Consider the following 122,874-nt stretch of genomic DNA (forward strand, 5'->3'; position numbering starts at 1 on the left):
AGAAAAAATCAGCCGGACTTGATTTAGACAACATAACACTAATTTCTCTTACTTCCGATGTCGTCAAATTAATACAAAGGGTTGTTCATGGCCGTATAACAAATTTTATGCAGGATGATACCCTTCTCAGTCCTCGTCAGATTGGATTTCGTCCCGGTCACTCCATATGGTGCGCCCATGTAGATTTAGAGAGCCACGAGAGTACGCAGCTTTGGTGACGCTAGATGTAGCAAAAGCATACGACTCTCTAGAATATTGTATGCTATTCGATAAGCTTCAGTCTACGAATTTCCAGAAGTGTATAACCGGTTGGATCTTTTTTTTATTATTTTTTTTTATTTACAGATACTGCAGGCCCTTCTCGGGCCCATGCAGGTGTGGATACTGAGAATACAAAGAAGAGAAGTAAATTTAAACTAATTACTTGACATAATTGCAAAGATATAATACATACAGAAGTGAAAAACAAAAAACAAAAAAACATGGCTATACACTGGACATAGATGACAAATGAATACGCGGACAAGGCAATATTATCAACTCAGTGTGTACACCACTTGGACTCGAATTTCAACAAAAGTTGACATTACTAATAGATTCAACAAATGATTCCAGCGAAGCGGAGTTCACTGCTTCCTCAGATAACGTATTCCAATAATAAATTGCGTGAGGAAATAAAGAGAACTTGTGAACATTGATGTGGCTGACTGGCTGTCTAATAGTTTTACTGTGGTGCGTTCGCTCTGATCGTTTGAAAGGATCCTGAAGATATCGTTCCCGTGATAGCTTAAAGTTCTCATGATAAAGTTGGTAAATAAATGGTAATCTAGATATTATCCTGCGCTGCTCAAGTTTTTCTAGGTTGGCTCTATTACGTAAGTTGCTGACACTAGAGTGACGGGAGTAAACAGAATAAATAAACCGCAAAGCTAAATTTTGTACTCTTTCGATTTTATTAATCAAGTATTGTTGGCAAGGGCTCCAAATAACCGATGCATACTCCAGTTTTGGTCGTATTAGCGCTTTGTATGCGTTTAGTTTTACTGCAGGAGGGGTATTTCGCAGTTTCCTTTTCAAAAACGACAATTTCTGTAGTGCACCCCGACAGACATTTTCAACATGCGGCTCCCAATTGAAGTTACTGGTAAGTGTGATGCCTAAATATTTAACTTTGTCAGTTCTTGTGATGGTAACGTTACCTAAAGAGTAAGTAAAGTCAAGGGGCTTCTTTTTGTTGCTAAACGTAACGTACGTAAGCTGTTTTGGAAGTGTTTATTCTCAATCCCCACCTTGCGCACCATGCATCAATGGAGTGTAAAGAATTGTTCAATTTAATTTGGTCATCTCTGTTATTTATGGCTGTGTATACAACACAGTCGTCTGCAAATAGTTTAATCTGGATTGGTGGTTCGACGCAATGATGAATATCGTTAATGTATACCAAGAAAAGGAGAGGCCCGAGGACCGAGCCCTGCGGAACACCAGAGTACACATCCAAATCTTCGGAGACACTACCATTTATGGCAACACACTGCTTTCTATCTCTTAATTAGGATTCAATCCATGCCACTACTTTCTGTTCAATGCCAATTGTCTTAAGTTTTGTTAATAAATCTTTATGAGGAACAACATCAAACGCCTTTGAAAAATCCAAGAAAATAGCGTCCGTTTGGCCTTTTATATTGAGTGTACTAATTAATTCATCAGTTATTTCAGCAAGTTGGGTTACAGTAGATAAACCAGATCTAAAGCCATGCTGTTGCGGATAAAGCAGATTGTTATTTTCTAAGTAATTAACAATGGCCTTAAAGATAATGTGTTCGAACATTTTACAACAGGTGCTAGTTAAAGAGACGGGCCTGTAGTTGTTAATTTCAAGAGTAAAGCCAGATTTATGCACCGGAATGATTTTTGCCGAGCGCCAATCATCAGGAATTACTGCAGTGCTTAAAGATATAACGAAAATAGGATGTAAATATTTGGCCACCCATACAGCATATCTGCTCAAAAAAGTATTGGAGAGTTGGTCAAGACCAGGAGATTTCTTCACATCTAGCCTATGCAAGAGGCCCAGAACACCGTCCTCTGTTATCTCTACCTCGGGCATAGGACAATCATAGCCATATGATGGTAACGGTGCATGCGAAACTGTACGCGTGAACACGGATTGGAAAAATGCATTAAATTTGTTAGAAATGACAGTCGAGTCAACAATACTTTCACCTGGAACTTTTATCTCTGATATACCCCGTTTATCCTTTGATAAATAGCGCCAGAACTTCTGGGGTTCTTTGTTCATAAACGATTGCAAAGTGACTGAAAAAAAACGTTATTTCGCCAACCTTGTTTGCTCCCGCAGATTAAAAATAAGGCTTGAAAGGTCATTTGTATTACCGCGTTTACGTCGTCGCTTAATTTTACGTTTTAAATGAATCATTTCTCGCGTGAACCATGGGTATTCCCTATTAGTGCGTTTCTTTTTTAACGGGACATATTCTTGCTCGCAGAAAAGAAGAGTTTCTCTAAAGTATGACCACATTTTGTTAACATCACTGATATTCTTGAAGTTAGCAAAGCGTGATTCCAAATAGTTTAAAACCGTGATATCGTCGGCGTGTGTGTAATCTCTGACGAAAGTATCTGAAGGCTTAGTAGAAGAACGCCCTCCCACAACCGGACATGACAGAGCAAGCAACTTATGGTCAGATATGCCGTCTTCAACACTAACCGTACAGCCTTGAAGTGAGCTGCTAACAAGTGCTAAGTCAAGGAGTGAAGATGATGAATTATTGACCCTGGTATTGTCGGAAACTAGTTGGTGCAAACAAAAGTTGAATGTAGTCGTGAGCAATGCATGAGCACTTTTAGAATCTTTGCCGTCGTGAGAAAAATTAGACCAGTCTATTCCCGGCAGATTAAAGTCTCCCGTTATTATAATGTTCGACCGGGAATTCGTATTATCCGCAAGGTAGTCGTGCATGGCTTCCACATATTCCGGTGAAGCATTTGGGGGTCGGTACACACCACCTAGAAGTATACTTTTGCCCCGGAATTTAAGTTTGCACCATATGCTTTCATGGTTATCAATCCCATCCATTAGTGTGAATGCAATATTATTTTTAATCGCGATAGCTACTCCACCACCTCGTGACTCTCTGTCTTTACGGATAAGCCTATAAGTAGAAGGTACGACTTCCGAATCCTGTACATGAGCATGTAACCATGTTTCAGTAATTACTAAGACATGCGGATGATAACAGGAGATTACATCTTCGAGGGAACCGGATTTATTTACGACGCTGCGCGCATTGAGCGACACAACTCGGAGAACTTTGCTTGAAGATTGTCATTTTTTATCGCGACTTCGTGTGGTCACACGGGCAGAAGCAGGGTGATCGGAATCACTCTGCGTCTGCGCATCAGATTGTGTGATTTCCACTCGGCGGTTTCGAAGCTGATCCCAGATATAAACTTTAACATCTATTTTCAATTTATCAAAAACAAGTGAAACCTTTGCTCCATTGGCCTTTTCCACAGTTGCAGAACGCCACTGTCTATCGCGCAAGTCTCGAATTCTTTTAGAAAAGTCCTCTGATAATGAAATCTGAGTTCCTTTTAGCTTATAGCATGATGACATTATTCTAGCTTTCTCAGAAAACTCAAAGAGCCTCAGCATAACTGGTCGGCATTTCCCAGCATGTTTATTACCAACCCTGTGAATGCGCTCAATTGAATTCACTTCGGTGTCAAGCAACTCCTTAAATATATCTTGTTTGACTCTATCTTGCAAGGATTTATTATCCTCTTTTGTTTCTTCACCTAATCCATAAATTATCACATTATTTCTTCGACTACGGTTTTCAAGATCATCAACCTTATTCGATAACTCATTCACTAGCTCCCTCGTCTCTTTGTAGTTTACTTCGTACTCAGCCAGCTTCTTTTCACATTTTTCTAATCGCCCAAGCTCTTTCTCCATTGAAGATAGCCTTTCTTGAACGTTGCCTACCGTTAATTCCAGTTGCTTCATGTTGGCGGAGAGTATGTTGAGCGTCTTATTGGTCTTTGTTTGCACTTTTAGGATTTGCCTGAGAAGCTGGCTATTTAGAGTCGCCTCGGATTCTGACTCTGAGGACGGTCCAGGGTTAGGCTCCACATCCCCTGATGTCAACAAGAGCAGTCTAATAACATGCAAACAATCGCACAGAGAAACAAGCAGGCACTGTGGGCTTGGCAGCACTGTCAATGTAAGTGAATCGTCCCGAATAGAATAGACAAAATACTTGTCACCAACCTGGACGAAAAAGCAGAAATGCATGAGCATCCGTCCGAGCACGGTGCTGCCAAGCCCACTGAAAGGCTGTTGGAGATGGCTGCGGCTTTTATGCTCGAGCTGGGAAGTGTCCGTTGACGTCACACTACTGACGAGATCGTGTCGGAACAGCACTTGAGGCGCGGCTTTCCATGACGGTGCTCCATCGAGGGGACATTCCGGCGCAGGCGCGACAAATCTGTGTTGCAGTGAAAGAACCTCCGTCGGCAAAAGAAAGATCCGCCCGCAAAAGGGCAATCTGGGCGAAAAAGCAGAAATGCATGAGCATCCGTCCGAGCACGGTGCTGCCAAGCCCACTATAATAACATTATCTATAACATTATCTATAACATTATAAGGGATAGAAAGTTTTGTTGTTACCAACACGGTATTTCGACGTCTAAACACAAGCAGACAAGAGGTGTACCACAGGGTGCCGTTCCTTCCCCTATCTTAAGTACAATTCCTTTGTCTCCGGAAGTACATGTTTATGTTTATGTGGACGATATCGCGTTTTTTACATGTGCAAATAATATACATTCACTACACCAGTCGTTGCAGAATTAGGAATGCTGGAGGCATGGCTAGAGTGGTTATGTATGTCGTTAAATATTAGCAAATGTACGGTATTAGTCTTCCCGTTAACTGCACAGGTGTAAATATATTTACAATACCAACAGGAAATAATTCCTCAAGTTGACGCAGTCAGGTACCTTGGTGTTATTTACGATGGCAAACTCACCTGGCGCAGTCACACTGAACATATTAAAGAAAGGCAGAACGTGCCGTAGCCATGCTCCGCCGGCTCCGCCGGCTCAGCCACCATCGCACTGGACTGCGCAGGTATGCATTACTGATGATGTATAAGATGTACGTTCGGCCTATATTAGAATTCGGCTGCGTAGAATTTTCCCGTGGTCCCGCCTACAACATTGAACCTCTCATACTTTTAGAAAGGGAAGTTCTACGATTATGCCTCGGGCTACTTAGATTTGTTGCCAACACTGTTTTATATCAGGAAGCTTATATACCCACCCTAGATTGCAGATTCCGCATGCTTACGCTTCAGACATCATGGTCGAGGTTACGTAGTCCTCAGATAATATGTGTGCAAGCACAGTTACAAAAATTGGATGTGTCCATACGCCAAGTTTGTCATTCAAATGATGCCTTACCAGACCTCAAAATTGAGTTTGAGGACATATTTCCAAATCATGCTAAACTATTACCAAGCAGAGAATTAATATCTTACATGGCCACCTACACCAGCTAACCACTGACAATGTAATATCTAGCTACTGACGCTTCTGTGTACAATGAGAAGGCAGGAGTAAGGATCATCTCTGAATCTCTTCAATGGTCTTACCCCCTTCACCTTCCCAACTTCACACCCATATTTCAGGCAGAATTATTAGCGATTATATTAACATTACGAAAACTCTCCCAAAATGACCCATTAGCTGTAATTGCGACCGACTCGCTATCTGTATGCGCAGCACTTACTGCATCTTTAAATTCAAGAATTCAACGAACATGTCGTTCGATGGTACCTCCGCACTTACGGAAAGTATGTTTGCTTTGGGTACCGGGACCCATCCCTCAATGGCCCTATCATATCTGTTTTGCCGACATCAGCTTATGTCACCGCGGCTAGGTACAGAAATTTCTCTATATCGCAAAATTGCAATATCCATGCTAACACCGTCTTCTGAATTCCACCATCTTGGCTTCCCATGGAATAATAATTGGCGTCCATCAAGGCAATTGGAAGTTTCTTTTCCAAATTGAGATGCCGTATACCGCCTCTAAATTTTTACCTACACAGGTCTGGTCTCGCTATCTCCCCTCTATGTTCGGACGGGGAGGTAGAGTGTGTCGGTCACCCAACCAGACCTGTGTGGAAGACCTACATTCGCCTCCACCGCGGTGAGTGCTTTTATTCCGCCTCACATTGCGTGCACCAAAGGTCTCGTACGAGGCGTCGACTCCCGATTAAGTCCAACTGAAACCCTGGACAAGCTCCCCGCAGCAGGCATCTTTGCTATTTACCGTCCCAATCGACTGGTAAATACCGAGAGTATTCCGACCGAATCAGTAATTGCAACGTTTGTGGGCACATCATGTCCGTCAGAAATAAAAGTGTGGCCTCTTGTGTTCCGCGTAGAACCATTCGCGTCACGTCGAATCCAATGTCTGAATTGTTGGAGATTCGGGCACAGCGCAGTAGGATGTAAGTCGAGCTTGCGTTGCCGCACCTGTGGAGTTGGTCATGCTTCAAGTGAATGCTCTGCACAATGTCAAAAGTACTCTCTGTGGGGGAACACACCCAGCAGACCATTCGAACTGCTCAGCTCGCGCTCAAGAAAGACTAATTCTTGAACTTAACGACCGCCGTCGCTGCTCCCGAAGAGATGCAGTTGCAGTTACTAAAGACGGGGCCTTCGGATAGTCTGGTGTTACAGCGTGCAACACTCCAAGAATGGATCCTAATCTCTCGGAAGCAATTGACTCTGCTGGGGAAAAAGCAATAGCTAAAGCTATGGATAAATTGATATCCAGCCTACCTGATTGCTTAGCGCAGATAATTTCCAGTCAGATAATGCAAATAACGCATACCACTAAGACGCCGATGCAGTCCTCATTATCTAACGCCACACCTCGAATGCCTAGCAACGAGGTAGAGACGCCTTCTACATTTGTAGATCAGTCGACAGACACTACTCCGTTAGTCCAACCAGGCGATGACGAGCCCTCTTATTCAGACACGGTTAGTGTCACATATATGGAAACTGACAATCGAGCTCCCAGACGCATGGGAGCCCCAATTTCTGCTATTATGAAACTAAAATGAAAATAGATCCAACCATCTCCTATGATTAAAGAAAGTATTCTAAAGGCGGCAGTTGCTGCTGCTGTGCGATCAACACCATTGGACATTTGAAAGTGCTGCAGTGGAACTGTCGCTCTATATTCTCAGCTTTAACAGATTTATCTTGTCTATCTATTCAACTTAATCCAGATGTCATACTTAAAAAAACTTGGCTTTCACCAGGGAAAAATTTTTATTTGCAAGGTTTTCGGTCTTTCCGATGAGATCGACACTCGCGAGGTGGAAAATTACTGATACTTGTTTCCAGTAAAATTTGTCACAAGGCAAAAATTCCTTTTGAAATCATGGATTCCGACTGCGAAATTTTGGCAATAGATTTACATCTCCCAGGGTACCATTCATTTTCAATTATAAATTCTTATTTCCCCATTGGTCTGGAAAGTGAGCGTCAACTTGATACGGCTGTGGCTGCCTGTAGAAAAGAAATTTTGTGTGCAGGGAATTTTAACTCGCATCACATGTCGTGGGGGCTAAAAATAGATTTGTGTGGTAAGCGACTATGGGAGTAGACTAATGATAGTCGCCTTTCTTGTCAGAACACAGGACAAGTAACGTTTGCCAGAGGTCACTTTCGTTCGGGGGAAGATTTAACATTTTGTAGCGCTGTCATCAAGATTTCGTCATGGGTAGCGGTTGACTCAGCAACCAACAGTGATCATCTTCCTGTGTCATACGAAGTCATTTGTCCAATAACATCTTTAGAATACCAGGCATGCACATTTGTGAACTGTAAGAAATTTAAGACTTCATTGCGTTCAGCCGTTTCGAAACTTGCCAATGCCAATGATAAGTAAATCACTTCAACCATTTGCTCAATTCTAGAGGGTTCCCGGAAGCAAGCTGAATTCATCATTCTTTCGGCTAAAGGCAGCGCTTGTCCTTGGTGGAATGATGAGTGTACGCGGGAGTATATAAGAGGAAAAGCCGCTTGGAAAATGCATCTGCATAATCAGTTCCCGACAAATTGGGAAAATTATCAGTTTCACGCTGGTGTACTTAAGCGTACTGGTAATCGAGCCAAAGATCAATATGATATTAGGCATTACGATTATCTATCAAATTCAAAAAATAAGCTTGCTTTATTCGCATTTCTTCGTGCTAGGAAGGTTCTACCAACGCCCTTGGTATTAAACTCGATCGTTTTTACCCCGCAAGAATTGAGCGCCTCCCTAGAAGAGATTGACAAAGGCTTAGAAAATCGATTTACGGCCCGGCTTCCGGCTATTCATTATGCGTTAGATCCTTCGGATGGCTTTACTCCAATTTCCCTATCTGAGCTAAATGAGACTGCACTGTGCTTGCCGAATACAGCCCGTGGCCCTGACGGTGTCACAAATGCAATGTTAAAAATATTGTTAGAGGAATTGCCTAACGTTCTTTTAGACCTGGTAAATTATTCAATTAAATATGCTTGGATTCCGTTGCAGTGGAAGCTTACCAAAGTAATAATGATGCTTAAGAAACAAGGGGGAGGGTATGTATTCGAGAACATTAGGCCCATTGCGCTTACATCAAACGTAGTAAAATTGTTTGAGAGGCCTCTTCACCTTCGTATCATGTAATTTATTAATGATAATTCCATTCTTAGTCCCTAGCTGTTAGATTGGTTTCAGGGCCGGCTGCTCCATCTGGCATGCCCACGTCGACTTAGAAAGCCGAATACAACTAGCTCGATGTCACAAGCAATACGCTGCCTTTGTGACGCTCGATATCGCTAAAGCATACGATATCGTGAAGCACACTGTATTGCTAAATCGGTTAACATCCTGTGGTGTTCCTGGGTATATAGTAGCGTGGATTCAGTTATTTTTAGGTGAAGAGAATTATATTGCTACAAAAACGGCTTTTCTTCTTCTAAGTACAAACAAATGAGAGGCGTACCGCGAGGCTGTCATTTCCCCGGTGACTTTTAATATTCTCATGAGCGCATTACCCTGTCATCAAAAAGTAACTCCTTATGTTTATGCAGACGATATTGCGTTTTTCGCATTTGCAAACGACATCCACACGCTGTACCAACGACTGCAAACTTACCTTTGTGCTCTAGAGAGGTAGTTAGATGTTAATCACTTTGTACTCAATGCCAGCAAATGTGCTATTCTTGTTTTCCGATACATGACACAGTGCACATCTCATTGTCTTACCACCTTCAAGACATACCGCAGGTAGACTCTGTTAAATATCTTAGGAAGATTTATAATCCATAATGGGAACAGCGCGAACAAGACGACGACGGAGTGAAAGAACACAGGACGAACGCTGCCGTCGACTTGTTCGCATTATTAATGTATACCAACTCACCCAACTTTCCACTTTAAAATTTATAACGCCTTTCTCAACTGGCACCCACATATAGATCATATGACTAGAAAAGGTAGCCGGGCAATCGCCATATTGCGTAGGCTGAGCAGTCGTCGAATAGGATAGTGAATAGGATTCCTAATGATATCGTATGTGCGTTCGCCCTGTATTAGAATTTGATTGCGTGCTCTTCTCTGGAGCTCCTGCCTATACAAGTCCCGTCCGCTAATCCTCTTAGAAAGGCTTAATCCTTTTTAGAAAGATTACGTTTGTGTTTAGGTCTTCCTAAATTTGTTGCAAATTCTGTTCTTTATCTAGAATCCCGTGTTCCTCCTCTTCTTTTTTGCAAGGGCAAGTGCTTTATTTTTCTTCACATAATCATGGTTATACAGATATCTGGACCGATAGCCAGGGAAGGCTAGTTTGCGGTCCAGTGACAAATTACAAAAGACAGGTCAGGCGCAGATTTTAACATCACAGTATTCCGGAACACGTCATGAGTTATACAGAAAAGAAACATTCTGAAAATACTCGTACATAAGTAAGTTAGAGATTCTGGTTATCAAGAAAAAATAATTTGCTACGCTGCTTGAAATTACGTGCGGTTTTAACTTCTATAGGGGTAAAATATTCCAGATTTTTGTGCCACTAAATTCAAATAACCTTTCGCCGTATACATTGTAACACTTTGATAAGTTGAGGTTACCTTCTAAAGTATGTCTAGTACTGCGAGTTGGAAATGAAAAGACGTTTCGAGGAATAGGGAAGTTAGTGCATAAAATATTATTAACTGAAATTGAGATTTTGTGATTACACAGTGCATTAACGGATAGCAAGTGTTGTGTTTGGAAAACATCATTAAATGTATAATTGGTATAATTTGAAGCGCTAATTATTTTCAGGGCACTTTCCTGTAGTTTTTGTAAAGGTTGTAAGTATGTCATGTAAGTCACGCCCGATGATTCTAAACAATAACTAATATGGCCATGGCAAAACGCATAATAAAGGGATTTGAGTACTTCGTGAGGGAAATATTGATTTGCTTTAATTAGGGAGTAACAACCGTATGCTACGGTCTTGCATACATTATGAATATGTGCTTCCCAATGTATATGCTGGTCAAATATGATGCCCAGATATTTAAACGAATCAACTTCTTGGATGGGGCTTTCACGCAGGTTCCGGCTTCTGACAGTGCAGACGTTCTTGAGGATTTATGAATCACCGCTGCGACATCCCTAAAAAATATTTATTTCACAGCCTGCGTTGCTTTTCGGTGTCAAGTGGCCGCGATTACATACTCCGCAAATTACATTCGTGCAAAAATTACTTGATTCTTTGGACGTGCGCGTATGCGATTTGCTTCCTATTCCCGACAGAGCTGTTACCAAGGGTATTCCATTCGATGGCATTTTTTCCTAATAATGCAAAATTATTTCCACATCGCATTCTAGACGGTGTATTACAAGATCATCTGAAGAGCCTTCAAACAAACATTGTAATCGCGACAGATGCTTCACAATGTGAAGTCAGGTGTAGGAATATTTTCCCCGATTCTTGATGGGACATTTTCTCTTCGGCTGCCAGATTTCAAACCGATCTTTTTAGCCGAATTAATGCCAGTGGTGCTGGCATTACGCAAATTATGACCATCAATTACCTCAGCCGTGATAATCACTGATCGTTGTCATTGTGCTCATCCCTTACTGCTTAGAACGACAGAAAGCTGAGCTAGTTGGTAAGGATTCATTATGCAAAAAAGGTGAAGCGTGCAGACAGGACACAAGAGAAGAGAAGTGGACAACACGACCGCCGACTGTCAACTGAAGGGAGCACTAAGGCGAAAAAAAGAAAGAAGACACAAAACTCATCTGCTTATGGTAGAGGCATGGCATATCTATAATGGCGGAAGTGCGTGCGTGAGTCAGCCTTCGATTACTTTACATAAGGAAGAGATTAAGCGCCTTAACAGCTATCTCTGCACATATAGACCGGCACATGTACCCGACTGACACGGGGTGATACCATTCCAGAGCTTGCGCAGATGAGTTTTGTGTCTTCTTTCTTTTTTTGGCCTCAGTACTCCCTTTAGTTGATAGTCGGCGTTCGTGTTGACCACTTCTCTTGTGTCCTGTCTGCACGCCTCACCTTTTTAGCATAATGAATCCTTACCAACTAGCTCAGCTTTATGTCGTTCTAAGCTTCATTTCTAGTACTCTGAGCGCTTTTCCATGTTCGCCTACTTATCTACACAATCCGGCTTCGTTAGCTTCCTTAGTTGCGATATGTATCTTCCGCGCTAGAACCATGTCGTGGTTTAGTCGTAATCGTGTAGTCCCATTGGAAGTTCAAGTGATGTGCGGCTTCCTTCAACCATCAACTGGACATGTTAGGAGGATTAGAGCTATTCTTTCCGCTGAATCATGGCGCCAAGTTAGGTTCTACCAGGAGTGTTTAAAGGTCCGTTGCGAGGCCCTGGGAGACGGTCGTCATTGGAACCGCCTTTACGCCGATTGGAACAGGTTAGCCGAGCAACACGCGGACTTCCTGTGGAGGATGAAACTTCCCTGAGCTTTAACAAAGTAAGAGGAAACACCTTTCTAATAATTCACCGTCAAATAATGTACTGGTTCTTGGAGACGCTATCGTAAGTGATACCCATAGAAAAACCCTTGCTTTAGGTCCTAAGCACTGTTTTAAGCCGAACATAAAACCCATTGACGTTTTAAGCATGCCGCGCTGCATAACCAGGTTCGTCCCAGAAGAAGAACGCTCGCACTGTATTTCAGATTGCATTGCAAGCATTAAACAATCAAATTCTCATTTTAAGACGTCTGACCCTGTCCAACCGTTAGTTAATTACCTTGTGGAGCATAAACTTAGACCAGTAACATCTGACAAGGAAGGTTACGTAGTAATTATGCCAGATGACATGTTTTGAGAAAAAGTGATTTCAGCCATAGAAAAGAATTTACAGCCAGTAAAACTCAAGCCCTCGGCAGTTAAGCAACGTGCGGTTGACCTCCTGTCAAAACATAATCTTGATAAGGTCGGCTAAGCAGAAGTCTTCAACCGGCCCTTTGAGTAACTCACTTAGATACCTAATGCCAGTCAGAGTGTTGTTAAAAAACGCTGGGCCAATGACTGTGCTGTCATATATTCCGCACCAAACGTTAGAAGGCCACTCATATGGGTGGCGGGATATTCCTAGCCAGTGTGGATTTTTCTCACTCGACTAGTGTGCGTTGTGGATATTTACTTGGCAATTGTGGAAAAAGTTCGCCTCGTCAGTCCAGAGTACCTTGGTGAGAAAGTCAGAATCCTGCTCCTCCTGAATCAAAATCCGATTCGCAAGTCTAGTCTCTTTTGGAGATCCCTTGACTCCAGCCATTGATGCAACTGCAGATGATTGGGGTGCAGTCGAGCTGTTTTAAACATCATCCAGGTAGTTGAGTTGGACACACCGAGCTGTGCGCCACGCTGCGCGTGCTAGCGTGTGAGTTAGCCGCCATGAAAGACAAAACGTTGGGGTGAACCTCATTATTTATGACTGAAGCTCCCTGCCTCTTTCTTGTGAAGCTGCCGGTTTGCTTCAGCGACTCGTAGGTACTGAATATTGTCATCCGGCTCGGTCGCGTACCGCGGTGCCAGCTACGAAATATTCTTGCAGCCTGCCGTCTCTGTCCGCTTGCAGCTCTTAGTACAAGGATCATGTCTGCTTTTTCCTCGTTGGAAAAAGGTATCACGTAATTTCTCGCGCTATAACAGCCGATGCACGATACTTTGTTTATCGCTGTCTGGAACTATCACCTACCCCCACCACCACGTCAGTCAGTCACTTTACGCAGCGCGAGCGATAATGATTGCTAGCCTAAATCGAACAGCCAACGCTTGCGTCGCTTCCCTGTCGCTTAAGCGGCAGCGTACCTATGGCAGTCTGTGCGCAGAATGCTTTGAAGCAGTGAAATCACGACGCGCAAGCGGACATGTCACGTTGTCTATTTTCTTTTTCGCGGGCTTCCGCAGCAAGCTGAAAAAAACTAATACCTAATAGAAAGACAGAAACTGTTTATTCGAACGTTTTGCAAACCGCTCTGCAACTTTCTAATTGAAATTTTTCCCTAGCTTCGTTGCTTCATAAATAGATTAACTAATCTTGACTAATCAAATCAAACAATATACAGAAATAGCATGACACACTGCATACAAAAGGGACCAACATTCATTTGGTCGCGTCGTCTTAAAGGGACACTAAAGTGAAAAATGATTTCTTCTGCATCAGTAAATTACCGTTCCACAACACCAAAAACACCTCTCTTACAACGATAAGACGTTTGGTAAGCCAGAAAAAGCGCAAGAACGAAATACGGGTGGCGACGCCTACGTATGCTCCCGCACCTGGGGGCTGTGACGTCTTGGATTTTGATGGCATCTTCTAGGGCCTACTAATTATATATAGCGGTACAGATTGACTACATTGTGTTCTAAAGGAACCAAATATTAAACATGGCAAGTTTCGGGAACCTTTATTCAGCCAACGCGGCCCAAATGCGAAAACATACTTTGGAATCCCTGACGTCACGCTGACGTACCGGCGCTGGGGTTTCTGCGCGAAATTCAAATACTGATACTTGGACCTTCATTTTCTCTACTAATAATCAAACTATTTTTTGAAATGACTGCCTGCAGGATTCTCAGACAATGCTTCATTAGTCTAAACTGATTTATTGTTTCGCTTTAGTGTCTGCCTGCCTGAAATCTTCTCTGGCTTGCCTGGTGATGACGTTGAAGATTGGCTCGACAACTACGATCGTGTCCGCGAATACAACAACAGGAACGAGACATCGAGGTTAAACAACGTACCATTTTACGTCTCTCAAGTAGCCAAGACATGGTTCCTGAATCACGAGAGGGACTTCCGTGATTGGTCGTCTTTCAGGGAGCAGCTACGGCGGATTTTTGGCACACCCACGGTTCGTTCGGAAGTTGCGAAAAAGAGGCTGTCTGAGCGCGTCCAGCACTATGGCGAGTCCTATACCTGGTACATTGAGGACATCCTCGCGCTTTGCCACCGTGTCGACAGTGCCATGCCAGAAACTGACCGCCTGGACACCTTCTTAAGGGTATAGGATCTACTGCCTTCAACGCACCGGCCGCTCAAAACCCTTCGACGGTATCGGACGTCGTCTCCGTCTGTCAGCGCCTCGACGCGACGCCCTGCAATCAATCCGCTTGCAACCGGACTTTTCCGACAACCCCCTGGCAAACACTATTGAGCTCCGGTCTATCATTCGAGCCATAATTCGTGAGGAATTGCAAGCGCATGGCTCACCCCCTTGCAGCAGCGCTCACGTCCAACCTGCTTCTACTGACCTGCGCGGCATTATTAAGGAGGAATTGGCCTCTGTTACGTTTCGCCTACGACGCGCGATATGGCCGGCGCGGATGCAACGGACGTCGGGGCTTCGTTCAAAGCGGCGGACATTTTGGCCCGTTCGGAGCGGCCGCGACGCATCCCCGCCGAGCGCGTCCCGGCATGTTCAGTGCCACGTGTCTTTGTGTGTGCGTGTGTGTGTGTGTGTGCGCACGCTTGTCAAAGCGCGGCAGCCGGGGAGAGGAGCTCCCCAAGTGTGAAGCGAGGAGGTCTGACCGGCGCCGGCCTGGCTGATGCGTCGCCTCCTTGTCCCAACGTGTCTCTCAGTCCGTCCGTCGCCGCTGTCACGTGGTGTCGTCCCGTGACCTTCCTTCTTGCCCGCGACGCCAAGAGTATAAGAGCAGCTGCCCGCCGACGCCAGGAGAGAGGCTCCAAATTCTTCAGTCGAGAAGCGTGCTCTCCCGTCTCTCCACTTCGGTCGACCTGACCGGCCGCTCTTTTGCGATGCTAGAATAAACAAGTTGTTCTGTTAGCAGTCGACTCATGCTTTGCCGGGACCTTCGGATGCTTCCAGTGTGCCCCAGGCCGCCAGGCCAACGCTACCCTTGGGGCTTGCGACCCATTTGCAACAACGGGCGCCAGCGGTCCGATTGCAATAACGGGTGTCAGCACTGAGGTTCCAACAGCTGGTGGCAGCGCTGAGATTCCAACAACCGGTGCCATCGGCGAGGTTCCAACAGCTGGTGGCAGCGCTGAGATTCCAACAGCCGGTGCCATCATCGGCGGGATCCAAATAGCTGGTTGCCAGCGGTGAGATCGCGACAACGGAGGCCAGCAGCGAAGATATGCGGTTGACTGTATGCTGAGCAGCACAACGACCATCCGGGAGCAGTGCAACGAGCCCTGTGTGATGACTGGTTGCCTGCAGCGGAACGACTGCGCTGAATTCTTGGCTGCGAGGTTTGGTGAGTGCGGGACTTTCTTCTTCTGAGTTTTGCCAGGCTTTTGTTAGTGTCAGAAACAGAGCTGGTAATTGTGGTTGTCGTTGCTGCCGGGTTAGTTTGCGGCAAGACAATAGTAGGCAGTAGAGAAAGCAGCATTCAGAGCAGCCATGGATTTGAAGTCGTCGCGCAAACCGAAATTGCTGGAGCTTGCAAGAGAGTTGGGTGTGGATGTCTCAGACAAACTCAGAAAACCAGAACTGCTAAGGGCTATTCTTGAGTTAGGAGCTGAGGATGACGAGCTGTCGGAATGCCTTGAGACCATTGAGGAGAGGGAGACGACAAAAAGACAGGAGCGCGAACTTAAGGAGCAAAGAGAGAAAGATGAGCGTGAACGTAAAGAACAGATAGAACGAGAGCAACAAGAGAAAGAAAGAGAGCGCGACCGTCAACACGCTTTGGAAATGAAGCGTCTCGAGTTAGAGATGGAACGCGCTCGTAATGGAAGTCAGGCACACGGTGCAGGAGAACGAGTATTGTTTAAAATGACTGACCTGATGCGGCCGTTTAAGCTTGGAGAGGACATTGGTTTGTTCCTGGTTAACTTTGAGCGAACGTGCGAGAAGCAGGGGTTCTCTCGGGAAACGTGGCCACAGCGCTTGCTCACTTTGTTACCCGGCTACCCGGCGAGGCGGCCGACGTAGTCGCTCGCTTGGAGAGAGAGGAGGCAGAGGATTTCGACAAAGTGAAATCGAGTCTGCTAAAAAAGTACAGGCTGTCAGCGGAGGCGTTCCGTCGGAAGTTTCGGGAAAATGAGAAAGGTAAAAGTGAGTCATATACAGAGTTTGCCTACAGGCTTATGTCAAACATGCAGGAGTGGCTCAAAGAAGAGAAAGCGTTTGGTGACCACGAGAAAGTTCTGCAGTGTTTCGGGCTAGAACAGTTTTATAGTCGGTTACCTGAGAACGTGCGCTACTGGGTCTTGGATAGGCCAGACGTTAGTACGGTGGCTAGAGCCGCTGAGCTAGCCGAAGAGTTTGTGACGCGTCGGGCTCGCGGAGCTAAGGACGGTCAAAAGGGTGAATTTGGCTCCAAGTTTGAGAGGCCGAAGTTCACGCCCATGAGAGCAAAGGGGGACACACGTAGTGCGGATGCGAGTGAAAGCAGTCCGACCGAACGTAAGGAGACGGCGGCAGCCGAAGCCGAACGCAGAAAGCGGTTCGAGACGAGGCAAGCGCGCGTGTGTTATACGTGCCAGAAGCCGGGTCACTTTTCGGCGCAGTGTCCGGAAACAAAAACAAAAGTCGTGTTTTTGTCATTATGCAGCACTTACGAGAACATGAAGCTTCTCGAGCCTTACATGCGAGACCTCCTCGTGAACGGGAAAGAGTGCCGAGTGCTTCGCGATTCCGCAGCTACGGTGGATGTGGTTCACCCCTCTTACGTAGAACCCGATATGTTCACGGGCGAGTGCGCATGGATCAAGCAAGCCGTGGAAGCTCATAGCGTGTGTCTGCCCGTAGCAAAAGTGCTTATTGAAGGTCCTTTCGGAGCACTTGAGACGGAGGCGGCGGTGTCATCTATGCTGCCACCCCAGTACCCGTACCTATTTTCGAACAGGTCCGATCATCTCCTGCGCGAGAAGGGGCTTTTGTTTGGTGAGGCTAGCGTTCAGGCCTTAACCAGATCGAAGGTTCGGGAGCTCGCTGCAAAGGCGGTAGTTGCGGGACCGACGTTGTCGAAGGATGAAAAAGGGTCAGAGGCGCAGCAAGCTGATATTCAGAGCACCCCCGAACTGAATAAAATTGAGTCTGTAGCGTTAAAGGCACCAGATACTGGAGAGGAAATGCCCGATGCGGGAAAGCTAGAAGAACTATCTGCTGATTTGCTCATCGCGCCTACGTCAGACGAACTTAATAGGTTGCTAAAAGTCAGCCGGTCTGCTTTGATAGCCGAGCAAAAGAAGGATGGCAGCCTAGAAAACATACGCTGCATTGTCAAGGAAGGTATCGCCAAGAAAAATGCTCGCTTTGTGGAAAGAGGTGGGGTCCTGTACCGGAAGTATCTAGACCGCAGGGGAGTGGAGTTCGATCAGCTGATCGTGCCTCAATGCTATCGTCAGGATCTGTTGCGCTTGTCGCATGGGGGTTCGTGGTCCGGACACCTAGGAGTTAAGAAAACTAAGGACCGTCTCTTGCAAGAGTACTATTGGCCAGGGTGTTTTCGGGACGCAGACCACTTTGTGAAGACATGCGACACCTGTCAGCGGGTGGGCAAACCAGGGGACAAATCGAGGGCGCCGTTGAAGTTGGTACCTATCATTACGGAGCCTTTTAGACGGCTCGTTATTGATACAGTGGGACCTCTGCCGGTAACAGCCACGGGGTACAGACACATTTTGACTGTGATCTGCCCAGCGACAAAGTTCCCTGAAGCAGTGCCGCTTAAAGAACTCAGCTCAGTTGAGATAGTCAATGCACTACTGTCCATATTTGCGCGAGTTGGTTTTCCTGCGGAAATCCAATCAGATCAGGGCACAGTGTTTACTAGCGCTTTGACGACAGCCTTTCTCGAAAGGTGCGGGGTAAAGCTGTTACACAGCTCAGTGTACCACCCCCAATCGAATCCCGTTGAGAAGCTCCACTCCGTCATGAAGCGCGTGTTGAGAGCATTGTGGTTTGAACAACAAACTGACTGGGAGCTGTTTCTGCGTGGGGTGATGTTTGCATTGAGGACCGCGCCGCATGCGGCTACGGGGTTTTTGCCAGCTGAGCTAGTGTACGGTCGCTCGCTGCGATCTCCGCTTCGCATGCTTCGAGACGGATCACTGCCCTCTCCAATGGCTGCAGACTATCTCTTTCACAAATGGCCGCCTCCTACGCTGGAGCCTCGCTATGCAACAGTATCCTTTTGAGGTGCGTTACAAAAAGGGGAGTCTCAACGGTAATGCCGATGGCTTAAGTCGAAGCCCCTAATGTGGGAATCAGCCTCAAAATTGTTTGTTATTGATGTTTTTCTTCCTGAGGCAGGATTTTTAACATATTGCTTTTGTGTAGTGTTTCAAAGTGATGATGTGCTTTCTAGTGCAATTTTCCAATTTGTGGACGCGTTCTGAGTGCTGCTATAGACTACTGTAAGGAACTAGGCAGTAGTAAAAAAGGGGAAAGAGCCTGGCATGGCTTAGTGAGGGTTGTGCCGTGCTTGCTGACTGAGCGGCTGAGTTTCGGCGTAGTTCTAACGCTTGCTGGGAACGAGAGAAAAATGACAACTCTCCCGAAGTCACTTTGCAGTGTCCTGTGTGAACCTGAACGTGAGAACGAGGCCTTCTCGGTGCGCTGCGCTCAAGAAACGCCGAGGGACGACCGACTTCGGTTATGAGCATCATCGAGCGACATCCCTCCGGACAGCGGATGCAGTCCCCTGACCATCGGGATCTCCCACCCCCGGCGGGGCGGTCTGTTACGTTTCGCCTACGACGCGCGATATGGCCGGCGCGGATGCAACGGACGTCGGGGCTTCGTTCAAAGCGGCGGACATTTTGGCCCGTTCGGAGCGGCCGCGACGCATCCCCGCCGAGCGCGTCCCGGCATGTTCAGTGCCACGTGTCTTTGTGTGTGCGTGTGTGTGTGTGTGTGCGCACGCTTGTCAAAGCGCGGCAGCCGGGGAGAGGAGCTCCCCAAGTGTGAAGCGAGGAGGTCTGACCGGCGCCGGCCCGGCTGATGCGTCGCCTCCTTGTCCCAACATGTCTCTCAGTCCGTCCGTCGCCGCTGTCACGTGGTGTCGTCCCGTGACCTTCCTTCTTGCCCGCGACGCCAAGAGTATAAGAGCAGCTGCCCCCGGACGCCAGGAGAGAGGCTCCGAATTCTTCAGTCGAGAAGCGTGCTCTCCCGTCTCTCCACTTCGGTCGACCTGACCGGCCGCTCTTTTGCGATGCTAGAATAAACAAGTTGTTCTGTTAGCAGTCGACTCATGCTTTGCCGGGACCTTCGGATGCTTCCAGTGTGCCCCAGGCCGCCAGGCCAACGCTACCCTTGGGGCTTGCGACCCATTTGCAACAACGGGCGCCAGCGGTCCGATTGCAATAACGGGTGTCAACACTGAGGTTCCAACAGCTGGTGGCAGCGCTGAGATTCCAACAACCGGTGCCATCGGCGAGGTTCCAACAGCTGGTGGCAGCGCTGAGATTCCAACAGCCGGTGCCATCATCGGCGGGATCCAAATACCTCCCTGCAGAACGCCCACCATACCAAAGCTTCTCCTTGCCCACAACCGGCTTCTTACGCCCAGGTTGCTGCAATGCCAGCCGCGCCGTCTCCAATCACACCATCTGCGCCTGTTCACGATCACCTGGCACCTTTAGTCGCCCGAGCTCCGAACCCGCCTTACTACTCTGTCTGGCGTTCGTCGAGGCCTGTCTGCTATTATTGCGGCTTTCGAGGACATATCTCCCGGTTTTGCCGACGCCGCCAGCAAGACGAACGTCGTGGTTACGCTGCCTTTGAACGCGATGAGCCACCTCCTCGCGTCTACCCCACTTGTGACGATAATCCTCCCGTTCTCCGATCTCCATCCCCGGCCGACTTCTCCAACACCGCACACAACACACGTGCCTCGAGACGCCGATCCCCATCGCCGCTCCGACGTTCTGTTTCGCCACTTCGACCTGTCTCCCAACTACTTGTCCAGCGACCGGAAAACTAACGAGTGCAGTTTTTGGAGGGAAAACTGCATCACCACGAAGTGCTCCAAGTCCTCCTGAACGTCCTTCGAACATGTTATTGGTGTCTGTGGAGGGTGTGCGTTTGTTAGCTCTGATTGACACGGGAGCTACTATATCTGTTATGCGGACGGACCTGTGCTCTCGTCTGCGGAAAGTGAAGACGCCTTATATTGGATCATCCCTGATTGGGGCTAATGGAGCAATCATTCAACCATCAGCCCAATGTACAGCACGCGTCTTCATTGATGGTATCCGTCATCACATTAAGTTCGCGATTTTATTCCCGTGCGCTCATGAACTAATTTTAGGTTGGGACTTTCTCTCGTCAGCGTCCGCTTTAATGGACTACACGCCGTCAACGTGTAGTTCATATGACCGACACTGTTCATTGCAGCGGGAGTGCCAATCAGCCACGAGTGCGTTTTCTCACTGCTGCCGATTCTGTATACTGCCTCCCGGCCACGAGCAAATCATAAGTCTCTCTTCTACGGACATCACCAATGGCGACGTGTTCATCACTCCTTACGGCCGCTGTCTTGTCCGTGGAATTGTCTTCGCTTCCTGCCTGGTGCGGTTCAAAGAAAGTTCTGCATTAATCATCGCGTTAGAGACAATCCTCCTACCTCAAGGCTCCGCAGTGACCTGTTATGTAGATACCCAACCAGTCTCCCTGCTTCCTCTTGCCGCCTCGCAAGCTCTTCCTCAACAGGGCAAACCTGCTTCATCTGCCCTTGCTTCCGTGATAAACCCTGACCTTACTACTGCTCAGAGTGAAGGGTTGCTAAAATTGCTCACGAAGCATCAGGCCTCCTTTGATATGGATACTTCGTCACTCGGACAGACTTCCGTTGCCTTCCATCGTATCAACACCGATGGCCAGACTATTGTACGCCGTCGTCCCTACCGAGTCTCTTTGGCCGAAGGCAAAATCATCGAGGAGAACGTCGCCGATATGCTGAAAAGAAACATCATACGTCCCTCCGCCAGTTCTTGGTCATCACCCGTCGTTTTAGTGCAGAAGAAGGATGGATCGGTACGATTTTGTGTTGACTACCACGCGCTAAACAAGATCACCCGTAAGGATGTATATCCGATGCCCCGTATCGATGACGCCCTCGATTCTTTGCAAGGCGCGCAATACTTTTCCAGCCTTGATCTTCGCTCCGGATATTGGCAATTCCAATGCACGAAGCGGACAAAGAAAAGACCGCCTTTTCTACTCCGGATGGTCTTTACGAGTTTAACGTAATGCCTTTCGGTCTATGCAATGCTCCCGCCACATTTGACAGAATGATCGACACTGTTCTTCGCGGCCTCAAGTGGAAAACTTGTCTATATTACCTCGACGACATCGTCGTGTTTTCCTCGACTTTCACTGATCATCTTCAACGCTTAGATGAAGTGCTCACATGCCTTTCTAATGCCGGACTTCAACTAAATTCGAGGAAGTGCCGTTTCGCTAGCACAACGATTAAAGTCCTGGGTCATCTCGTTAGCAAAGACGGCATCCAGCCCTATCCGGACAAAATTTCCGCAGTGCTCAACTTTCCACACCCACTTCGTGCAAAATAACTGCGCAGCTTCATTGGACTCACCCCATACTTTCGACGTTTTATCCGGAACTTCGCCAGCATTGCCTCGCCCCTCCACAACCTCCTTGCTAGTTCAAGTTCCTTCGATTGGAACGATCAGTGTGAAGCCGCGTTCCATGAACTCAAGCGCGCACTAACATCCCCACCTGTTCTGTGTCATTTTGATGACAAGGCGCCCACATTACTGCATACTGACGCTAGTGGTGAAGGAATTGGTGCCGTACTGCTGCAGCGCGACCACGAATTTTGCGAAAAGGTTGTTGCATATGCAAGCCGCGTTCTCACTTCCGCGGAAAAGAAGTACTCTGTAACCGAACAAGAGTGTTTGGCTGTTGTCTGGTCCATTCAGAAATTTCGTCCATATCTCCACGGTCGACATTTCGTGGTTGTGACCGACCACCATGCCCTATGTTGGTTGTCGACCATCAAAAACTTGTCTGGACGCCTTGGCCGTTGGATATTCCGATTACAAGCATATAATTTCGATGTCATATACAAGTCCGGAAAGAAGCACCAAGATATGCCGATGCTCTTTCACGATGCCCATTACCACCATCATCGGAGCACGTCACATCCCCTAGTCAAATTGGCTGCACGGAGGACGCATCGTGTATTACCGATTTCTTCCTTGGCTCCATCAAACCGCCCTTCAGTGCTTTCCACTCACCAGCGCGCCGATTCTTATTGCCGTAGTATCATCAAGCGCCTTAGCGGTGTTTCATATCCACCCAATGCCAGGCTGCGGAAACAGCTCAAACTGTTCAAATTCGAAGACGACGTGCTCTACCGGTACATTTTTCACCCGAAAGGCCATCGATGGATTCCCGTTCTACCGCGCTATCTTCGCGCTGCAGTTCTGCAGGCCTCACACGATGACCCTACGTCAGGCCACTTGGGCTACCACAAAACACATGAGCGCATACGCAGCCGATTCTTTTGGCCAGGTCTGTCCACGAGCATAACTAGATATGTTGCCTCGTGCACGCTTTGCCAACACCGTAAGCGACCTACTACTGCTCCGGTCGGGACGCTACAACCACTTCCTTGTCCAGCACAACCCTTCTCTGTCGTCGGCATTGACCTTTTCGGGCCACTCCCACCTACTCCAGACGGCAACAGATGGATCGTCACTGCTGTTGGACACTTGACCCGTTACGCTGAAACAACCCCAATACGTTCAGGAGCTGCCTCAGAAGTAGCGGCCTTCTTCTTGCAGGCTATCTACTTACGTCACGGGGCGCCTCACGTTCTTTTGAGCGACCGAGGCAAGGTATTTCTTTCAAGCACCCTTAAGTTCTGCAAGCGTCCAACACCGTGCACAAGACAACGTCTAGCTACCACCCTCAAACCAACGGGCTAACAGAGCGATTTCATCGCACGCTGTGCGACATGCTATCCATTTATATTCAACCTGACCATCGTAACTGGGATGCGATTCTCCCATTTGTAACATTTGCATACAACACGTCTGTTCAACGCACCACCGGATACTCTCCCTTTTTCTTAGTATACGGCCGCCACCCAACCTCATGACTCGACGTTTCTTTCTTCTCTGGCCCCGTCAACGCTTCACCATTCATTTGCGACGAGTTTGTGTCTCGTCTTGCCCAATGTCTTCGACGCGCCCGTACCCCGCAGGGGCGTCTGCGTCAGCAGGCGTTTGGTGTGTTGCGACACCACGGACCCGAGCACACGAGGGTTGGACCCTCCCGCGTGTAGTCGTGCGCGGCTTAGCCGTGTCCGGGGAAAGGGGGATCCTGGAGGTTGAGCCGATGCCGGGTGTTTGGACCTTTAAGGCCCCCCGGCGGAGGCAACACACCTCTTTGGCCTCTGCTTCGCGTAGACGGCACCCCCGGACTGACCCACCCGGGGGAAATCGGCAGTCACCTTTTCCTGTTCTCCCCTTCAATCTTCGTCTTTCTCTCTCACTTTCAATCTTTCCTGTCTTCTCTTCGCTTCTTCTTACTTCCAGACTTCCAGGTGGCGAGGGTTAACCTGGTGTAGTTATCCAACCTTGGGTATCGTATATTAGGTTATAGCGGCGATGCATGGCTGGCGTCTGCAGGCATTTTTCCCGACCTTGTAGCGTCCCCTTGTTGGGCTCGGTGGTGGGTGGCCACCATCGCCGCCGAATTTTCCAATTTTTTATGGCTGAAGCTTTTCCCCTATTACCTGATCGCTCCCTGAAGAGGGGGCGCACCGATGAACCTTTCAGCTTTTTTATGCAACCAAAAGAGTCCTTCCCGAAATATCACGTTGTTCATAGCCAACACGAAACTAAGACAGTCCGAATGATATCACCTTTTCTTGTTGCCAAATCCCTCACAGAGGCAATAGGCCCAGGTTACAAAGTAACAAAGATGGGAAGCGGTGATCTTCTTCTCGAAGTTCGCGACAAGCCACAATACGACAGACTTTCGAAACTTGTAGCGTTTGGGGACATTCCTGTCTCAGTAGGCCCACACAGGACGATGAATACAGTGCGCGGGGTCATCTCGGAAGATGACCTTCTTGAACTTAGTGAAAGTGAATTACTTGAAGGATGGCAAGAACAGAACGTTGTCAAAGTGCAAAGGATTAAAATAAGACGAGATGACAAAGAAATACCAACGAGGCATATAATCATAACTTTTGGAACCAGCATTCTCCCTGAATCAATCGAGACCGGTTACTGCAAGCTCCGTGTCAGGCCATACATTCCAAACCCGCGTCGATGCTTTAAGTGTCAACGTTTTGGGCACGGGTCCCAAACCTGCAGAGGGCGTGCTACTTGTGCCAAGTGTAGCTCCATTGAACATACTTCTGACGTTTGCAGTTCAGCAACCCACTGTGCCAACTGTGAAGGAGACCACCCTGCTTACTCGCGATCCTGCCCTTCTTGGAAAAAAGAAAAACAAATAATAGAACTCAAGGTTAAACTAAATCTGACTTTCCCAGAGGCACGCAAGCGTTTCTATACCAACAATCAGACCAGTCCTTCTTACACCGATGTGGCGCGCCGGGGGGCAGCACCACATCGTTCGGCACCCGCCCAAGTCACTCGGAGAGTGACGACGGTCACGCCATCCGCCCCCCTGACTGGGACAGCCAGCGCTGTTCAGTCGCCCGCAAATGAGGGCCAGCAGACCTCCGGGCCTGTTGTACCCAGGGCCACTGCCCGTACAGATCGGCCCAGCACTCTCGCGAAAGTGCCTGCTCCGCGGGCAGTATCCACCGCCTCAGACGAGGTGATGGATACAAGCACAAACTCGGCGTCTCAGACGCCCAAGGAACGGCGCAGCTCCCTCGAGCGCGCCGGGAAGAAAGAGAGAACTCGTATCAAGGGGCCTGAAAAGGTCTCGTGAGCCTATATAATCTTTATTTCTTAGACACACAGCACAAAACACATACAATATGGATACACAGATAATACAATGGAACGTCAGGGGTTTACTCCACAACCTAGACGACATTAAGGAACTCTTAAATAAGTATAATCCAAAGATGCTGTGTGTCCAAGAAACACATCTTAAACCTTCACACACGAACTTTCTCCGGCAGTATGCCATATACCGAAAAGACCGCAGCGACGCTCATGCCTCGTCTGGCGGTGTGGCAATACTTGTAGATAAGGGTGTTGCTTGCCGGCAATTACAACTTAGAACACCCCTAGAGGCAGTTGCAGTTCGTACGATACTGTTTAATAAACTAGTAACGATTGCCTCAGTATACATCCCTCCGAACTGCCATCTTTCAAAAACGGAATTCCAAAGCTTTATTAATGAACTGGTCGAACCTTATATTCTCGTCGGAGATTTCAATGCACACAACACCCTTTGGGGAGGTTGTCGTTGTGATGCCAGGGGACGCCTAGTAGAAAGCCTCCTCTTCACTACAGGTGCATGTTTGCTAAATAATAAAGAGCCTACTTTCTATAGCGTGGCAAACAAAACATTTTCATCGATCGATTTGAGCATTGCATCTGGTACACTCGTTCCGTATCTAGAGTGGAACGTGCTTAAAAACCCATATGGGAGCGACCATTTTCCAATTATCATAAAATCAACAAAACATGATCAATGCTCCCCATGCGCCCCCCACTGGATAGTCGAGTCAGCCGACTGGAAACGTTATAAAGAACTTACCCGCATGACCTGGGAAGACATCTCTGCACTTTCTATTGATGACGCCGTGGCTTATCTGACAGCATTTATAGTAGATGCGGCGTCACTGTGTATCCCTGAATCAAATGGTTCGCCCACTAGGCGACGTGTTCCCTGGTGGAATGCGGAGTGCAAAGAAGCTCGTAAAAATCAAAATAAGGCATGGAATCATCTTCGCGAATCTCCAACTACCGAAAATCTTATTAATTTCAAGAAAATAAAGTCAGTAGGTAGAAGAACACGCCGCCGGGCCAAACGGGAAAGTTGGCAAAAATACATCAGTAGCATCAGTTCATATACTGACGAACGGAAAGCCTGGAATAGGGTCAACAAAATAAAAGGCCGTGAAACTCACCCTCTACCTTTAGTCAACACACAAGGAGACACTATTGAGGACCAAGCTGATTCGCTAGGGGCACATTTCCAGTACATCTCGAGCTCATCCCATTACTCGGACACATTTCTAAGATATCAGCGACAAGTGGAACGACAGCCTCTGAACAGGAAAGGAAATAAAAATGAACCTTACAACCGGCCATTTAACATGGTGGAATTTCAGGCTGCATTGAACTGCTGCAATAAATCAGCTCCTGGAAGCGATCGAATAGCTTATGAGATGATAGAACACCTACACGCCGAAACACACAAAACACTACTATCACTCTTTAATTCCATATTCTCTGCCAGTTACATTCCATCTGCCTGGAAGCAAGCAGTCGTCATTCCTATTCTCAAAGAGGGCAAGGATCCAACTTCGGTCTGCAGCTACAGGCCTATAGCCCTGACAAGCTGCCTATGCAAACTCTTTGAGAAAATGGTAAACAGACGCCTAATTCATTATCTTGAGAGCAACAAAATACTAGACCCCATGCAGAGTGGTTTTAGGGAGGGTAGATGTACGACAGATCACCTTGTCCGCATGGAGGCAAATATCCGAGATGCATTCGTGCACAAACAGTTTTTATTAGCCGTATTTTTAGATATGGAAAAGGCATACGACACAACCTGGCGTTTTGGAATTCTTCGTGATCTCGCTAGTATGGGTGTCAGAGGCAATCTTTTGAACCTTATCCAAAGCTACCTCTCTAATCGTACGTTCCGTGTGAGGGTTGGTAAAGTACTATCTCGTCAATTTACGCAGGAAACAGGTGTGCCACAAGGTGGTGTACTGAGCTGTACGCTCTTCATCGTAAAAATGAATTCCCTCTATAGCGTCATACCACGAACAATGTTGTATTCAGTGTATGTGGATGACGTACAGATAGGATTTAAATCATGCAATATTTCTATCTGTGAGCGACATATACAGCTTGTCCTAAACAAAATATATAAGTGGGCTGACGAGAATGGATTCAAGTTAAACCCCCAAAAAAGCACATGCGTTCTATTCTCTAAAAAGAGAGGTATATTACCTGACCCTGTTGTCCATCTTAATGGACAACCGCTATCTGTCAGCCACGAACATAAATTTTTAGGAATAATCTTAGACTCTAAACTAACTTTTGTCCCTCACCTTAAGTATCTGAGAGCGAGATGTCTGAAGACAATGAACTTACTAAAGCTCTTGTCCCGCACATCTTGGGGAAGTGACAGGACATGCCTTTTAAACCTATACAAAAGTCTTATACGGTCCCGCCTCGACTATGGAGCAATAGTATACAGCTCTGCTGCGCCTAGTGCTTTAAAGATGCTAGATCCCATTCACCACATGGGTATACGCCTGGCTACAGGTGCTTTTAGGACAAGTCCCGTAGAAAGCCTGTATGTGGAGTGTAATGAATGGTCTTTACATCTCCAAAGGACATATTTAACCTTTTCCTATGCTCTCAAGGCCAAATCAGATGTTCAGCATCCATGTCGCTCACTTATTCATGAAGAGTCTACAGCCAGATTATTTCGTAACCGCCCAGCTATTAGACCTCCGTTGAGCATTCGTTTGACAACACTGACAGAAGAAACAGGTATCTTAGTCCCAGAGAATGTCCTAATGGCACCCACTCACCTGCTCCCACCATGGGAATGGCAGACCATTGAATGCGACGTCTCTTTCATAGAAATATCTAAGAGGGCACCAGAAGCACACATACAATTCCATTTTCATGAACTTCAGGAGAAGTACTCCTGTATAGAATATTATACAGACGCTTCCAAGTCTTCTAAAGGGGTTTCCTACGCAGCTCTGGGACCTTCGTTTTCAGTATCCGGAGCACTAAATCCACACACAAGTATATTTACAGCTGAAGCCTACGCTATACTCACGGCTGTTCAAAACATAAGACTCACAAAACTTGCTAAGGCCATTGTATTTACAGATTCATTAAGCGTAGTCAGAGCCCTACTTAGACCAAGAAAATATAAAAACTCAGTTTTTAGTGAGCTGTACAGTCTGTTGTGCTCCCTATATATGTGCAATCAAGTGATTGTGATATGCTGGGTACCTGGTCACAAAGGTATAAAAGGCAACGAAGCTGCAGACGAAAGCGCTGGGTCAGTAACTTTTAGCGATGCAGACTCAAATATCCCCATCCCTGCCACAGACCTAAAGCATTTTCTACGCAGTAAATTGCGGAATCATTGGCAAGGCGAATGGGATAAACAAGCAATAAATAAGCTTCACATGATAAAACCAAAACTGGGGAACTGGATAACTGGGAAAATAGCAAGGTACAAGGAAGTACTCCTTTGCCGTTTAAGGATAGGCCACACATACGGAACCCACTCTCACCTCTTGACTGGGGACGATCCTCCAACTTGTGTTAAGTGCGGCAATAATCTCACTGTCCTCCATGCTCTTATTCAGTGCCCTGCATTAGAAACAGAGAGGAAAAAGTATTTCCCTGCTGCATATCGCGAGAATTTACCCCTTCACCCTGCATTTTTTCTTAGCGATGAACCTCTTTTTAATCTGCAAACAGTCTTAGAGTTTTTAGCCGAAACGGACACCCTGAAGATCATCTGGCCAGGCAACTTTTAAGCACACGACTAACAGCCCTGCTTTCAAGGGCTCTCTTGAAACTCTGTTGTCAGTGTTAAGTTTTATTGCATCATGTTTTAACGAAAGCCGATTGCCATAGCCCACATCACATCCTAGTCACCGTCATTATTTTAGCACCTATGTATTCTACTCCACTTACAGCGGAAGTTTTTAGGCCCTTTTACAGCCATATCTCATTTACCATGATACGATCATTGTGCACCTCATCCACAACACATCGTAAACATTACCACCTGTCATGGCGCTCTTTGGCCAAACCTGGCCCTTGCGCCATAAAACACTACACATCATCGACGCGCCCGTATGAACACTGAAGCCAGCCAAGACGATCGCAAACATCGGTACGATGCGTCTGCACCGCGCCGTTTCCCTACCGCCCCGGTGACGACGTGCTCCTATGGACGCCTGCACGAACACCCCCGGTTTATGTGAGAAGCTTGAGTCTCGATATATTGGCCCCTACAAAGTCATAGCGCAGACCTCGCCAGTGAACTATCGCGTTACACCTGTTGATGCCCCAACTGACCGACGCTGCCGCGGAACAGAGATCGTGCACGTTTCCCGCCTGAAGCCCTTTCATCTCCGTTCCACGGTCTAATGTGCGGCCAGGCTGGCCGCTTCCGTCCACGGGGGAAATTAGTGTAAGCATTTATGCGGACTTCATCTTCATCTGTACAAAAGTCATCATCAATCATCGGCTCGTGTTTGTGTTTGCATCGACGCCATTTTTCCGTCTTGGAATTTTCCGTGGTATTTCAATATATATATATATATATATATATATATATATATATATATATATATATATATATATATATATATATATATATATATATATATATATATATATATATACACACAAAGGCCGGTTCGTCGCTAAAAGTAAGTATAAGCACGTAGGGAAAAACAGCAACTTTAATGGTGTTTCTGCCGCGGTCAGTACTGCTAGAGGGTACTAGGTCACTATAGTGTACCGCGTTTCGCTCTGCATGGCCCGCCATAACTATTTGAATGGGTCCGCTCTGCCCGACAGTTTTTTCCTAAATCAAAAGAAAATTAACCTAACATTTGGTTTCACAAGCATTAATTAGCCTGTCGTGATTTGTCGTGGCTAGCAGCACACATATATCTTCTCCCTCAGCGTCTGTCAACTCATGTCAAGCAAAGGCGCATAGTTACGTAAGAGATGGACCACAAAGGCAGTGTCTGCTGTGCCCGGGGCACAGCAAACGAAAGGTGCCCGAAATGTCTACGTTCACCCATGACGTCACGTCCGCTATAACCCATGATGTCACATCCGCTCATTTCCATGGCGTCTGTCTACGAGCCGGCTGCGCTGCGAAGCGGTTCGTATTCCGTGCCCACTTAGAGCGTGAGTATTTCATCTTTCCACGCTATATGCGTGTAATAAAGGATTTGGGCTGTGAGCTGTTTGATGCGTTACCATTAAGTACCTTGTGCGCATATTTTGCCTCATGGCCGCGTCAAATTGCCGCCGGCATGTGAAAGGGCCGTGGCATCTTATATGGAGCTGCTCATGTGAGTGGTATTGCCTCCATCAGGATCGTCAGTGCGTGCACAGAACCATTCAGTAGTCTGATTCAGGGGACGGTGCGCGTAAGAACGAGGACGTAAGAAAACACTGGCATGACGAGCTGTTCCGTCAGATCGCGTTACATCGCGCTTTTTTTCTAAGACCATCTCGCTCGAGCGAGAGGATCTTAGAACAGCATTACTACTGCTTTTTTACAGCTTTGCTGCGGCTCATTTAATCATCACCTGCATTCTTTTAATAATACAAATGGCATCGCTGCGCGGAAGAGCGTCTCTTGAAGTTTCCAAACAAGAGCCAATGCCGCCGTGCCTGCTGCATACACGCTTACCTTTCCTAACGCAGCTACGACGCTGCACTAGCTCTGCTACTGCGTGATACAGAGTCACTGTGATAATAAAATTAAAAAGAACAAACGAAATTAATGCAGAATATGTCAAACGCTGCCAAGCGTAATAAACGGACCTGCCTCGCTAGATGAGTTGAAGAAATCGGCGTCCTGAAGTCAGCTTCGCCGCAGTAGACTGGTGTTACGCGGTGAAGCATGTCAGAACTGAAGAGTGACCGCTTTCACTGACATATATGTGTTCCTTAATGGTGTACGCGTGCACCTGCCGTCTCCTATTACATTACGCGCGCCGAGGCGCCTTAGTGTACAGGCCGGCTGTCAGCGCTATTTCGGACGTGGCTGTGATGCTTTGAATCGTTGGTTTGTCGACCTCATAAGCCAGTTAATGTTTACACGGCCATTTTTTTCTGAACTGTTGATTTCTTCCATCTTTGTTATGTGTGAAAAGGTGACAGATACAAAATATGGGGAGAACGCATGCACTTTCATATTTTTCATATTTTCTCGCGCTCAAAAAAAGCCGGAGGAATAAGGTTTCTTCACTGTGCCATAGAAACTATATGTTTGCTCTCAAAGGTAATTCTGATTCATTGGATATGTTCCTGTGCTGTGTTTATTTTCTTGAGTGTGGTTTAGTTGTTGCACGTTAATGTTTCAAACTCGTTTTTATTTTCACAGACTGAACATCCCACGTCTTGGTTTGACTTCCTGGTACAGGATACTTGCACTTAGCATGGAGTGATGAAGCAGAGCAGTGTACTTTTATTAAATGTGCAGATTTCAGCAGTATAACAGCCGTTCAATAAAAAAAAAACATGTGTGCTGAAAATAAAGTGTTCTTACCCACATACCTCGTTGTCTATTTATTTATTTATTGATACTGTCAACCCTCATAGAGGGGCATAACAGAGAGGACAATACAATTACATAAATCAAATATGGACAGTGTCAATGTACGTAAAGTTGCTTAACACTTGTCAATTCACAGTGAATAAGATGTTCACTTGAATGCTGTTCAGCACACTTCTGACATTTATCAAAATACGTACAATGAATATCAAGTTGCACATATCACTTGGCACTTCAAAACTAAATCGAAAACTCCCATAAATATGCCTCAGCAGCATTTTCAAAGTCGGTGACATCCTTTAGGCTAACAATAGCGTTTGGCAATTGGTTCCACATTTCTATCGCATCCAGGAAAAATGAGTATCGATATGTATCACTGTTGGTATGGTCCGGCTTTATGACGTAGTCGTGGTTAGTTCGCGGGTATCTTTTGCCTGGTGCATGTAGGTATTTGAGCTTATCAACCTTAAGTTGATCCTGCATTATTTGATAAAGCACCTTCAGCCTATATTTTTTCCTACGTACCTCAAGAAGATAGAAGTTGCAACGCTGTAACGTAAGCGTGACCGATTCCTTCCTTCGGTATGTCGAACAAATAAAACGTGCCGCCAGACTCTGTATCCTTTCCAACTTCCTCTTAAGCGTCGCTTGATGGGGACTCCAAACAACGGCTGAATATTCTAGTATCGTCCTAATGAAGGCGGTGTATGCAATAAGTTTTACATTACGTGATGCATGTTCCAGTTTTTTTTTTCTCAGAACATATAACTTTTGACAGGCAGTCATGCAGACGTTATCTATATGTTGGTTCCATGTCAATTTTGCTCGTATTCCTGTATTCTCATCAGCAAAACCACTTATATGGGGAACTGATCATGATAAGTGCTCATGAGCATTTTAAAGAACAGCCTTGAACCCTACTCATGTACTGGTAAAATGTATAGATGCAGTGAAATTGAAACAGAATGCAAAATAGCAAACATGATGCAGTATTTGTCAGACAATTATGTCAGCACTCTTTGCATAAAACAATTTACTTAGAGCATACTAGCACTACAAAGTCCCCATCTTTCTTGTTAGGCATACATTACCACAAGCTCTTTAAATGTGGTCACAAGAGAGATGCTGGCTTTAATGAGGAACTATAAAGGTTAAAGGCAGCCATGAAAATGTATTAAGAAATAATGCAATGCATTTACTCAGTTCAGAGAGCTTCCAAAGTTGCCATAAGGCCTTGATAGCTGTGGATGAGGGAACAGTTGTATTTTGTATTCCAATTGGAGTACGAGAAATGAACATTAAGATCGAAACAAGTAACAACTTGTAATGCAATTAAAAAATCTTGCTATACCTTTAAAAAGACAGTGAAATGAAATTAGTTTGACATTCCTTTTCCTTTTACTTCATTTAGGTTCAACATACTTATTTTAGTAACACAAAAAAGCAGAGGCGTGAAGCACATAAGAAAGATGCTAGTCTGTTTTTATATTCTGCCTTCTCTAAATTCAAAGTTCAGTAAAGTTAACTTAGAAAGCTACAGTGAAGCTATTGCATCTGCCTGTATGGTGTATAACAGCAGCAATCGCCAGCCTAACTGCTTGGGTTTACAGTGCCTTATTTGTATTGTATACCTTTTAAGTGCTGAGCTATTGGAAGATTGATTAAGGTGGCCAACATGCTGAACCAGTAGTTTACTGAGTAAAATACACGGAGAAGGGTGGAAAGATAGGACAGAGCACAGGGGATGTATTCCGTGTCCACCTAGTGGAAATGTCCATTTCATCCGCTGCTGAAGTTCTGATTGGCTGGGCTGGGGTATGCACGAGAAGGAGACATGCTCCCCCAGCTAATTCAGCAGAAGAGGATATGGAAATGTCCACAAGATGAATGCTTACAAAGCTATTTAATAAAGTACTTCTGCAACCAACATGCCTGCTATGCCATCCTTGCTTTCAATGTCTGTCTTAGTAAAAGTGTGAAAGAACCAGGTTTGTGCATGAAAAGTTTTCCTGAGGGTGTGTGCCTTGAAGCCCATAGTGGTAATCACAGGAAACGGGGGTGGGTCCAGAGTAGCACCAAAGGGCAAGCCTTCATCGAAACAAATATGGAGGGAAGTGACTGCATGCTCAAACTTGTCAGCTCACAAGTTTGCCAAGACCAAGTGATGTCAGAAGCTGATGAAGCCTACATGGTTAATGTATAACCGTTTAGGCCAAAATTATTTAGATACTTTTTATGAGGACTACGTATTTACTGGAAATCTCAAAATAATTATGTTAGCGCAGAATACCTTCCACTAGATGTGACGTCCTTGAAAGAATGAAAATGTTTGAGTTGTACTTGTGTGGTGCATGAAGTTACTTTAAAAAAAAACTCAGCAATAGAAACAAAATGCAAAGAGTAGTATTCGAAATAAATTGCCACCTCTTTAGTGCTAGATGAATTCAAATAATAATAATAATAATAATAAGCAAATGAAGATCGGGCATACAAGATAGATGCTTCGGCTCCCACTTGAAAGCCTTGTTCGCAAAGATTGTGAACAAAGCTCCAGTTGAACCAGTTCTTATTTTTCATTTTTATGGTTAGCATCTAATTTTAAACTACTTACCGTGCCTCTTTTGACCAAACCAGGCAGGCTGCCATCAAACTCTTCACTACTTCAATGCAAATAATTGGAGGTTGGCAGATACATTTTTCTAATAGGAATAGTAGGTAAGGAATAGTCAAACACTGATGCATACAGTTACAGCAGGCATATTTATCTTGGAATTAAACACCATGCTTATATTGTCTAGTAAAAAAAGGACAGCTATCAAGGAAGATTAGGATTATTTTTAAGCAAAAGCAATTATACTTCATATACTTGAAGCAGATGTAGTGCTTCTCAAGAATCACGTCCAAACTGCACACACTAAAACATTAAGCTGGGATATTCAAAAAGACAAGTACATGTTTTGCTCGCCAAGTGACTTTTAATGTGCTCAATTATGTAAAGTGTGCTATTATATGATTAATGTAATTTGCTAATTTAAAGAAAGAACAAGCCAAGATCTCTTGCTTCATATATATGCGCTGAATCAAGAAAGTAATTAAGGAAGAAGAACACTAGAAATAAACACAAATATTTGTGTGCTTTCTGGCATAAAATAATTCTCATGTGCGCCACATAACATGCTTTCCAAAGCATCCCCTACCTTAACTTACAGCTGCATCACATGAAGGCACTTTCTAAGAACACGCATGCTTCATGATCATTCACTGTGTTAGTGACTCCCACTGAAGTAGACTGAGAACATATCTGGGCATTACATTCAATAGCTGATGTAAAGTGAAAAGACTGCTGCTTGTAGGTATGAATGAACCAAGTGAATAAGAAATATAAGTTCTCAAACTTCTAGTAGTAAGTGTGGCAGCACTTAAGAAGAACATATTGCAACTAAAAATTGCAACACATGATGAAATAACTGAAATAGCTAGGGAGAGTTTAATAGACCAATAAACAGGAAACTGCAAATTCCCAACATTTCTGAATACTTTTCTTCACATGTACTCACCATATAAGTATGACTTCCCTTAATGCTCGAACCTCTGCCTTAATTTCATTATTCCCCATTCTCGCTGCTTCGCTCATGCTGATTGACATCTAGCACAAAGGTTGGCAAAAGTACCTGAGCATGTGCATGTGTTGTGAGGCAAGCTGCCCACATTTGGTAGCCGCATGCCAATTTCTCAGAGTAGATGAAAGGGAAGCCTTGAGGGTAAACCATAGAGAAGACGGATACCTTGGTTCTATGATAACTGAAAACACCAACATGGAAAATTTGCACAGCCCACAGAATCAGCAGAATTGACATATTTTGGAAAAACTGAAAAGATGCAGTATGATATTTATGTTACACAGGTTCCAGTCAAGTTGAAGATTTTCACTGTCTAATAAACTTATAAGAGAATACATGACCAGCAATACTGTATGGAACCAAAACAATTTTAATAAAGTCACCTAGAAGTCAGGATGGAGAAGTGACTGAATTGAGGATGCTAAAATGGATGAAGTGGAGGAAGATTGTGAAGACAGGTCTTAAAAAATTAACATTCAACACACACTTAAGTTGGCAAAGATTGGACTTAATGTTCAAGAAGAAATTGACTAAGATAATTGATTAGTATACATACATGAGAGAGCAGCAACAATACAGCAGAGATAACTGTCATGCAAGAGGAAAGGATGCCAGTCCAAAAATTAACATTTGATCAGAAGAATGGTTATGCATGGGCTCAGGCTCACGCACAATTCTGTATGGTACGCATGATGTCAGAGCTGCATCGGAATAAGGAACTGTGGCCTTACATGCCTCGATTATGAAATGATGTGGGCCAAGAGTGGAACAAGGATAGCATCAAGAGGGGGCCTCCTCCAAAAGGAGAACGGTAGGGAAACGGGGCGAGAGAGATTTTCTACGCAACAGATACAGAGTCATATGAGTCATAGTCATAGAAACCATTACCTAAGGAGCTGTACAACAAGGTATATAGATTCAAATCTCTATGCAGTTAAGCCTCAGTATAACGAAATTCTCGATATAGCGAAGTATTTAACTTTTCATAACCTCTTCTCCATAGAACACCATGCATTTAGAGCCTCAATATAAAGAAGTGTGTGTGCAATTTCAATATAACGAAATTTCGCTTCTGCTGCAGAGGAGTGCCAAGACAATCAATGGTAACTTCCGCGGACGCAGATAGTCAAATGATTGAATTACAAGCGGCTGCTTGCAACCGCACCTCTCAAACTGCGTGCAGCGGGACAAGAACAACAGCTTGGAGCCGCATTATGTTCCGTATAAATTAAGTCCAAGTGCGATCAGATCCTATCGCGCCCCGCGCACTTGTGCTTTAGGTGCGAGTGAAAGAGTGCGAGGGTGAGACAAGAAAGATAGTGGCTTCGTAAGTGCGGCCTTCCCACGCGAGCAATGGCAAAGTGGGGAAGGAAAGCGAGCTCGCGGTAACGCGATCAAGCGCGCGCGAGGGGGCGGAGTGGGGGGGTAAGTTGGCGCGCGTCTCAGCCATGACTGCGCGTGGCTGTAAACGCGGCTGAGCGCATACGCAGCCGCGCACCCTGCTCTAGAGGTAATCTGCTGCGTGTGGAAAGAGCGGGCATGCCAAGACGGCGTGGCATCATGTAAGCTGCTTTCCCGCACGTTTAGTATTGAAGGTTGCGCAATCTCGAGTTTTGATGACCCGTTGGAACGAGAAGCAGACGAAGCATTCGCTCCCAGCTGCCGGCGCTTTTCATGATAGCGTCGTCGCAGTGCGACCGGGCGACACTTTGGGGGCGGAGTGCACGCGAAAGCATAAGGCGTACCGCTGATGTGAAAATATCAACGTGGCATGAAACCGTATCATTCATCGCCGACTCCTATATTCGTCAAAATAAAATGTTTTCCCATTCAAACTTGCTTTTTTTTTATTGCCCAATAATTCGGAAAATTGCATGGCCCCTTTCCATGCAACAAAAATCGATCGGCGACTGTACTCATTTGCATAACAGATCGAATTTCAATACAAGGAAATTTCTATATAACGAAGCGAATTGCCGATTTTACCTACTTTGTTATATCAATGTTTAGGTGTATAAGGAAATTTCCTGTTCTCTACACGGGGGCGGCATGTGGGCTTGTTCGTTGATCATCATGGAACAGCATGTAGTGTAGTACAGCAAAAACAAGAACACAAGAAGAAATGAAACACAGACACAAGCGCCTAATTATGTCTGTGTTTTGCTTTTTCTTGTGTCCTTGTTTTCGTTGCATTACACTACATGACATTCAATACTTTCACTGTCACATTCATGAGCACTGAAAACCTAGAATCAACTAATATCTTGCCCGATTTGCCATAATTAAAAAGGAAAATGTGGGTATAGTAGGTCTAATTGAGTTCTGGTGATTTTAGTATCACTGACATATAGCTTTTAAGAATGTTTAATCATTTCTTCTGTTAAGGCAGAGTACATGCTCAACTGCTACAATAAGTGTGAACGTAGGCAAAAACGACATTTTTGGCTCTTGCATCAATTTTATGGCATGTTGCGTGATCTAATCAAGTGGTTTCAATTTGACGAAGTTCTCGATTTAACAAATAAAACCTCACATCCCAATAAAATTTATTAACTAGACTTACTGTACTTTATAACCAAAGTACTGTATAACTATAAGCAGCTGCAGCCGCCATGAGTGCAGTGGCGAGCAGAATTGAAATGAAATTGCTTTAGTAGAAACACGCCGAGCGCTGCTGCTAAAGTACGCGCCACATGCATTTGGCGACTGCGGGAACCGCGGTACCATACGCAGTTATTCAAAGCAGCACATAAAAGTGCCGCGGACTCAAATTGGTTAGTAAATGCATTTGGAACCAGTCTTTCGATTACTCAATTGATATATCAGCCACACACTCGCATGGCACGACCACGTGGCTAACGCGGCCATGCGGACGCTTCACTATGCACGGATCGGCTGGTTGCAATATTGGGGCACTCTGTAGGTGCATGTTTAAAGCACAGCGTTTTTTGCCTATCGCGTGATCGTTGTGGGTGCTCCATGGCTGAGTGTATTGCATGGTACAGAATTGGCCCCAGTACCAAAAGTACACAGGTAGGGTGGTCCGTGTATATAGATAAAGCGTGAACGCGAGCTCAACATAACCACGTCGTCATTATTCTGTAGCGATTATTTATGCGAAAGCATCAAATGGCCCATTGAGCAAAAAAGCCGGCGTCTGTCGTCTCAGCGAAACAGCACCTCAAATCTCATTGGCTGCGACCACGTCACAAGCGCACCTCGACGAAACAGAGCAGGTGAAAGGGTACACCTGCTGTCGCTATAGTGCACCAGGTGTTGCGTGAGGGGAGAGGGCGTTCTAGCTTAGTTCTTAGTTCTTGCGTTGAATGGATGCTTTTAGCGTTTTAAATTCTGCTACTTTGTGCCACTGCCTCCTTCTCCTGAATAAGCTAACTTAATATTGATCCATATGCAATCACTAAAATTCACTGAATGCTTTCTTCATGACTAAACACAATTTTTATGTTAACAACTCCAATTCACAAATCTGTCTTTTGTCACTTCTGGCATGCCACAATGCTGAGTGTTTAGGCCCTTGATTTTTCTCATTTTAGATCTCGCAAAGAACTTAACGTAGAAAACTAAACTTTCTGTTGATGACTGTGCTTTGTCGTGAAACAACCAAACTCTGGCAGGTCCGTTTCCGTTCAAACAGACTAAACAAATGGCCCACTGAGTAAAAAAGGCAGCGTCTATCGTCTCAGCGAAATGGAACCTCATATCTCATTGGTTGTGACCACATTGCGAGCGTGCCTCTACGGAGCAGAGCAGGTGAAAGGGTACATCTGCCGTCGCTCTAGCGCGCCAAATGTTGCGTGAGGGGAGAGGGCGCCGCCGCAATGCCACGTCATACTTGCTCTCGCAAGCGGGCGCAAAGTCCATATCTCCCCTCCCCCCACTGGGCTTAGCTGCTGCACGTGCCCAGTGGGGCAATGTCTCCCCTACTGTCTCTCCAGAGTGCCATCACTAGTTAAAAACCTAACATCAGTACCCTAGCAAAAAAACTGATAGAAATTTCTATAGTCTCTTAGGAATATGTATAGGTTATACAGGCCCTTCTAAGAGTGATATATATTCCTACCTGCACCCATAGAACTCTTTACCAGACTGGCAGGCGGCAGATAGATCTCACTGTGCTGCCTACAAGCCCAAATAGCATGATGTACGTATCAATCTTTTAAACCCAGATAGAGATCATCATATGACATACAGAAATCTCATTGAGGCACTGATAAAGCATGTTAGAAATAGCACACATGCCAGTGCCCACACGCCTGAAGAGACGTTTTTAAAATGAACTGAATATACAACCCTGAATGCATTGCCTGTCACGTGAACAGATTAACAAACACAGTTGGGATATTGGAGTATCAAATAAAAATGAAGTGTGTAAACTGTGCAATTATCAAAACTTTTTACAGCTTGTATGCAGATATATTATCCTAAACATGTTTCAACATAAATTAAAGCACACGTTTTCAAAGCACAGCAGCGTTACTTAGCCTATGAAACTACATTGGGGAAGTTGCATGAGAAAAGTATCATGTACATCTTTGTAGCAGGTGTGCTCCAGTTCTTTTAATACAAAATTACGTTTACAAATTTTGCGAGACGGATGTGCAACATTTAATGCATATCCAAAACAAGATTACTGTCATCATCCTCATCATTATATTTATGTCCACTGCAGGACGAAAGCCTCTCCCTGTATTCTCTAATTACCCCTGTCCTGCGCCAACCGATTCCAACTAGCACCCGCAAATTTCCTAATTTTGGCGCATCACCTAGTCTTCTGCCATCCCCTACTGCACTTCCCTTCTCTTGGTACCCATTCTGTCACCCTAATGGTCCAACGGTTATCTAATCTGCGCATTACATGACCTGCCCAGCGCCATTTTTTTCTCTTAATGTCTATTAGAATATAATCTATACCCGTTTGCTCTCTTGTCCAAACTGCTCTCTTTCTGTCTCTTAAAGTCATACTTAGCATTCTTCGTTCCATCCCTCTTTGCACGGCCCTTAACTTGTTCTCAAGCTTCTTTGTCAGTCTCCAAATCTCTGCGCCATATGTCAGCACCCATAAAATGCACTGATTGTATACTTTACTTTTCAATGATAATGGTAAGCTCCCAGTCAGGAGTTCACAATGTCTGCCTTATGCGATCCAGCCCATTTTTATTCTTCTGTGAATTTCCTTCTCATGGTCAGGGTTTCCTGTGATTAGTTGACCTGGGTAGACGTACACCTTCACAGACTCTAGAGGCTGACTAGCGATCTTGAACTCTTGTTCCTTTGCCCGGTTATTTATCATTATCTTTGTCTTCTGCATATTAATCTTCAGCCCCACTCTTACACTCTCCCTGTTAAGGTCCTCAATTATTTGTTGTAACTCGTCCGCAGTGTTCCTGAATAGAACAATGTCATCGGCAAACTGAATGTTGCTTAGGTGTTCGCCATCGATCCCTACTCCTAAACCTTCCCAGTTTAATAGCTTCAATACTTCTTCCAAGCACGCAGTGAATAGCACTGCAGAGATTGTGTCTACTTGTCTGACTCCTTTCTTCATAGGTATCTTCCTACTGTTGTAATAAAGTTTATTTACAAAAGCAAAACAAAGCACTTTCAAGACTGTGGATACTAACTGTAGCTCTAACATGTCCAGCTGAGTTTGTGAATGCCATAAATTAGACACTACCAACGTGATTTCATTAAAGCTACTTTCTGGGCTAGTTAGTGCATACTTGATTTGAAAATTAAAACGACACTAATGCATCCATCCACAAAGGAACAAGGACAACACACAAGCAACATGACTACAAACATGACTAGGGTTTATTTTACACTCCACTATCTAAAGAATAAGCAAGCAACTTTAGCCACATTTAAACAAACACATAAGAGGAAGAACACAGACTGAAGTACCAACTTCACCATGCCCATTTGTGCTCACAGATGCTGTATAGAACACCAGGTCTAATTGGCATATGCTTTTATAATATTACAACTTCATATGAAGCTATTTTCTCTAGACTATGCATTTTTGCATTCATTCCAAAAGTGTTGTGATATGTGACAGAACACAAGTTAGCTTGTGTAAAAAGAACAAACTGGCATGGCACACTGACAGGAAGCAAGGAAACAGGACAAGCATCGCTATTGGTACAAGATCTACAGCAATATATCAGAACATGACAATACAGCAATATTATTTAAACAAAAGTGAGTGCAGATCTGAGAACTTATTCAAGTAAGAACATGGATTTACCATTTTTAAAACCACATCATCATGAACAAAAACAGCTAAACATCAGTGCACATATTGCAAAATCAGAAGACACAATTCTTCACTGGGTGCTAGTTCAACCACCGCACCTCGATAAGTGTAAAAGTAGTTTAACCTGTGTAGCCTTCAGCATGCGAAAGCAAAGAAGACTATCAGAACAGGCTTCATATATAGTGTTTGGAGTCTTTGATTCAAACCGTAATACACTGTTAAAATAAAATTTCAGAGTTTGCTTGTTTCATTCAGAAAAAAGATAGTGTCTTAGTCATGCTGCCACAGTTAACGGATAAACTTGCACCGGCTACATTGAGTCAAAGGAGTAATTAAAGTGAGGCAGACAGATGCATGGTGTGAAAATGATGCTGTTGTATCAAGTAGCATAACTGCTCACTTAACATTCAGCTGCTTTCCATACCTCTGCATACAGACTGACAAGCTTTACCTCTTCACCATCTGCTAGTGAAGCACTGTTTGTTCACTGTGATCACCCACTCAAGGCAGTCACGTGGTTAAGTAGAGCCCTTCACTACATGTAAGGACACCGACCTGAAACTGTGCATAAGTCCTGTAAAATATTGTCATTTTTTGGCTACTGCAGCTGTTCATCAGCAGCTGCATCACTACTGCCAACATGCAGACCATATGCAATTCCCCAAGCACTTAATCAACAAGAGTACAATAATGAAGAGTGGCAAATTGGGCTAGCTGGTTCATTAGGAAAACAAGAAGCTAACACAAGAAAAAATAAACACTCTAGAATTTTGATGGCTCTGCCTTGGTTAATATATTCAAACTTCAAAAAGCTGATTATTACAGAATGCCATAAAGTGTGGTGCACTGTTACCAACTGTTTTTTTTTAAGCTATAACCTGTTATTACCAGACATTCATGTACCATGGCTGAAGACATACTGTTCATCGTTGCCATGTCTTGAGCATCGTAATTAGTCTCTTTCATAAAGGTTTCGTATTATCCATTTAAAAATATTGTTGTCTATTTCTATAAACACATAAAGGCGCATAACTTCGCTGGGTGTTACGTAAACTAGTGGCTCCTCTCTTCTGACTCAGACTGAAAGGTGCTTTGCATGGAGAATTTCAACAGGAAATAGTTTCTTGCATTTCAGAATTATACAAGAATTAACTCCAGTAAGAATTCTACAAATGAGAGAAAACGCACTTGAGAAGCTGACAAATGCAGTTTTTAGTCTTTATAGTTCAAGTGTACTGGAGAGAGTGGAATGTTTGTTGGTTGATGACCATTCGCTAATATTCAGTGACACTTGTTGAGTCACAGCCACGGTTGTGGACTACAGCCTGTTTTTCACTTTCATCCAAGTTCAGGCACAGCTTTCCAGTGCTTAACAAAACTGTCTGCTGACCAGCTCTCCTCTCCTGTACACCAAAAAAACTCACTGCTTCTGGTGAAAGATTTAAACTAGCTTTAGCTGTCTATAACTTTCGAGCAAGTACATAACATTCCAATATTTGCAAAGGAACATCATTAGCTCCGCTGACCGATTTCACAAGAAGTTCATTTCCGCCTTCAAATACAAATGAAGAATGCGACCAATGAGGTCCTAGTTTAGCCGCACATTTAGGAAGATGCAGGATTTGGTGTACATTGTATGTCATTGCACCAAATCCAAACAAAGACTGTGCTCTCACAACAAACTCCGAGAGAAGATCAGATGATCTCATTATGGTCATCTGAAGTGACGGTGTCTAGTAGAAGTATATAGACACCCTCCACAAGCAAACTGGAATGTCTGACATACTTATCTGGCAAAAAGCCATGAAGGCATGGTAATGAATAATGAAGAACGCACCACTTCCATTCACTAGCTCTCCAGATTGTGAAGTCTAACAATCTTTGTGGTGTACGTGTGAACCAATTCGGTGGCTTGATTGCCAATAACCTCCTGTTCAAAGAGGCTAAACTGTTGTGAACCAATCTAAACAGCTTTTCTCTTTTAAATGTGATCACATTTTTATTCTTTTTAAGCTGTTGTATGGTGTATATTTGTTCCAACAATCTTTCCTTTCTGAATGCTGGGCTTCATATTTGATTTATATGCATTGTCTTTTCTGATAATATAAATGCATTATTTCTGACTCATTTTTTGGGCAAATGAGGAAGCTTGCTTCTCCTTGAAGCACATTACACCTATACAACACACATAGATACTGATAGACTATAGATCTGGCAAACTAATATGAATACACTATTACACTAATAAAAAGAATACACTAGTAGAGTTGTACAAGCAGAATAGCACAGATACGTCCAGAATAGAACTAAATGTAATTTTATCAGTGTATCAGTTGTATCGTTTCATAATGCAATAGAAACAAACTGATATAATTTTTATTAGGTTGCCCTATCAGATTTTTCGCTAGTGATCTTTCAGTGTAAATGCATATCAACTTTTTGACTAATGCTAATAACTGAACACATGGCTTTTTTTGCTGCAAGTTTTCTTGGACTCCTGCTTCCCTTAAACTTATGCTGTATAATATGCTTGCAAGATAAAAACTGGAGTATGCTTCATAAATCCGGGATACACCGACAAAACACACAATTCTCATATTTAGTTGAAGCCATACAAAACCAACCTGTACATTTTATTGTAGCTGCTTATTCCCATACCGCAAGCATATCAACAATTACAACTTGCCTTGATTGGCCAGGCTCGTCAACAAAAAAACTTACCCATTTATTTCACAAATTCTCTATTGAAACATATGTTATTACCTCCTTGTATCTCATTGAGAATGAACTACAACCTCAAGGTACAGGTGCCAACTTGCCAAACCAATCTTTACTATTCCTGTAAAAGGCAGCCTCAGAACACACACACGCACACACATACACACACATATACATCAATGAGCTACAAGGAGGTAATAAAAACATGTTTCAATTGAGAATTTGTGAAATAAACAGGCAAGTTTTCTTGCTGCCTAGCCAATCAAGGCAACTTTTAATTGTTGATATGCTTGTGGCATGGGAATAAGCAGCTACAATAAAATGTACAGGTTGGTTTTTTATGGCTTCAACTAAATATGAGAGTTGTGTTTTTTGTAGGTATATCCCGGATTGATGAAGCATACCCCAGTTTTGATCTTACAAGCATATTACACAGTATAAGTTTAAGGGAAGCAGGAGTCCCAAGAAAACTTGCAGCACAAAAAGCCATGTGTTCAGTTATTAGCATTACTCAGAAAGTTGATATGCATTTGCATTGAAAGATTATTAGTAATATGATTACCTACGTACAAGGTGCTTAATAAGAACAGAGCGTTTAATTTTGTAGGTAAATGTGTTAAAAGGACTAGTCATGATGTGAAAATCTCTTCAGTTTACTCTTACCACCTCACCTTACCACCATTTTACCTTTAAACACACACACACGCATACATAAGATAGAAAATTGGGCAAGTTGTTGAAGCTTCATGGCAGCTACTGCATGACAGATGCCGACAAAAGTAACAGAACGGGCAGGATACAGCACTATCAAATGAAGTTTATTCAAAGAAAACAACCAATATATAACACACATCACGTGACCAACATCCGGCTCTCTAGCATATGCAGATACATACCAAAACAACCTTCACATCACCGAATGCACATGTTTTGACGGCAACACACGTGTCACGGCTGATTAATCAATGTAAAAAAACAATTACTAAGGCACAATGCAACTCAGTGGCTTTACTTAAGATCTAACACGGCAACCTCGCTGTCTCACAGCGAGATGGATGGCTGGCTAACACATAGTGAGCCTTTCTTTCTAATGTGATAAGCCTCCATTAATTCATGTGAGAGCTTTTCACAGTGTGTGAACAGCAGAATAGTACTTTAAAAAACTGGATGATGCCCAATGCTGCAACAATGCACAGAAAGGTGTGGATGTGCAAAAACCCTTCAAAAAACTATGGTACTTCCTTAGTCGAATGTTTAAGCACCTTCCAGTCTGACTGATATATATTTTGTAGGCTTCAAGAAAAAGGAATCGAATAAACAACATTTCGTGTGCAAGAGACAAACTGTATGCTGTATTTCACTTTGCAGTCCTCCCTGCTCAGACACCCGTTGTGAAGAATGTGCTTGTTTATTGCTTCACATATTCCCTTCAGCTTATCTTTAAATTAAAACCCAATCCTCTCCTGGAACTTAGAAGCCACCTTTTTCTGCCTGTGCGACAATTAATAGAGGGGATAATGGCAACTTTGTTCCGCTCTTGCTCCTTAAGCTTCTACCATCCTGGTCGCACCTTAAGTTCCTTAATTAACGTGCTTCAAGATAAAAAAACCACTGAAACTGAATAACCTGCCTCATTAAGCCTTGTCACCAGATTTCTTACACTTTCAAGGATAAGGTGAGGATAGCTCTTGGTTGAGGCATCTCCAATTGCGTGAGTGGCAAAACTGTACATAATAAGTTTTGAATAGCTAGACCTATAATCAAGAAGGAGCTTAGAAGTTCTCAACTGATATCCCCAGCATACGTGATCTCACATAAAAGTAAGCTTGACATAAGAAGTTGCAGCACATTTTTTTTCTGGAACTTCTAAAGTGAAGTTGAAACCTTGCTATTGTTCTCTAAATAGCTTCAGTACTTCGATGACAGCTCTGTGAAAGTTATCATTTGCTCATGAAAAACAAATAATCCACGTATCTGAAAATTTTAAGAGCAAGCCCACTCAGGTTTTGATTATCTTCTGGTCAACATAACTTAAAATATTACTGAGCACTGGTGCAACACCGGAACCTATGCAGATGCCAGCATTCTGGACACATAATTTACTTTCCCACCAGACCAAAATTGACCTTAAATAGAAATCAAGAAGCTCCAGAAAGTTTGCAACAAGAATTTTACACCTTTCAGCAAATTCCAGCTAACCTGCTTGCTTGTGTATACAGTCCTTAACAAACTGCAAGAGACGTGCCTGCAGTAAAGAATTGTATAAATCTTCTGCATCTATACTAAAGCCTGCCCATTTTCCCAGATTATGCTCCTGCAGGAAGTGTACAACAGTCTGAGAGCTGGCAGCAAGGAATTGGTCGTTGATTCCCAGCCTGTCAAGGTGTGTCTGCAGAAATTCTGAAACATGAAGCCATGATTTATATTCCGACACAATGGTTCTGAAATGGATTCCCTAAGCTTGTGTGTTTTGCACTGAAGAAGGCGCATAAAAGAAAACCTTTTCCACCTTAACATCATTTGAGACTGTTGTCAAACCAAACTGATTCAACTTCGTGACAGCTCAACATTTTATGTCAGCTATATTGGTATAAATTTCATTAAAATTGATGTCAGTGGCTGACACACCCTCCTCCGCAAAAGTGCTTTATAACATGACAACACAATGCCCTTTTTTGTCTCCAAGAAACCTCCAAGTTTCTGCCCCATACGTTAGCTCAGGTAGAAGGCAATGATTCTATGGTTGTACTTAAAGAAGGGAATTGCGCTAAAAAAGACACGGACGAGTTAGGACATGGACGGGCGCCGTGTCTTTTTTAGCGCAATTCCCTTCTTTAAGTATGTACGACCGACTCGCCCAACAACGTGCTCTCCTGAATTCTATGGTTGATTGTACAAAATTATATATATATATATATATATATAACTTTGTATTCACCATCCAGGGCCAGGGAACAAGAGAAGCCAGACACCACTGACCAATTTCTGACTAAAAGAATTAATTTTTGACCTTATACATCTTGTTTTTACTGTACATGTCCCTCACCTCCATCCAGGTTCCCAACATTTATATCTTAAAAGCTTGTCTATCACCACATACAGGGTCTGTCCTGGAAGTAATGTCAGTAAATTTATTGTGATGTGACTGTATGTCAGAACGGTCTAACTAGTTGAAACTAGTAGTGACGGAATCTAGCTAAGCAGCGGTCCGACAGTCATTGTGCTCCGAACATCGGAGAGTGTCAGACGGGCCCGTCCGTGAGCTGTTTTTTATTCTTGTGCAAGTGAAAATGCAGCGCTCATTAGAACAAAGATTTGCGATCAAGTTTTCTGTGAAACTTGGCAATACCGCTGCGGAAACTGTTACTATGCTCAAGACTGCTTATAAAGAACATGCCTGGTCAGATCGGTAAATGTTTTGGTGGCACAAGGTCTTTCGGAAGGCCGGAAAGAGGGCGACGACAAGGACTGCGCTGGATGGCCATCCACGACCATTACGACTGACAATGTAACACGAGCGAGAGAACTGCTGAACTCAGACCAACAATTAAGTGTTCGTTTAATGGCAGACATGTTAAACGTTTCGAAAACTCAAGTTCATGAAATTGTTACAAACAATATCGGCATGCGGAAGGCGTGCACAAAAATGGTTCAAAAAGTGCTCACTGACAACGAAAAGTCACGCCGCGTTGAAACATGTGAAGAAAATCTCAACATGTGCAAACGTGAGCGAAAATTTTTTGACAACGTCATTACAGAAGATGAGACTTGGGTATCTGAATATGACCTGTAGACCAAAGGGCAATCATCTGAGTGGCACACACACTCGTCCCCTCCCCAGAAGAAAGCCAGGATGAGCAAATCAAAGATCAAGATTATGCTCATTGTTTTTTTTTGACATCTACGGACTGGTTCATCATGAGTTTGAAGAACCTGGAACCACTGTGAACTCCAAATTTTATGTGGATGTCCTTGAAAGACTGAAACGCAGGGTTCAACATATCCGGCCGGACATTGCACACAACTGGAAGTTGCACCACGATAATGTGCTGGCCCACAGTGCCTTCATCGTCACCGACTACCTGGTTAATGCATTGGGGCCAACGATCTCCCAGCTCCCGTACAGCTCGGGCTTGGCTCCCCCCTGACTTTTTTCTGTTGCCATGCCTCAAAACACCCCTGAAAGGCAATCATTTTGGGACAGCGGACGTGATTAAAGCAGCTAGCACCACAGCATTAAAGGCCATTCCAGAGGAGGACTACCGCAACGCATTCGAGAGCTGGAAGTCTCTTTGGAGCCAATGTATTGACGCAAAAGGAGAGTATTTTGAAGATTTTAAAACATTTTGTAACAACAAATTCAATAAATGATTTTTAATCGCCTTACTGACATTACTCTCAGGACAGACCCTGTACATGCACCTTGAAGGTATGTATGTGGAAAGCATTTCAACCTCTGCTTGCTTTTCTGGCATGGAATAAAACGGCCTTTGTCCCTAAACCACTTACTTTTAAACTATTCCGTTTGGTTCATTTTTCTAACTTCTGCAGAGTTGCATTCACAACTTTCATAGTTAACCAGCTCCGTTTTCATTCTTGCTTCCTAAAATATGCCCTCCTGTCATGCATAATTTGGAAGGCCTTCTGTATTGTATTTCAAGACTATCAGTTTTGTTGCATGAAGAAACCTATTCTTGGAGTGAATTATTGTTCAGTTTGATATCATGATACTGCTGCATGGTTGTTATTTAACTCTGCAAAATAATGGTCCTGCCATCCTACCAAGAGTGCATTTCATGGGTATAACTCTCTTTCTTTTGACATTAGTTTATGAGGCTCACAGATATGTATCTGTGTCAACAATAACAATTGACATCTAATTTTGTGCAACATGCACTACATTTAATCAGATAAAAGTTGCATGTTTTGTCTCTTGGACCAGTCTGCTCAGTGGTAGGAGGTCGAGACCACAAATGAGAATGGCTGGCCAAGATCTGTGGTGTATGTCCCATGTTATGCATCTGACAAGATTTCATGGTGGCAAGAAGACATGTCGGACCTGATGTGATCTTTCTAATTATTGTGCACAGAGTTATCAGCATGATAATGTCCTTAATGCTATAAAGAGTACCTCCAGCAAGCAGTCTATATGCTTATGCCTTTTTGTCGCTTATGGCAACAAAATCCAACATCCTTTGAAACATGCTCACTTGCTGTCTGATGCACAAAATGAAGATCGCTGCCTTCTCTAAATTTATTAGCAACAAGAAAGCCACTCTGGAAGCAATTATATACATACACAGCAACACACACTAAAACCTACAAAAGGGAGAAAAAACACAAACTAGGCTAACAATAAAAGAAACCTGACACCCAACAAGTGTTACATGCATGTTACTCAAGTATGCACATTCAACCTGAGTTGGAGAGATAGATGGTCGACTCCCGCACTCCTGTGCATGCATGTGGATATATGTTAAGCCTCAGCTACTCTTTCTATATCATAACTGTCCCCATGTTTGTGAAATCTGGTGTACAACTGCAAGAACAATGATGGCTTGACAGGTGGTTTACCTTTCAGTGAGTTCTATAAGGAGGATGCATCAACTCTTCCAGCCAGTGTACACATTACCACATGAAAGCAGCAGCTTATAAACAGCACAACACCATACAGCACAAATTATATATTCGCCACGTGTTATTAAACTTACATCATTAAAGTACATTAGAATTGGTGCGCTAAGGCTGGTGCACAATATATGCATATACTTTAAACAATCATAAATAATGCAGGAGCTTGGAATATGATTGGCGATTCTCGGAACTGCTTTGATAATACAAAAGTCAAGGCTTTGTTTTTGGCATCACCCACTCCAATTAGTTTTCTTTCTTTTTCCAATTGAAGCATTGGCAAGGTTTGTGCCATGCGCTTCGACCGTGATTTTTTCTTGTTCGCGCACGGCCATGACCATAATACAAGAAAATCGGCCCAGTAACGCAGTGGTCCCTGCCTACTTTTTCATATACTTTACCGCAATACATTACGTATGCTTCACCGCATAACATGACTGTATTGCGGCAAAGCTGATTTTACGGAACTGACATTATGTAACGGACCTTTTGTTCTTCTGCTGCTCGCATGAGCATAAGCTCGAAAAACCACAAAATAAAGACTTGGCTTGCTGCTGGTTGATTTCTAGCTAACATTTCGAGACGTCCACGTTGTTAACAAAAGCATCGGTGAAGTTTCTCGCGCTCGGACGCGCTTCAAAAGGCAGCGTGTGACCACCTATAATTAAGGCAGTCATAAGCGGCAACGAAATCCACACAAGGTACATCAACTTCCGCAAAGCTACTGGGCAACGCCATCAATAACTGGCACACGGGCCACCCAGGAGCTGGCAAACGCTGCGATGACATCCACACAAACCACGTCGGTTTTTCACAAAGCTATTGGGCAACACGATCAGTCACAGGCACAGGTGAAGTTCGCAAAACACTACATGAGCAGAACTACTACGGCCATACTCAATCACTTCGCCACAAGCTCTCACATACAACGACATCAAACAGATACAATCACTTCTCCACAGCCACTGACCCAGGCGAAGACCGCACGGACAGAACGGAAGCACCGATTCTGGGCTCGATCATCGCGTTCCACAAAGCTAGTAAAGCACACGAGCAGCCAGGGGCACGGCCGAAGTCCGCACGGGCAGAATGGAGCTCACGTCGCGTCCATCACTTTAGCGACACCTATTTAAAAATAATATACGGAGCCAAGCCAAATCATTATTTAGCGTCTATTTGGGTGAACCTAACGCTTTCGGGCCCTAACCGTTCGTACGACCAGGGCACTATAACGGTTACCCCCCCCTTTCCACTCCTACGACCGGGTCGCAGGAATGGCGGCCCAGCAGAAAAACGGTTCTTTATTCCATGACACGGCGACGCTCAGTACCACCGGATGCTACAGAAGCACCGGTCACACAACGTAGATTCTGTGCTACCGGAGGTCGCCGAGGGCCGCTTTAACACCACCCCCACTGCACCGCTTTCTGCCGAACACAGATCCCACAGAAGAGAGATCACGCAACAGCGATAAACAAATCGCAGTTAGCGCGCTTCGACGACATGCCACTGCGGTCCCTCAAAAGTCCCTAGATGATTCTCTCCCTAGATGCCTAGGACATGATCACGTGATGCATTCTGGGCGCACGACGCGGTGACGTGCGGTGACGCCACTTTATTCTGTGGTATCGTCCGTTTTGTTCGCGGCTTCGTACGTTCGAGCTCGGCGTCGTGGCATAATTAATATTGTAGTCATGTTTGCGATGGCTTTAAGGGACATTGAGGAGCAGCAGCAATCGAAACAGTTGAAATTCGGTGGAGGCATGTTACTGTTCGCGTGAACAGCTGTTGTCAGCATCGGTTTCAGTGTGTTCGTAAGCGAATGTGCCCGTCTGTGTGCGTCTGATCGTTGTTGTTATATCATTACAATGTTTTCAGGAGCTCGCATATTTATTGTGCCTACAGGCATTGGGGGCCCACGGGTGAACCTTTATAAGAGTAAAGTGATGGAGCACGGGGCCACAGTTGTGAGTGACGAAAACTTGGCCACACACGTAATCGTGGCGGAGTCGCTGGACGGAGACCGTATTTCTAAAATAGTGGACACAGCAAACTTACGTGCATCCGTGAAAATCGTAAAATGTACGTGGTTAAGCGAGTGCTTCAAGAGTAGATCATTGGTCGAAACAACTACGTATGAGCTCCACTACAAGCCAACCCCGAGTGCTTTCACAATGTGCTGCCAAGATTCTAACGGCGCCCCTTCTAAACGGGCAAGACTTTTTCGTGAGCCTGCAGATCTTGCACCTCAGCCTGGTGTCTCTCGGAGCACCGAATCCTCGATACTGCATCAAACGGCCGTTTCGGTACGCTTAACCCGCGCTTTTAAAGTGAAATGCTGTTTTAGAATGCATACATAATAAATATATATCGTTTTTTGCCGACGTTTTGCATGCAGGGCAAGTGGGTGTGCGCAGTTGCCTCCACAGACGTTCCTGTGAATAAGAATTCCCACATAACTGACCAATTGGAGGTGATATCTGCAGCACAGACTGTGCGTTAAACCTCCTGATAGACCGAGGTTGTTTTATTCCAGGCCATGGTTGAAACCTACCAAAGCACTAAAGACCACTGGAGGGCCCTTGGTTATGAAAAAGCCATCATGCAGCTCAAGCGGCATGCTACTGAAATCACGACATGGGAGGTAAAGGAGTATATAGGAGTATGATTTCTCAATGCACTGTTGTTTAGCTAAGACCATCAGATCATTAAATGGTATAACGGAATACCAGGCATAGTTTTCTTCATTCATTTCTAGTCTCATGTTCATCCTGATCTGTAATAAACACTGTTAACTAAACCACAATAGAGACACAAAAATAATAAATTATAGCAAATGTGGCTTAATGGCTGTGGTGGTCAGCTTTTGAACACAATGACACAGGTTCAATTCCCAACTGTGGCAGTCGTATATTCTGATGACAGAATGCAAAAACGCTTGTGTACTACAATTTATGTGCACGTAAAAGAACTCCAGGTAGCGGAAATTGATCTAGAGCACCCCTACCAAAGCCAAAACAAAATGATGTTTCAAGACGCATCTCGAAAACGTCATTTTGTTTTGACTTTGGTTGGTGACCTGCTTCTCTCACAATAATCTTACCCTACCAGACAGTATTCCACCGAACTCTCAACTACAGGGTTTAATACACCATCAAGGAAGATACATTGTGGGAATGTAAAGTTATGTGGGATATCAGAAACTTAGGTCTGTTAAAGTGATCACTGTCATAAACATATATTTATCTTCTATCAGCATGAACTTATATGAAAACTATATAGTTAATGCAAAAAAATACAGGACAATTTAACATAGAACATATTTTAAAAAGAGCAAATTAACCCTTTCTGTGCCAACTTCCTTTTGTTTCAGAAAACTGAAATTCCCTGAATTTTTTTGTAACTTGTTCATTGTGAACAGCTTTAATTAATGCAGTATAAGCAGATCATTTGTTAATTTCTCATGTCCTGTCAATTATTTATGTTTTTGAGTTGCAAATAGTCAATGCAACAGAAACAATCTATATGAAGCACAATATTTCTTTGAGAAAGTCGAGCACGCTTTTGTTATCCTCCATGCAACACATAATTTCTGGCGCAGTATGGAAAGCAAATGGCAGAGGAGCAGGTGTCAAAGCATTTGTCAAGCCACATCCATGCAAGAGAGGTTGGCAGAAGTTCTAAATCTTCATTGCAATCGTTGGTACTAAGTTAAAGCTCTGAACACGATTCACTAGATCTTGCCAGGTCTAGTTGTTTACTTAAGATGCAGAAACGTCCAAAAATGCTGTGTTTCTGGAATTGAAAAGACAGGCATTGTCGCTGCAGCCTCCTCACTCTGCACAACCATTTTTAAATTGCAGGGGAGCCAGAGGCTCCCGTTTCATTTCCAGCAACTGCGCCCTTAGAAACTGTTTTCTAGGAAGCTGGTGCCATTTAACCCCTTAACTGCCAAGATAAATTATTAAAACATTTATCATAAGTGTGGATTTAAAAAATATATCCATATATTTTCTTTGTTCTTTTTTTTTCTTAATATTGTACCAGGAATTCCTGTAGTGCTATTACTGCTCAAATGTTGAATAAGAATACCAAAATGCATTGTGTATTATTTATGTGTTAAAATTTCAAGGTAGTGCAACCTTTCCCGTGACAAGTTAACTTGAGTTAACGAGTTAATTTCATGATGCTACAGTGAGCTGGTACTAAAATTTCAAGACGGCGTTGCCACCTGTCTCGTCTTTGTACCTCTTCTTACAGTAAAAGTAATTGATTTTCTATTTTAGCGGAGTAGTTAATTACTACACCTCAAATGAATGAAACCGTAACTAAGCTGGCTTCAGAGGCAGCAATTTTCATTTTTAATTTCATTTATTGATACTGTGAATCCCATCAGGGATTGTAACAGGAAGGGCTGTATGCCATACATAGGAACATGGTATAAGGTGTTAATTACTAAATCTTATACAATAAAAATTTTGGGCATATAACAATTTGATTACGTGATTATACAAGAGAATAAATAGAACTATAAGGTTATGACAACGATAATTGCAGTTACAGAAACCAGTTAGAAGGTCAGTATTGAGGTAATAACAGTCACGCAACAATCAAGGTTACAATAGTGCCAACAAGAAAAGAAATGTATTGCATCATTGCCGTAAATTATAGTCAAGCACAAACACCGTTAAAATAACAAGGCAACAAGGAACTACGTAAATAATGTGAAGAATTATTGCTGCAATGCGTATAGTTGATCCGCAATCAGGGTACCAAACGTATCTAAGGATGAGCTGTCAGTGAAACTTGTGTTAAGATTATTCCATTCGCGTGTCACCCTTGGAAAAAATGAGTATTTGAAAATATCAGTGCGGAATGGAAATTCGCTTAATGTGTGTGTGTGTGTTTATGACGAGTAATCTATTCAAGGACATTGATATGTATTTCATAATAGGCAGTTTAAGTTGATTGTGTATTAACTGATACATGACCTTTAGTCTAGCAAGCTTGGCTCTGTTATGCATGGTTAGAAGTTCTACCCGTTTCAGTAATGCTGTTGGTGAGTCTGTGATGGAGTGTTTATTATATATGTATCTCAGCACTTTTTGCTGTACCCCTTCAAGTTTTTAATCAGCTTGTTAGTAAACGGGAACCAAACGGTGTTGGCGTACTCTAGAACCGGTCTTATAAGTGTTTTATATGCGAGTAACTTTGTTTCAGATGGTGCTAGTTTAAGGCGTCTGTTAATGAAGAATAGCTGTCTTATTGCAGTTGATGTGATATTGTTAACGTGAGAATCCCACCTGAAGTCAGATGTTAGTGTCACACCAAGGTACTTATGCTCATGAACAGATGCAAGAGGAATGTTGTTAAGGGTGTACTGGAAGGCTGATGTATGTTTTTTTCTGGTTGTAGATAATAGAACAGACTTTTTTAGATTGATATCCATCTGCCAGTCCTTGCACCACTGGGAAACTGCTGTTATGGCGTTATTTAAAGTTCTATGGTCATCAAGGCAGTTAATTTCCTGGAAAAGAACGCAGTCATCTGCAAAAAGTTTGATATTCTGTGAAGCATATGCTGGTAAGTCATTAATAAAGATTAAGAATAATACTGGGGCTAAGACACTTCCTTGGGGTACTCCTGATGTAACGTTAGTTGTCGCGGACCTCTCGTTGTTAATTTCAACAAATTGTGTGCTATTACTAAGATAGTTTTTAATCCAATCAAGGATAGGGCCGCTTCCCAAAGTTAGTTCTAGTTTTGCAAGAAGTTTAGTGTGTGACACGCAGTCAAATGCCTCCGAAAAGTCTAAAAATATGAGGTCTGTTTGTTTCTGGTTATCAATGCTCTTGGATATGTCATGTGTTTATTCAATTAATTGCATAATACTAGAAAGGCCTTTACGAAAGCCGTGCTGACAAGGGGTTAGGGTATCATTTACTTCTAGATAAGCATTTACGTGTTTTAAAATAATATGTTCTAATAACTTGCGTACTTTACTGGTTAATGATATGGGTCTGTAGTTTGAAGGATCAGATTTATTTCCTGATTTGTATATTGGTGTTATTTTGGCAGTTTTCCATTCCGTAGGAAGGGTGCAGGTGGATAATGATTTGGTAAAAAGGAGGATTAGGAATTTTGCCATCCACTCGGCATATCGATGAAGGAATATGTTAGGGATGTTCTCTGGCCCGGGTCCTTTTTTTGTGTCGAGATTTAGTAAAAGATCTAGTACTCCTGTTTCTGTTATAGTTAATGGTTCCATCTTCACACCAGTGCCAGAGGTTTTTCCTGGTAGTTCTCCGTTATCAGATGTAAAAATAGAGCAGAAATAATTATTCAAAGAAGTCGCAGCGTTTTTGTTATCCTCAGGAGATGTCTCTCATCTCGTTTTTTAGGGTTTAAATAACGCCAGAATTTTTCGGGAGCATTCTTTATAAAGTTAGGATGTGTTTTTGTGAAATAGTGTGATTTGGCCTTCTTAATTTTTGTTTTCAAGTCGTCCACGGCGTAAGTTAATTGTTTAGCAGTTCGTTGTGAGGGATGGGATTTTTTGTTTCTTCTGATTCGGCGAACTTTCCTTTTTGCATGAATAACGGTCCGAGTTATCCAGGGGTTATGTTTATGAGTTTTCTTAGTTTTCAAGGGGACGTAGTTACTGATGCAATATGACACAACGGACTTAAATTCGTGCCATAAAATTTCTATGTCTGTGTTTCCATCATGTGCAAGTTGATTGAATGACGATAGTTGAAATGACAGTGTATCAATGATGCTTGTATCATCAGCTCTGCTGTAGTCTTTGTACGTTTTTGTTGGTTGTGAAGAGGGTAGCGAATCTTGATACGGCACCTCACACAATACTAGTTTGTGATCTGACAAGCCGGTTGAGACTTCGAATTTAGCGTTATGGGTGGGAAAATGAATGCTTAAAAATACTAGGTCTAACTGGATCTAGTTTAGTCTAACTGGATCCTTGTACATGCGTGGGTTCAGTTATTATCTGGGTTAGGTTAAAAGAGAGCATAATGTCGAAAAGAATATCTGCGCAAGGTGAACGGTGATGCAGTGTGTGCCAGTTGATATCAGGGAGATTAAAGTCGCCTAGTAATATGAGCTTGGTCCCCTTCACATGCTGCTGCATATACACGTGCAATGATTGCAATACATTCAAATCAGTAGAAGGACTACGGTAAATGCATCCAACAATGAAGGTGGTATTGGCAAAGCAAAGTTTGCAAAATACAGCTTCAACCCCCGCAACGTCGGGCAACTTAACGTACGAAATTTCCCTTTTTATCAAAATAGCAACGCCACCACCTCATGTTGGCCGATCTTTGCAAATAATGACGTAGTTTGGGGGAGTAATTTTGAAGTCTGTGACGTCTTTGGTTAGCCAAGTCTCTGTTATGCCTATAAATTTCGGTTCGAAAGCTATTAACATTGATTCGAGGGGTCCGAGCTTACTACTAACACTTCGAGCGTTAATATTACCGAACGTTATTTTGGATGTTGCGGACGGCAGGGACGCAAGGTTCGCGTACCGACGTCCTGGTTTTTTGTATCGCTTGAAGTGGACGTAATGGGGGTCACCTCATTATTTTCCTCGTCCCAAGAATAAAGGCAACTATTAATCTTTAGTTTGTCGTAGACCAGGGCCACTTTATCACCAGATTCCTTCCTTGCTTTTCCATATTGCCATAGCTTCTTCCTAATATCTCGAACTCGCGGTGAAAAGTCTTCGCTGATGGCGTAATCAGTATCGAGTTTTTGACAGTTACGCAAAATTTTTGTTTTGTCTCAGAAGTCTAGGAGGTTAAAGATTGTTGGTCTTGTTTTGTTTGCCATTGGTTTGCCTAGTCTGTGGATGCGTTCTATTGCCACTGCTTCGAACTTCAAAGTATGCCTAATGACCTTTTCATTCACTGCGCGTTCCAGAGATTCGGTATTTTCTTCTGTATCTTCCTGCATACCATACACAGTAAGGTTTGACCTTCTGGATCTATTCTCTAGACCGTCTAGCCGTAATTCCAAGTACGATGCAGTTTTTTGAGGGCTAGCGATTTGTTTAGTGCAAGCTGAAACATTGTCTTCAAGGCATGATAGACATTCTAGTTTTTTATCTATCGATGTCAGTTGTTCTTCCTTTATTGTCTTTATATCAGCGGCGATTTGAGTTAACTTTCGGCAAAACCCGAACGGTCAGGCCCGGGATTTGTTTCGGCATCTCCGGCAAGCAATATCAACTTTGCAAAGTACACTATGTCATACAGAAAATCGAGAAGCACCGTAGGGCACGGCAGCACGACGAGACAGTGCTCGCTAGAGCGAAAACACTTTCCAAAACGCCTTCTCACCTGCATAAAGAAGACAAGCGGGTGAGCCATCTGCGTGCAAGCCCTGCTGCCGCGCCCTTTGGGATGTGCTGGGTCGTTGGCAGCTTTTATGCTCCTGGTAAGGTGAGGGGCCGTACTGGATGGCTTCAAGAATGTTCTTCGCTAGAGGTAGACGATGACGGGTTCCCTTCCGCAAATGGTAGGAAAAAAAACGACGAAAAGGTGTTGTTCTGAAGCACATGCACGTCTAGAATCCCGAAAGGCTGATTTGGTTCTTGGTGTCCCGCTGGTATCAGCAGCAGGCTGGCGATAATCTGCATAAAGAAGACAAGCGGGTGAGCCATCTGCATGCAAGCCCTGCTACTGTGCCCTTTCTTTGATTGAAGTGGGAGGCAAGGCACCAAGGCAACCAGTAGGCAAGCTCTCCCAAGTAACAAAGGACCTAATAAAGAAATGGCCAAGAATGAAAGTGTCCATAAGATGGAATTCGCGGAACTGTCACAAGTGATCAACAACGCGAAAATAAGTGCTATTCGAAATTATAATGTGAGAAAGGCTGAAGAAGCCGTAAAAAAAGGATGCAGGCAGAAATCAGTGAGAATAAAACTTGGCATAGGACAAACCAAGATGTATGCGCTGAAAAATAAGGAGGGTAATATCCAGCAATCTCGAAGGTATAGTAAAAGCAGTGGAAGAATTCTTTACTAACCTGTACAGTACCCAGATGACTCAGGTTAACTCCATTCGAAACAGTAATGAACAGGATACAGAAACTCCTCCTATATCTAGCGATGAGGTCAGAAGGGCTTTGGAAGACATGAAACGGGGGAAAGCGGCAGGAGAAGATGGAATAACAGTCAATTTAATCAAAGATGGAGGAGACGCAATGCTTGGAAAAGTGGCAGCTCTCTGTACAAAGTGTCTATCGACTGTAAGGGTCCCAGAAAACTGGAAGAACACAAACATTATACTGATCCACAAACAGGTAGACGTTAAAGAATTGAAAAATTATATGCCCATTACCTTACTCCCAGTACTATATAAAATATTCGCCAAGATAATCTCGATTAGAATGAGGGCAACACTGAACTTTAGTCAACCAAGGGAACAGGCAGGTTGGACCATTAGGGCTACAGAATGGGTACCAAGAGAAGGGAAGCACAGTAGAAGACGGCAAAAGACTAGGTGGTACGATGAAATTAGGAAATTCGCGGGTGCTAGTTTCAATCGGATGGCACAGGACAGGGGTAACTGGAGGCCTTCGTCCTGCAGTGGGCATAATATAGGCTGATGATGGTGATGATGAAATAATTTTTTTCTTTAGAGTTCCTTTAAGCCTTTTGTGATATTTTGTCTTCTGTGCGATCTAAGGTTGTGTTCTGTCATATCATTGAATTTGGAAGTTGCTACTGGCATGTTGAAATTGCATGTTCACATGACTGGCTGGGTATTGCTAATGTGTGTTCTGCACCAGGCCTTATCAACCATGTTTGATGAAAGGAAGGATAACAGAGTGAAAGCAAGGTAACTGCTACATCAGGGAGACATGTTGCAGAGCCCATTTAAAGGTGTTTAACAGCCTGTGTGAGATGGCCGCAGCTCCTTTGAGCTAACGCTTTCTTCAGATGTCTTGCTTATGTGGCAGGTGTGAGGGTCCTCTGAAGCTTCTGTTGTTCTTCTTCTTTTCTTTTAAAGTTTGTTCCACTGTGAATATTCTTGCAGTCTCTTATCTCAGTTCAGCATTGCCCTTCTTAAAAGGCTGTTGCGTCTTTAGTGGAAGTCCTTCATAGTTTTGTCCCAACTGCTTTACCTTATTGCATATGATGTTCTAAGCCAGCAGGTGTGTCTGCTACACAGTAGATGATTGCTAATAAAATGGCCAGTCTCTAATGTGGCTACCATGTTGGCAAGTGGTGTAGGAATGACTTAAACATGTTCGTAGTAAGAAGCAAACAAACACTGACACTAAGGAGAAATTACTTGTGCCTAATAAATGAAATAAAGAAGTGATAAATTAAAGGAAATGAAAGTGGATGAAAAAGTAACCTTGGTTAGGTTGGGAACGATCTCACAACCTTCGCATTTTGCGTGCGATGCTCTACCATTGAGCTACCGCGGCGCTTCTTCCCCGTCCACTTTCTTGGGTTTTTGTGTTTCCTAGTAGAGCCCTGGGAGTGTTACCCAGCACCACCACTCGCAGACCTTGGTGCCGAATGAGGACCATCCTTTCTGCTGCAGGTGTCACGAGGACGTGATCTTTTTGGGTGAAGGCAACTGGTCAGTAAGGATGCAAACATGCGCAAAAAAATAAGTGCAAACATGTTCATGCCATTTTGTGCCACAATTCAGTAATTTCCCAATTTTATTGATGCTGGAAGAGCTAACAGCATTTTTAATAAAGTTTAACCCTCTTCTTGGATACAGTATTGTAGTGCAAATAAATTCTGCGGAAATGTGCGAGTGGAGGAAGTTTCATGAAAGGCAATATTGTCATCCATCCAAGAGCAGCATGATGCCACAAAATAAACCCAATACAGGATTCTTTGGAAAGAAGCTTTGAAGGTGAAGAAAATTTGTCCTGGTATAGCAACTGCGACAAAAAAGTGTTGGTGCTGGGTTCGATCTTCAGACCAGTTTGGGTTTCTTTTGTAGCTTCGTCCTACTCGTGGGGGGATGACGATTTCTGCTTTTCATGAAACTTCCTTCAGCTTGTGGATTTCTGCAAAGATGACTTACCATTGTCTATGTTACTGCGCTTCGTGTTGCTGATTAATTCAGCCTCACTCTGCAATCTGCCAGCCTACTGGTCAGCTCAGATGGTAGAGCAAGCGCCCCAAAAAAGAGTTTGGTCCTGGGTTTGACCCCTGAACCAGGACATACTTTTATTCCACTGCGAAGCTTTCTTTTTGAGATGCCCATTTTGAATTTGTTTTGAAGCTTTGTGCTACTCTTGGGTGAGAGACAATTTTTCCTTTCATCAATATTATAGTACATGCCTGTCTTGGTCCCCTTTATGCCTAATATGCACTGCTAGGTGTATGTTCTTGGTTTTTGAGACCCACTAGGTTTTCTATTTTCTTTATTCTTTATTAAGGAACATTTTGAGCATGTGTGTATGTTTAGGCATTGAAACCACATTCATTTTACTATGGGTGCTATAAACTACTAAATACTGTTAGTGTCAATTTGAAATCACTGACATCATCAACTATCGGTACATTAATGTATAAAATAATGTTAGTATCAGCTAAAAATATTTGATGTCATCATTTATTTCCTTGCCGTATGCCTGTATATGTCTATTTAACGCAGACTGCTACACCTAGTCGTAAGTTTCTGCTGATGAAATGTCTCTTCCATTTAGGAAGCAAGGGCCCTGCCTAACGTTGGGAAAAGGCTTGCAGACAAAATTTGGGAGATTGTTCAGCAAGGCAGGCTCCAAAAACTGGAGGAATTCCAAAGCCAGGAGCATCTTGTTGCACAGAACCTGTTCACAAAAGTCTGGGGTGCCGGACCATCAACAGCACAAAAGTGGGTCCAGCAGGTGAGTTCCAAGTTTTTAAATAGCAGCATAATGGATGAATTGATGGCTAAATTTGCACAGTATGCCCTGTACATTGTAATGTAATGCATCTTGTGCATAAGTTAGCTTGTTGTGTCAGCAGCAGTATCTTGTTTTGCTGAATGTGTACTGCAGTGCTTTACAGTCTGCACATGTGTGTTCTCCACCTCTCCTACTAAATTGTCTGCATTTGCATATAATCTTGTCCCTGCAAATGGTAAATATTGCTAATCAGAACTCAGGAAGCACGCAACTAGCTAGTAGACCTATACATTCCAGCTTGATCTAGAGGCCACAGCTAGTAGCCGTCTTTTGTAAGTTGTACTCTAGACCCGAGCCTCTACAAGCCAGCTGGCAGCTCAGATAATGCTCCTTCCACTTACCGCTAGTAGCCACCTTGGGAAGCACTATTGTAGCTGCGGTGTAAACATTCAATGTCCAGGCTTGTTTCAGCTTCGCAAGTGCTGTAGTTAGCTCTACTTACCATGTTTTACAATCCTGGAAGGTTGAATTCTTATTTTACATGTCACTACAAAAGCGCAAAGAAGGCAACAACCACAGTAAAATTTTCACTTTGACTGTTCAGTGGCTTTGTTGTGCTAAGTTAATTCCCAACCAGATGAGCTGTTGACAAGCCCTTGATTCTGTGCCACTGTAATATTGCACAAATATCAAATTGCTAGTCATTTAAACTAGTAATAAATACAGTGCAACAAAATACTTTTTGTTAGTGCATAGCACCAGTACCGAAATAGTTATCCCAATGTTCACAAAGCAACGTATTGGTGCTCTATGTATTGTTCTCCCACTCCTTGTAAACTGCTCCTTGTAAACTGCAAGACAACAGTTTTTGCCTAAGCTAGTGCAACTATATGCATTTCTAATGATTCAATGGCTGCAGCACTAACCAACTCTAATGTGTACCAAAGTTGGTAACGAAACATTATTGGAGGTTTTCATACAAAGTATGATATCTGCCGATACACATGTGGAGCAGTACAAGTGACTTTACATTATGCCCCTTTATTTTTAAGGACTTAAGATACAGCTTAAACAAGTTTAGTAGTTCAGCCTAAGTACACACTGAGTGCACATAATGCATTGCAGTCCACTCATTTTGTTCAGCCATTCTCAATGTTCACCCGCCGTGGTTGCTCAGTGGCTATGGTGTTGGGCTGCTGAGCACGAGGTCGCGGGATCGTATCCCGGCCACGGCGGCCGCATTTCGATGGGGGCGAAATGCGAAAACACCCGTGTGCTTAGATTTAGGTGCACGTTAAAGAACCCCGGGTAGTCAAAATTTCCGGAGTCCTCCACTACGGTGTGCCTCATAATCAGAAAGTGGTTTTGGCACGTAAAACCCCAAATATTATTATTATTATTCTCAATGTTCAAGCACCATGCCTGTAAATAGTTCTTCATTTTCAGAGTCAGAAAGGGCCATTGTTTTGTGATACTAGTGGATCAGTATTAGCATACTATAACGTACCATGCATGCCGGCTATAGCAGTGCACTTAATAAGCATGTCTGTCTGACATAGTGCAGCAAATCTACAATTCTATTTCCCTTGTTCCATAGACCATCAGTATGTTCCCACTGCGTGTGCATCTTATGCACCTAGTAGACTTGCACTGGTATGAAAATGCATGGATCCATATGCAAAAGCCACATATACCATTTTCATGACCGAATACAGCCAATAAATGACACTATCACCTCAGGTAAACTGCACTCTAAACAGTTGCATATAGTACTAATGGCAGCAGAGCTGAGTGGAAGTGTGTGGAGAGTGCATGTTAAGCAAGATAAAACAGCATGCAGAAAGGCTGTTTCCTGTCTCTACACTGACACAACCTTGCATAATTGCCCATCGATGCTTAAGGGAGCAGTAAAAAAATGCAGTTTATTTCATAAATACAAATGTGATTCGGTATGGTTACCATGGATATGACTAATAGAGTGGGTCCTTAGTAAATGCAACTTCTTTGCAGTGAATTTAGAAATCTTAATCGTCAATGCACCAAAAATAAAAAATTGCCTTGTTAAGATGGTAATTCAAATATTTATAAAATGGGTACAGGAACCAATTAGCTTTTTTTGAGAGCATCACTAAATGTAGAAGACTTTATTTTCCAATAAGGAGGGGGGGGGGGAGGTAGCAAACAGTGCAGAGAAAGAACAGGCTAAGACTTGGACAGGATTGTAAGCTTAAAAGACAGCAAAGGGGCATTCACAATGTTCTCTTGTATATATCTTTCCAGTAACCAATGTTAACTAACCAACACACACTCTCTCTCTCTCTCTCTCTCTCTCTCTCTCTCTCTCTCTCTCTATATATATATATATATATATATATATATATATATATATATATATATATATATCTGTCTGATTGGTGGGCTCAATGGTTTCTACTATTCTGCACGAGTTAAATCAATACATTAACAGTGTAAAACAAGTTGTTCATCAAAATTATTACACTTTTTTTAAAATCAGTTAATGCACCTAGAAGAAAGTCATTAAGGTAGTACTGGCACAAAAACTTTGTGCCCCACTTTTTTTTGCTTTTTTAGTTAGTTGCCAACCCCACAATTATCACATGGAGCCTCAATTCCTTGAGCAGCACAAATAATTATTACATCACAGTTTATGCAGCTAGTTTAAAATGTACTCCAAATGCAGCACTATTTTATATGTCAAGCAGGAGTCTATTCACATCACCAAACCCATAGTTGGAATTCATGCGGTGTTAGAAACAACTCAAGCATGAGATAGTTGGCTCAATGCTGTAGTTGACAGTGATATAATGACCTTGTCGCTAAGAGCCATCAGATTGACCCTTCCAGTTGCATGCTTCTTTTTGAAATGCAGGAGTACTCTCTGCCCTGTTATCCTGTTGGGTGGTGAATGGTCTCTGTTTTCGCAGCATGGTCAGAGTGTACTTGTATACGTCAGTTGTGTCTGGTACCATGATGCCGCCACATCGAATATTGGTGACATGAATAGACTTCCGTTTCACGTCAAAAGCCACATTACACTTAGTGCATGTTTTGAGCTGTAACACTAAAAGGTAATGTATTTTTAATATTTTTCTCTTATTAAACAAGTGATTGAGGGTCCATAGCATAATTACTGAGTTCACAGTTATCCATTCTTGGTACTATAAAAATGAGACAAAAATTTTGTGGTATACTCCTAAAAAAAACTAAGTACTCTCTCGTAAGCACAAACAATCACAAGCTTATCATGATTGCTTTGATGTCAAATTAACATTGAATATTATAAATTCCAAAAGGGAAGGCCATTTTCCTTACTGACAAATAGCCCAACATAAAACTCTCTTTCCAGATGCTGACAGCATTTAAACATTGCAATTTGGCAAGCTAGAGTTCAGACATATCTATAACTAAATTAAAAAGCTAGAGGTTCCCCGCCAGTAAATGCAAACATAACTCACTTTCATACATATGCGAAAAAACACAGTAGGAATTCTATGTAATCAAGGTTATAAAATGCATCATATTTACCTTTGAGACGCAGACAACACTCAAGTAGCAGTGTTGTCAGCCAGTCTGCCACTGTTTTGATAGAGTGTGACAGCATATTAGCTCATGTTGGGTCATTCCTATAACGCAAACAACTTAAATTAGAATAGAAAAATAATAGCACATTGGCTATTAACAGCCTTAAGCTGCACTGGCTTAAGTAAAGGAAACAGTTTAAATGTGATAGCTCACTATACAACAAACAAAATGGACCGTGTTTTAGCCTGGTTTCTTGTCTCACATTTATTGTCATTGATTTCTCTCTGCAGCCAAATTAACCGTACATTACTTCAAGCTCACATTCCATGACAGCTATGAATGCTTCATCCAAGGCTTTCCTCTTGCAGTGAGAAAGGTAGAATGTCATGTTAACAGTGATAGCTTACACAGAATTTAAAATGCAACCTCCGAGTGAAAACAGGTGATCCTAAAGAAAAAAACATTCATATGCTTCGAATGACAAAAATAGAAAAAGAATTAGACTATATTGACTGCACACTACTCTGTGACAACAGTGCAAGCGACACAGCTGTCTTGACAGTCACATGGAATAGCGCAGTGCAGAAACTATTCAGTAAAAACAAAATAAAGGCCAACTGACAGTTAAGCTATATAAATAAATATTAAAAAAAATAAATTATACTCATTCAACCAAAACAATACACGTAAAAGTAATTTAAAGTTCACCATGATTAGCAGATAGGCTTTTTACATTGCACACAGGAACATTGAAATGGCAAGTTTCATTTAGCTGATGTGTAAAGTGATAATTTTTTTGCACTCAAACTAGCATGTGGTGCCCTGCAGACTTTTGAACTGTTTTAAATGTTAAATTTTCATGAAATGTTGCATGTGTGCACTTATGAGCTGCTGATCTTGTTTTACTCCCTTGTGGCTTCCCTTGAAACAGCATCGTAATTTTCTGCTCTTTACTGTCATCTTTGTACAAAAGAGACCTCAGCTGCAGGTGGCCGTTACCTTCAGTGACAACACCTGTTTGCAGCCTGCCGTTTGTGTTTGCATTGCCTTCATGTCTAATGGTGGAGTGGACACACTTCCATGAGCTAAATGTGGGGCCATTAGCAGTTTTTTTCCTGACTTGGAAGGTCAACATATGGTGTCGAGGCAACTTTCGTGCGATATTTTTGTGGTTTCACTTATTTTTCAACTGTAGTTGTAGCCTGTGACTGTTATTTACGAATATCATAAGAAACCAACAAACACTGACACGAAGGACAACATAGGGGATTGTACTTGTGCTTAATAAATGAAATAAAGAATCGATAAATTAATGGAAATTAAAGTGGATGAAAAAACAACTTGCCGCAGGTGGGGAACGATCCCACAACCTTCGCATTTTGCGGTAGAGCATCGCACACGAAATGCGAAGGTTTTGGGTTCGGTTCCCACCTGCAGCAAGTTGTTTTTTCATCTACTTTAATTTCCATTAATTTATCGATTCTTTATTTCATTCATTAAGCACAAGTAATTTCCCCTATGTTGTCCTTCGTGTCAGTGTTTGTTGGCTTTTTATGATGTGACTAATAAAATCGGGCCCCTCGGTTAACCCCCTTTCTTCTCCTTTGTTATTTACGCAGTCATGTTTAATTACAGTGCATAATAATTATATAGTATCGCAAACGCATATCAAGTCGGTACACAGAGCTTCCGTCATAGCCTGAAAGCCATTAAGTGGAAGCTTGGGCGATCTGGTGATTCAATACCAACATGTCTCTACAGCGCAAAAGATGAGGACAGAAGAAAGACAACATAGCACCTGTGTTGCGTCCTTTCTTCTGTCCTTGTCTTCTGCACTGTGCAAACATGTCGATGCTGAAAGCCATTACTATATTCAAGTTGCAAAGAGGTAAAAGGAAAGAAATGCTGGTAACAAGCCTAAAAAAACTTGCAATATGAAACAGGCTTTGTCAATAACTGCTTGAACATGACAATCCAAAACATTAACTGATCTTTGTGCCGTTCAACATGAGACATCATTTCCACAAAGTAGGAACCCTTCAATCATATCATAAAATCTGTTACTGAACCGAAATAAAGCGGCATTGTTGCTGCCATTCTTGCAAACACAATCCGAAGTTCTGCACTTGAAAACTCATATACGAACGTCTTTTCACTTTAAAACAACTTCAATGGACAGCTATGTTTTTTGAGCAGAATAAGTTTTATTTTTTACTCGCCCTTTATGTTGATAATAAATTGCGCACCCCCTTTGCAAGCTGCAAGTCACAGTATGCTGTCAATGCGGTGCCATGGTTGAACCGGCGAAGGTGGAAGGTGCGCACTTCAGAATGTGCGTAGGAAATCTACGAAGAATCGTTTTCCGCATGCCCCATTTGTGGTGCTGATTATGCTACAAGGAGTTTCATATGCCCTGCCAATGCAACTATCCCCTATCAACGCCACTATCCCCTCACCTTTTCCAAAGCATGCCGGTAGCTTCCACACTCACCAAAAAAAAGAAAAAAAATACAAGGTCGCGGGATCGAATCCCAGCCACGGCAGCCACATTTCGATGGGGCTGAAATGCGAAAACACCCGTGTACTTAGATTTAGGTGCACATAAAAGAACGCCAGGTAATCAAAATTTCCGGAGTCCTCCACTACGGCGTGCCTCATAATCAGAAAGTGGTTTTGGCACGTTAAACACCATAATTTAATTTTTTACTCACAAAATTGACCACGTCACCCCCTACCCCCCCTTCCACCCCCAAGTCATTGAGGCTTCCCTGTATCCTGGATGCCTTCAAAATTTCGACACTTTTTCTAAGTAATTGTCTTCACAATGGCTAGAAGCGTATGGCTTGGAGACATCAAGTGCTAGCCATCTTGAAGATGTCTAAACTAATGCTTAACAAAGCTCTGGCTGCTTCTAGCCTGCTCAAGCTGTATCTAGCTAGTAGCCAACTTGTGCTTCCTGGAAATGTGGCTGTACTCACACTCTCTCTTCCCTTTCTTTTTATGTTACAAGGGTTTTCGTTCACTGGAAGAACTTGCCGCCAAGGGAAGTCTGAGCAGCCAACAGAAGATTGGGCTCAAGCACTTCCATGACTTCCTTGACAAGATGCCATATGCTGAAGCAAGGCTGATTGCAGACACAGTACGTCTAGGAGGAGTGCGAGATACATCTTAATCTCGAATGTTTTAACAATGTGCTAACTGCAGGTGAAGACAGCTGCCCTGTCGATCCAGCCTGGACTTGAGGTGATTCCGTGTGGCTCCTATCGCAGAGGCAGAGCCATGTGTGGCGATGTTGACATTCTGATCACACACCCTGACGGCAAGTCTCATGAGGGTGTGCTCTGCAAGATTCTACAGATCCTTCACGAAAGCAGTACGCTATTTCGATATACAACCTGAACCACCCATGTAAAATGAATGCACACATTAATAATGAAGAAGTCAGAAGAACAAAATGTGACATTTTTCAGCTTGCCCAAAAGAAATTCATAACATGGCATCATGGAATGCAGCACAGCTGGAATATACAGGGTGTTTCAGCGAACACTTCCAAATTTTTTAATGGTTGCCTGTGGCAGGTACCCCAATTCTAATTCATGAGCTGGCCTGCTCAAAGAGGTGGACATTAATTTTTAAAAAATTGAAATGCATATGACTAATTAACAAAATTCACTAACTAAGTTTTTAACTAATTACCTTATGAATTAGAAGTGGAGTTCACGAGCTGGATCCACTTGGAACGAATTCTCAGGATGACACCAGTTTCAAGATATTAATTCCCGAACATTGTGGAGAAATGCATTGAAGCACTAAAGTAACTGGAACGCCAGTGCATTTCTGTGCAAAGTTCGGGAATTGATATCTCGAAACTGGTGCCATCCTGAGAATTTGTTCCAAGTGGATCTGCCTTGCAAACTCCACAGCTAGAATTGTAAATCGCAGTATGGGCCATAAGGTAATTAGTTAGAAACTTAATTAGTAATTTTTTGTTACCTAATTAGCCGATTATGCATTTCAATTTTTTGTACAAGTAGTGTCCACCTCTTCTAGTAGGCCAGCTCATGAACTAGAATTGTTATATCTGCCACAGGCAACCTTTAAAAATTATTGAAAGTGTTTGCTGAAACATCCAGTATATGGTAGAGCAATTTGTTGCATTGTCATCACTTTAAGAAGAAGAGGCACTCTAATGTTTTATCAATTCAGCCACACTTAACGTTTTTCAATTCTTCACAGTGTGGGAATGACATAGTCATGGAAAACACACTATAGAAATAGCATTAAAGCACACATGTATAGCTTTAGTAACAATGTTTATTTCATACTTTCATTAAATGTAAATGAGGTACAGGACACCACACGCTGTGTCATTCACTTTTCATTTTATCAGTTGTCTCAGTAACTGTCCCATGCTTGACCAGCACCGATATTATCTTTGGTTCTGTGCACAGGGTCTTCTGAAATTGTTTCAGTGAAAAAAAATTTTTTTTTTGTTTTTGTCACATGAGATACTTCCAAAATTTCCTCAGGTACGTAAGATATGGCGTCACAAGAAAACTTATCAAAATGTTAATAATGTGGTTGGTGCTACACAATTTTGCCCAGAGAAACTAAAAAAAATTACTCTTAAATGTGTAGTAGTATTTATTGGTTACTTTGGTAGTTGTCGGTTATTTAAATGTACCAAATGTTGACACAAATGTGCTAAATACTGTGAAACCTCGTTGCTACAAACACCACATTAAGAAACCTTTCAGATTAACAAACTTTTCAGAATTCCCCTGCTGACTTATAGTTTCTATGTACACATATTTCAGTTCTGCAAACTTCAGAATACCGAACTTTTCAGAATAACGATCGTTATTCAGTTTCCCTGTGATGTTAAAGGGACACTAAAGCGAAACAATAAATCAGTTTAGACGAATGAAGCATTGTTTCAGAACTCTGCAGGCAGACATTTAAAAAAAAATAGATTGATTATTAGATGAGAAAATGAAGGTCCAAGTACCAGTATTTGAATTTCGCGCCGAAACCCCACCGCCGGTACGTCAGCGTGACGTCAAGGACTCGAAAGTATGTTTTCCCATTTGGGCCGCATTGGCTGAGTAAAGGTTCCCGAAACTTGCCATGTTTAATATTTGGTTCCTTTAGAACACAATGTAGTCAATCTGTACCGCTATATATAATTAGTAGGCCCTAGAAGATGCCATAAAAATCCATGATGTCACAGCCACCAGGTGCGGGAACTTAAGTAGGCGTCGCCACCCGTATTTCGGTCTTGCACTTTTTTTGGCTTACCAAACGTCTTATCGTTCTAAGAGTAGTGTTTTTGGTGTTGTAGAAAAGTAATTTACTGATGGCTGAAGAAATCATTTTTCACTTTAGTGTCCCTTTAACAATGCCTCAGTACTACGACCTAATATCCCCAAAATCTAGGGATTCTTAGATTTCTGTGTATCCTTCACGGCAGCCGAAATAGTAGTCTAGCAGACAACAAGGTGCAAAGAGCGGACCATAGAGTTTCCTACAATAATTACTAGAGGGAACTCTCGCGCTGCAGTCGTTGTACCACCATGGCAATGATGGGAAGTACATGGATACGTCTGATCTTCATGCTTGTGGATTTAGACGTTCTTGTGGCTTTGTATATTACGCTATATAAATCTTATTGGCGTAAGTTTCAGTGCAATCTGTACTCTTCGAAGTGCAAAAGATGCCACGAACATGCACAATTGCTATTAATTACAACGATTGAGCTTGTCCAGATGGCCAAATCGAAACACGGCAAGCATCTCAAGGCACTGGCATTCCCGCGATGAATGCATAAGGGCATTTCATTCGCTTGTCGATGCATGCATCTGTGGCTTAATGGTTTCAATATCAGGCTTCTGTACTAGAGTTCCTGTGTTCGAATCCTGCTACTGGACAGTTTTAATGATGTTCATTTAATTATTTAATACGGAGTACATTGTTGAAAATGACGAGTTTACAAAGTCACAAAGCCGTTTAAAGCCAAAAGGACGAAGCTTAGGCAAATCCATGTACTTCCCATAATTCCCATGCCGGTACAACCGCTCTCATTGCAGCTCCCATAGACACTAGCGCCAGAGTTCCCTCTAGTAATTATTGTATGAAACTCTATGGAAAGGACCACACCGTGGAGCGGACGTCACGGCACATGGGTTTGGAAAACCTGAGACGGCGCCTGAGAAAAAAAGAACGCGGGCGAGCAGAGGTGACGATGCATCAGGTTTTGCAAGCGCATGCTCTGCCCAGAAAAGTGTCATAGTGTCGCCTAGCAGCGGAGGCACATCTCTTCCTTCTTTCACCCTTCTTTCTGCAGCCATCTCTTCTTTTAGGCTTCTTTCTGCGGCCACGCACGCGGTGAAATGTATCTTGTAACATCCGTACACCCAGGGATGCCACACGGTCGCACCTTGCACTTTCCAGACGGTGTCGTTTATGAGCGCTTGTGCTTTGACATAGTTCAGCTGCCCGCCTCAAGCATGACAGTTGCGGTTTCCGTGGCAAGAAATGTGAAAAACAAATAAAAGCAAGAAACATTGTGCTTTGGAGGCAACATGGAGCTGCCTTTTTGTCGGTAGTTTTCTCGCCGTCGGTATCTGTTTTGCACAGGTCATTCTTATACGGTGCTTAGGTGGCACATGGCGGCGGAGTCTATGGAAAACAGCAACAGCGCGTACCGAGAGCCAACAGCGATGTTTTCGTAGATAGCTCATATGGTGGCAACTTATGAACTGATGGGTTGGGGGGCGAAATGGTTAATTTTGGGGCTTTCACTATAACGATCTTTCAGATTAACAATTTACCGCGGTCCCCTGAAGTTCGTTATATCGAGATTTCACTATACACAATTTTTTATACCCAGAAATGCATTCACATTAGTCAATAATGTTTCTGGATTGCTGCGGACCTTCTGTTGAAGAAAATGTTCATGGGCCAAGATAATTCCAAAGAAAAAAGTGAGCATTGTGCCAAAATATTCAGTTTTGTACACATTCAATGTTAATTTGAGCACTGAGGTGGTCCAAGTTAAGGTAGGAGAAAAATAGATCTGTTTATCGGTAGTTTAATACTGAAGTTACCTTATTTTAGTATTTGTTTTATGCAGGATATCAATTTTTGAAGTTGATCTTTGCACCGCATGCGGTATCACTTCATAGACCTGTTTCGCCACGCCACACATCAGCTCCTTTGCTGCAGACAGTCAGTATGCACAGCTATGGATTATAACAGGAACATCTTGTCACATGATGACTTGATTGTGTTGGCTAGTCAACAAGGTTATTAAGGAAATTGTCTTTGCCTTGTCTCATTCTCATATTTAGCCAAGCCAGCCACAAGTTGCAAGACTAGAGGAGAGCTCTCTGAGTTGACTTATTATTTAACATTCTACCATTGGTGCATGTAGCAATGGCAAGCGTATGTGTCTATTCACACAACTGTCGTAGCATCATAAAACATGCACTACAAAACACCAGTGCATTGCAGTATTCAACTCACTATGACGATTGGCACTTTCTCCACACCACATTAGATAATCTGGACTCAAAACTATACTCTGTGCCAAAGGTGCTTGGATCATGGCCACATGCATCAGAAGCTCAGAAAGCAACATATACATCAGTTTCTGACATAACCGACCTCAGTGACCACTTGTAGTCTTGATGTGCACATCTGGACTACACACCCTCATTGTTTTCTCTTATTTTTTCTCGCTTTTTTCATCTCTTAACCCCCATCTCTCTATTTAGGGTAGCAAACTGGACATGCATCTAGTTGCCCTTACTGCCTCCCCTTTTTTCTCTCTCTATCCTGGATAGAGTGTGCTGAAGCAGTGCTGTTGAGCACCTCCTCATGTTGACTTTAAATGAAACTTAACAAAAACACACACATAGGCAATTAGATAGAGGCCTGTGGTAACATGAATTTATTGAAATGTTGCGCTCAATGCAGCCATGAAATGTGTAAGTCGACTTTTGATTTATCAAAGAGGACGTGTCCTCACACAACATAAGAGTATATGTGCAATAAGGGTGCTGTAAAATGTGATAGAAAAAGTCAGTCTTTCGAGTTTCTACAACAACCAGATTATGGTGTCAAGATAGCTATTATTTATGTCTGCAGAAAGCTTCAAAGGCATCAGAATGCCATTGGTGCCCATCATCATGTGTTCATCTTTTGCACCTCTTCATTACAAACCTTCCCATAAGAAGAAGAAAACAATATTTCGATCCGTGTTGAATATATGTTCTTTCTGTGCGGTACTGATGTTCTCAGTGAAACAAGAATTTATACTATCCATATATGTAAGTCTCTGTAGAAGCAATGAAAAGTAGGGTAGTTGGTGGGTATTCAGGATTAAAAATTGGGCAGCATGACAGTATAGGCACGAGAGAAATAACAAGTAAGCACAATTTGTTCTGTCTGTTCACATGTTCGTTCTTTGGTCCCCATTGCATCACACTGCTCATTTTGAATCATGAATCTTGTGTCTCACTATGATGTGGCCTCAGGAGATTGCTTTCTGTTTGTCAAATCAAAGTCGACTTCTACATTGTAGGGGTGTCCTGAGCGTTACATTTTAATACACTCATGTTGCCAGAAGCATCCATCTGACTGCTCATACTGTGCATGTTTTCATCAGGCTTTGTTTACTGTCACCTGTGAAAGAGCTCAACAGTACCTATTCGTCACTCTCTGCTCCTTCATCAGGAATAAATACTGCAATATACTAGCATTGCCATGTACAAGGGGGTCCTGTATTAAAGGGAACACACAAGCATGTAGCCTCTGCTCTGCAGTGGCTATGTAGCGCACGTTCACTATATGGAGCACTAGCAAATCGCAGCAAGAGAAAGCATACTTGTGGCGTCATCTATTGGTGACCAAAATAACCAGGCATGGCTGATGGACAAATGCATGCTAGACCCTCGTTCCCCAAGAAAGTTGTGCAAATGGCATAGCTTGCTAGCAGCAGTTGCCCATCGGCTGTGCCTGGTTAACAAGCGGACATGCTTCCTCTTGCTGCCATTTGCTGGCACTCTAAGCAGCCGCTGCGGAGCACAGAGCACGCGCTCATGTGTTCCCTTTCATAAAGAACCCCCATGTACAGATGCTCAAGTGTGAGATTTACTGTGCCCTGACAGTCATGTGAACAGGCACGTAAGCTTGCCATTGTAGCATGTACCAATGGTGAAATGGTAAAATAATAAGCCTACTCGGACAGCTCCCACCTGGTCTCGCAAATTCCTACTGTTTTGGCCAGGTGTGACAATGAGACACAAGGCAAAGACAATTTTCCTAATGGCTCTGTCGATTGGGCAACACAACTGAGTCCCTCACATACTGGCAAAATACTCCTGTTGCTGACCAATGCTGTGTCAACCAGGTGCCTGCAGCAACACAGCCAATGTGCTGTGCAGCAAAAGGGCTATATGAAACAACAGCGAATGTGGTGCAAGAACCAAGTTCGAAAATTTCTATATCTTTGAAAGCCCTTCACCAGGCCCTATCAAAAATGTTTGGTTATACAGTAGAAGTAGCGAATTTCATCATCCACAATGTGTTCTACCGCTAGATTTCTTTTAAAGGATTCAGTAGTAGCTGTACAGAAGCATTCTCAAATCCAGACGGGAACTCCCCCACCCCATGAGGCATGCTAGCTGGTGTTATTGAGTGTGCAACGTTTTGAGGAGACACTTGACATGGAATGACCCAAATATAAAAATATGCTATTCGAAAGAATAAATTTTTGCTGGTCAGTATTCATATCTATGGAAGACATTAGAAACTACAATATCATTGCCAGTCAGCATTTTAACTAAATAGGATTTATTAATTAATATTTTAAATGAAGTAGCTTTAGCATACATCACAAGGGAGAAATTAAAGCTCGCCATTATTAAGGCAAAATTTTGAGACTATAGCAACATATTTGAGGCATGCTTCCAAATTTAGCGTGAAATGTGTTATTTTTCTACGTACTATTTCCTGAAAAAGCCTTGCTTACTCACTATGATGCAAAGTTGTGTGGAACACCAATGTATTCCATGGCAGATTTTCGGGATGAATAACTATCAACGAGGCATTAGTCTCGGATTTCCTGTCAAGTGAACATGCCTTGAGCGGTGACTGGCTTCAATTTGGATATTGGAACTCATGCCCTAAAGTTCTCAATAAAATGTTAGCTAAATTTTTTAAAGGGCTTCTTGGCTGTTAGTGTACAATTTCTGATGTTTGTCACTTCTGTAAATTCTGACTACAAAATATTTTTTTTAATAAAATCCCCTAATTGAGGTAACTGCAAACAGTCATCACTGAAACACTCCATAAACCAGTTGCATATGTTTGCATGTTCTATACCATATCTTATGGTTAGCCATGGAATAACTTGCACAGTTCTTACGAGGTCTGTTCAGAAAGTTCACTAAATTTGCACAAAAAAATCTGCTTGTGTTTACCTACCAGCTAGTTAGGTTTGTCACTTTCAAAGCAGTCTGCGTCTGAGTCATGCACTGAACGTAGCATTTCTACTATGAAAGTAATGCTTCCTGTAGCACTTTTCTTGAGATGCTATGTAGCTTGAATGGCGAATCTTTCTTGACTGTGTCAATGGATTCAAAACGTCGTCATTTCAGAGCGCACTTCAGTTTATGGAAGAAAAAATGAGTCTGTTGTGGCTAAGTTTGGTGAATACAGAGTTAGGGAACAAGTGGTGTGAAGTTCTTGGCCGAAAACTCTCTTATGAGTAGTGATGTGGGGGTGCATATGATGCAACCTCCAGCGCTGTTTTTCCCAAGCATTGTCCTTTCCTCTGCATTGCTTTGCAAAGACATTTCCAAACTTCCAATGTACCCCTTATTGGCTGTCTTCTCTGTGGTATTCATGGTAATTGACACTTTCAGAATTTTAAAAGAAAACCATGAGCAACGCCAAGTTTAACTGAACTTGTCATACCTTGTTGTCTCATTGTCATTGTCTCGTTCACTGCAATGACCAATATGCTTGGTTTCTGCATCTTGACCATAAACTCATGTCTCGTACCTAGTGATGAGGTTTTTTTATGAATTTTTCATCAGATGTAGCTTGTCTCAGAAGCTTTTTACTCACTTATAGCCATGTCTGCATTTGTTCGTCTGAAGAAAGCGGTGGCACAACTTTTGTTATGAAGCGGCGCATTCCCTACATGCTGATGAAAATCATATGGCAAACAGTTTTTGAAATGCCAACCTTTTCAGCTACTTCTCAAGCTGTCAGGCAACGGTTGAAACAAATAACTTCTTTCACTTTGCACACAGTGAAATAAGTTTATGATAAAGTTGATAACCTACCCAAACAATCATCTTGAACAGAAGTACAAGCTTCCTTAAAACATATCCACCACTTGTGTGTTGTAGTCTTTCCTAAAGCTGTAGTCCAAAAACATATTTGTAGCATCTACATGAGCGTTATGCCGAATTTTGCACAAACCTGCTGCTTCCTTGACTCACTCATTTTTGTTTGGAGAAAATCATCAAGTGCAGTCAACATCAGTTCACACAAATGTTCATAACAAAACAAGTGATGTATGAATACAGAGCTGCTGTTTCCACCTGGTACATTACATTTCCCACTATAAGGAAATACAAGTTGCATTGAAATTTAATTCTGTTGGACAAAAAATTCAAGGACACCTAAGCACTTCTTATGAGTGGTGAATGTGAAAGCATGAATGTCCATTTGAACACTGCTGAGCGGTCCTTCGAGTCATGAACTCCTCACGGGCAAGTGAGCATGTTGAGACGCTTGGCATGTTTTGATTTGGCCTTACCGAGACGCACTTAGAAAACAGGTAAGAGCTTGCGTGGAAAGGAATGTGCCGATAACACAGGCTTCTGAGAGCGATGGTGACGTAGCATCACTGCGATGTCCTCTCCCCTCATGCAACACCTGGTGTGCTGGTATACCGTTTCTCTCACTCTGCTTCATTGAGGCGTGCTCAGGCCATGGCAGCACAGCCAATGGGAACTCCACTAAGGCGCACTCGTGACGTGGCATTGCAGCCGTGGAAATTTAGGCCACTACAGATGCCGGACACTGGCTTTTCCGCTCAGTGAGCCATTTGACGCTTTCATATCAAAAGTTCGCAACTTTCCGGGCAGACCTCATATGTCAAAACACTTCAAGAGCCTTCCATCATGAGGAAAAGATACTCCCGCATTTTTAGCTATATCATGCGACAAAACTAATATTCTTGTGCATCGTCCTGAAGAAAACATCATATTAGATAACCCCTGCACAGAGGAGTGCTTAGTGCACCTGAGAGTACTTCTGCCGGTCTCGCTGATTACCACCATTTTGAGGCCCTAAAATGATGCGTGATGGACGCTCACATGATATAGCTAAAAATGCAGAAGGCTGTACATTTAAAGAAAAGCCTATCAAAACTGTGGTCCATGGAGTCCTGGTGGTTTTCATAAGGGCTATTTCTCATGTGGCATCTATTCGCCTATCAAGTGGGGATGCCACTATTGCTTGTAAGATGGCCCCATTCCCAAGTATTAAGCTTTCATATTGGCCGATTACAAGGCTGGGAGTGTGCTTGTACAGTGCTCAGAGATTCAAATGCGATAATCGGCACGTATGGCAGCCAGTGCTTTTTGTGCCACTAGTGGCCACTGGGGAAGTCGAGCTGATGCATTGGGGCATATGATGAAAGCAAAGACCTTTATGATGCATTGTAACTGCATTTAGCCCCCCAGTAATCCCTCAGCATTTACCGGTGGCCTCCATGCTGGCTGATTATTGCGTTTGAATCGCTGAGAACTGTACCTATTTTACTGACGGGGTCCTGACTGCAGGTGTAGTCTGCCTCCCACACACAGCAGATGTTCTGCAAGGCTGTCTGTGATTGGAGACGGGGCACCCAGAAAGCAATCCTAGAAAAATTTCAACAGAGCCCTTTTCCAAGATACACATCTCTACAAGTGATCAAGTGCTATACTGGGAGACAATTTCAGCTTATAAGTGCTATGATTCAAGTGTTTGAATCACTGAGAACTGTACCTATTCTACTGACGGGATCCTGACTGCAGGTGTAGTCTGCCTCCCACAGCTACAGCAGATGTTCTGCAAGGCTGTCTGTGATTGGAGACAGGGCACCCAGAAAGCAATCCTAGAAAAATTCCAACAGAGCCCTTTTCCAAGATACACATCTCTACAGGTGATCAAGTGCTACGCTGGGAGACAATTTCAACTTATTAGGAAAAGACAGTTGGTTCCCAGGAGTATAAAGATTCAAAAGTTCATACGAGGTGCATGCTCTACCACAAACTTTGATAAAGTACTGTTACAAAAGCTGTTGGTGTTATTATCTTTGTTTGTACACACATAGGTTATGGAATCTTCAAAATCGTTTGTTGACTCCTTTATGTGATCTGTAGGTTACATTAACTTGTGTATGTGCTTACACAGGCTTTCTAACTGACGACCTCGTTGTACCACATGAGGGTGGCAGCCCCAGGAAGTACATGGGTGTCTGCAGGATACCAGAAGATGGCAGTAAGGTGGGATGGTGTCTTCTCTTTAGAAGATCATTCTTATGCTGTACAACAGAAGGAAAACTGACCCTCTTACTGAATATGTACAAAACCTGTGCCCTGTAGTAGCTGTGTAATCCAGAAAGTGGGGCACTTTGTAAGCAGGACTTGTGCCTTTTTTTTTTTTGCTGAGACATTAAGGCTAAAAGGGAAAATGTAAGCAGGAAGGAGAGTCAAAATTGGAGAACATAGTGCATGAAAGAGCTTTGCATTCAATGTTTGTCTGTGAAGTTCAAGTAGCTTCTCTGAGGTGACTGCTTTAGGGATGTGAAATGGAGCTAGAAAAAAACTTTTAAATCATGTACACATTTTAAATAAATGTACAAGTTAGTAACACAGTTGGAAAAATGCATTGAAACTTCTTAAACACCATATTAACACCTCCTGAGATTGCAAGAACTCGTAATTTATTATATGCCATCACACTGCATTGGCATTCAAAAACAAATAGAGCCATAGCTTCCCGTGATGCCATTCACTCGGCAGTATCTGTTAGATGCTTCATCTTACGTGTACCTCAACCAACATGTTTGATGTTTGAATTTTAGAATTCAATTTGCAGAAGTTTTGGTGTTGAAATGATGCCTTTTAATGCAATAGCATTATAGGTGGACCACTTTGTAGGTATCCATCTGACAAAAAATGTGGGTCAATCGTAAAGACAGTGCAGTCCAAAAATTTCGGCTGATCATGAAGCCAGTGCTGTTTAACACAGCTTCTTAAAGTGCTAGCTGTCACGAGGAAAGAATGCGAGAAACTGGTATGTGACGCACGCACTAGACATTTTGGAAGAGCAAACTGACACGAGTGATGCATGCATGCAATTATGGCCTAACTGTTAGAGCATTGGGCTGCTGTGCTGGAAGACAAAAGTTCGATCCCACCATCAGTCACACATTTCTTTATAGAATTATAAGCAGATTTCACCTATTTTGAAAGTATCTAGCAGAAAACTCTAGGTGTTTGGAGCAACTACAATTGCATCACAGAGGGCATGAAATCGCAAAAAAAGATGCGAGGTATAGAAACGTCACATTGATACGCAGTTGCCAAGATGTCACTATCATCACTGTCTAAGTATGTGATCACACACACTTAGACAGAGTTAATGGTGCTAAGTTCTGGCCTAGTTTTTAAATTCTTGATGCATCCTTAACGACCCTTTGAAAGTTGCTGTCCCATTACTAAGAATACTGGTCATCAGTGGGTGGGGTTTTTTTTTAAGATCGCAATTCTTAGGTGCCCTATCCTGCATTGAGCGTTGGCATCGGCTTATCTCGGCATAACCGAATTAACGAGCACTGTGAACGATGAAAGAGTGAACGCGGAGCAGAGCGGGGGATGAAAGATGGCAAGAGTAAAGAAAGCATGCGGAAAAAAGCAGAGGAGGAGGGTGCAGTGAAACCATGAGGCAGAAAGCAGAGCAGGAGGGTATGGCAAAAGGGTGAGAAGAAAAGCTTACTGTAAAATGTGAAGAGATGGCCCACCGAAAATCGATAAAAAATCTAGTGAAATTATGAGGTGGGCTAATTTTCAGTGTACCTATAGGAACTAGCACATGTTATTTTATAAAACTAGAAAATCTTGGTAGAAACAGGGGTGGGTTACCTTTCAGGGTTAGGACATCTCTCGGGATTTTACAGTAGTGCCGTGTAAGACATGTCCTGCGGCAGTCATTGCTACGAGATGGCGCCAGAGTAGCATGCATCGTCTGTTCACCGATGACACCATCGATAAGGCATGCGACAGGCACATCCACCGACAACATACATGAAAACAAAGCGTTGCACGAGCAGGGGTCTGTCTGGCAGCTGCTGTGAATTGCGCCCACGTGTCACCCACACACTGCCTCTCCCAATTTCCTGATTAGAGAGGCAGTCGTGCCACGCACGACTTTGCAATGTGCCACACAAGACATTGTAAAGTACGAAATACTGCCACAACTGTTCAGATTTCTTTGCTGCCACATTAAGCAGCTTCATAAGAAGAGTGACTGCTACAAAAGAATGTGGAGCTCTTTACCACAAGCTCTTCCTCAGCCAAGATCTTTGTGCTCCTACTTGGAGCGAACATGATATACTAACAAAAGATTCCATATTGCTTTTCAGTTTTCACTCAAATGTGCAGACTTTTCGTGTCTGATCTGATTGAAGCTAAAATTTTATGCTGAGCAACTCAAAATCTTGGCTGTAGTTTGTGCTGCAGTAGATGTCCAAGACAGAGCGCCTTTTTGCACTGCAAAACATATTTCTCAACATATTTGTCGACATCTATGTTAGCAGTAGAAACATGTTTGCTCAATGTCACAGCTTACAGCAACAAAAATTAACAGCGAGCACTGCAGGTGTAATCACTATTTTCTCCTCAAATATTGCTTGTCATGTTTTTCTTCCATACTCATCTCTCAGTGCAGCCAATGAGGCTGCACTAGGAGTTTTTGTGCTGTGTTTGTACATTCTAGGTTATTGACAATGCACACCAACTTGGTGCATGCCATAAAACCACGCTTTTCGTTTTCATTCTTCCTGCAATTTTATTTCCACTTGGCAGTTACAGCACACTTGTGCAAGGAATCCCTACCACATCGCACTGCCTCTTTACAGAACTCTCTGCCACCAGGAAAAAAGAAATTCTGCCTCTACAAGGCATGGAGTGGTCCTCCCATACTGTTATATATTCGTAAAGCATATTGCTCCCCCAAGTGTTCTCCTCATCTTTCAATGGTGGAGCTTCATCTTTCATGCTTGCATTTCATTGCAGAAAATTTGTAATGGAGTGTAAAGAAGTAACCTTTTGGACACAACAATCAAATAATAGCAAACCAATTGACTCCTGCTTTTACTAGCACCTACATGCCCCGAACATGTTCTTTGGTTGGCATGCTGTTGGCAAAAGAAGCCACCAGTATTTCTGGGTGGCATATTTTCAAACTGGGATTGTTGGTGCAAGGTGCAAGGCTGCTGACAGCATAAGCCAGCATACTCACTCATGAGTACTCTCGTTCCTATTCACTTACACTCATATCACGGGTATGGATGTGAGTGAGTGACAGTTTCCCATCCTCCTTTTCGATCTTTGTCTTTCTCTCTCGCTTTTAATCTTTCCTGTATTTTCCTCTCTTCCGTTTTCTTCTGATCTTCCCGGCAGCGAGGGTTAACATTGTGTGGAACAACCAACCTTGGCTGTACATATTTGGTTATGCCGGAAACATACAGTTGGCGTCCGCAGGACTTGTTCTTTATAAGTCCTGTGGCATCCCCTCTTTGGGCTCCACACTGGGCAGCTGGCATTTCTGCCGGAATCTGTAGATACACTTATGGATAATTACTTCCCTAAGCACCCTGATTGCCCTCAAGAATGAAGGTGCACTGAATATGTCTTTCAATGTTTTGGCAACTGAAGGCAAAATTTTCCACAGTTTCACATTATCCACTCTAATAATCCTGAAGAGATGGTGAGAATGATCTCACTCTTCCTCGTCTCTAAATCTTTAAGTGAAGTTTTCACTCCAGGTTACAAACCATAAAAAATGGCAAGCGGTTATCTGCTTCTGGAGCTCCGCGATCAGAAACAACATGAAAAACTGCCCAATCTAATGTCCTTTGGGAATGTTACAGTAACAGTGACCCCGCACCGTACCATGAATACCACCCGCAGTGTCGTCTCCGATAATGATTTGTGGGAGCTGACTGAGGCTGAACTTCTGGAGGGCTGAGGCAGGGCCTTGATGTTCCCCCGTCGGAGACCTAAGCTGGTTCACATTAAACTTTGCCCGACGTTCAATAAAGTTGTATCTGTCCATCTATCCATGGAGTGATCAGAACATTATCAGGGTTAAATGAATTAAGATGAGGCGTCACGGAAAAGAAATCCATACCAAACATCTGGTACTTCTTTTCAGCTCAAGTGTTCTGCCCGAGTCTGTCGAGGCCAGGTACATCAAGATTCGTGTTAGGCCATACGTGCCAAACTCTCTCAGATGCTTCAAATGCCAAAGGTTCGGCCACAGTTCACAGAATCGTTGAGGCCGGTTGACTTGCACCAAGTGCAGTACCAATGAACATTATTTCAAAACATGTAATAACACTCCACACTAAGTCAACTGTGATGGGGAACATGCTGCATACTTGTGGTCGCACCAATCATGAAAGAAGGAGAAAGAAATTGGCACAATCCAAGTCAAAGAAAATATCCAATTCAAGGAGGCAAGTAAGCGAGTATAATACCTGCCCAAGAACAGCTTTACCGAAGTGGCGCGTCAGGGTAGCATCACAACGGCTTCTGGCGGCTGTCTGGCCCACACATAGTGAGCCGGCAGCAACATGATCACCCCCTTGGCAGCTGCTCCACCATCTCAAAAAAAAAAGGGGGCCATCGACCTCTGGGTTAGTGGCCTCGGAAGGGTCTTGCCCTTCGACACAAGGCCTTCATGTAAAACCAACCGCTCACAAGAGCGCATGTCCAGTGCCTCGCAAGAGGTGATGTACATAACAACTGACCAGACGACACTGCCAGCGCCTAAGTAGCAGCGAGATTCTCATGATCGCTCCAAAACAGAAAAACCCTGTATCAGAGGGCCTGAAAGGGGCTCTGTAAGTTAAGTTAGTCTTCTTATACTAGATACACGCAAACTTCTTCTGCAATATGGATACACAGATACTACAGTGGAACGTCAGAGGAGTTCTTCGTAACGTCGGTGGCATCACAAAACTGATACAGAAATTTAATCCAAAGGTGCTGTGTCTCCAAGAAATGCACTTAAAGCCTACACAGTTGAATTTTCTCACCCAATATGCCATTTTTCGTAATGACCATGACAATGCTTCTGCCTCGTTCAAAGGTGTAGCTGTAGCTGTAAGTAAGTCTGTTGCTCACCAACAGTTTGCCCTGCAGACGCCCCTTAAGGCTTTATCTGTGCAAGCAGTTTTGTTCAACAAGCTGATAACATTTACTCCGTTTATATACCACCCAACTATCAGCTCAAAACGGAATTCTACAGCCTTGTTTACCAGTTCCTAGAACCATATGTTATCACTGTTGCCCATAGCACTCTTTGGAGAGACTGCCGGTGCGACATGAAAGGCCACCTAATAGAAAAGTTTCTTGTATCCTCTGGTCTGTGCCTCTTTAATAAAAAAAGAGCCCACATATTACAGTGTCCAACATAATTCATATTCTTCAATAGATTTAGCAATTGACTCTGCAGCCATCTTTCCATATTTAGAGTGAGGTGTATAAAAAGATCCCTTTGGAAGTGACCACTTCCCTGTAACGTTAAAATTGATAAAGCAGCATGGATGCCCTCCAAATGTTCCTCAGTGAAAACTAGCCTCAACAGACTGGGACCATTTGAAAGAATCATGTTATTTATCATAAGATTTCAGCAGTATATTTAGCATAGACAACGCAGTAGCATATTTTACTGCTTTTATAGTAGACACAGCAGTAAAGTGCATTCTACAGACAAATGGTAACTTGTTCAAAAGACAAGTCCCTTGGTGAAATGATGACTGTAGACAGGTGCGAAAGAAGCAAAAGAAGGCTTGGGGCATACTCTGTCGATACCCAAATCCAAAGAACCTTACTGAATTCAAATACATAAAATTGCAGGGAAGGTGGATGTGAAGGCAAGCAATGAGGGCAAGCTGGGAGAATTTTCATTCCGAGAAGTACGCACAGGAGGCAAAGTATGGGATGGGCCTAGAAGGCTGAAGGGGCAGCAGATCCATTCGTTGCCCTTGGTGAATGAACAAGAAAACAGTCTGAAGGGCCAGGCCAATGCTCTTGGTGAGCACTTTGAGTGCATTTCTAGCTCTATGCATTATTCCGACTGTTTTCTGAAATACAAAGATAGGGAAGAATGGAAACCACTCGACCATAAATGTAGCCTAAATGAACCTTTTAACCGGCCTTTTAGCTTTGCTGATATGGGAGCTTCCTTGAATGCATGTCAGAGCTCTGCACTAGGTCCCTACAGAATTATGTATGACATGGTTAGACACCTTCACACAGACACGCACAGCACACTATTCACACTCTTTAATACTATCTGGGCAGCTGGGCAACTTCCATCCACATGAAAAGAAGCTATTGTCATCCCAGTTTTCAAACAGGTTAAAGATCCCACTTCAATAATGAGTTATTGCCCAATTGTGCTTACTAGTTGCCTCTGCAGGTTGTTTGGAAAAATGATCAATCATCACCTTCTACATAACGTTGAATCGAACAAAATACTTGATCCGTATCAGTGTGGATTTCGAGAAGGCTGGTCAACAACCAACCATCTCGTGCATGTTGAGGCTAATATTCGTGATGATTTTATTGGCAAACAATTCTTTCTATCTGTGTTTCTAGACATTGAAAAGGCCTACAACACCACGTATGGCTATGGAATCCTCCAAGACCTGTCACGAATGGGTATTGGGAGAACGTGCTGGACGTTATTGAGAGTTACCTCACGAAATGTACTTTCCATGTGAAAATAGGAAACAGACTCTCACGCTCATTTATGCAAGAAACTGAAGTAACCCCAGGGAGGTGTACTCAGCTGTACGCTATTTATTGTAAAGATGAACACGCTTCGCTGTTCACTACCTCCAGCCATTTTCTATTCCATCTACATAGGCAATGTACAAATAGGTTTCATATCCTGGAACCTTACAGTGTGTGAGAGACAAATACAATAGCGCTTGAACAAGTTGGCTAAGTGGTCAGATGAAAACTAGTTTAAAGTTAACCCCCACAAAAGTTCTTATGCTTTCTTTTTTTCTTTTTAACAAGGAAGAAAGGGCTCATTGCAGATCCCAGTATCGAAATGTATGGGCAACAAATACCTGTGAACAAAGAGCACATGCAAAGCACTGGTTTGGGCTAGTAGGTAATCAATTCGGGCAGTTGGTAATCCTGCTCATGTCTCTATGTGGTTGTTGTAAACTCAGAGCTTAAACAGTGCTAGTAAAGAGCACAAGTTTTTAGGCATTATACTTGATGCTAAAATTGCTTTCATTCCACACATAAAATATCTCAAGGCAAAATGCCTCAAAACAATGAACTTACTGGAAATTTTATCTCACATAGCATAAGGCAGCAACAGGAAGTGTTTAATGAACCTTTACAAAAGCCTCATTCAATCATGATTGGATTATGGTGGCGTGGTATATCACTCTGCCACCCTGAGCATGCTAAAGATGTTAGATCCTTTCCACCATCTAGGTATCCGCCTGGCCACTGGCGTGTCCAGTACAAGCCCTATAGAAAGTTAATACGTAGAATCGAATGAGTGGTCAGTCTACCTGCAGAGAGCATACATCAGCTTCACATTTGTGTAGCACGCAGTTTTATGTGTGCTACACTTTTTCATAATCAACCCTCTGTCTGACAGTCTTTCTCACTGCGTGTGAGGAAGCTTAGCATAGAAGTGGATTTCCCACTCCTCGAACATCGCTTAATGCCTCTAGTTAAGTTGTTACCGCCTTGGAAGTGGCAGATGATAGAATGTGATATATCTTTTGTAGAAGTCACAAAGTACACACCAGAGCTCGAAATCTAAAAGATCGAAGTACTCTTGCTCTGAATTCTACACCAACACATCAAAGTCACATGCTGGAGTATGTTATGCAGCTGTTGGTCCCTTTTTCTCTGAATCTGGCATATTGAACCCTCAGACAAGTATCTTTACTGCAGTAGCCTATGCAGTATTCTTTGTGATGAAACTCTTAAAATGAAACACATTTCTGCGATGAAACATAGAAATTAAAACCAGAGAAGACAATAATAATGACAGACTCGTTAGGTGTTGTAAAAGTTTAATGTCTTTATGAAAGCACAGAAATCCTGTTTTTATTAAATTTTACTCACTCTTGTGCAATATTTATTCATCTCGTAGATGGGATAATATGCTGGGTTCCTGTGCATAGAAGAATAGAGGGTAATGTACTTGCCACCGAAACTGCCACGGCAGTAGCATCACAAGGTATCAATCTTACCGCTGCTGTCCCGGCCACAGATCTGAAGCCTTTCTTACGAAAGAAACTGTGAAGCCACTGGCAACGCTTTTAGGACACTGAAATGAACAATAAGCTTCATGTGATTAAGCCGCAGTTAGATAGGTTTCCGGCCCTCCGCAACGAAAATACAATGAAATTATATCCTATTCTGTCAACTCAGGATAGGACACACATATGGTTTCCCCACAACTTTCTCCTGACTGGTAATGAACCTCCAACCTGTGGTAGATGTGGTGAGAGGCTGACCATCCTCCACGTCCTCTTGGAGTGCCGAGAAGCAGAAGCTTAGAGAAAGAAACACTTTCCTCTAGCCTACTGCCAGCACATCCCACTCCATCCGGTAATGTTTCTTGGTTCAGAACTGTTTTTTGACACCAGTGCAGTTCTAGGTTCCGTGAGTAACATTGTATTACATGTTATTATCCCAAGAAATTCGTAGCACATCCTCTCGCCAGACGAGGATGCTGTTATGATAGTAGTGTTCTGTATAGTACATGCCTCCAAGCCCTTTGGTTGCAAGGACTCTGTCAAGGCAGTAGTGCTTCTTACAAGTTTCTACCACTGACATATTTAGCATTGTATTACCCTCCTAGAATGTATCTTTCATGTTCATAGTATACATAAGTAGTTACCATAACCTTATTACATAGCGACTGTTTTAAGGCCCCTTTACAACCCCCTCACATCTACCTCTTGCAGTTCACTACTACATTGCCAACTCATTTAACACTAGCATGGCGCTCTTTGGCAATATTTGGCCCTTCTGCCACAACACCAATTCATCATCATCATCATCAGTCAAAATGAGTGTGAGACGGTAGTTGTGTGTGTGAGTGGGCATGAGTTTAACATGAATAAGTGCCTGTGGCCATAGATTGTGAACTCATTAGTTGACTCAAGTTTGGTGCTGACTAAATATATATAGCAGTAAACGAATGATTGCTTTGCCTTTCCCATCATTTGAGAAACGCACTCACTTCGAAAAATTTCTGACCTTGGCTTGTTAAAACTAAAAAGGAATATTAAGTTTGGCTGTATTATTTAAGTATTCTTCTGCAATAGCAAGAAAGTCACTCGTACTGTAAAAGGAGACTTGGTATCCTGAAAATGATGCAAAAATGAAAGGCATAGGAGTAGCAAAATATTTTCCTACTACCTCATTAGCAAAATATATCCAATGTCGCAACCTTGCAATATGCGGTCCTTAATATGATTGCTTGGTTTATGATGCTGATAAATGTTTATTTGGATGGACAGCTCATTGGCATAAAGCGATGAAAGAAACGGGTATGCCAGAAACATCAGTGGGCTAGCCATTGACAAGTGATTCTGCAGACACACCAGACAGGTTGCTCATAAAAACAGGCACTTTGGAGATACAGTTTTTAACTGCCTTAAATCTCAATGCATTGATTGGTCTATAGTCCCAATTAACATAGAGTGATGAAATAAACAAAGCAGTAGTCTTGCTGGCATCGATAGGAGAATGGAAAAACGGGCTTTCATATTTAGTTTCGCCCCTGTAGCTGACTCCATCTTCAATTTTTTCTTCTTTTTTTCTTTTTTTAAACAGCATCGTCGCCTGGACATCTTTGTGGTGCCCCAGGAGGAATTTGCCTGTTCTCTACTAGCCTTCACTGGTTCTGCCCATTTTAATCGTTCCATGCGCCTCCTGGCTCGTCGCAAGAGCATGTCCCTCAATGACCATGGCCTTTATGCAGATGTTTGCAGAACAGTAAGTACAGGAAAAGCCAGAGCCCTTGCATATTGATGAAAAGACTCCTGGGCTCCCAGTACCTGTAATTCAAGGCACAACCTCAATACAGTGACACTTACACAGTTAAACCTAGTTATAACGAAGTCGCATCTGATACTAAAATAGCTTCATAACATCCGATATTTGTTATAAGCATATATTCCTTACATGCTAATATATATGAGAAAAATATGTACTTCGTCATGTCTGATAATTGATTATGCCCTATAATATTGAAATTTGACTGTACTAGCTATGACAGAATAGGAGGAATGGGCAAATACATATTTGAGCTTTCAAGTATGGCTGAGACACTTTCATTTCAAGTCACAGTATTTGATTTGAAAATTTTGTACTTGATCTTTCTTTTTCTCGTATTCATTTGTGGCTGAATATGTACGAGCTTGCTGTAATCGTAGAAGCAATTATGCATGAAAAAGGAGCTGTACATGGAGTTACAAACTATTGCAAATTTTACAGTACTGTTCCTGATTTCATTATATTGTTCTGAGCCCCAACTTGACCCTGCTGACATGGGCGTCTGTCCCAAATTCATGCCTGGTCAGACTTGGAAGCAAATTGTCCTTTCACAGTGCAGGCACACTATCCACTCGTCTTGAACAAAACATGCAAGTTTCAAGTGCCCGAATGTCCTCAAGCCTGTTCAGTTTGTTTGTTCTTTTCTGGCCTGTTCTTGTGCACAGCACCAAAGTGAAAAGAGAATGTTATGTATGATGAAGAACTCACGAAAAGACAACAGAATAGAATGTGGAATTCATTTAATGTTAAGATTAACTGTTGCTTTAACTTCAATAACATCCATGATTACAACCTGAACCAGTATCGCAACTTGCAATCATAAGGTAGCCAAGAAAGGTGGAAGTAGCCAAGCTGCAGTAACACGTTTTATCGGGCGAAAAGTGCAGAAAAAAGTAGCTGCGTGTTCTATTAAATATTTTTTCATTTAAAATGAAGGTTTTCTTTTTCTGAACATACTTTTTTACAACATTCCATCGCACAGTGTGCTTTTATTAATTGAAACTTGACAGGACTGCAAGAATCAGCTGAGATGCCTGGCTTATCAAGAAGGGCAAGAAAACAAAACATCTCAACTCGCCATCATCTCATTTGCTTAAGTAACCTGCTATCAACAGCTGCCATCATTGCAGTTAAGAAACACCTGAGATACCTTGTTGCACTGCACGGCAATGTACAGCAGGTGTTCACTGAGCCTAATCTACAAGCTGGCAACAGCCAACATGGGTGAACCCGTCAGGTGATGTCATGTGGATTCTTTCCTGCATAAGCACCTGTTCATCATTGGCCTTGTGGGAGAACTGCAGTGCTGAGTCCAGCTTCTGCTTCACTTGTACACATCTGTCTACTACATTCACTACAATCCTTTCAGCTGTTGCCATCATCAATTCCATTTCGGCAACGACTCATGGTGTGCTCAGTGGAATTGCTTGTCATATGTATTGCAGACTTCCATTTCCCTGTTGGCATTGACAAAATCTTCAAAAGAGAAGCTGCCAAAAGCAGATCAAAAGTTGGAGTCTTCCACAGAAATTGGTATCTCTTTAGTGGCATGTCCTCGTATCATCTAGATATGCTGCCTGCTACTGTTCACCCTTCTGCACACTTCTTTTCCTTCCTACCCTTTCCAAGTGAACCTCCTGCACATCTTTTTGGCCCTTCCTTCTGGTCAAAAATTCAGATTTATTTAATTTTTTCTAAAGAAAGTAGTGACTGCTGCAGGTGTAAAGATGAACTTTCACTGATTGTGTATTTCAGTGGACATGGCCCTCTCTCTTGTTTGCTTGTCCAGCATAACTGGAAAGCCAGGATTCATTCAAGGTGTCTTTTTTCTTTTTCCCACTATGTTTGACATTTGACTAGAAGCATCACATCAAGCATCACAGCAGACGCTCTGATCAGCATATACATTCAGCTACTTAGGGTGGTACAGGTGTGTGCGTGGACATCAGTCTAGGTCGGGTTATCCAACACAATTTTTTATATAAATGGTATACTCGCCCCATTTAAATGGATTACCACCAGCAATAGCAACAGCAAGTGGTACGAGTGAGTTCGCAAATAATAAAGTCGCAAAGAATTAAGAATTAAGAGGTCTAAGTACTGAACCTTGCGGTACACCGGAAAGTATGGGAGCAGGTGAAGAAATCGAGTTTCCTATACGGACATATTGTGTTTGATTAGTTAAAGAGTCAAGCCAGCAAAGAATTAATTCATCTTTCAGCGTACATTGTAGCTTCAGTTTTAGTCTTTTGTAACAAACATGGTCAAATGCTCTTAAAATTTAAAAAAAAAGCACATCTATTTGCCCATCGCAGTCCAGTGCTGCCATGACTTCAATGGTAATATGTAGAAGCTGAGTAACTGTAGATAGGCCACGCCGAAATTCATGCTGTTTTTCTGAAAAAAAACTTGTTTTCCAGAAAGCTGCTCAAGTGCTTAAAAATAAAGTGCTCCATCACCTTACTAGCGGTGCAGAGAAGCAAGACCGGTCTGTAATTAGTTATACTGAGTTTACCTCCGGACTTATGAATGGGAATTATCTTTGCTGCTTTCCAATCGTTAGGAAGGACACCTTGCTTTAGACTTTCGTTAAATATTATAAACAGATACTTTGTGCACCACTCCGCGTACCTAAAATGAAAATTATTTCGTATGTCATCAGGACCAGCAGATTTCTTTATGTCTATGTTTAATAGGGACGAAAGAATACCTTCTTCGGAAACAAAAAGGTCCGTAAGTTTGCAGCCAGAACCTGAAAATTCTAGGCTATCATCTTCAGTACCACGTAGAAATACCGAAGCAAAGTACTCGTTGAACGCTTCCGCAATATTCTGGTTATCACTGGTCTCGGTATCATTCAATGTAATTTTGGTGACCGGGTCCTTTTTCTCGGTTATTTGCATCCAAAACTTTCTTGGGGCATTAGATAAAATATGGTGTAGCTTAACATTGAAAAAATGATACTTTGAGTCTGTAATTTTTTTCCTAAGTTCGGTACGCATTGACTGTAGCACGGAACAATCGACACAACTATTGGAGCGTGACAGGCGTTTTAAGCGGCGCTTTAGCTGCAGTATGTCACGAGTGATCCAAGGGTTATTGCGGGCCATTCTCTTGCGTTTTGTTGGAATATACCTGTGCATACATTCCTGCACTGCGTCCTTAAAATGCAACCATAAATCATTGACACTGATTACGCCTTGAATTGATTTTTGAAGAAAAGTGTCGAACTCTTGTTCTAAGTAGTTGAGTACACTTTCATCAGCCGCTCTCCCAAAATCCAAGACTTCTTTGTCTGAACAATGGATAAGTTCTTGCTGTAGATTGCTTTTAAGCAGGATCACTTCATGATCTGATATGTCTGGTAAAACTTCTACAGTAAATCCTGTTTCACTGACTGCTTCAGAGATAAGAACAAGGTCGAGGATAGTTCTTGAGCTTGAAGTAACATGTGTAGGCGTTCCTACTAGTTTTAGATTAAAAGAAAATGCCAAATCAAGCAGTACTTCAGCATGCTGACGAGAATGCCGAGCACAGAGATCATCGGTAGATCATCAGCAGTTATCATCAGCAGTTATCATCGGTAGATTAAAGTCACCGCATAAGATAATGTGAGTATAGTGTTTACTGTGGGCGTAAAGAAAATCATGCAACGATTCCAAAATTCAGATATCTGCATTCGGAGGCCTGTATATTACACCAATAAGAACCTTGCATTTGAAAGACGGCACTAGAATCTAAACCATTTCAGCAGAAGTGTTGTGTGGAATGGATGTGAATGGGATGCCCTTGTTTATTATGGTCGGGACACCACCCCCTCTCGAGCCACAATCGTGGCGAATTATGTTGTACGAGCCGGGTGTTATGTCAGAATCGGGGATAGCATCATGAAGCCATGTTTCCATTAGAAGCGTGATGTCAGGATTGTAACTAAGAAGTAGGCTTTCAAGGTCATCAGACTTGTTCACAACGCTCCGGGCGTTAACATTTAAAACAGTTAGTGGACTGAAGACATGGGGTAACTCTCACAAATAAGATTTAGTTTTACTTTTGTGCTATTTTTGACTGGAATTAGACCGGGTATGTCACTTTGCTGCTGAGGGAACTGCCCTGTCCAATGCCTCGTCCTATCTGAACGTATTGCCATTGATTCTAACCTTGTCGAAGGATAGAAATACCTTGTCGCCTCTGTCTCAGTTTTGTTTTGTCCAGGTCCAAAGCTTTTTTCTTATTGATTGGATTCTAGGAGAGAAGTCCTCTGAAATGCTTGTGAGGTCCTTAACTTGTTCGTAAGCTTCTTTGTCAGTCTCCAAGTCTCTGCCCCATATGTCAGCACCGGTAAAATGCACTGATTGTATGCCTTCCTTTTCAATGATAACGGTAAGCTTCCAGTTGGGAGCTCATGATGTCTGCCGTATGCGATCCAACCCATTTTTATTCTTCTGTTAAGTTCCTTCTTATGATCAGGCTTCCCTATGATTAATTGACCTAGGTAAATGTACTCCTTCACAGATGCTTAACGGCTGACTGGCGATCCTGAACTCTTGTTCCTTTGCTCGGTTATTCATAATTATCTTTGTCTTCTGCAGATTAATCTTCAACCCCACTCTTACACTCTCCCTGTTAAGGTCCTCAATCATTTGTTGTAACTTGTCTGCAGTGTTGCTGAATAAAACAATGTCACCGGCAAACCAAAGGTTGCTGAGGTATTCGCCGTTGATCCTTAGTCCTAAGCCTTCCCAGTTTGACAGCTTGAATACTTCTTCCAAGCACGCAGTGAATAGCATTGGAGAGATTGTGTCTCCCTGGCTGACCCCTTTTTTTATAGGTATCTTCCTGCTCTTCTTGTGTAGAATTAAGGTAGCTGTAGACCCTCTGTAGATATTTTCCAAGGTATTTATGCAAGTGTTCTGTACTCTTTGATTGCATAATGCCTCTATGACAGCTGGTATCTCTACTGAATCAAATGCCTTTTCTTAATCTATTAAAGCCATATGAGAGGCTGATTGTACTCTGCAGGTTTCTCAATTACCTGATTGATGACATGGATGTGATCCATTGTAGAGTATCCCTTCCCTTGGTTGACTAAAGTCCAGTGTTGCCCTTATTCTATTGGAGATTATTTTGGTAAATATTTTGTATAATATTGGGACTAAGCTAATGGGCCTATAATTTTTCAATTCTTTAATGTCTTCCTTCTTGTGGGTTATATAAGGTTTGCATTCTTCCAGTTTTCTGGGATCCTTGCAGTCGATAGACACTTCGTATTAAGAGCCGCCAGTTTTCCAAGCATTATGTCTCCTCCATCTTTGATTAAATTGACTGTTATTCCATCTTCTCCTGCCGCTCTTCCTCGTTTCATGTCTTGCAAGGCCCTTCTGACCTCACCCCTAGTTACAGGAGGAGTTTCTGTATCCTGTTCATTACTGTTTCCATTTGAGGTATCCCGACTCCTCTGGGTACTGTACAGGTCAGTATAGAATTCTTCCACTGCATTTACTATACCTTTGAGATTGCTGATGATATTACCCTGCTTGTCTTTCAGTTCATACATCTTGGTTTGTCCTATGCCAAGTTTCCTTATCACTGATTTCAGGCTGCGTTCATTTTTTACGGCTTCTTCAGTCTTTCTCACGTTATAATTTCAAATATCACATTTTTTCGCCTTGTTGATCAGTTTTGATAGTTCTGCGAATTCAATCTGATCTCTTGAGTTGGACACTTTTATTCTTTGTCGTTTCTTTATTAGGTCCTTTGTTACTTGGGAGAGCTTGCCTACTGATTGCCTTGGTGCCTTGCCTCCCACTTCAATTGCTGCCTCTGAAGCCAACCTCATTACTGTTTCATTCATTACCTCTATGTCATCATCATCATCATCATCTCTCTGTTCTAAGGCTGCATATTTGTTTGCAAGTAGCAGCCTGCATTGGTCTGCTTTTACCCTTACTGCTCTCTAAGTTGACCTGTTTCTTCTTGACCAATTTTACTCTTTCTCTGTTCAAATTGAGGTGGATCCTAGCCCTCACTAACCTATGATCACTGCACTTTACCCTACCTATCACTTCTACATCCTGCACCATGCTGAGATTGGCAGAAAGTATGAAATCAATTTCATTTCTTGTTTCACCATTAGGGCTTTTCCAGGTCCACTTCCTGTTGCTACGCTTCCTGGAAAAGGTGTTCATTATTCGCAGTTCATTCCTTTCTGCGAATTCTACCAGCATCTCTCTTCTAGCGTTTCTAGAATCAACGCTGTAGTTGCCGATTGCCTGTCCACCCGTCTGCTTTTTCCCCACTTTTGCATAGTTTGCACTTTTTTCATCGCTAATTCAACATCTTCATAAAACTCATCTACTTCCTCATAGTCGTGACTGGATGTTGGAGCGTAGGCTTGTACTACCTTTAATCTATACCTCTCATTAAGTTTGATTATGACTACTGCTACCCTCTCATTAATGCTGTAGAATTCATCAATGTTGCCTGCTATGTCCTTATGGATTAGGAATTCTACCCCGTATTGCTTCTTATCAGGACAGAGGACATGGCCGTTACTCAGCAATGTATCGTCATCGTCAGCCTGGCTATGCCCACTGCAGTGCAAAGGCCTCTCCCATACTTCTCCAACTACCCCGGTCAAGTGATAATTGTGGCCATGTTGTCCCTGCAAACTTCTTAATCTCATCCGCCCACTTAACTTTCTGCCGCCCCCTGCTAGCTTCCCTTCTCTTGGAATCCAGTCCGTAACCCTTGATGACCATTGGTTATCTTCCCTCCTCATTACGTGCCCTGCCCATGCCCATTTCTTTTTCTTGATTTCAACTAGGATGTCATTAACTCACGTTTGTTCCCTCACCCAATCTGCTCTCTTCTTATCCCCTTAACGTTACATCCATCATTCTTCTTTCCATAGCTCGTTGCGTCGTCCTCAATTTATATAGAACCCTTTTCATAAGCCTCCAGGTTTCTTCCCTGTAGGTGAGTACTGGTAAGACACAGCTGTTATGCACTTTTCTCTTGAAGGATAATGGCAACCGGGCAGCATATGGATAATGGCAGCAATGTATAAGCCTCACCAGTTCTTCTAACCTCACTAAGGCCGGCAATATCTAATAGTTCCTTAAAGAGCCCTGCTAAGCTAGCCTCACTCGACAGAGTTTGGCTGTTAAAGGTTTACAAGGTCAGTTTCCATTGGCAGCCAGTGACCCAGGTTGGTGTGAAATGGGTTCATTGATGAGCAGCATGTATACCCAGTGTGCCATACTGAGTGACCTAAGTTGGCATCGTAGAGGTTCATTGAAGAGCATCCATACCCAGTGGCACATACCCAGTAATCCAAGTTGGAGTGAAATATAGGTTGCTTAAGGAGCGGTGCATGCCCAATGTCACATACTCGGTGACCCAAGTTGGTTTGACAGTTGGGTTCAAACCCAACCCGGTTCCCTCAGCTCAACAGCTCGATGCTCTACCCATTAGACCACTGACTATTCAGCTACCCAAGTTGGCAGGAAAACGGTTAGAGACATAGATAGAGCTGCCATGCTGGTGATAACTGCTTTCAGATAGTCATCACAAACCACTTGGCTAATTTGTGGTGTGTTGCTTTGGTGATGGTGCAGCCCATTAGCCAAACAACACGACCATCGACATCTCCCATATTCCCAGCATTCTCGGCTTCCGTACTAAGTAGGAGACGACTATGACAGCATATCTGCTAGGACGAAATTCTTTCTGGGAATGAACTTCTAGGAATAGTTGCATTTCGTGAGCTGTCGGAAAAATATTTGCGAGTGAGATGGCATGCCACAAATCCCTTTTAGGATAGGAATAACTTTAATAAAGTGCCGGCAAACGACGGTTTAACGTGTCGTGACGCTGGCCAAGCGTTGACCTGGGGTTATGCCCTACTCTGCACTAGCCCAGTTGGGCCCGTTTGTAGTGGATCATGTGGCTTGTGCTTTTTGAGGAGCGCACCCCGGGCCTGCTGGACAGCCCATAGTTGTGAGTCTTTGTCTGCAGACTGCAGTGCACCTTGAAGTTCGGGCGGGTAAGTCCTGGAGGTAGCTGCCATTAGGAACCTGGCACAGTCCCACATGATGTGCCATTGGTCCGCCGGACCCGCTGCACAAACACTGCACAGCCCACTCGGATAGAGCTCTGGGTGAAGCACGTGCAGCATTGTGGGGGTGAGGAGTGATGCGGTCTGTATTTGCCTTAGAGTTACGGCCTCCTCCCGACTGAGTGCCGGGTGGGGAGGCGGCACTGTCCGTCGAGCTAAGCAGTAACACTTGGTTACTTCGGCATAACTGGTCAATCTGTTCTTGGTTTCGAACCACCACACGGAACGGTAACTCTCGGTGGCGCGGAAAGTAAGCGCTCGCGCCGCCGAATGGGCCGTCTCGTTGTGGTTCGGTGAGGATGCACACTCGCCGGCGTGCGCCGGGAACCACTTGATACGGACGGTGCTGCCGCGGTCTTGAAGTTGGAGCTTGCCGATGATGGCGGCCGCCGGCGCGCATATTCGCCCCTTGGCAAAGTTGCACACGGCATTCTTCGAGTCACTGAGCACGGTGCAACACTCGGCCTCGGTGATCGCCAGAGCGATGGCAACCTCCTCAACACCTGTGGCGTTCGTGCACCGCACGACCACTGCCGCAAAGCCTTCCCGCTTGTATTCCGCTGCGTCCACGTACCGGGCGTGCGGGTCTTGGGCGTGTTGTTCGGTGAGGGCCTTGGCCCGCGCCTGCCGCCGTTCTTGGTTGTACTCTGGGTGCATGTTCTTCGGGATGGGGTCCACGTAAATGTGGGCCCGCGCCTCATCTGTGATCTCGCACGGTTGCCGGCTGGGAGCTTGGGGGTTGTAACCCAGGGACGTCAGTATACTGCGGCCCGTCTTGGTGGTAGAGAGGCGCTCGAATTGCGCAGTGAGCTGCGCCTCGGCTATTTCTTCTAGGGTGTTATGGACGCCGAGCTGCAGGAGCCGAGCCGTACTCGTGGTCTCTATTAAACCCAGCACCGTCTTGTAAGCCCGTCTGATCAGCCTGTTGATCTTGGTCCTGTCAGTGACTTGCCAGTTGAGGTAGGCCGCAACGTAGGCAGTGTGACTGATCACGAACGACTGGACAAGGCGCACAAGACTGTCTTCACGCATGCCTGCCCATCGTATAGAGACTCGGTGTAGGAGCTGGATGGCGTCCATTGCCTTGGTGGTAAGCTTGTTGATGGTCTCATCGTTGCGGCCGCTCTTGTTGAACAGGAGGCCCAGGACCTTGATCTTCGGAACTTCGGGGATGCATTGCTCCGATGCAGTCACAATCTTGATGTGGTCACACTCCCAAAGGGGAGCGCGCTTCCGTCCCGGTCGAAGCGGCGTGAGGACGAACAGCTCGGATTTGGCGGGCGAGCACATTAGGCCTGTGCCGTCAAGGTGCTGCTCGATGGCAGTAACCGCCGCTTGCAGCTGTTGCTCTATGCCGGCATCGGTGCCGCCGGCCGCCCACAAGGTAATGTCGTCAGCGTAGATCGTATGCCGGACGCCGGTCCCCGCTGCTGCCCTCGCTACCCCAATCATGACGAGGTTAGAGAGCAATGGCGAGATGACCGAACCCTGTGGAGTACCCGTACTGCCGAGCTTGTGTTCGGGGAGCTTGAGGTCTCCAGCGTGCAGTTCCACCGTGCGGTTGGTCAAGAAGTCTTGAATATAATTGTAGCTCGTTACCCCCATGTTGAGTCTTGATACTTGTGCTAATATGGCTGAGTGTTTGACTTTGTCGAATGCACTTTGTAAATTGAGACCCAGAAATACTTTGCTGTCTTGTGTCTTGTTGTAGATGATTTCTTGTTTGAGTTGTAACATGGCATCTTGTGTGCTGAGTCTGCGCCGGAAGCCGATCATTGTGTCCGGATAGAGGCCTTCCTTCTCTAGGTATTCCTGCCACCGGTTGGCGACCACGTGCTCCAGCACCTCGCCCACGCAGGACGTCAGCGAGATGGGACACAGGTTGCCGATGTCCAGTGGTTTGTCCGGTTTCTGAATCAGGATCGTTCTTGCCGTTTTCCACTGTCAAGGGAGCTTACCCGAATGCCAGCATTCATTGAAGTAATGGGTTAGGGCCTCTATCGAAGCATCGCCCAGGTTGCGTAGCATCTTGTTGGTAACGAGATCGGGGCCGGCTGCTGAGCGGGTGTTGAGCTTGTGCAGCGCTACCCGTACCTCTGATATGGTAATGTCTCAGTCGAGCCACGTGTTGGGCAGCCCCCCGTACGGCGGGTGGGTTTCCGTTGGCGTGTCTGGCAGATACTTGGCTTCCAGGCTCCTGATAACAGCGTCTTTTCCTTGTTGTTGTGTGATGGTGTGCATGAGGCGGGCCAGGCGGTCACGCTGGTATGACTTAGTCTTTGTTTCATCTAGGAGGTGCCGAAATAGATTCCATGTACAACTGCGATGCAGTTCCCTGTCAGCTCGGTTGCAGATTTCGTTCCACTGTTGACGGCACAGGAGCATGCAATGGTGTTCAATGGCCATGTTTAAGTCAGCCACCTTCTTCCTCAAATTGCGATTCAACCGGTGCTGCTTCCAACGCGCCTGCATCGAATGTTTGGCCTCGATCAGATGGGCCAGGCAGCTGTCCATGATGATGACGTCCTCATCTGTTTCTATGGTCTTTGTGTTTGAGCGCACTGCATCGCGGAGCTCCGCCGTCCAGGTTTCGATCTCTCTGATCTCTTGTGCTGTGGTGAGACACCCCTTACGGAATTCGTCCCAGTCCGTCCACTTGTGTATAATGGTATTGCTCCTTAATTGGTTGGGTATCGTAATTTCGAGGATGTAGTGGTCACTGCCCAGGTCGACGCCCTTATTATGCCATGTTACTTTGCACGTGTGGTCATTTTTGATGAATGTGAGGTCTGGTGTGGTGTCTCCTGCTACGGAGTTGCCAATGCGGGTAGGGTGCGCGGGGTCCGTGATTAGGACACAGTTGTGGTCTAGGGTATCCTGTAGTAAGTCCCGTCCCTTGGCCGTGTCCTTCACGTAACCCCACGCTCGATGGGCGGCGTTGAAGTCCCCTCCGATCAGCAACGTGTTGTCTCTGGCTTGGGTGCTGACTGTGTGTAGTAGGGTCTTGAATTTCTGTGTGTGGTGCTTGGGGTTACTGTAGATGTTGGCGATGAACAGGCTGCCTTTCCCTTGTTTGCTTGGGATGATTTCAGTGAAGGCGTATTCCACCCTGCTGCGGCCGTGTTTGAGTTGGTGCTCGATGAACGTGAGCACTTTGCGGACGAACATGCAGACGCCCCTTCCCTCCGCTTAGCTAACATGAGCGCGATACCCAGGGAGGGTGGGGGTCACCGTCGCCGTTTCTTGCAGCAGCATAATGTCGGGTTTCTTGTTTACTGTGGTAATATGTTTTTGCAGCACTGCTTTCTTGTCGTAACTGTGGCAGTTCCACTGCCAGATCGTAAGGCCCGGTAGCGATCCTATTATGGATTGGGGTTGGGACATAGTTGTGGCGAGGGTGGGGCTTGCGTCTGTTGTTGGAGGTATGGGTGTTTGGCGAATTCTGCTGAAAAGATGAGGCTGCGCACTATGGGCTTGATGTTATCAAAAGGAGTGGCTTGTGATCAATTTCTATGACAAACTTTTACCCATACACAAACTGATGGAACTTCTCACATCCGGAGCAAGAAAAAATGACAGTTGATTGTATGCGCTACAGTTATATACTTGCCCATAGTGCACTGCGCATGTTCAATGGTTTGACGTAATAGTTCTGCGGAAATTCGCGTGGTGGAGAGAAGTAATTAATAAAGGGAAAATCAGACATCCACCCATTCGTAGCAATTGCTACAAAGGAAACCCATAAGGGTTCCTCGGAAGAAAATCCTCGCAGTTGAAGAAAAATTCGTCCTGATCCGGGCTGCTGTCCTGGACCAGGACGAATTTTCTTCAAATGCAAGGCTTTTCTTTCGAGGAACCCGTATGGGTTTGCTTTGTAGCAATTGCTAAGAACGGGTGGATGTCTGATTTTCCCTTTTTTAAGCATGTTCAATGCCTTAAAAATTATAGGCGATGAACTTGTGCCTGGTACAATTAAAAGGAAACAGCATAAGGTTACGAGTCTTCAGTATCTCTTAGCCCAGGCTTACTTGCTTTCTCATCTCTGCACCTCACTTTACTTTGATCCAAAAGTCATTTTAGTTCTCTCTTGCATTTTATGCCTCACTGTGGACAAAATATTGCATTACTTTTCACAGGGCTGGAGCTTCAGTTCATAGGCATGGCAGCCTCATTCCATTAGAGGCTAAGTTCAAAAACTCCTCTGCATCAAATAAAGTGCACATAAGAAACCACCAGTGGTACTGATTAAAGTATAAACCCCATGCAAGCGATCTTGTGTGCAATGACAACAAGTGACACAACGGAGATGGCCGTCGCCTCCACTCATTGCCTACAAATCTAAACCCACGCGAGCAATGACTTTGAGCGACATCTCCCTGGTGTTGCCGGTATGAAGGCAGCAAGTACATGCTGAAACTGGCGTGATGCATGCTCTAATAATTTAAGTTGATTTGTTTTGCTGTACAGAGCAGCATAAAGTATTTCTGAAGGAAAGGACTCGCAGTAGGCTTTTTTATCCTTGCGCCTGTAAAAATTCAATTTGCTCATTTCGTGTGACAACTGGTAGTATCCCTGTTGTACATCCTGTTACAGCTTTATCCTATTGGCTACTATGACTAGTCACTCAAAGCACTTCCAGGCGACAAGCGATGAATTCTAGGTTTTCAAAACCGAGCAATCGAGTGACGAGAACGAGCGATCTGTTCACGCAGTTGCCCATGTCACCACTCGAAGCAGCCTACGCAAAATCACTCTCGTGGGGTTTGGGCTTAATCATGGGCTGTAAACTGTGACACATGTCCATTAATCTGCACATATCAATGAACAAGCAATATGGGAGAACAGGGGAAGGGGATGCCTCTGTCTGGTGCCAATATTTTAAGAAGAGAACTCGCCTTTCTCAAAAGCTATACCTTGTGGAAACTGCTGCCCTGATTCATGCTAGAGGACAGACACAGTGACATTGCAGCTAACGGGAGCAGCAGAGGAAGACAAGGCATGCTCTAGCCATGGCTAAGTATCTGCTGGTCAGGACTTCAGGGCCGCACCTTCTCCAGATTGGTGCCTAATGTAGGGCCCCAGCTTTGTTCATGGATGGACTTGGGGAGGCCATGGCGTCTGTTCCACAGCAGGTAGCGTCGGTGAGCAGTGTTCCTGCTAGACCTGGGACATCAAGTTCCACGATCTCAAGAGCTAGTTGTCAAGGTGTCACTGCCATCATAGACACGTGCTAATGGCATAGCCAATGGCATAGCCATGCCTCATAACTCTGAGGAGCCTCTGCTCTTGAAATAAAATGCATGCCGGGAGAAGCTTCATCTTAATTCTGGCTTGGCAACGGCTTGGTGATAGCTTGTATACGGAACTTCTGCCCCAAGGCGGCTGGCTAGTCTCCTTGTGGTGATAGGGATGTAAGTAAGCAGCTGCATGTACCAGCTAACTGCTGTGGGCACTTTTCAGTACAAGGTCTGGGAAGGAACCTAGCTGTATGTCTAAGAAGCCAACAGAGTTTGGGCCCTAAGGCTCTTGGATGACCTTGGTGGCTCGGACTCTCTATTGCTTGGTCTGCCACATTTACATTCGAGGTTCCAGAAGCCCACTTTTTTTTTTTTTTTTTTCACTGGTGGGGTACCGTGCCATTGCTCCAGGTCATCACAAGCCAGTAATACCGCCTCCACTGAGGGAGGGGCAGTGTGGGAACTGCTACTGTGATCTGCGCTAGAGGACATATGAGATCGTGGCTAGTGGAAGTAGTAGAGGAAGATAAGTAATGCTCCCGCCATGGCTGGGGAATGATGCCAGGACTTCGGGGCTGCGCTTTCTCTACAACCTTGATAGAAGGGCAGGCTTGGAGAGTGCAGATGGTACCGGTAAAAGGGACAAGTAGGAATGTTTGCTGTAGAGACAATTATTGTATCTTTATGAAGAGACGATTAATATAAAATGTAGCTCTGCAAGCAAGGGTCCTTGCCCATTTGGCTTCTTTGAAACGGGAGAGAGAACTGTGGCAGGAAGAAAATGCACATGTAGTGGAGGCCAATTATTATTTTAAGTTAGGTTGTTGAAGCAAGAAGCAAACAAATATGCAGACAGATCTGGTGGAATGAAAAGGAAGGTCAGACTCAAGAAAAGGTGGCAGAGGGAGAAAAAAATTATATGGTTTTACATGCCAAAGCCATGGTCTTACTATAAGGCACACCGTAGCGGAGGACTCCAAAAAATTTCGACCACCTGGGGTTCTTTAACATGCAGGCAGAGGGAGAGTGTAATGCAGTAAACATGTTACAATCGTAAGAACATAGTATCTCACACACAATACATTATAGTCAGTGGGCACGAAGTAGAGGCCTGGAGTCCTTGCAATATGCTAGTAACAAGAATACATAAGGTAATCATTGAAGTTCGAAGGCTTTCATCTGGCCGAAACAATGTTACCCAGATTTCCGACTTCTACGGCATCTCAGTCTCAATTTTATATATATATTACATATATTACATACATACATACATACATACATACATACATACATACATACATACATACATACATACATACATATATACATACATACATATTTTGCCATTTTAGGCCTCATTCTTTCCCTAGTGCTCAAGTCTTCTGTGAATTATGTTCTTTTATATTTTTTCTTTATCCATCACCAAGTTTTTTTTTATACAATATTTGATGCTTTCCCTCTCTCTTTATTTCATCCATCTTCTTTGTCCTCTCATCAACGTTGCCTCCTTTTCTTAATGCAAGGCTTTTCTTTCCCTTCCTGCAGTTTGTTGGAACAATTTCTGTCCTCCTGCATAAAAACATTATGGGGTTTTTGCTTGCCAAAACCATGATCTGATTATAAAGTACACTGTAGTAGGACTCTCTGGTTAACTTTATTACCTGGGGTTCTTTAACATGCACATAAGTCTAAGCACACAAGCATTTTTGCATTCCACCACCATCATAATGCTGCCACCACAGCATGAATTGAACCCGTGACGTCAAGCTAAGCAGCACAACTCCCTAGCCACTTAGCTACTGGAGCAGGGTCCCTCTTGCTTCCATAGCTTAACTTTTCAAAATAGTAAACTGCCTGTGAATTTTTGTAACTGTACAAATAGATTGTGTTTAAAATACTCAAGTATGTCAAACAACAGAAAATAATTGTATGCTTTCTTGCATCACTCCAAAAAGAAAATTCAGGGATGGCCTCCGATGCTTACTTGTGCTACACACATAGCATGAATAAGTGAATTCCTCACACCTTATATATCATACTTTATGTGGTGGTCATGGTACATGGGCAAGCAGGTGGTGATTTGTTGTTGCTGTTGTTTGTGTTTTCGTTTTTATACCAGTGCTTTTGGTGGCGTTATCAGATTGTAAGTCCTGTTTTTGTAAGAGGGCTTTTGCATCTCATGACTTGCATATCCTAATAAAACTAAACAAGCAGAAAAAAAAATCCATACAAGATAGGTAGTAGTGTTAATTTGTCCATGTGTGTGTCTTTGCTCATGTTTCTTTTGTGCAATTTTAATTTCTCTATGATAAAGAACCAACTCACCCAACAAACATGTCAGGCTTGCGTACACTTTTGGAGCAGTAAAACATCAATTGAAGTCTGGCTTTAAGTCTTTTGTGTTTGAGAATTCATTGACTGATTCAGCCCTCCTCATTGGCTTCTTTCTTCCACATAATTATGTGATGGCCAAAAATATGTTGTGCCGCTTGGATATTTGGGATAAAGTGAGAAATTTCATGTTTAGTTTACTTGTTTAAGAGCTCTTTACAGGACACAAGTTGGGTGTTAATTAAAAAGGACGTAATACATACGCACATAAATTTAGGAATTATATAACAAGTGTTTATGTGTTGTTTGTGAGAAATGATGTGACTGCTGTCTCTTTAAATTAATTGTGTTCCTTAACTTATGCAGTGAGGTAGGTTGTACAGTTACCTCCACAGCGTTTGCTACATCCAACTGGAAAAAAAAAAAGAAAGCTTGTTCTCTGGTGATCTAAACTTAACTGATCATGTCCTTGTGAGCGAGCAAGACTGCAGTAAGGTGGTATATTGTGGCTGCATATTCTACTACTTGCATCGATTAGCACAGGACACAATCACCTGTAAAGGTAACAAATGCATGCTCATTCAAATTTCAACTTTCTCATGTGTGTGCTATTATGCAGTTTGTAAGAATGACACATATTTATCTCTCTTACTTTTTGGTTGGTTTTTATAGTATTTACATGTACTTATATGCAGATTGGAACTAGATAAACTAAAGGATGCATGCAGAATTATGTGAGAGGATTTAAATTATTACAAATGTCTTCTTTCAGGGGGAAGAAAAGATAAGTCGTGGAAAACGGCTTCCCACACCAACAGAGGAATCTATTTTTGAACACCTTGGGCTTGAATACCGACCTCCTGAAGAGCGAGACCACTAGCTACATAGATTTTATAGAGTCTATGTCTTTAAAATTTATAATGTATTCACTTGTAAATTTATATTCTTAGAAGTGGATTTCTGAAAGAATGTGTGATTTGTTTATCAATGAGCCTTTATAAAATACAGAAGATTTATATATTATGTTTTGAGAGAGCACGCAAGTATATGTGTCTGTCAGTAGATGTTAAAGTTCAGTTGGAGAGCTATTATTTGGAAGAAACACTTGAATGAACACATTTGTGCTATTGCATCACAATTAATGCCGTGATAGCATGTAAAAAGCCAAATGAATGTGAAAAGATGCATGATCTCAGCATGGTGAGAAGAGATTTACTGGGTGTTGTAGTAATTCCTATTCACTTGTATTGAATGGTTCTTGTGCGTGTGTATGCATGCATGTGAGGGAGTTAGCAAATGAGTGTGTGCGTGCTTGAATGCATGGCAGCATGGTACACATTCATGTGCACCAGACTGCTCCACATGAGTGGGTATTCTGTAGGTCGACATGTCAATTTTGTCTGCAGCAGAAGTTCGGATTGGCGGGGCCGATCGGCTGGGCATGCGAAGGAGACAGGCGCCCCCACCCAATCAGCACATCAGAAGCCGACAAAATGGACTTTTCCACTAGGTAAAAACTTACAGAATACACCCCCAGAAGTGTGAACAGTTATTTTTATCCTCTCTTAATTAGAAATGTTTCTCCTTTGTTCACTGCTGTACATCAAGGATGTACAGCAGTGAACAAAGGAGAAACATCAAGAAGTCATCAAGGAACACAGAATTTCATTCCAAATTTCAGAAGTTGACCTAATAACATGAATTAGGCTTGTTGTATGCAAGTTGATTGTTGTGTGCATCTTGTTGTCGGTCTCATTAAATCATGATGGGCTTGCACTGGCTCTTTGATGTCCATGCTGCTGCTGCAGAGGTTGTTTCAACTATCAAGTGGAAGCACATATGTGGTCACTGACTAGTCACTGGAGTATGGTGGAGGCACATATGGTGGTGAGGCAGGTTCCAGCAGTAGGCAAGGCAAGATCTGCGTGCAGCAACCTAACACACTCACACACGCGCCATATGTTAGACACAACAGCAGTATATTAACTGCTTGGCTGCTACCACCATCTCTGAGGCATCTGCCAAAACAAAAGTTGGTATCACTAAAATTTGCCAGGCTAGACAATGCCAATTGTGGGAATCCTGCAACTGAAGAATGGTGATTCAGTACATGTGCATTGAATGCAATACACCAAAACACTAAATTTATGCCTTCTGCAAAAGTCCTGCAGTGGAAGGTTGGCTGTTCATATATGTCTTGCATAATTTTTTAGATGAACTAGCACTAACAAAACACACATATATGTCAGACATGGACACAAGCACTACTATTGACTGTTTATTAGCGACTAGGCTAGGTGTTTAATGCCCAAACACAGTTACACATCAAAGAAAATTCCAACAGATTGCTGACGTTTATTTCTGGCATGTAGAGAAAAACTATAAAGTTTTTTTTTAGACAAGTATTATGCTAATTAATTCGTAATTGGTTTCTTAAACTATCTGCAAACTATAGTATATGCATGAGCTTGATATGTTATAGCTTAATTTGAACGTATCAGAAAACGTAAGTTTTTCTTTCTTGGAGACTGTTCGAAAGACCGAACCTCTAGATTCAAAGGTCGACTATTATTGCGAGGGCCGAAAAAAGGCCAGGGTGTGATGTCCTCGGGATGTCTCTGGTAGGATAACCTAAAATATATGTATAAACTTATAAAGAGCGTCCATCAGGAAAGGAGAGACACAGCCATCTGGCATGCCATCTACTGATGCGCGCTCGTCGAATATATATTTCGCATGCTCATTTCACATTCTAATTGTATCCGTGATGGCGCGTTTTGTGGACCTTGCCGATCGGGAAGCTTGGATGACCACTAGACATCTCCATTGGGATGTGGATCTTTTTAGGGACGTCCATTGGACTTTTTTTCTTGTGGGATGGCCCGCCGTGTAAAGTCCAAGTGCGATGAAGATTCTATCGCGTCCTGCGGCACCGTATGCTGTAAGTGCGCAAAGTGAGGGAAAGGGTGAAAGAGCGCGTGTGTCTACCTCGGCCGCGCATGGCGCGCTTGAGCGCGGGACCGCGCGCGCCCAGGCACACCGAAGGCGGAGTGTACAAGCGGATCCGGCCAAGCGGCGGCGGATTTTCCGCTTTGCGGAAAATACGCGGCCGCTGGGCCGTATCGCGCCCGGACCGATTTTTTCCGCGCGGATAAGTTGGCCGCTTTGGCCGCAGCCAATCAGAATCCGACACTGCGGAAGCGCTGGTGAAGGAATAAAACGAATGTCTTTCTCTGGGCTTTTCGCTTCTGTTATATAAAAGCGTCAAAACGGCAAGTTGGGCCAGTTGGTTGGGATTCATAGTAAGGTTTGTTACAGCGCAACACAAGACAAGGACAAAAGAAGGTTATACCTTCTTTTGTCCTTGTCTTGTGTTGCGCTGTAATAAATCTTGAAAATTGACTAGACAGGTGGCGAGTAAAATGCCAACGATCTCGTCTTCTTCGTCTGAGCTCATCATTTTGCAGAAGTAGATAGCGGACGGGATCGCGCCGACCCACGAAAAAAAAATATCGAAAGTGCGCGCACAAACCCAAAGTGCCGCGAGATGGCGGCACGTCCCTGAAATTGCTAAAGTCCCTTGATAATTTGAAAGTACCGCCACTCTTTGAACTCTGCCGCCGCCGCGCGACCTCCTCGCCTCCTCCTCGCCCCTTGCGTGTCCCCCCCGCGGCAACCAGTTTTGCCCCCGTTTTTCTGCACGACGATTGGTCTCCCTGCCGTTGCCCTTGGAAACGCGCGGATCTTGAGTTTTGCTTGTGTTTTTCTTTTTCGTTCGCGCCATTTTTCTCCTGAGCACGGCTGGCTCGGTGCTTTAGCTCGGCGTAGCGAACGTTGTGCGCAGTGTTTCTGGTCTATGTGCTAGCGCTATGCGGGGCTGTTGCGCATATAACTGCAGCAAGAAGCCTGAAGATGGTTATGCCGTTTTTATGATACCACAACAAAAGCGTAACGGCTTGCGTAGGAAGCAGTGGCTGCATGACATTGGCCGAAGCAACTTTGTTCTGACAAAGAACAGCGTTGTTTGCGAGCTGAGGAGTCTTTCTTATAGCTCGTAGCAAAGCATCCCGTAATGCTGCATTTTTTTTATCATTCTTCCGGCCTGCTCACCAGCGTTTTTGTTGCGGTTGTCCTCAGTGTGCTTAATATTCTGAGGTGGCTCCATCACTTCGCACGTCGCTAACTGTTGTTATTCAGTCGGAAGCGCATTATTATTGATTCTGCTTTGCGCCCTGAAAAAATTAGTGGCAAGTATCCCCGTAGTATTGTAGGTGATGAGCGTTCACTAGTCAAAATTGAGCTTTTTTTTTAAGTTTTAAGGCGAAATCCTTTAGATCTTTATGTTTCAAGGTCGCGTTCTAAACTGGAAGTATCACGTGACCCAAGGAAGGCCAGAGGGGACCCAAAGCATGTCCACCCCTGTATGAAAGAATGATTACCCAAGTTAATTAATGAATCATTAGTGGTTGACATAAGGTGGATTAGGGAGGATTAAGGTTGATTAGAGTGTATTAAAGAAGATTAAGGTGGATTAGAGTGCATTACGAAGGATTAAGATGCATGAATAAAGATTTAGGTGCGTGGAGGAGAATTAAGGTGGATTATGGTGGATTAAGGTGAAGTGTTGATGAAAGGGTATTAAGACCGATTGGCGTGGATTAGGGTGCATGAACAACAATCCAATCACTAATCAATCATTACTTTGGTAATCATTAATCATCTCTTATACGCGACTGCACATGCTTTGGTTCGCTTCCCGCCTTCCTTCGGTCACGTGATATATTCTGTAGCTCACAACGGGACCTTGAAACAGAGGTCTAAGGCTTTCGCTTAATAAGCCACAGAGAAAGGGATGTGTCACAAGCAATACTAGACCAGACGCACGAAGTAAAGCATCTGATCATGTGGCAGAAAAATTGTCTGGAGTATAGAACTCGCCTCAAAGCTCCCTTTAAATCAGTATACCCCGTTCATACGGCTTTAAGAAAAACCAACCTCCTCATAAACGTTGCCTCCAGCATTATCGATGCTGCTATTAGCATTTCTCAAAATTTTCAACCCCACTGGGGCGCGCAACTGGCCCAATATAACACGGCTCCATAGAATCCTGCGGCCCGTCCACGGGAGCCCAGGAGGAATAGCGTGCCGTGCGCAGCCGGCGGGCGAGGAGAATTGAGGAGGAAAGCGCCGTGAGGAGGAGAGTGTCGCTACTTTCAAATTATCAAGGGGCTTTAGAAATTGCTAAAGAAATTGCGTAATGCCCCGCCTTCCCGGCGGCGCGGATAGCCCGACAACGCGGCCGGTCTGAACAGGCGCGGGCGCTCGCCGCCTCGCCGCTTTGAAAATCCGCTTGTCCGCTTTTGCTCCGCTTTCAGTCATGCGCAGTACCGTCGCCCCTAGTTCTTGCGTACGCAAGCCGCTTGCGTCCCCTAAACTAAACCACCGTAATCTGCGGCGGACACCAAAGCTTAGCGAGCGGAAGTGGCTGGTGGCTTCGTGCACGCTGTGCTCTCGCGCGCCTATAGTTTTGGAGGTCGCGTTGAAGCTAGAGGCAGCACGAAGCGTTCGGTCGCCGCTGCTGCCGCTTTTCATCTCGCCAGCGTTGTGACGGCGAGTGTCCGCGGTCCTTCATGTTTCCCTGTGCGCGCTAAGTGAATGTTTACTGCATATTATGCAGCCACTAAATTGCAGCTACTACTCCTACTTGGCATAGTTTAATAATTTGCTATCACATTGCTTTGCCCTTCGGGCAAAACTGCAACTTTTTTTTACCGTTTTATTCTGCTTCTTTTTCTTTCTTTTTTTTTTCCTTCATGCGCGGTTGCGTCGAAACCGAAACCATTTGTTCTGAAGGCCAAACCACAGACATGGGCCACAGACATGCCATAGAGAAAGCCAAACTGTGGCTGCTTCGGCTAGCCTGTAGACTGTATCCTGTGCCTGAACTACCTGTGCGAAAGTGTTACGATTTGTTTGAACCTTAACAGCTTGAACCTCTTGAACGTTTTTTTGCTACGCCTCGTCATGAAAGTTGAATCACGTTAAGTCGTGGCATATTATCATGGCAATATGTCGTCTTCGTTATGGGCATTACATTATGCCTTAAATGTACCACGTTTCTGCGACAGTGGTCTGAGGTGAGCGGTGCAAGACAGACTGAAGCAAGAATGAGTGGGATTTTAACAGATGCGCAGAAAAAGTTGATCGAAGAAAACCGACAGAGAGCACTTGCCCGCCGAGCAGAGAGACAGAAAGCTGCGTCAGCGTGTGTCACACCAAATCATACCTCGCCGTGTCCTCCAAAATGTTCCGCACTACTGGAAGTAAAGAAATGCGTTCAGAATGCGCCGCTCTCTTTCTACGGACCAACCAGCTCTAATGCGGCAGGCTTACTCGAAAAAAGCATTCCGTTGCAACGGAGCCAGAATGCGAGACCTGGTCAAGACGTGTCGCGTAGTGCAGTTCAAGCAGCGTTCGGCGCACCATCGACAAAGCCGGTGACGGGTGCGTGTGTCATGATGTCAGGCGATCGGTTTCGAGTGGAAGCGCCGTACCACCAACAAATGATTGAAATATTTCGCACCATGCCTTCGAGAATGTACGATGCCGAGAAGAAACGTTGGAGCTTTCATCTCACTTGCCACAATGCTTTAATGGAGAAACTTAAGTGCTTGAGGCCCGCTGTTCTGGTTGCCGAGATTCCTAGACACATCATAAGGGCATTCTCAGGAACTCCTGAGAATTATGAGGTCAGTCTGACCGGCCTTGACTGCAAGCTCGAACAAGCGCTTCTACCGTTTCAGAAAGAAGGTGTCTGCACCGCTGTGCGTCGCAAAGGCCGCATCTTGATCGCCGACGACATGGGGCTTGGCAAAACTATCCAGGGCATTGCGATAGCTGCCTACTACAGAGAGGAATGGCCGGTGCTTGTGGTTACGCCATCCTCTGTGCGGTTTACTTGGAAGGAGGCTTTTCTACGTTGGATGCCATCGCTGAGCCAAGATCAAGTAACAGTGTTGGTAACTGGTAGTGATGATGTTTCACCGCTTCACCAAGTAATCATCACCAGCTATGACCTCCTGACGAAGAAGACTGAAGACCTCTGTGACAAGTTTAAGGTTGTCATTCTGGATGAGAGCCACTTCATCAAGAATTCAAAGACTGCACGGACAAAAGCCTGCCAGAAGGCCATTTCCAAAGCCACCAGAGTAGTTCTTCTCACAGGCACACCAGCGCTGTCAAGGCCAATCGAACTGTACACACAGATATGTGCTGTGCAGCCAAAAAGTTTGCCTGGCATGCAGGAATTTGGCATCCGATATTGTAATGGCCAGAAAAACCAGTGGGGCTGGGACTTCTCTGGCTCATCCAACATGCATGAGCTGCAGCTCTTCCTTGAAAAAACAGTGATGATACGTAGGCTTAAGGCTGATGTTCTGTCACAGTTGCCAGCCAAGCAAAGGCAAGTTGTGTTGCTTGACCCCTCGCATGTGAAGACAACAGATAAAGTGTTGCAGCACATGGCTCGTGAAATGCACAACACTAAACTCAAGGTCATGGAAAAAAGAGGCGTTCTGCTGACCTATTTTCGCGAAACTGGCATTCATAAGATCAAGGCAGTATGCAAGTACATTGAGGATTTGGTGGAAGGTGATCAGAAGTTCCTCTGTTTTGCACACCACCAGGTAGTCTTAGACAGCATCTGTGACCTGCTAACCAAGAAGAACTGCAGTCATATACGCATTGATGGCAAGACATCATCTGAGTTGCGCAAGCAACTATGTGACAAGTTCCAGTACAACGACATGTGCAAAGTTGCTGTGTTGAGCATCACTGCTGCAAATGCTGGCATAACACTGAGCTCTGCAAGCTTGGTCATCTTTGCAGAACTGTTTTGGAATCCAGGCATACTCACTCAGGCAGAGGACAGGGTGCATCGAATAGGACAGCAGAACTGTGTTGTTATTCAGTACCTTGTGGCAAAGGGAACTGCTGATGACTATATCTGGCCACTTGTGTGCAACAAGCTAGACACTCTGGGAAAAGCAGGACTGAGCAAGGACAGCTTTTATGATGTAGATTTAAAGATATCTGCTGATCAAAAGCAACCAACCTTGGAAGATTTTTTTAGTGAGGACGAGTTGTGGACTGATATTATTGATGAAGACGGTAGTGGTGATTGCACGCATGCAAAAAGAACAAAGCTTCAGTAGTATACCAATTGTTTTATATGTACTTTTTCTTGCGCCTTAATAAATGAACAATCATGTTGTCTAATATCATATATTGTGGATCTCGCAGTGGGACTAGTGTGCTACACAAAAATAAGAGTGACAGATGTGGCCGTCCAGTATGTGAAAAAAAAAAAGAATACACCCCAATAACTTTATCGTGTGACCAGCTTTGCATCACTGTTACGTATAATTGAGCAGAAGAGATTCTTTATTGCTGCGCCACTACTGATTCTTTAATTCTTGATGTGATTTCAAGTTTGCCTAGAACGTATAAACTTGTGCACACAACATAAATACTAGGAATATAAGTGGGCACAGATATGTTTAGATTTTCAGTTATACCATGTTAAGTGCTAATTTCATGTAATTTTTAGAAGGGATGCTATCTTGTAAAGTTCATTGGCCAAGTTTTGTCACACTGGCATAATTCTTTGTCACTTTTCTCAGTATTGAAGTCAAGTTAACACTACTATGCAGCCTTTCAGGCAAGCTGCATGTTTGCAGGCAAATGAGCATAATATAAGTAAAAACAGCAAATGAATATGTTGACGCTTCACCATTTGCCACTTCAAACAACAAGCATTGCACAGTAACTTTTCTAAACTTGGCCACGTCTATTAATCTTGCCTGCCAGTGAAGTTTGTCAAAGTATTTTTTACCTGTACCGGGGAGTGTGATTGCACCACCGCTGGCATCAATCTCTGTGCCTAGTCTGCGCAGAAAGAGATCTCTGTAGAATTATTGGTAGATATTTTAACATGAAAAAAAAAATCGAGGTAGCTTGTATCTAAAATAACCATTAAAACTAGAATAGGTGCCATCACTCACATGGAGAAAAAAAAAATTCTTAATAGAAAAAATAATTGTGAATTTTGTGTATCTGCTCACAAATGCACATTTTTGTTACTTGTTTGAGATGCTCAACTGCGCTGAGGCTGTCAGTATAGATGTGGGCTTCATTACTGTCAACTGGGTGCCGGCACGTGGTAATGACTACGACAACATTGTGGACCGCATTGCTCACTCATTCTCAACGCCCATCGCTCTCCTTTGCCTTCCCTGTTTTTATTGCCGGAAAATCCATCCTCTGGCGTGACACACGTGCCCTTATCCCACCACATGTCTGCTCCCTTCCCCACAATCTTTCTCGGGTGGAGAAAGTCCCTCTCCGGGAACTTTGGGCCGGGTTGGCCCTTACACCAGCCATCACTTGTGCTTGGGGTCAACAGTACGAAGACATTGTCCAGTGTCCGAAATGCTCCACTCCTGCATCTGCAGCAGATGCTCGCCATCTATTTTGGATATGCCCTGGGACAAAGACAATTTGCAAAATGATACTTAAAGGTGTGAAATTGAACAGTGATCAAGCTGAAGACTAAGGGATGGATTATGGACAACACATATTATAAGTCACTATTGCAGCATCTCTATGAAATGGGCCTGCATGCTTCGTTCTATACTGACTTAATGCCGCATGGCAAACCAAGCAAGGGGGAAAAAAAGGGGGAACATAGCGAAGAGCAAACAAAACAAACGGTGATAGTGATTGGCAAAAATACAAAGGTGCCATATTGCTTAGCATTTAAAGAGGGCGAAGACCATTTCTCTGAATATATGTGGCCTAGCTTATTAAAAATTAACCCTACAAAACTTAGGTAGGCAAGTGATCATTCCTAAGAACAAACAGTTCCAAAAGGCATGGTTGATCTCTTTAATAAGTGGTTTTCTGAAAACTTTGCTAATTTATCACCTCTTCAGGTTGTTCCTGAGGGAACTAATTAAGCTATTCGCCACCCAAGTGTACCGGCTGATAACTGTAAGCGTACAAGGCATAGCTCACGCTATTGAGTGGCTGCCACTTTAATCAAGCCCCACACCCAACAGCGTTCACACTAAACTTCTGAAAAGGACAGTGCATGTTTCAGCCATTTTACTGTCACTCATCTTTCAGCAGTCCTTGGACAGTGGGTGCATCCCTGATTATAGGAACTTTATGAATGTCATTCCCACATTTTAATCCAGCAGTAGCACAAGCCCTAACAATTACCGTGCAATATCGCTGACCTCTATTTGCAGCAAACTGTGTGAACACATCCTTTTTTCACAAAGTATGGCTCATTTAAATACAAATTTACTTTAGTACAGTCAGCGTCACTTAAGGAACAAAAGTCTGTCAAATAATTTAAATGTTTACTAACCTTCATGACTGGTCAGTTGAGCTAAATACATGAGCTAAAATACAGACACAATATTCATTAATCTTAAAAAAGCTTTTGATCATGTTGCACATAACCTACTAAGAAATTCGATAACGTAGGAACTAACAGAAGCTATTAAATTGCATAATTCCTGACTAATTACTGCCAACAAGTAGTCATCAAAGAACACACATCTGGAAACATGCATGTAATCTTGGGAGGTCGCCAGTTCTGGTTCTAATTTATATTAATAGTATAATGAATAACATATTAAGTTCTAAAATGATACTTTTTTCTGATGACTGCGTCATTTACAGGCAAATACTCCTGAGGACGTAGCTCGCTAACTAGCAGACTTAATGCAAATAAATAAGTGGTGTCAGGTTTGGAACTTCAAGATTAACGTAGAAAATACATAGGGTACGAGTTATGACATTTTCTACACTGACTGATACTTCTTTAAACGTTTACACAATTAACAATACAGTTGTGTAGCGAATGCAATGTTCCAATTACCTAGGCATTTAACTACAGACCAACTTGGCATACACAGCCATGCATGCAGAAGCGACTGCCGTCATCAGCAAGCAGGCTATTGGTAATTTCGTCCGCAGTAGAATTTCTGAACAGGCGTATTGTGTCCTCACATGGCACCCCCTAAGCAGCTGAAAAACCCTCGTGTGGACCCCCGCTCACGTGGCTATGCTCGGCGATGCGACGGCTCACAGTTTGGCTCGAGATCTCACGTGCCGAGCCTCATCTGCAGATGCTGATGGCATGAACGAGGAGGAAAGACACGAGGAACCCTGTGGGACTTATCACAAAATAGCTCATAGGCATCGCTTAAGGCATCCCACGCCCCCACCACCGGCCAAGCAACTCAATGAAACGCAAGCAGTCACGTTTAGGTGACTCCAGACAAACACATACCCACACCTAAAGTACATTAACAAAACCACAGGGGGCCAGGATAGCAACCTCTGTAGGCTCGGTTCACAAACAGGGACACTCATACACATAATGTGGGAATGCACCTCGCTCCCGTTTTCTCATCCCCCGGTCAGCAGCGAGTCTGACTGGACTGCCTGGCTTAGGTCTGGGGACGTTGACCGACAGCTTGAACTGGTGGACTGGGCGGAGAAGGCCAAGCAGGTCCAGGGCCTTACTTGAGCCCGATGCCTCAGCCACCTCCCCCTTCCCCCTTTCAATAAAGTTTACCACCACCAGATAGAATACATAACAAACAGGTGAAACTAGGTCTAATCAAGTGCCGTTTGTATCCTGCCAACCCAGAAGTGAAGCTTTACACTTACACATTTCTCATCAGGTCTCCATTTGAAAAAATTCGGTGCCCTTCAACTCTGTGAAGTAGGATGACCAGCGAAGCTGTGAATGTGGGCCCCTTAATGTGGAACTGCACCTCCGCCACGGGTCATCCAGGTATTACACCAGCTTCGGGAGCGGCCCACGTATGGGCAGTGCTTAACGCAAGCTCCACCTCTGCCGCGGGTCGGCCCGGCATTGCACCATGTTTGGGACTGGCCCACGTATGAAAGAGTTTTGAGCAGTCGCTGGGCATGGCTGGAACTCAAGCTTAAACAGCACCGCTGTTAACATGCCTCGATAATCTGGCGTCCAAGTACCATTACTTCACAGAAACAAGTTGGTACAAACTGAAGTGTTAAGGTTCATACTTTGTTCGTATTCACCCTATGCGAACACTTCATTTTAAAGCACACCGTCAACATTCCCGACCGTAATACTCAATGCAAATATTTGTTTTTACATTTTTTTCAATATTCTTTATATTACAATGAAACAACATTTGCAACAAATGTATTAAGCTAGCACATCATATTTTGTCCTGGCATCGATCATGAACACAAAGTGCAACCTAAATTTACTCGAACATGAAAATATCAATGTTCACACTTAGTACAATCCATAGATGAGTGGAAGGCTTTATGCTTTTATTTAGATTTGTATAACGTATCTTTGCTTTCCACCCATTTTACCCACGTACAATTTGATTGCCTTGTTGGCCTTACATATTACAATACTGTATGCGCAGTAGACTTCCGGTAACTTCTCCAAGCTTGGAGTGGTGCCTGACATCGGCTAAAATGCTCAGAACCGAGATGTGGAATTAGCCACAAGAAAAGTGCAAACTCAGTACACTGTAGTAATGGGCGACTTCAATGCAAAAGTGGGGATAAAGCAGGCTGGTGAACAAGCAATTGGCAATTACGGTGTTGGTTCTAGAAACACCAGAGGAGAGATGTTGGTAGAATTTGCGGGATGGAATAAGCTACAAATAATGAGCACCTTCTTCAGAAAGCATAGCAACAGAAAGTGGACCTGGAAAAGCCCTAATGGTGAAACAAGGAATGAAATAGATTTTATGCTTTCTGCTGATCCTAGCATAGTGCAGGATGTAGAAGTGTTAGGGAGGGTAAAGTGCAGTGATCATAGGTTAGTGAGGTTTAGGATTCACCTGAATTTGAAGCGAGAGTAAAATTGGTCAAGAAGAAACAGGCCAACCTAGATGCAGTAAGGATAAAAGCAGACCAATTCAGGCTGCTACTTGCGAACAAATATGCAGCCTTAGAACAGCGAGATGTAGATGACATAGATGTAATGAATGAAACAGTAACGTAATCAAGGAGTAGAGGAGGCTTACGTAAATATCTTCGAAAATATCTACAAAGATTCCACAGCTACCCCAATTCTCCACAAGAAAAGTAGGAAGATACCTATAAAGAAAGGAGTCAGATCAACACGGAGACACAATCTCTCCAATGTTATTCACTGCGTGCTTGGAAGAAGTATCGAAGCTGTTAAATTGGGATGGCTTAGAGGTTAGGATCAACAGGGAATACCTCGGCAACCTTCGGTTTGCAGATGACATTGTCCTGTTCAGCAGCACTGCGGACAAGTTACAACAAATGATTGAGGACGTTAATAGAGATAGTGTAAGAGTGGAGTTGAAGAATAATATGCGGAAAACAAAGATAATAATCAATAGCGTGGCAAGGCAACAGGAGTTCAGTATCACCAGTCAGCCTCTAGAGTATGCGAAGGAATACGTTTACCTAGGACAATTTCTCACAGGGGACCCTAATCATGACTGATTGAATAAACTTTATTGAAACCAGCAAGAGGTGGTGGATGGGCCTAGGCCTCCCATGTGGGGACATCGAGGTGTTGCCTCTTCGCCGCATTGCAGGCTTGCTGGGTCACCCAGAGTTGGTCATCAAGGTTGTAGCTACGCAGGGCAGCGTGCCATCTCGACGAGATGGTCGTGGGGTCAGTGTCGGGGTATTGTTGTGTACAGAGTCCCAAAGCATGTGTGGAAGTGTGCTGGCTGTGTCTTGCAGATATGGCATGTGGGATTGGGGTAAATGTCTGGGTAGATCTTGTTGTAACATTGTAACGAGGGGTAAGTATTGGTTTGTAGCAGGCGGAAAGTTGTAGCCTGCGCTCGGGATAGTTTGTTGTGTGGGCCAGGGAAGGTTCTACGCTCTAAGTAGAAGGACTTCACAAGGTCATTGTAGCATGTCAGGCGATCCCTACCGGTTGCGGCAGCCTCCCCGTCTCCCGCAACCCCCCTTCGCCCCCTCCCTCCCTCCCTCCTTGCGCTATAGAGTGGCTGCGGGTGGACGGTGCCTACATGAGCTGGGAACCAGACCAATGTAACCTGATGTTCGGTTGAGCGGGGTGCTTGTTGCAAGATGCGCAAGGCTTGGTGTGAAATACGGCCGTTTTGATATAGTTGATAACGGCGGAGCGGGAGTCAGAGACGATGGTATGGCACGTTAGGTCTATTGTGGCTATAGCGCGATGGCCAGCAGCTTCCTCAGCGCGTGGGGTTACTAGGCTGATAGCATGGTGGAGAAAGCCTTCATGCATGGTGACGGCTGCAAAGTGGGTACCGTGGGGATATTCAGCGGCGTCGACGAAACTCACATCGTCGTGGTGAGCAAGGGATTTGGTGAGAGCCGTGGCACGTGCTCTGCAGCGTGCGCGGCTGTATTCGGGGTGCATGTTTCTGGGGATAGGGTCGGCGTGAACCCAGGCTCGTATAGTGGAGGGGATCTGGTGTTTATGGCCGTGTTGATGGTGGTAGGTGATACCAAGCGAGGTGAGGATATGGCGGCCTGTCGCTGTGAGAGTCAGTCTCTCCAGCTGAGAGCGGCGTTGGGCCTCGATGAGCTTGTCCAGTGTGTTATGGACATCTAGTTGAAGGAGGAGGTCAGTGCTGGTGCAACCGGGAAGACCCTAATCATGAGAAGGAAATTTACATAAGAATAAAATTGCGTTGGAGTGCATACGGCAGACATACTCAGATCCATACTGGAAGCTTACCATTATCACTAAAAGAAAAGGTGTACAATCAATTCATTCTACCGGTGGTGCTAACATATGGGGCAGAAACTTGGAGACTGACAAAGAAGCTCGAAAACAAGTTAAGAGGAAGCTTTAGCTCGGGCCCAGCTTCGATGCGGCAAATTCAAATACATGCAAAATGCAGGTAAAGACTTGAAGCTAAACATTTCGACAGAATTGCCTGTCTGGTTTGGAATTGGCGACATGACGAAAAGAAGAAAAGGACGCACAGCCAGATAGACTCCCGCTCGTTTCACCAACACAGAACGTCGGCGCGACCCTGTAACCTCCCCCCCCCCCCGCGGCCCATCAAGGGCACCCTCGTGAGCACTCCACCCAGCACCGGTCATCGCAGCTCCTTGGAAGCGGTCAACAACACAAACCCCCCTTTCCTTTTGTTCCCCCCCCCCACCTTTCCGTCTGTGGAGTGTCTCCCCACCTCCCGTGTTCCCCCCCCCCCCTCCTTTCTTCAAAAAAGACGCTTTAAAAGCGGCACACCGCCACCCCCCGAAGAACAACCCCCTGAAGAAGGAGCCGAATGGGCTCCGAAACGTCGGGCTAATAAAATTCAGTTATTTGGTTGGAGTCAGTCTCAAGTTCTAATGCAAAATGCAGACACGCTTTTCTGAGATGACCCCAGGACTGATTTTATCGAAATTTGTTGCATTTGAGAGAGAAAGTTAAATTCTAGTGACTGTTGGGCCTGAACTTTGTTAAAATATTTTTTTTTAATGTGAAAGTCCGAAAAAAATAGAAGCACGAAGTTTACAATTTAATAGCTCTGTATCAAGAACAGATATCGCGGTTCTGTGAACGGCATCCCTTAGATCATTCAAAGCAGACAAATTCGATAATTTGTCACATTGTGTACAAGCGTTCTGCAAAAGCTGTATTTCCATATTACTGAATTTGTTTACGATTCATGTGTATACATATCAATTTTGTCCGCTTTAGATGTACTATCAGATGCAATTCACAAAATTGTGATATCATTTTTCATTGCTGAGTTACACAACTTTAAACTCGATAGATTCGTATTGTGAAAATTTGCGATTTGACGACCTAAATTAGAAATTCCAAATGAACAGTCACTAGATCTTAAGTTTTCCTTTTAAATGCACCAAACCTTGTCAAATTTGGTGCAGTACGTGGTTGCCGAGAGAAACGAATTCTCCTTTTACATGTATTTAGATAGGAGCACCTGAGCTAGGCTTCCTCTTAAGGACCGCACAAAGAGTGATGGAACGAAGAATAGTATGATAGGCATAACGTTAAGAGACAGGAAGAGAGCGGTGTGGGTCAGAGAACAAACAGGCATAGCCGATATTCTAATCGACATTAAGAGAGAAAAATGGAGCTGGGCAGGTCATGTAATGTGTACGTTAGATAACCGGTAGACCATCAGGGTTACAGTGCCAAGAGAAAGGAGGTCCCGATCGATACGGTCATTGACTATGGGACCTCCTTCTGTATGTTATTGTTCTTTATCAATTTCAATTTCAAACACAGTTGAGGATTTCAAGTTAATTCAATTTTTCGGTTGATTCAATCCCTGCCAAAGGTTCCGGCCAACGCCCCTGCGTGCATTTATATGGTCCAAAACTTTTGTTATTTCAATCCTGAAATTGGCCTTCGACAGATATTTTGAACATGACCAGTCAGCATGCACGCTAACGTGTGCCTCAGCGGAGAATTGGGGACAGTGAATGCGTTGAACGTACGTCATCTGTCAAAAACACCTATTTTCGGCCTGCCCTAGAAAGAGTTTCAAGCAATAACGGTAGCTCACAATTTCTGATTACAGTATTTACCCGGATTACGGTATTCCATAACGCCAGCCTTTATTTTCGTTTTTCGATGTGGCCGGGCCACAAAATGATTGGACACGATACCAAAACCACCTTCGCGGTGTTTGTATGCGCATAATGTGAAAGTATTGGGGCAAGGCTGACTTGGAAAACCGGCTGTTGTTGTGCAACACATATTAGACCCTCGCCCATTTTTCTTGAAAAGAAATTGGGTGCGCGTTTGATTTCTACTTTGTTTAGGAGCTTTAATATAATTTATACGTTAGTTTTGTACTTTGTACACTTTGAAAGTGGGCGCGCATTTGATTCGGGGCATGTTAGAATCGAGAATATACTGCCAAATCAGCAGTGTATTTTAGTGCTTTCTTTTTCTGCATCTTGTTCAAATCGACCCGCCGGATAATTAGATTTACTTTGTCGATCACATCAGGGTCTAATTGAGGGTAGTTGACTGTATTTAGAAGTTACAATTAACTGTACTCAAATCACTGTTCGTTCATATTCTTTCTTAGAATTATATAGCTTTCTCTTGTTGCACATGCTTTACTCGTGTATAACAATTTGAATGTCTCATTGGCCTTTCCTTATACTACTGTATTTACCATTTACAAAATTCAAGTCTCTGTTTTCTTATTGTTTCAATGTTCTTTTTCTTTTGTTCGTGTGCACAATAAATTTTTGTAGAGGGCTTATATAGATGTTGTAAGACTAGTATAAAATGCTAATTTGTCTTCAAAAAGGATGTGTTGATACATGTTATACAAAATTGCACTAATGTTCCAGCATATGTTCAGGCCTACAAAAAAAGATATATCCAGCAGGTAAATAATAATTTAGTGAGAAACACTACTTGTGCAGGAAAGCACAACAGAAAAACCAATTGATAGGAAAGTACAAGTGTCATTCTTGTATAGGGGAGTGCAAATATTAGACACTTCCAATATTCTCCCATTCGATTCATTCGTTGAATTGAATCATTACACTTTGCAAATGGCAAAAATCTTTTGTAGCTTTCTTCACATTGCCAGACATGCATGAATGAACATGAAACTGAAGCAACAATGAAGCAAATTTCATCCCTGCCACAGTGGACATAAAGAACAAGTTGCACAGAATGTGCTGTCAAGGAGCCAGATGTTTCCAGCTAAACCACAATCATTCGCACTCACATTTCACTCTGACAAGATATTCACGCAATAGGCAATTTTTTGTGCTATTGATGTTGTATCTTTCTGTAAATGTTAATATGCTCAGGTGGAACAAATAACATTATAGTAGCACTATCTGGAGCAACTATTCCAACTCTACCATTGCTGAAGTCAACGTGCACTTCCATTTTATAAACAGGTGGGCAGTACCTTACAGCCACACTGACTACATGAAGCAGCACTGACGTACCCCCCAAATGCCTTCACTTTTAAATAAGTTCGAAGATGAAAATAGTGACATCACTGCCTTTACCAGGGGACAAATGTG

General features: G+C 43.6%; 2 protein-coding genes across 5 annotated transcripts; both read left to right on the forward strand.

Annotated features, from left to right (window-relative positions):
- Nucleotides 1–51,811: 51,811 nt before the first annotated feature.
- Nucleotides 51,812–106,548, forward strand: LOC135902897 (DNA polymerase lambda-like). Of its 4 annotated transcripts, none has more exons than XM_065433206.2 (9): nucleotides 51,819–52,566; nucleotides 52,659–52,733; nucleotides 52,776–52,904; nucleotides 61,964–62,143; nucleotides 68,697–68,825; nucleotides 68,891–69,059; nucleotides 79,163–79,254; nucleotides 88,867–89,028; nucleotides 105,545–106,548. In XM_065433206.2, the coding sequence occupies exons 1-9, from the start codon at nucleotides 52,129–52,131 to the stop codon at nucleotides 105,650–105,652; spliced, it is 1,482 nt and encodes a 493-aa protein (XP_065289278.1). In that variant the 5' UTR covers nucleotides 51,819–52,128; the 3' UTR covers nucleotides 105,653–106,548. The 4 variants fall into 4 exon arrangements, 3 of the variants coding, with proteins under 3 accessions (XP_065289278.1, XP_065289279.1, XP_065289280.1); XM_065433207.2 differs by having other exon boundaries at nucleotides 51,824–52,566; nucleotides 52,797–52,904; XR_010564640.2 differs by lacking the exon at nucleotides 79,163–79,254 and having other exon boundaries at nucleotides 51,812–52,566.
- A 4,070-nt stretch (nucleotides 106,549–110,618) lies between these two features.
- On the forward strand, nucleotides 110,619–113,054 carry Marcal1 (SWI/SNF-related matrix-associated actin-dependent regulator of chromatin subfamily A-like protein 1). Its single transcript, XM_065433205.2, has one exon. The coding sequence runs from the start codon at nucleotides 110,856–110,858 to the stop codon at nucleotides 112,983–112,985; it is 2,130 nt and encodes a 709-aa protein (XP_065289277.1). The 5' UTR covers nucleotides 110,619–110,855; the 3' UTR covers nucleotides 112,986–113,054.
- The last annotated feature ends 9,820 nt before the right edge of the window (nucleotides 113,055–122,874 follow it).

The sequence above is a fragment of the Dermacentor albipictus genome, chromosome 1, assembly GCF_038994185.2.
Source record: "Dermacentor albipictus isolate Rhodes 1998 colony chromosome 1, USDA_Dalb.pri_finalv2, whole genome shotgun sequence".
In the NCBI taxonomy this organism is placed as follows: domain Eukaryota; kingdom Metazoa; phylum Arthropoda; class Arachnida; order Ixodida; family Ixodidae; genus Dermacentor; species Dermacentor albipictus.

Excerpts from the sequence above, each read along its gene's own strand:
- LOC135902897 (XM_065433206.2), top strand. The coding sequence starts at position 52,129 with ATGTTTTCAGGAGCTCGCATATTTATTGTGCCTACAGGCATTGGGGGC. Across the intron at positions 52,734-52,775 it reads ACATAACTGACCAATTGGAG|ACCGAGGTTGTTTTATTCCA; the intron begins GTGATATCTGCA and ends ACCTCCTGATAG. Across the intron at positions 52,905-61,963 it reads CTGAAATCACGACATGGGAG|GAAGCAAGGGCCCTGCCTAA; the intron begins GTAAAGGAGTAT and ends TCTTCCATTTAG.
- Marcal1 (XM_065433205.2), top strand. The coding sequence starts at position 110,856 with ATGGGCATTACATTATGCCTTAAATGTACCACGTTTCTGCGACAGTGG.